Raw genomic sequence first — 144,179 nt, 5'->3', positions numbered from 1 at the left:
TTTATGATGCAGCTTCGAGGACGTCACCATTCCCATCGGGGTGGGATTTTGCCTTGAAAGTAACCCCTAACCTGTGCTTTGTAAGAAAGTCTAGTGCACTCATTGGTCTCATTAAGCTTTACTTTGGTGAAATTGTTCCTCAAATCCTCATACCTAGGCTCCCGGGTAGTCCTTGCTACTGCAGGCGAGGCTCTGGCTCCGCCAGCAAAGTGCATTGTCAATTATTTCTAAGAAAATGTCAAGTGGACACCAAGGTCAACTTGGAGGGGTTTCTACTAGGCAAATCTGAAACAATTTGTGGATCAAAACATAGAATGATAATAATGGGATTATTCTTTAAAAATGGGAGTTTGAGTCACATTAATAAATTCATTGATAAGTATATTTTAAAAAAGAGAAAAGTGACAACATCACACTGAATAATCTAGAAGGGTTAGCAGTGTAGGAAATGCAAGTTTGACAGCTGTTTTAATGATAAGTGATTCAGGTAAGAATCCTAAATGGAGGCTCTAGTCTATCTGCGCCATAACTCACAGCACAGCAGTCCTTGTGTTACCATGGTAACCATGCTAGCCAGAAGAGATGGGAAAAACAACCACTCACCGCCCTAATCTTGTTTTTGTATGAGTTAGGAACCCATGCAAACTGGCATGATGCACAATAATTAACCTCATGTATTCCTATATCATCCCCCTTACACAGAAAACACAGCTGGAAGCGTCAGTAGGACATATATTAGCGTATACATAAAACCCCAGATGTTATTTCCCCCTCCTTTGCCGTTTTCTCTCCTTCTCCTTCCCTTCTTCTCTTTCTCTCTTCCTCTCGCCCTCTCCAAGATCCCAGACATTCATAAAGACAAATTGATGAAGGGTAAAAAAGGAACACCATACAATCAATACATTCAATTCTGAAAGTATTTATTTTTAAAATTTAAAAATTCTTTTAGAAACTATTTTTTTTCAGAGCTATACCGATGGCTCTCCAATTAACCGCAACTAATGCTCTTGCAGAGGACCTAAGTTTGATTTCCAGCATCCAAATCTGTTGGCTAACAACTGCCTCTGACTCCAGCTCCGGGGGGAGGGGGTCGATGCTTCTGGCTTCTGTGTGCTCCTGCACTCATACACACACATAATCTAGCATTAATTCTTTAAAAGCAATTCTTTTTTTTTCAGAGACAATCTATTGGGCTGACTCTGACATTTTTCTTCTTTAATTACCATATATTGCCAAGAATCTAAAAGGCCAAAACAAAGCGCCTTTATTAATTACTTTTTCATCGGCAAGTACCCTGAGATTTTAACCGTAGGTGGTCTTCATTACTGCTGTCAAGCATTTGGCTGTTGAAATTAAATTAAAGGAAAATAGATCACAATTATAAGTTAAAACTTACTAGGATAAGGATGTAGCCGAGAGATAAAGCACCCTGGATTTGATGCACAGTACCGAAAAAAAAAAATACTGTTATTTACAATAGCACCAGAAAGTAGGAAATGGTTAGCAGTAGTCTGCCCACTGACATCTACATATCGCTAAACATTATAAAATATAAAATAAACGTTTTGTAGAAGACAGCAAATCTGTGAGTTGCAAGAAAGCATTGTTAGGTTATCATTTCTCTTCCAGCCGTTCTATGGATGTAACGTAACAACCACAAAAATACTAGCAGACATTTTCTTAAAAATATAAATCAACAGTCTAATTCCCAAATTTGTATGCAAATGCAAATGCCTATACTATACAATAAATTTGAAAAAGATCAAGTCAGAGGAACAACACTGTCTGGTTTCAGGAATCTTTATAAACATGACAAAATTAATTCTGGCTTCAAAGTGAAAAAGTAGATCAGAGGCAAAAAATAAAGAAGTGAAAAAGAAACAGACAATACATATTGGACTATTACTTTTTAGAAAATGGTGCAGGTAAATTAATGGGGAACAGGCAGGATAGTCTTTTCAGGAAATGATGTTGTAACAGCTGGATATTCATATCCCCAAATGCAAACTGAGACTTACATATTATTCCATATGCAGAAGTCAACACAATATAGATCATAGATTTTAACATAAATCTCAAAAATGGGACTGAAGAGATTTACTCAATGGGTAATAGCCATCTCAGCATCCACATGAAATAAACCCGCTTTGCTGAACACAGAGCCGCAATCCCAGTGCTATGTACAAAGGCAGAAGGACCATGGGTGCTCGTTGGCCGCTAGTAGCTTAGTTACAGGCTTAGCGAGAGAACACGCTTCAAAAAGTCTAAGACAAAGGGTTTAGAAAGCAAGGTACCTGATGTCTTCTGACCTCTCTTACAGGCCTTGGTGTGCACAGTCACACACATACACACAAGCACATGTACTACACACATGGATACCCCCCTCACACACACATATACACTCATACAAACCAAAACAAAATTTAAAACTGAAAATCCATTTTAAAACAGTTTTGTTAACCCTCAAATCTATACAAAACCCAGCAGAAAACACAGGAGCAAATCCTATTCCTCTTGGACTGGGTAAAAATATCCCAAATAAGACATCAAAACAACAATTTACATGTAAGCAAAGTAAGAACTTCCCCAACGCTGAGCACTTTGACAGCTGAACAAGTGAGAAGGCATATTTGCAGCTAGGATAAGATGTTTGAACATCATATCGCTGCTAGAGGATTTGTATTTAGAGTACGGAATGCTGGACCAAACAATAAAAAATGTACATTTCCCTAAGTAAATTAGAGGAAATATTTAAATTCAGACTCTGTAAAAATACAGTTATGTGAAATGAAATAACCACTTGAAAAGAAATAGCGCACCACTGATCCCTGAAGAACTGCTCAAAAAGACAAGCTGCAATGATGTTACTACATTCTAGGAGTACATCCAAAATTTACAAGACTGAATGTAAATGAGCATTGGCCAGTTTGTTAAGCATGAAATTCTACAGCGTTTATGGGAATAAAAATGTATAATGTTTTGTACATTTGTACAACAGTTTGACACTTAGTTGCAATGTCAATCCTACATGTACCCCGTGATGATCCAGCTCTTGAACTCGTGAAATATACACCCCAGGGGAAATACAGTATATGTCAATGGCAGGAGTACAGAGATTGGAACAAGCTCTGGGAATATTGCCATATGAAAGAATCCAGTTAGCGGAGAAAGCCTAGAAGCCTCTCCTCACCTGAGCTTCTTGTAACAAACAGGCATCCAAATAGTTTATCATATACAACTGTGGGAGAGCTGAGCACTATCTAAGTAAACACTCATACGCCTTGTGGCCCAGCGGCTTTCAAATGCATGCTTTTTCCTCAGCTCTAGCCCATTACCACTCCCAGGACTGTTTTCCCTTTCTTTAAATACTGCCTCAGAGGCTGGAGAACTGGCTCAGTCATTAACATTACTTGCTTATCATGTAAAGACCAGGGTTCGATTCCCTGCATTCAGACCAGATCAGTCACATGAAACTCCAGTTCCAGGCTACCAGATGTTATCTTCTGTCTTCCAAGGGCACATACAGACAAGCACACCACACACACCCACCCCCCCACACACTTATAAAATATAAATAAATATACTATTTTTGTCCCAATTTCTAACTGTGTGTTTCTGGTCCAATTCCTTTCCATAGGACACAAGAACCTGAACAATGGAATATAAGAACCTGTACACTTCAACAGGTATCCAGTGAGTTTCCTGGGACTCAGATTGGCATCTATAACATTTCCACAAAAATACTTGTTCATTAATGTTCATAAAAGCATTACTTACAAAATCTTAAAACTGGAGACAGGTTAGATGTCTATTGACGAGTCAGTAGCACCATTTGTGATCTAGCTATGCACTAGACCCATGTATTAGAAGGCTACTTTAGGAGAATGACATGGCTCAGTGGGAAGGAGCACGTTCTGTCAAGCCTGAAGCCCTGAGTTCAAACCCTGAGACTCACAAAACGGGAAGGAGAGAGTTGAGCCCCACAACTCGTCCACTGACTTCCCACATGTGTGGCATGGTACAAGTGGATACTCGCACTCACGCCTGCACACGTGTGCGTGCGCATGTGCGCACACATACACACAATTAAAAATGTGTCTGAGAACGTGGCACTGGGAAAGGTGAAAGACAGGGTGCCATGAAACTGAAAATGTTGAGTCCTGGAAAAACCATAATAATAATTAGGCCCATTTGATTATTTTATGGGACATAGCTGGGTATGCTTAAAATTGACAAACTAAAAGCTAACTATTATTTTCAAAAATGCTGTGTTTCAGTTAAACCCCATCAAAGATAGCCTTGTAGGCACCAAAATGTATTGGTGTTGCGTTAAGGAAATAAAGCTTGGCACTTCCCCTGGGGTTAATTTGACCAAGTGAGAGTTCAGTTTGAGTTCTCCACTTCTCTCCCCATGTCGTCTGTCTCTAGCTTACTGTCTCTGGCTTGTTTGTAATCTGTCTGCTGTGTGTCTAGTTATGCTTGCCTGATGTCTGGCTATCCTTACAAAGGGCTTCACTCTACAATTATTGGATAGCAGAGAAAGCATCACCCAGGGAAGTATCGATAGACACTTTACAGAAATCTTTAACAGAGTTTTACAAGAACTTAAGTCACTGACTGCAACTGGCCCAGTTAGGAAACAAATGCTGTTAAGCAATATCTATGTGTTACATTTAATATTTATACCAGATATTTATTTCATAAGGTCACTTTTGCCCTGTTTGCTATTTCCAGTAAATGATTACCATAACATGCAGACATGCATTTGCTCACTGGGTCAGAGGCAAGGGATAATATATATCTTAAAATTAAAGTTATATATTAGCTTATGTCTCAAAAGCTTATCACATGGGAATTCAAGCAAGGTTTGTTGTTCCATTGTTCACTTACAAGCAGGCTAAGAAAACAGGCGGTGTACACAGTAGGACAGCAGGCTGTGCTAAGTGACCTCCAGGTATATCATTAACTTTGCTATGAGGTCCAGTTCAAGTCTCTTAGAATAGGAGGTATTTTTATAAAAGTGTATCATCACAATTGTGAATTTTTGGCATATATTCATTGTATATAATGTTGGGTTTCATAAGGATAATTCCTTCAACTTCATAATACACTTTGTATTCCCCCTCCTCCTCCATAAATACTCTCCCTACTCTCTGTACCTCCTTTCACTGAAGTCTTTCTCTAGCCTCTTTTCTAATTTCATATCATTTCATCACACACACACAGAGAGAGAGAGAGAGAGAGAGAGAGAGAGAGAGAGAGAGAGAGAGAGAGAGAGAGAGCGTTTTATGTATCTATATAAAATCTAGGATCCACAAATGAGAGAAAAAGTGACCCTTGTCTTTCTAAATTTGGCCTATTTGCTTAATATAATGATCGCCAGTCAGATCTATTTTACAGCAAACATGATTTCCTTGTTTTTTGACTGAATAAAACTACATCTGCATATGTACCATACTTTACCTATAAATCTGTTGATGTTTACCTATAGAATCATTTTGTATCTTGGATATTGTGAATAGTGCTGGAATAAGCATGGGTGTATCTCTGTGTATCAAGTATCTCTGTGGCATGGGGACTTAAGTTTCTTTGGGTATAGAACATGAAGTGGTATAACTATATCACAGAGTAGCTCTGTTTTCTCTGTGTAATCTCTATTCCTATTTTCTTGGTGGTTGGACTTATTTATATTCATGGTAATTGTTGCTGTTCCTCACATCCTCGCCACTATTATTTTGTAATTTGTTTTCTTTATAACCCTTCAGACTGGGATGAGACAGAGTCTTAAGGTAGTTTCAGTAGGCATTTCCTAATGGCTAAGGATGGCCAGCATTTTCCCCATATTTATTGGTCTTTTGTCATTAACTTTTTGTTTTGTTTTGTTTTGTTTTGTTTTTTTTTGTTTTTTGAGACAGGATTTCTCTGTGGCTTTGGAGCCTGTCCTGGAACTAGCTCTGTAGACCAGGCTGGTCTCGAACTCACAGAGTTCGCCTGCCTCTGCCTCCCGAGTGCTGGGATTAAAGGCGTGCACCACCATCGCCCGGCGTTGTCATTAACTTTTTAAGAACTGTTTATTTATTAGCCCATTTATTAGTTGGACTCTTTTGCTCTTTGTTATTTAGGAATATTTTGTAGTTCTTTATGCATTCTAGGTACCAATTCTCTGTCATATGTATACTGCTAGAGATTTTCTTCCACCCTGTCTTTTCGTTTGACTAACTGTTTCATTTGTTGTTCAGAAACCTTTAATTTCTTGCAATTCCTTGTCAATTCTTGGTCCTAGGGAGTGCTGGATTTTTTTTAATTTAAGACATGCATTTATTTCAGCATGTTATTTCCCTACAACCATACACTGGGTCCTGTTAATTACCAGCCTCTCCTTATCAGCCCTACTATAACGATCACTACTCTCCGTTCAGGATGTGAGGCTATGGCAAATGCCATAACCAGCAGAGTAATGATCTGCATGCAGCATGAAAGCAATCTGGTTCAACACAACTTAGTAGCTGTGTTGGTTCAAACTTCTACACACACAGGGTGTTTTTATTTTAGGCATATTTGAGCACGGCACATTTGAAAAGAAGTTTTCTGGTGTAACACAGTACCATGTGCACAACGAGACATATTTACTTCTCAAAGTGCATAGCACCTCTTCCATGAAGGTGGGGTCTACAAATAGGCTACATGTATTATTTTAAGGGCCTGGAGAGGGGATCTGGTGTGGTCTCAGTAATACAGATAGCACAGAAGTTACGTAGACTATTAGCTATAGCTATCTCTGGTCCTACTTGGGGATGCCTGGGGTCACCTCTGGCCATACAGATAGCGCAGAGTTTGTCTAAACCTATTAGCCACCTCTGGTCCTGCTTCTGGCAGCATGGGAGAGCAAAGTATGGACTGGCCCTACAGATAGCACAGGGGTTACCTGGGCTATTAGCCACCTCCATTCCCAGCCTTCTGGGTGGAAAACAGATTACGCATCGCTTCTGATGAAGAGATAACCTGCCTGTTTGACAATCCTAGTTTCCTGAGTGCTTATCCGTGAGTACAAGGACTTTTGTGCTTCCAACACAAATTGACTTTGAATTCCATAAACAAAAAAAGACCAGACAGTTTGACATTTTAACATATATAATCATGACATGGTTAACACAATATAATCATGACTTTTGAGTAAGTTGATAGAGTGTTGTATATAATGTGTTTTTAGTGACCATGGAAGAATGTAAACAAAAGCTTCAAGTTGCTACAAAAGCCTTCTCATCAATGTTGTGTGTATTTCAGCACCCATCTGGGACACACACAGGAATCGGGGGCTGCGATTGTTACTAATCAGTCCTTTCATTGTTTTCAGGCTTGACTCTTGGCTTTATTAGTGTAATCCCTCTTGTATAGGCCAGGGTAGTAGGACTCATCCTTGCCAGTGATACGGCTCTTCTACTGGTCTAGAACATGGTGATTTCTGACACCTGAACAGGAGCTGGCTTCCTAAATTCCTGTAGAGGCCTATGTATCTGGATCTCTCAGCCCTTCACAGAACTCTGCGTCACAGCTCGCCAGCCTGAGATGTCTGAAAGTATTGACCTAAAGGCTCGGCGTTTCTATCCAATGACTCCAATAATCAGGGCCTGCAGTGGCTGTTTAGGCCCTTATGTTCTTCAGCTCCCTGTCCTCGCTACCTCTGTCAGCCCCCTTCCTGCCTTCTTCGGCTGCTCTTTTGATCTGTTCAGCTGCCTTTTTTTCTGTTGTCAACCTCACAGCTGTGTTTCCATTTCAGCAGCCTGGCTTGCCTGGCGCTCAGCTATTGCTGAAGCTGACGCCGTCACTCTACCGCCTCTACTGTCAATGCCCTTCTTCGGTCTCCAACGTTCTTCCTTTTTTCTTAAGAGAATAAAGCACAGTTTATTCTGGAGCCATTTTGAGTGACCATGGCCCGGGAACATAGTCTCGCCCCTCCAAATTCTATGTTCCAATATGCGCTCAAGCAGTTTTACTCATTCGGCTTACCAATTTAGCCCGTGATAGCAAAGGTACAGGAAAGACTACTTGAGAGGAGTATTAGATATCATGTTTCAACACACAGAAAGGCATCCAAAGACAGGTGTATCCCCTATCCTGCTCACCAAACCTGATCGTGGCTTTCGAACCTGCTACTGAAGTGATCCAGAGAAAGGTGCTAGGAAAAGGTATTCAAGTCAATCAAAGCACGCCCTAAGCATACATGAAGATATGTGCTTACACTAGTGGTACTACACCTTGAATACAAACGGGATTTTGTGTTAGTACCAGCCACAGCCTTGTCTCCTTATCACCAGTCACGCTAGTCCCTCTGCTGGGGCACCAGGGATAGAAAAGATTGCAAGGTCACCGAGACCTTATCAAGGCTTATAATAGCAAAAAGTTTGGTAACTAAGAATTTCAAGCAGCCCTGGCTGTGTCTGTGCCTTCAGGAACTCGGGAAATTTGATGTGTCATTGTGTAGTTCGCTCAAGTCATCAGTGCAGCATTCAAAATGCCAGTTGCTGGAATAAGGGCACGGTAACCAATTGCTTGACTGATTGTCCTTTGTTCAAGGCAATCAGAACAGCATAGAAGAATCTAACAGCTGTCATTTAGGGAAGCAAAGTGTTCCATCTCCAATATCTTAGCTTATATATGGAAAAATGAACATCCGAATGAGTATCTACAATAAGAAAATAAACAACTTATCATTAACACGAATAGTGAATTTAATAGGTTTTAACAATAGTTAACACCTGTCCAGTGCCCTAGGGAGAAACACTCTTTTCATCAAATCGTTCTTCGCCATTAAGGAGCTATCACAGTTGCCATGGTAACAGGTTTCTATAACAACCATGATGTGGAGGTGCGTACATTAACCACATTAGAGCTTCCTCATATGAGGCACCAAAATGCATCAGTTAAATGTATTAGTGACAAACTCAGAGTCACCAACAAAGAAATCAAAGACTTCCTTTTGGAGTAGTTTAATCAAAAGCCAGCCCAATTTGGACTGTCTAATTCTTTTCCTATGTCCTCTATTCTTCTGGACCTTATGGGTTTTGACTATCTGTAATGTTAGTTGTATGAGTTTGGATCTGTGCCTGCATAAATTCTGCTTTGTCTTGTGTGCATCTGTATCTCCGTGTCTAACAAAGGGCTTTGGCTCTGTTTTATTGAGCAGCACAGAAAAAGCACCACGTGGGAAAGGACTGAGGGATACTTTACAGAAATCATTAACAGAGTTTCATATGAAAATAAGTCATTGACTCTAACTGACCACAACTGACCCAGATAAGAAACAAACAAATGCTATCAAGCAATATCTGTATGTTGTTTTTAGTGTTTATGCCAGATTTTTACCTCAGATCCGTTTGTTATTTTAAGAAAATGGTTAGCATAACAAACATACAGATATACAAATATGCTCTCTGGGTTAGAAACATGGAAGAGTACATATCTTAAAACGTTGCATTACCTTAGTTTGTAAAAGTTGGTTACACAGGAGATCCATGACAAGTAAGGTTGCCTGCTACATTGTTCTCTTAAAGGCAGACTAAACGTATGGACTGAATACACACAGAAAGTTATCATTCTTGAGGCTTAGATGACTTCAATGTGTATTATTATGAACTTAGGCTGTGAAGACCAGCAAAAAAATCCAATTTATTAGAATATAAGCGCTATTTTAATGATAATGTATCTCCACTTGGAAGTTTTTTTCTTATGTATAAAATAGGGATTGCAAACTCAGACCTTCTCCCTTTAAATATTTTGATAGTAAGCTCTTTAAAAGCATTTACTTTTTCTAGCTCCTCGGAAGGAAGGTCTTAAATTAAGCTCACAGTTCTTCTCCCTTCTGCGTGTGTCTTTGGGTCTCTAACTCTTCCTATGCCTTACTGTATGTTACTCGGCTACTCGGTGCCCTCTGCCCAAATATGTTCATGTAAACAAAGACTATATAAAAAGAATGATGGGACAGTATAACATCTTATTCCAGGCAAAATGGAGAAGAGGAAAATGAATGATAACTAATACTAGTGAGGAAAGGAGACTCTTATTCACTACTGATGGGAGTGTAAACTGGGGAGTCACTATGGAAGTCAGTTTACTAAAAATATAACAATAGCAGCATTCAGGAGGTAGAGGCAGACAGATCTTCAAGTTTGAAGCCAGTCTGGTCTACAGAGTGAGTTGCAGGACAACCAAGGCTCATAGAGACACCCTGTCCCCCCAAAAGAAATCTAAAAATAGAATCATTTTATGATCCAGCTGTAATGGTTTGGATGAGAATAACTCCTATAGGCTTACTTGGAGAGCGCTGGTCTATGGACTGTAAGGTGATCAAGAATTAGGATATCCATATAAGTTTTGCCTTTTCAATATGTTGCATTTATTCACACAAACATTCCTTATAATATTATGCTAATATAAAGACTAGACAGACATCCCAGCAAGCAAAAGAACAGTTGTTTGGACAGAAATGCTGCTGCAGGGTTCCACCTGGGCATCTTCTCTATTGCAGGTGCTTTAGAAACTTGGAGGCTCAGGCCAAGTCTGCTGTGAAATCCTTCAGCTGTGGCAGACTGGGGAGGTGGCATTGGTGGAAGCCTCAGGATATCCTTGACAGCATAGGCCAATGGCTAGCCCTGACAAGTGGGCCTGTGTGAGTCCAGGGACAGTACCAAAAATTCAACAGTCACTGAAGCCAGGGCCACACAGAGGCTGGACAATCTTGCCTCAGGAGCATGACAGTGCAATCCTAGAGATCATTCCCAAAGTCCCAATTTTTATATCACTTCATTGGGTAGTAGCTTTCCAGTATTAGGGTTCACAACTTGGGGCTGATTCATTAGCATATCAACACCAAGTTGGGGTTAGTTCATTAACATATCAATGTCTGCCCTGGACTAAGCTCTTTGGTCCAGCAGGTGGCTTGCTTCTGAGTCCTAGCTCTTATCAAGCTGCCTCCTAGCAAGCTCGGACATCATATTATTTCAAGTCGCACGAAATGGCTTTTGAATTACACAACAGAACTTTTAAGTGGTGTTCCTTACAGTTCACATATTCACCTATTAGTGGAACTGCTTGGGATGGATTAGGAAGTGTGGTTTGGCTGGAGGACATGCCACTGGGGGCAAGCTTTGAGGTTTCAAAAGCCCATGCCCATTTCCAGTTGGGTCTCTCTGCCTCCTACTTGGAGATAAAGATGTAAGCATTCAGCTACTGTTCCGGAGCCATGCATGGCTGTTGCCATGCTCTCTGTCATACCTAATGACAATAAAAAGTTATTTTGTAAGTTGCTTGGTTATGGTATCTCTTCACAGTCATAGAAAAGCAACGAAGACACCAGCTGTATCACTCCTGGGCATCTACCCAAAAGATTGTACATCTTACTCTGAAGATAATTGTGCAACGATGTTTATTGCTGAATTATTTACACTAACTAGGAAATTGAATCAGCACATTAATAGATTTATTGGTGTGTATATTGTTTATATAAATTGCCTGCTTATAAAATTTAACTATTTCTCTATTAATTACTATCTAAGGTACAGCATAGATAAGTTAAGTATTTAGTAAAAGAAACCATTGTACCAAAGCAAAACAAAACAATAAAAAAATGAATGTAGTTAAATCATATATATTTTGTTTAAGCACAGCTAATGTGGAATAATAGTAAATGACCAAAGATATCAATTATATTAATAAATTCAAAATTATACTCTTTCAAGCAATATATTAAAGGAAATATTTAGATTAAAAGTTTTAAAGTAAACCAATATGTGTCAGAAAATTGCCAACAGTAAGAATGAGAGACAAGAGTAGGGATATAGCTAAGTGCTCTAACATATATCATGAACAAATTCTTTGGTTCTCTACTCAATACCGTTAAAAGAGAAGTCATGAAAGAGAGACAGAAGAATGAAGGACAGTAATCTTGATAAATAAAAAAGAAGAATATAGGCTAAAATGGACTTAATCAGACTGAAGATCTGGTTGATGGAGCTAATAATAATAATATTCATAAAGATATCAGAGATTAATACTCAAAATCATATAATGAAAATATTCATAAAGAAAAAATTTACATCTTACAGTGGCTTTGATGAAGCTGTGGACTCAGGATAGGAACAAGACCTGACACCAGGTTAGTGCTGTCATGATAAATAAAAAGAAAAGGGGAAGCGAATACCTTTTGGTGGGCCCCACCAAGGTCTTCCAGGAATCAAGCACATCGCATGCAACAGAGTGAGTGCAAGAGGTTTGTTGGGGGGGGGGGCGAGGGGAGAGAGCGAAAGGCCATGTTGGAGTGGGAACATGAGAGAGGCAGGCAGACATACAGACAGACAGTCAGGCAGAGAAGAAGGAAGTGGAGCAGGAGATAAGAAAAGCAAGAGAGCAAAGAAAAGGCGAGAGAGGAACTGTGCCTGGCAGGCATTTTTTAAGGGGTGCACATGACGACAGGTGGTGATCTAACTGCTTCAACAGCTGAGGCAGAAACTAGTGAGGTCTGTAGATGTGGTGGGGACGTTCCCATCCTCCAGTATCTTCAGTTTAAACTACGGAAAAAGGGTCAGCATTGGACTTTACTCTGGGTTAGGTCCACAGGCACTTGATAAGTTACATATCTTACAGTCACTCCAGCAGAAACTGAGGACTCTGAATGAGACCCAGTCCTGAACTGAAGTAAAGCTATTGAATGCATGGGGAGGTCACTATTAGGGTCCGAGAGAAGCCCCTAAGGAAAGACTAACAGTCATGTACGCCATAAAAAGAGTGCTTTATCAATTCCAACAAGTTGGGATGGCAAAATGGCAACCTTAAAAGAAGGTCACAAGCTCCTTTGAAGCAGATTTAGGGGAACTCCAGGGAGGAGGAATTCATCTGGGGCTGATTGGTAAAGGAAAGACTAGTCTAGGGACTGATTGGCAGGAGGTCCTAGTGGTTAGGGACTTTCTAGTGGCAGGGTAGGAAAGCTATCTTTGGTTATCAGGAGACTGTGCTTATTTGCTGAGCAAGCAGAAGGCCAAGGGGGTGCCGGTAGATTGGTTGCCTCTGAGTTGTGGTTGTCCTCAAAATTGTTTGCTTAGCTCCAGCCTCCTCCATTAAAGCGAAACTAATGCCTGGTCTCTGGAAGGGGATATTAGCAACCTGTCATGACTCTGGTCTGACTCTGAGGCCCACTCAGTTACATCTTGCAATAGCGTCAGCCAAAGCTGCAGGCCTAGGTTGAACACCAGATCTGACTAGAGTAAGGCCCACGAGCATATGAACAATTCTGCAATTCACTGTTTAAGTACAAAAAGAGGCAAAAGGCCAGAGCAGACACAAAACAATACCTGACCTTCAGAAGAAGACTTGTGATAGAGCCTCTGGCCCTAAACACTATTCTCACAGAGGGAAATGATATCCCAACCCTAGTATGATTTCATTATTCACTGAACATTGCAAGAGTTGCTGCTGATAGGAAAAAAAATGGGTCTTGAATTTAAAAACAAAAGAGTATTAATGAGAAAAAAGCTAAGCCAAAAAACTAACTCCAAATGTGCAAATTGTTGTTCATAAATATAAACATGAAAAACTGAGACAGCATGTCTTCTTTACAAATTGCTAATCCTATAATAGCAATCCCTAATGCAAACACTCGGAAAGAACTTCCAGAAAAATAATTCAAAAGTAAAAAGGGATACTGGCAGGTGGGAGGAGCTCTAAAGAGGGAAATATCAGGATATTTGTGATATGAAGGGAGAAATAGAAAAAACGGGATGGGGGATTTCATTGGGGAGGAGAGAGGTCAATACAGAAGGAAAGGAAGGCAAAAAGTATAAATACTAAATAAATAACATGAAAGACACTTGAAAAAGCCATAAGGAAGGAATCATATTATTTTTTATTTACTTAAAGTCATATATATACTTTAAATGGAGTTATGCCAGTTGAGGTAACAATGCTGCCCTGTAGATTAATCTAACAAACACTCTAGTACCTGGCAAGAGGAATCACCTCTGGAGTTGTTGGTCAGGGACCCAAAAATATAGGTTCTTGCTATTATTGTTGGTTGCCTCACAGAAGATGAAGATAATTTCCTATTGCCGAGTACAACCTACTCAGAGGATTTGAGCTGGATCTAATCTAAAAGCGAGTCTGGGTCTGAGGACTCACTTTCATAGTACTGGAAGGCATCATGCAAACTAAGGGAGGAAAGCAATCAATACCTAGGTAGCTGTGTGGCCTGTTAATCATAACAATGACCAGGATGACACAATAACCTGCATGGTGCAGTAGTGGCCTGCATACCTTTGCTGGTAACCAACAGATGTCTAATTGGATGTAAGTCCTGCTCAACATGAGGGAAATCACGCTTGGTACTGTAAACCTAGCCAACTACCAATGAATAGTAATGCCATTGATCTTAGAGTAGAACCTACCACCATTCCATTCATAAACTATTGCAATTCCAATCTTTGAATACTTATTTTTATACACATAGTTAAGTATGGCTTTCACCCTTCATCAAGAAGATTCTTTCTGAAGCAGATTGAAAGCGTTGCAGAAAGCCATCACTGGTCAAAATGCAGAGAACAATTGAGTATAGACTGTCCTTCTGCAGTTGACAAATTCACATCACAACTACGGAGGCTAAGGGAACATTGTAGAAAAGGGAGGGGGCAGAAAAATTGTAAGATCCAGAGGACCAAAGTTTGCTACAAGATTGTTTTCTTGATATGACAGGGAGGCTATACTCATGAAATATCTATAATAGGGCTACCAAACAAGACCTGAAGGAGCAGTTGAAATGCCAGTATGGATGGGGGAAATCTCATGGAGACTGTTTTAGTTGTTTTTCTATTACTGTGATAAGACACCATGACCAAGGAAACACACAAAAGCAAGTGTTTATTTGAAGCTTATAGTTGCATAGGTTTAGAGCCCGTGACAATCACGGCAGGGAGCATGACATGGTGCTGGAGCAGAAGCTGAAAGCTCACATCCTGAGATGCAATCATGAGACAGAAAAATAGAGACTCAGAATGACGTGAGCCTTTTGAAACCCCAAGGCCTAACTCCAGTGACACACCCCCTCCAACAAGGCCACACCTTTTAATCCTTCCCAAACAGTTCTACCAACTGGGAACCAAGTATTCAAATATATGAACCTATGGGGTGTTGGAAGGAGGGTCCACTTCTTCATCCTGGCTGCCTGGCTAGCTTAGCCCCCAAATAACCACACAGAAGGGACTCCCACATCAATGGTTTCTAATTCAAACCATCATAGGGTCCCACCCCTATCTGATGAGTTTCAGGAAATTAATGATTACATATAGGGGAAAAAGTAGTTTCCCCTAGATGAGCTTCCAATTCATTACTCAATATTAAGTGGTCTACTATGAAAACGTAGAGAAGCAACAATAATTGAATTCAGAAAGTAATATTTATAGGATAAAAGGGGCAACCAAAGAAACTAACCAATCTCTGAGCAGGAAATCTAAAATCTTGTCCCTGATCTCAGAGACAGTGAAAGAAACACACCCTGGATTTGAAACCCCAGTCAGGGAAAGAAACACTTTAGCCCCAACACAGAACCAAAGAAAAACATCCTGACTCTGAAACCAGAGCCAAAGAAACACACTTTGGCCCTGGAACCAGAGCCAGTGAAAGAATATGTCCTGGCCCTAAAACTAGAGAAAAAAGCAAGCAAACAAACAAAAAAAAAAACAATGAAGAAACACAGTTTGGCGCTCAAACAGGAGCCAAGTCTGGCCTTGACCAACTAAACTAACCAGTCCCCCTGAGAAAACTTCACCCCTAAGAAGCCCTATACCCTGCCAGTTCAGTTGTTGGCTGTCCTGGCTGAGACAGCCCCTCTCCTGGACTCCTCCTTTCCAATTAAATCTCTCTCTTTTTTCTTTGCTTTTTTTAAAAAGAAAACAAACTATCTTTTTTCATTTTAAATACCAATCCCAGTTCTCATTCCCTCCCCTCCTCCCATGCCCTCCACCTTCCTCCCCACCCCATCTCTAACCACACTTCAGAGAGGGTAAGGCACCTTGCTTTGGAAAAGGTCCAAGGCCCTCCCTATTTAAATCTCTTTCTTTAAAGTGTTTGGGCACAGAAAAGAAGAACTTGCACTGTGAGGTTCCCTCAGGGGAGCTGAGCAGAAAAAAGTAACAACTCTTCTCAGGAGCTGGAGGAGATTGCTACATTTCAGCAGGAGCTTCCCCTTTAGCAGAGCAAAGCAGATGGAGAACATCTTGGGCCAGAGCTGAGCAGAGCAGAAGAAGCAGATAGCTCTGCTAGGACATTCCCAGAGGGAAACCCAGCAGAGCTTTGTTGTAAGGGCTCTGTCTAGAGGGGCAGAACTCCTATGTCCTGTGGGGAGACCATTCCCCACTGTACCCCAGCTCCAGCTATTGCCTGACTTCCAGATGAGTGAGGCCTGACTTCCCCACCAGTTAGGATACCTTTCTCTCTGGAGCTGTCCTTTGCAGCTCCAGAGCTGTAACATTTGCTTACAGTCAGTGTGTGTGTGTGTGTGTGTGTGTGTGTGTGTGTGTGTGTGTGTGTATGTGTGTGTATGTGTGTGTGTGGTGTAACAATAATCTTTAAGAGAAATAATCAAGAGAATAATGTCATGAATTTGAGAGGGAGAAAGCAGTGAAAGAGGTTGGAGGAAAGAAAGGGAGAGAGAAGAGATATAATATAAATTATACATATAATTATTATATTAGATATTAAATATACATAAATTATATTTAAATATAATTTATTTAAATTATATCTTATTTAAAATAAATATTTTACTATAAGAAAGTCTTTCATTGGACTTATGGTTGCGGAGGGTTAGAATCCAGGAGGGCAGAACAAAAGCGTGGCAGTAAGAACAACTGAGAATCTGATGTGCAAGTAGGAGACAGAAAGCTAACAGGGATGGCATCTATTGAAACCTCAAAGCTCACACATGTTCACCAAGTGGGAAACAAGTATTAGAACATATTAGCATATGGGGGCCATTCTCCTTCAACCCACCGCATTTTATGCCCTGGTCCCCACTGGTTCATGACCATGTCAGAACACCAAATGTATTTAGTCCAAATTCAAAAGTCCCCATAGTCTTTTCAGTTTTAACATTGTTTAAAAGTCAAAAGTTCAAAGTCTCTTCTGAGACTCAAGGCAATCTCTTACTTGTAACTCCCTGTAAAACCAGAAAGCATATCTACTTCCAACATATGATAAAAACCGAATACATATTACCATTTCAAAAGGGAGGAATTTGAGCATGGCGAGGAATACTGTACCAACAGAAAAGTCCTGGAAAATCTAGGGATCCAGGGGACTTAGATCCACATAATAAAGGCAAGAGACAGCAAGTCCCCCGCCACCACCAGGCTCAATGAAGGAAACTCTGAAACATTTCCACTGAAACCACAAACCAGGCAAGAATGTACATTTTCTCCACTCCTCTTCAATATAGTGCTTAAAGTCTTAGCTAGAGCAAGAAAACCACGGAAGGAGAGCAAGAGGATACAAACAGGAAGGGATGAGTGAAGTCAAAGTATCTTTCTTTACTGGTGGTGTGATTCTATGCATAAAAGGCTTTTAAAAGCTCCACTAGAAATCAACTGTAGTTGATTAACACTTTTTATCAAATTAGCAGTGTGCAGCTGCTGCTGGTGGCACAGGCCTTTAATCCCAGCACTCAGGAGGTGAAGCAGGCGGGATCTCTGTGAGTCTGAGGCCAGCCTGGTCTACAGAGCGAGTTCCAGGACAGCCAAGGCTACACAGAAAAATCCTGACTCAAAAGCCAAAAAAAGTAGCAGCATAAAAGCTCCCAGTCATGCATCTACAATAGCCAGAGGGACCACTGTGCTAATCTACGTTTATAGGTAGACCTCATACTATTTCGAAAGTCTCCAGAGCAGAGAGCTTTCCTACGAGCAGGCTCCTGTCCAGACGATTGACATTTCTATTTAGTTTGACACTTACAGGGCAGAACAATGATGTATAGTGGCCTTATAAGGTTTACGGTTCCTAGAATCACATTTATACAGATATCAAGTAATGACTAGTCAGACCAGACAATTCAGAATGTCTTGTGTCCGGTTGTGCCAGAAATATAACCTAGGTCCCATACCTCTGGCTAATAAAGTCCTGCAGTTACAGTCCTTGCTTTTACAAGCTGTTCACTATGAAGGAGAGGTCCAGCTATAACACCCTTCAAGTCTGCTAATATCCAACAAGTCAGTCAACATTCGCATCAGATCATGCCGTTCTCCATTAAACAGTCGTTCTGTTCAAGTTTGGGATGGCAGCTCATGCCTGTAATCACAGCACTCCGAGTAAGGCAGCAAGATTACTGAGTTCAGGGCCAATTTGTGCTACGGAGTGAATATTAGACCAGCCATAGATACCTAGCAAGACATTATTTTTTTAAAAAGAAAATTCGCCCTAGTTACCATGGTTACCTAGATGGCATTAGGTTCCTATGGCAACCATGAAGAGCAGGCTTTCTACAAACTGAATATCTCTCCAAACAGCCCTCCCTTTTGGAGCACTTACCTATCCCTTCTATCAAAGCACCTCACTCTTCAGGTCACCTGAGAAAGCAGATTCAATGGCGAGCGTGTATTAATATGCGAACAATTAGAGAAACACTGCTCAGGACAGAAAACAAAGACTGTTCCTAGATGTGGACGCTGTTTTTCTCACCAGATCGCCTCAGCTCTCCATTAAAAAGGCAGAAGTGTCATTATACCAATGATGTGTTTCTATGGCAACCAAAATGCAGAGGATGTTCTACAAACTGAAGTGCCTCCACAAAGCTTCTTTTGTTCTTGCTTCCTCCTGAAAACAAAACCCCTCACTCTTCAGTCCACCTGAAAAAGCCTATTCATCAGAGCAACCAGACTAACACAGGCTGAGGTCAGAACTCCGCTCAGGTAATGGGAATGAAGCCTGCCCTTGTAAGGAATTTTTGCTATAAAAATAAGAACTTATGAGAAAACAAAGTCTGATAGACTTCACCCAAGAGCATTTGGTTTGCTCTAACCCTCTGAGGAAAAACATGTAAGATACACACTATACTATGAAGTTAGCCATTCGTGGCAAAAGGTTAACATAATCAACCACCAGACTGATCCAGAAACAACAAAATATGTCACTAAAGGAATCTCAAAGTTATTCTAGAGGAGGAAGCCAGGCCTACAAGAATTTAATTATTTGCTACGCAGAAGAAATTTCCCCTTTCCCTATTGCATACTCACTGAGCAGCCAGGTCAGGGCATAGATTACATGGGCTGGCAAAATGACTCTTAATATCTTGAAAAAATGACATGCAGAGTCTTAGTCATATATAGGAGAACTAGAATTGCATTCTAAAATCAAAGAATGAATTTAAAGTCATATAGAATGGATTTTTTTTTCTTGAAAATTCCTCCAAGAAGGAACCGATAAAATGATAGAGCCATACACAAACTATAACCAGCCTTACGAAAGTATCAAGGCTAAAAATACGCTCTATTCTTATAGCTAACAGAGCACAGAAAAAGGGAAAGTTCATCATATCCACATGCTTTGGATGTCCATTTTTACATAACAAAATGCCCCTAATTAATAGCCATTTATTATCTCTTGAGAGTCTGGGTTTTCACTAAGCTTTTGCTTTTTGTCTTATGAACTGTCGTCAGACTAATACAACCCGAGGCATCATTGTTAACTGTCATCTAAGTCGCATATGCCTGCTGCTAAGCACACAACTAGATGCAAGGAAGCTGCTCCGTAAGGTCTCTGCCACAGCCAGAGAAGAATGTCGCCAGCCTGGGAACTTTATGTGGCCGGAGTAAATACATCAGGAATGGTAGCAATGGGGAGTTTAATCTGTTCTTCCGTTGTTTAACCTCCTGCCTTTCTAGCATGGAGCTAGGCTTGAGGACTTTTCCCCTTGCTCTAGGGGAAATTTAAGTCAAGATGGTAGGTAGATGTTGTCTGAAGATAATGTTTCTCCTGTACTTTGAAGACTGTTAAACTTCAGGAAAGGATGTGTGGTGTTTGGAAAGAAAATGGCCTCCAAAGGGAATGACATTATTAGAAGTTATGATTTTGTTGCAGTAGGTGTGGCCTTGGTGGAGGAAGTGTATCACAGTGGTGGCAGACTTTGAGTTCTCCTTTGCTCAAACATCCCTCCGTGTGACAGTCAACTTCCTGGTGCCTTCTGGTCAAGATGTAGCCAGCAACATGTCTGTCTGCACGCTGCCATGCTCGGCATCCTGATAGTGGACTGAACCTCTGAAACTGTAAGCAAGTCCGAGGAAATGGTTTCCTTTATAAGAGTTGCCATGATTATGGTGTCACTTCACAGTAATAAAAAACCCAGACTAAGACAGGATGAGTTGACTTGTGGCTGAGAGTCAATATGGCTTCTGAGTACTCAGAGAAAAAAAAGAAGAAGAAAGATTTCTGCCTGTCATTTTGCTTGGACATGTTTTCTTCCTGACTTAGTCTGCTGCGTCTCCAGCAGATGACAGGATGTGCCATTCCTCTTAGGAACTGTGAGAGACAGATTCTTCTCAGGTCAGGGCCCTCCTCATCTCCTTTGCAGGCTCGAACTGAACATTATGAAACAACATCTCAAGGACAGGAAATTGGCAGGCTGTGAGTCAGCACTGCGTAAGGATAGCATGGTGGCTCACAGTTATAATGCAAGCACCCTGGATGTGAAAGCAGGAGGACCAGAAGCTCAAGACCATCCTCATCTATTTATAGAACGAGCTTGAGGTCAGCCTAGGCTACATGAGATGCTGCCACAAAAAGCAATGTAAATAAATAAATAAATAACAACTCAAAGATATCGATTCTGTTAGTTTTAATTGTATTTATTTTATTCTAATTTTTGTTTATGTATACTGTATGTGTCATGCCTGCGCAGGTGCCATGGAGGCCAGGTATTGGATTTACAGGTGGTCTGTGTGTTACAGGTGGTTTGTGAGCACACCATTACAGTTGGTTGCTGGGAACCAAATTCAAATCCTCTGGAAAAGTAGCAAGTCCTTTCAACCTCTCAGTCTACTCTCCAGTCCCACTTTTAAAAAGTAAATATAGTGCTTTTCCATAAAAGAAATCAGAGGTTATGATTTTGGTATTCTTATTAAGAAAACTCAGAATAAATGGTTTTTTCTTTAGACAGACAAAATACATAATAATACTAAAGGCTAAAGTTCACTATGAAGCTATTAGTTGTGAATATGTAAATACTCAGTCACATACTGAAAATGTTTATAGAGTAAACCCTACAGGAGAAGCAAGGAGAAATATGAAAAGGCATATTAACAAATATATGATTCTAACATACTTCCTACATTAAAGAATATTCATATGGATATGGGTAAACATGGGATGCATTGAGAGAAACCTAAAAAATACAGCATCTAATTTATCTTAGAGATGGACATTCATAAATAATTGCGAAGCTTTATATCAGACAGTTTGCCTTTCAGATGAATCCAAAACACTTATGGGCTTTGACTATATCTTAATCTGTTAAGTCATGGAGCCAACTTCACAGGCTGTAGTGATAATAAAACTTATTATTGTGTTCAATTAATATAAGCTAGTAAAATACATAACATAGTATTTAGCATAATGGAATAAAAATGTGCTACTATAAATGTCAGGCCATGGTTGGGTTTTCATTGACAAATATGAAAAGATCTGGGCTTTAAGGCACTCACCATTATTCAGTTTAGAATTTAATAGGAACTTACAGATGGTGGTTATGGTAATATTTAAAGAAAATATAAGAATCTGATGCTAAAGAAATTGTCAGAGGATTTTTAAGCATTATATGCCCATATCAATAATAATGAAAATAAATGAACAACTGTTCACAAAGAAAGTCCTATAAGTAACCATAATCTAAACTAAGAGAAGACAAACACAAAGATTAAAGGTAAAAGTAGATATAAAAAAAATCTCTGCAGACAAAACTGCAATAGAGTATATGCAAAAAGAAGAGATAGACAATCCATGGATGGAAAGTTATTCGAGCAGCCATCAACCATCAAATCAGCAAAATATCTAAACCTACATATTCATAAACCCAAGTCAACCAGACAAACAATGAATCCCCATAACTCTGTGAAAAAGTGATCTCCAAATTTGGGGGAACTAAAGACACAGAAAGGAATCTTGATATTAGGGAAAGAGACACAATGCTTCACCAAACTACTAACACCACCAACCTCTTGTCAGGACCGCTACCAGGATTGGGGGGATCCCAAGAATCATGAAAAAAGAATAAGCATTTTCTTCAACGGATCAACGGAAACTATGTAAGGACTCTTCCCACCCTGGATCTGTGCAACCAAACGGCCCGAAGGTGTCACTAAGTTCCCTATGTAATGCAGTGGAATGCATGCATGCCCATCTCTGCTTGTTTTCTCTGTCAAAAATCAGAGCGTTTCGGATGGAAAGGAAGCAAGCGTTAGCCTTGTGAGAAGATGTATGCGATACTACATTAGGGTCTTGACCAAGGTTTCCATTTGAACCCCAGAAAGCTCTCTAGGTTAAGTCAGTATTTCCTTTTCCACCTCAGGAAGATATGGAGAGGATGCCAGTATCACATCTTCATGTGCTTGATTTCACGGCCCATGCCTTTCACTAGGAAGAATAGAGATGGGTGATTTGGGAAAGAGGAACCGGATGTCACTGACCATTGTACAGTCATTCTAGAGAGCAACATGATGATGTCTACTAAAACTGAAGATTAATATTAACTTCAAAACACACAATTAACAGGGAGGACAAATAAGAGCCAAAATGTGTATGCCAGCATGCAATGATCACACAGTTTAATAATCACATAAAAACAGATACACTGGTTAATTAACTAGAAGAGAAAACCGAGAAATAGACCCAGGGTTGTGTAATAAACTGTTGCTTTTTGTTTTGACACAAGACCCAGGATGGCCTCAGATTTGCCGTTCTTTTTGGCGTAGCCTCCCGAGACAAAGCTTAAATGCACACACAACTAGATCTGATTTGTAATTAAATCTTGACAGTGTTGCCAAGCACACATAATGAGGGATGGATTGTTACTTTAGTAAATAGTTCTGAACATTTTGAATTTGCATGCGCAAGAGAATAAGATGAGATTTCTATGCCACTAAGGGCAGTGAAGCAGAGACTGATACGTCATTTCTGAAAGAATAAAAGACCGAGAAGAAAATATAGAGACTAAATAAATGCTGGCGTTGAAGACCAGTCTGACTCTATGCTGCCTGACAAACAGAAAGCAGTAGTCGAGTCTCTAAACAGGGTCTCATTTCGAGGACTGGGAATCTGGGAAGTCAGAGAAAACTGCTTTCCTAGAGCCTTCCTTCCCCGGCATGTTGTAAGACAACCAGAGCACTGGCAATAAATCGGTTCACTAAATCATCGCAAAGCTTAGACTTGAGCATCTGGCCAGGCAGCCAGCCTTATCACAGAGATTCCTCTCTTCTTTATTGTCTTTCGTGTGTGGCAAGGAGGAGTCTGCTTTCTTTTCTCACCAGCTGTCTGTGTAGTGGCTGAGGATCTGCATACGCCACGACCACCACTGAGTCTAGCATTGTTCTTGAGCCAATTTTCAGATGGTGTCAAAATTTAAAGTTAACAGATCTTTACCAATACATATTGCTGAGTTGCTTGTAACATAAATGTGCAGAGCCTCTTCCTATAGAATGAAGTTCAAGTGTGTTCTTATAAAAATACGAAGTATCCAGCCCTATTTCTTTCTACAAAGTAAAATACAAATATAGACTTAAAAACAACATCAAGGCTGTTTGATAAATCCTCAAGGAATCGTATTATTTTACATCCACACACACACACACACACACACACACATTTATATCTTAATGGAAGTTAAACCATATGAGCTGACATTGTACCCAGAAGAACCATAGACTAACAATAATCCCAGTTCCAGATACAAGGAACCTCCTTCCAAATGGTTGCTCAGGTTAGTTCAGATGACTCTCAAAACAGTATAGATTATATGTATAGCCCTTGTTTGTTCCTCAGGGGTTGAGGGTGGGTTCCTATTACTGAAGTCACCATATAGTTAGGACACATAACTCAGATGGCCAGAACTGGATGTGACTTGAGAGTCTCTTTCCTGTGGTCTAGCTTCCATGGTTCCAGAAAACACTATGCAAGCTGCCAAAGGAGGAAGGCAATTAAGCAATTTTACCCAGCTGCAACAGCTATGAATCATAATTACCAGCATGGCTTGCTGTGCCTAAAGGTGAAATAAGTGGCTCTCACGTGACAGTGACAAGCATTAGCTGCCTAATTGGAAGGAAATTATGCTGGGTACTTAAAACATAGCCAGATTCGTCAGACTAGCGAGTCCATAAATCTTAGAATATAATCTACCTTTGCCATTTTGCTAGACCGGCATAATGCTTTACTACAGTTGAATTCTTTTTTTTTTTTTTTTTTGGTTTTTCGAGACAGGGTTTCTCTGTGGCTTTGGAGCCTGTCCTGGAACTAGCTCTGTAGACCAGGCTGGTCTCGAACTCACAGAGATCCACCTGTCTCTGCCTCCCGAGTGCTGGGATTAAAGGCGTGCGCCATCATCGCCCGGCTACAGTTGAATTCTTATCCTTATATCACAGATCAGTGTGGCTACCATGCCTGATCAAAGAAGTCTCTCTCTCCTCTCTCTCTCTCTCTCTCTCTCTCTCTCTCTCTCTCTCTCTCTCTCTCTCTCCAGCAAATGGAGATGATTTGGAAAACCACAATTAGACACAATGTGGATTTCAACAGATTATGGGGAGCACAGCCTCAAAACAGATCCATCTACATCACAGCTCCTGCATCTGTGGAACAGGAAACATGGCAGAAGACAGCGTCCTTGGTAGTGGCACCAAGCCCTGTAACTCCCCCAGGAAGTGCAATGTTTCTTTTGGTGTACTCCTTCCTTAGATAAAGGTCATTACAGTGGATTTTCTTGAAGTTCCCTACAATTCCCCCACACACTCCACATATTCCTCAGCAAGTTCTTCATGCAACACAACTAACGAACTAGAAAATCTTTCATATTCTGAGCAAGTTTACTCAAATGCACTCGTGTTACTGTGAGGTTGAACCTGAACTAAAACTCCACTGTCATCTCCTCTATATGCCTATAGAAGAAGGTTTAGAACCACTAGCCAGGGGCCTCTCAAGGGCCGCATATTTCAGTTCCTTAAATTAACCCCGTGAAAGCCCATGAGTCTTTATTCATGAAATAAAACTTGGCAAGTGAGCCAGGATCCCTCCTTGAGGAAATGTGTGTCAATAAATTAGCCTAACATGGGAATTAATCAGGGAACCATGTTTTTTTTTTATATTCAGGTTAATATTTTGTAAACCTGACATAACATGCGTGTGTGTGTGTGTGTGTGCGCGCGCGCGCGTGCACGTGTGTGTGTTTGTATCTATAAAGAATTTGTTCCAAGGCACCCCTGCCCCATGGTAGATTGAATCCCTGAAACTACAGATAGTACTGAATCAATATGTTTCCCCCTTTAATTCTCTACAGTATTGCCACACAATATTAGAGTTCATCCATTTTTCTGTGTTTTAGGGCCAGATGTTCCCTTTGCCTTACTCCCTTTATGCTTTGGTGCCATTATTAAGTGCTGCAGACATTTCAATAGTCAATCTAATAAACTGGTTTAATTGGCAGGTAACACACACAATGTGGGTATATTAGACATAGGGGTGGTTCACATTCTGCAGGATAAAGTAAGGTAGCTTAAGAGTCTATCTTCTTCCTCAAGATAGCACGTGATTTAAAACTCATGGATTGTCTGTTTCTATATTTTTTAAGTTTAATATTTAGATTACAATTGGCTGCAGGTAAGTAAAACTTAAGAAACCAAAACTATGGTTAGAAGAGGACTTTTATATCACCCCCTTAAATTAACAGCTCCCTTTAATAGTAGTTCCCTATAGGGTTTAGAATTTGAGTTATATTGGAATTTGAACAGTCACTGGATGAGACCTTCTATTTGAGTTTCAGAAATAACAACAAAGGAAACCAATAGAGTAGTGGCAGTCCAAACACCACCCTGCTCATGATCCAGAAATCGCTAATGCTTTAGTTCTAGTTCAAAGGGACAAGAACAGAGCAAAAAACTAAAACAAAAAACAAAAAACAAAACAACCACCGTACCTTCCATCTTTAAAGTACTCAAATAGAGCAAGATACTTTCATTCAGTATATGTAGCAATTTTCTTTGAATTAGGTCTTCTTCTGGATGTGGAGAATCATTGTCTTTACTCAGGCTACAGATTCAAATGTTAACTTCCCCCACAGCAAATCCACAAACCCCCACATGGCTATAATCTTAGCACACAATCAGTTGGGGTGGGAGTATCAGGCCAACTATGAAATACTTTGTCTGAAAAAAAAAACAAAAACAAACTATTGAAAATAGTATCCCAAACTGATAGAACTGATAGAAACTGTGGACTACTAGCGATTGTCGACTGCTTGAAGGAGAGACAGTTTTCTCCTGTGTTTGTAGCCCCTAGTAAGTGGACAACTCTCCAGAGGAATAGCACACACCCAAGAAAATTTAGCCAGCAGACACTGGGTTTGAAGGATATTTTTTGTTAAAGAACACAGTGTTGGGTGGTTAGGGAAGGGGTTGCAGATCTGGGAAGATCTGGGAGGGCAGATGAATATGATCAAAACACATTATATGAAACTCTCAAAGTACTCATAAGACTAGAGCAACAATAGATTGAAAAGGTATTTATGGCCTGGAGAATTGGCTCATAGTTAAAGAGCTAGTGCTTGCAACGTAAGCCTAAAGATCTGACTTTGGGGGCCATAGAACCCTGGTAACATCCCAGTAACAGTGGCATTTGCCTAGAATCCCAGCAGCACATAGTATGTCCTGGGATATCTCACTGACTAGCCAATAGGTGAGCTCCAGGTTCAGTGAGAGACACTGTCTCTATGAATAACGTAGAAAGCAACAGAGGAACAAGCCAACATGGGCCTCTGTCCTCTGTAGACACACATTGGCACTCATGTGCATGCATATACACAAGCACACACAATTATTCCTGACCATCTTGCATGTGGGTGTATTTCTGCTTTGAAATTCTTCACTATAATTATTTGTATACTAAGTGGTATAGCTTTCTGCTTAGTTCATTAAGAACTCAACTTCCACCCCTAAAAATGGAAGACTATAGGCCAACATGCCTTCTATAGCAGGATTGCACCTAGAATCCAGAGAGCTTTATTTCCAGAGCGTTGTTTTTAATAAAGCCTTTTCTATACAGTGGATACCTTTTCTATACACCGCCACACCCCACAAACCTATTCTTACCAAATCCCATTGGCATTCATTACTGCAATTGTGACTCTCTTCGCTAGGTGGCATCTGGAACTGATTTTCAACAGGTTATTTTCTTATAACTAAAAGGCATGCTTTTTACAAAGAGAGAATTTTTTCTTTAAGACAGATCATGAAATAAGTAACTCAACTATGTTTATGCAAGCTTCATGTAAGGCAAATAGATGGTACTAGAAAAAAATCATCCTGAGTGAGGTAATCCAGATCGAGAAAGAAAAACATGGTATGTACACACACCTAAGGGGATATTAGCTGTAAAATAAAGAATAACCATGCTATAATCACCGCCCCAGAGAGGTTAGGGAACAAGGAGTGTTGATGAGGAAACACCCAAATCTCCCTGGGAAGGGAGAAATGAGAAGAGATTTCACAAGTGGACTGAGGGCTGGTGGGAATGGGAACATGAGTTATCAGGTGGGGGGGGGGGTGTTGAAAGATACTACTGGGAAGTGGAGGGCATTTCGGGGTCAGGTAAAAAACTGGCATTAGGGAAACTCCCAGGAATCTACAAGGAAGACCCCAGCTTAGACTCCTAGCAAAAGCAAATATGTAGCCTGAACTGGCTATTTCCTGTGATTTGATTGGTGCCTAGCCCAACTGTCATCAGAGAGGCTTCATTCAGCAGCTCATGGAAACAGATGCAGACCCACACCCAAACATTAGGCAGAGCTGAGGAATCCTGCTGAAGATGAAGAAAAAGGATTGTAGAAGCCAGAGGGGTCAAGGACACCACAAGAAAACTCAGGCCAGGTGGTGGTGGCACACGCCTTTAATCAAGCACTCGGGAGGCAGAGGCAGGCGGATCTCTGTGAGTTTGAGGCCAGCCTGGTCAACAAGAGCTAGTTCCAGGACAGGCTCCAAAGCTATGGAGAAACCCTGTCTCAAAAAAAAAAAAAAAAAAACAAACAAATAAAACAAAGGAAGAAAGGAAGGAAAAAAAGAAAAAGAAAACTCACAGAATCAACTAACCTGGGCTCCTAAGGGTTCACAGAGACTAAACTGACAATCAGGGAGCCTGCAAAGGACTGACCTATATCCTCTGCACATCTGTTACAGTTGTGTAGCTTGGTCCTCTTGTGGGACTCCTAGCAGTGGGAGCAGGGGCTGTCTCTGGCTCATTTACAGGTCTTCAGGATCCTACTCCTCATACTGGGTCACCTTGTCCAGCCTTAAGACATGAGAAGGTGCTTTGTCTTACTGGAATTTGATATGCCATGTTTTGTTGATATCACAGGAAACCTGTCATTTCCTAAACAGAAAGAAAGAAAGAAAGAAAGAAAGAAAGAAAGAAAGAAAGAAAGAAAGAAAGAAAGAAAGAATTGGAGGGTGGGAACAGAGGGGATATGTGGTTAGGGAGTGTGAAAAAAGGAGTGAGGGGGTAACCATCACCTGTAACATGAGGAGGGCCTGCTTGTTGGGGTTTCTGTCCCACCCAGTAGCCAACAGCCGGCAAGTCCCAAAGAAAATCACACAGAGATCTCTATAAGTTATAAAGCTGATTGGCCCATTAGCTCAGGCTTCTTATTAGTTCTTGTAACTTATATTAACCCATTATTCCGATCTATTTTAGCCATATGGCTCAGTACCTTTTTCAGCTGACAGGTCACATCCTGCTTTCTCGGTGATCTGTGCAGAACTGGTAGGAATCAACTTCCTCCTTCCCAGAATTCTCCTGTTCTCATTGCATCATTTCTACTTCCTGTCTGGTTTTCCTGCCTATACTTCCTGCCTGGCCAATCAGCATTTATTTAAAACATGATTGACAGAATACAGACAATTCTCCCGTACCAGTCATCAGAATGTAAAATAAATAAATAAATATTTTTTTAAAAAAGAAAGCTTCATATAGTTGTAAAAAGATTGAAAGGACACATACACATTCTCAATTCACACTAATTCCTAGATATGCATGGCATTGTGGTGTAGGAAGCCCTTCTGTATTTGTGTTACTTTCATTGGTTGAATAAAGAAGCTGCCTTGGCCTTTTGATAGGGCAGCCCTTAGGTGGGTGGAGTAGATAGAACAGAATGCTGGGAAGAAGGGAAGTGTGGCAGACGCCATGTTTCTCCTGCCCAAGACGGACGTTGGTTAGACTCATGCTGGTAAGCCACGACCTCATGGTGAACAAAGATTAATAGAAATGGGTTAATCAAGATGTGAGAGTTAGCCAATAAGAGGATAGAAATAATGGGCCAGGCAGTAATTTAATTAATACACTTTTTTGTGTAATTATTTCGGATATAAGCTAGCCAGGTGGCAGGACACAGCCCACTGCTCCTCCTTACTATATCATTGATGTATTAATATTTGTTATATGTCTACTGTGTGCCAGGTACTGTCAGTTCAATTCCATATTGGCACCCCATACCTTTACTCTTTTGATCTTTAGATTTACAAAACAAATAATAATAAAGGAGAAAGAAAGGAAGGAAGGAAGGAAGGAAGGAAGGAAGGAAGGAAGGAAGGAAAAAAGGAGAAAGAAAGAAACAAACAAAGAAAGAAAGAGAAAATGCAGATAAATACAGCATGGATCTTAAGCCCATACACAATAATTGATTGTATACATTGCATTCCACCCATATTAAGCGAGGATTTCCACCTGGGTCCTGGTAATCAAAACAAGATCTCTCTTAAGTAGATAGATGCTGCTGTTCTACTTTGTGAACCTGGGGGACTTTACTCACAGCACCTTCATCCTATTGCACAAGCTATACTGCTCCTTTTGATGATGCCTCATTATCAAGGGAACCATGAGGCAACCCTTGTGTAGGTTTTATTTTCATTTTCAAAAAGCATAGATTTGTTTTATTTGACTTTCCATGAGTCAGAATGGTAGTTTTAGAAATGTTTAGTCTTTTTTAGCCCTCAAAGGATTAGTCAGATTAATCACTAATCATTTGGTGTTCTGGAGTGACATGGAGTTTCTGCTTAATGAATGACTGCAGAGGAACAGGAAATAGAAGTGTTAGGGTTCTAAAAGACAGCACAGGTCTGGGGCTCCACACTGAAACCTAACCATACTCACTTAGTTAAATGCTTTTTATAGATTTTCCGTGTATTGTTCACCTTTCCTCTGCATTCTTCTTAGAGAATCTGTGAAAAACCACCTGGCACTGAGTTCAACATACACCTATCTTGTGACTTGGAAATGTAAATCTTTGGTACATTCCTGCAATAGTCTGTTTTGTTACTATACTGACATAAATACCTCAGGTAGGCCGATTTTATGGACAAAAAAAAGTTATTTTGCTCACAGCTCTGATGCTCAAGTTGAAGATTAGAGAAATGGGAAGTGAAGCACTGGTCTGGTCTCCAGTGAGGGTTTAACAGCTCCCACAGACATTGCTTGCTCGGGCCTGGTCCAGCAGAGGTCGCTGGCTCAGGCCTGCTCCCTTGGAGGTCCCTCCCTCATACCTGCTCCTGTGGAGGTTGCTGGCTTGGGCCTGCTCCCATGGATGTCCCTGGTTCAGGCTTGCTTCCTTGGAGGTCTCTGGCCTGGACCTGGTTGGTCCTGCTGAGGTCATTGGCTCAGGCTTGCTCCCCCAGAGATCTCTGGCCTGGGCCTGGGCCCACAGAGGTTGCTGTCACAGACCTGCTTACTTAGAGGACACTCCCTTCTACCTGCTTCTGTGGAGGTTGCTGGCTCAAGCCTGCTCCTGCAGATGTCCCTGGTTTGGGCCTGCTTCCACGGAGCTCTCTTGTCTAAGCCTGGTCCTGCACAGGTAGCTGTCTCAGGCCTGCTCCTGCAGATGTCCCTGGCTTGGGCCTGCCTCCACGGAGCTCTCTTGTCTAAGCCTGGTCCTGCACAGGTAGCTGGCTCAGGCCTGCTCCTGCTGATGTCCCTGGCTTGGGCCTGCCTCCACGGAGCTCTCTTGTCTAAGCCTGGTCCTGCACAGGTAGCTGGCTCAGGCCTACTCCTGCAGATGTCCCTGGCTTGGGCCTGCCTCCACGGAGCTCTCTTGTCTAAACCTGGTCCTGCACAGGTAGCTGTCTCAGGCCTGCTCCTGCAGATGTCCCTGGCTTGGGCCTGCCTCCACGGAGCTCTCTTGTCTAAGCCTGGTCCTGCACAGGTAGCTGTCTCAGGCCTGCTCCTGCAGATGTCCCTGGCTTGGGCCTGCCTCCACGGAGCTCTCTTGTCTAAGCCTGGTCCTGCACAGGTAGCTGTCTCAGGCCTGCTCCTGCAGATGTCCCTGGTTTGGGCCTGCCTCCACGGAGCTCTCTTGTCTAATCCTGGTCCTGCACAGGTAGCTGTCTCAGGCCTGCTCCTGCAGATGTCCCTGGCTTGGGCCTGCCTCCACGGAGCTCTCTTGTCTAAGCCTGGTCCTGCACAGGTAGCTGTCTCAGGCCTGCTCCCTCAGAAGTCACTCCCTCATATCTGCTCCTGTGGAGGTCACTGGCTTGGGCCACCTCCCAGAATTTGACGTTAATCCCTATTGCTGAAGACATCACACAATTTAGACACAGGACTCAGAGGATCCAAACTGGATTTGACCCAAAAACCTCCTCCTGTACACCTAGCTTTCATAGTGCCAGAAGGATCTATGCAAGCTGACAAGGGAGAAAAAAGCAAGCAATAGTCTTACCCAGCTGGTGTGATGCCTACGATCACCAATGACAAGCAGGGCAAGATGTTCCCAAAAGTACAATAGTGACACTTAAATTTTGGTGGCAACCAACAGTTCTCTAATCAGACTTAAGGAATATTCAATCAGAGGGAAATCATGTCTGGTTCTGGAACCTAGCCACCAACTTGGAGCTAATGAGCTTATGGATCTTAGAGGGAAACCTACTACAACTTTACTAGACCAGAATAATTCCTAACTGCGTTCTAGAACACACCCACAGAGAAGATTCTCATCAATGAAGCTCCTCTTTTGAACAGTAGGAAACCATTACAGAAAGTTACAACTGGTCTAAATGTGGGAAACAACTTTCTTAGTTAGGGTTTCTATTGCTATGAAGAAACACCATGACCATGGCTACTCTAATATGGAAAGGTATTTAACTGTGTCTGGCTTATAGTTCAAGGGTATAGTTCATTGTCATGTTGGTAGGAAGCATGGCTACATGCAGGCAGACAGGGTGCTAGAGAGGTAGCTAAGAGTTCTACATTTGGATTTGCAGGTATCAGGAAGAGACAGAGATACACTGGCTAGACTTGAGCATCTGAGACCTCAAAACTCATGCCCATTAACACATTTCCTCCAGCAATGCCACACCTACTCCGACAAGGCCATACCTCCTAATAGTCACTCCTTATGAGACTATGGGGGCCATTTTATGCAAATCACTACAACAACTGACCATGGCATGCCCAGCTCTAATTGATACATCTGTACTATAATCCTATACCTGAGGTGCAGTAATAAGAGCGGCGGGGCTGCGTCCCCAACACCCCAGCCGCCTGCTCAGCTAGCTTATGCCCCAAAATAATTACACGGACACTGTATTCTTTTAATCACTGCTTGGCCCTTTAGCTCTAGCCCTTACTGGCTAATTCTGATATCCCGATCAACCCATCTCTAATAAACTGTGAGCACCAGGAAAGATTCAGCATGTCTGACCTGGCGGCTTGCTTCATCACGTGCATCTTCCCGGGAGCGGGGAGCATGGTGTCTCTCTGAGGTGTCTGCTCCTGAGAGGAGAGCTGTGGAGTCTGAGCTCACTTCCTCTTCCTCCCAGCGTTCTGTTCTGTTTACTCCTCCCACCTATGTTCTAACCAATAAAATGGGACAAGGCAGTTCCTTTATTAGCCAATGACCTTCCTCCATCACTGAGGATTAAGGAAATAAAGATTTTAAGAGCTAGAGAGGACCAAGACATCTGCTGAAAGGTTGTATATTCTATACAGGTCAGAGACATCACACACATAATATCTAAACAATATATCCCCTTAAACAAGACTTACAAAATGACAATACCAATTCATAGCCCAACATGAATAGGGGAAATCTCATAGATCTACTACTATCTCTAGACTAAGAGCTATTGACAACAACTGCTGAGAGAAGAATTAGTCTTCCCCAAGGATGAGCCCCATAGTTAGTCTTCCAATGCCACATGGCCAGCCCTAAAAAGACATACATAAAACAAAAATGAACAGACTCAATAGGTTGCATTTATATGTTTATGTATTTATGTGGTGGCTTGAGCTTTATATAATGAATACAGTGCAGAATAGTCCAATAATCTTTAAATGATTAACTTGTATACATATACTAATAAGTTATTAAACCTTTAATAATAAATCCTATCATATATTATATATGGATGAAAACTGGGAATAATATATGAAATAATCATGTTACGAAAGATTACATTATCCCACATATGTGACCTACATAGGGTGTTCAAATATGTAGAAAGAAAAAGTGGAATGGGGGCTATCATAAAGTTAGGGGAGAAGGGTAAAAGGGAAATTGTTTTGTGTGTAAAAAGTTAATTTTATAAGATGCTAAATTTCTGAAAATATATTGCTGCATAGGGTGTCTAGAGTAAACACTATTACACTCTATGTCTACAAAGTGTTCAGCTGATAAATCTTTAGTGTTTTTACCATTATAAAAGTCAATGAGAGCCGGGCGGTGGTGGCGCACGCCTTTAATCCCAGCACTCGGGAGGCAGAGGCAGGTGGATCTCTGTGAGTTCGAGACCAGCCTGGTCTACAGAGCTAGTTCCAGGACAGGCTCCAAAACCACAGAGAAACCCTGTCTCGAAATACCAAAAAAAAAAGTCAATGAGAAGCAACACTCCAATAAGTAACTGGGTAAAAATGTTGAAAATATGCTATGTAAAAAAAGGTATACAAATGCCAGACAAACACATGAATAGATGTTATACATAGTCATCAGAAAAATGTGAATGAAAATATAGAGAAACCCCTTCTGTCCTCTCCTGAGGATGGTCACAAGTGAAAAGAGTGACCAAAACAAATGTGGGCAAGGCTGTAGAAGACAGAACTCCCATGTGCTGCCAATGGGTAATGAACATTTATAGTCACTTAGGAAAACATTTGGGTGATTTCTTATAATATCTATATTTTAGCTACATATAACCATGCTTTTACACTCCTAAGTATTTACTACACACGAATAAAGCATGTGTCCGTAGAAAGATATATAGCCAAATGTTCATAGCAGCTTTATTTACAAGAACCATAAATTGAAAATAAGGCAAAATTTCCTCAACAGATGGATGGGTAGAATAAATTGTAGTTGAGTTGACACTCCATATGTTCAGGTTCCACATCTGTGAATTCAACAAACTGTGGAAGAAAACTATTTTTATAAACATACCATCTGTGCTGAGCACGTACTGCCTTTCTTGTCACTAGTCACTAGACAACATAATATAACAATTATTATCATAGCATTGACAGTACGACAGATATAATAAGTAATCTGGAGATGATTTAAAGTATACGGAAGAATTTCAACATGTTATATGCAAATAGTATACTATTTTTATGAGGCATATGCGCAACCGCATATTTTACCATCAACAACAGCTCCAGATTCAATCTCCCTCAGATACAGAGAGACAACGGTTTATGAACTTACTGGAAAACAAGCTGCCATAAAAAGAATGAACAACTGATACATGCAACTATATAGATGTCTAAAATTCCACAGGGTGAATAAAAGAAAACAGGCCAGTTAAAAAATCATGACTGCTAAGCATTTACCTCTAAATGGGACATCTATATCGTATATGCCCAAGAATCCAGAGAACACCATGGGAGAAGCAGAAAAAAAATGTAAGATCCAGAAGATTCGGAAAAGTGTTATGAAATACTGCCATCCAAATTATGGCACCACCATTGCAATCAGAAATACATAGCAGCAATTGATTGGTAGATAGCTGTACAAGGCTGAGCCCTTCAATATTCTGTCATAAGCAGAGGAAGCGTCCGCAAGACCCTCCCACTTCCTGAGGAGCTCATTACTGTTCATAGTTGCTGAGGGATGGAGTGTCCTTTTCTCACAACCCCTAAATGACCAGTTGGAAATAAGTTCAGAGGGAAAGGAAAGGGGATGGTACAGGATAACAGGAAGTGAGTATAATCCCGTAAATTGTATATATGTATGTAACTTCAAATATTACAGATCTATAAACTTTTATAAAATGTGTTTCTCATTGAAAAGCCTCAGCCTCTGTGTTTTCCTTTATATAGAATTCTATAAATGTAATTATAGATCAGTGACTTCCTGGGGTCAAGCTGAGAAGGGGAATGGTGGGAGTCTTTGAATATAAAATGATATATTCTGGAAAAACAAACTTAATGTTATTTACAGAAACTGGATTGTTTGTATTTCCCACGGTTCACTGTGAAGAGAAGCTCCTTTGATAAAGGCTGAAGGTAGGATTTATCTAGGGATATAAATATAGATGTTTAGAAGGCAGTTTGACACCATGGCAATTTAGCCAAAGAACAGTAATAAGTTCCACCCGAGGGCCTATGGCTTCCCCTGCTATGGGGTTTTGACCAGATTTACAGCACCAGGCTTGAAAGCTCTCCTGTTGAGCTGGCCTCACACCGTCATTCCAGATGTGCTACTGTTAGACCAGTGTGCTCATGTTGCCTAGCACGATGGTATTGTAGCTCTGAAGGTTCACAGGTAGGTGAGAGGGCTGATATGTTTTCTCCCCTAGCAGCCTGTGCAGTGCCTCACATCATAACGAAAGCCAGCGAATAGGAAGGACGCTTACAGCTCAGTGCTAGCTGCTTTCTCTCCGTCTTGTAAGCAAAGTATGCACCATTTTCAGCAACTGGGTTCTATTGTCTATTTCTGGTGGCAACCAAGAGTTTGGCCTCTGCAGCCTCCCTGGGCAACAACTCATAAAGAGGTATCCCACACTTGGCAGCAGAATTTTTGTTTAATAACCCACGGCTTTTAGATCTCCCTTTTGTCTTATTTTTAACATTTTTTTCAGTTAGCTTATAAAGTAGTAGGTTTCCACATGGCTTTTCATATCCTGTTCTTGTTGGTTAATGCCCTTTCCCTTCAGCCATACCCCTGCTTAAACCTATTCACCCCATTTTCTTCCCCTGTTTTCATATAACTTATATTCTGATATCCTTCCTCCACCCCTCAAATCATACCCACCCCAATGGCCCTTTTCCTCTTTCCTGGATTCTAAAGGATTTCCAAGTTAAGCGCACAAATCTAAAGTTTTAAAGCTAGGATCCACACATGAGAAAGAAGATGCAGTATTGATCTTTTGGGGCCTATGTTTCCATACCCAGTATAGTTTTTTTTTAAAAAAAATTCTGTACAATTACCTACAATTTACTTTTAGCCACTTAATAAAATTCCATTGTGTATATGTATCATATTTTTCTTGACCATTTATTATTTTATGGACATATATAGGCAGATTCCATTTCATAGCTGTATAAATAGAGTGCCAGTGAATGTGTTTGAACAATTATCTCTGTAGTAGAATGCAAAGCCCTTAGAACTTATGTCAAGGAGGGGTATAACTGAGTCATACAGTAGTTCCATGTCTATCTTTTCTGAGCAATCCTCATACTGCTTTTCATACTGGCTGCATTACTTTTCTACTGCTGTGATAAAAGATCATGATCAAGGCAACTTATAGAAGGAAGCTTTAATTAGGTCATACAATTTCAAAGGGATAGGAGTCCATCACCACCCTGGCATGGGAGCATGGCAGTAGGCATGCAGGGAGGTATAGTGCTGGAGCTGGAGCTGAAAGCTCACATTTAGACCCTCCAAGAGGAAGTGGCGAGCACACCAGGAATGACATTGAGTCTTTTGAAAGCTCAAGCCCACTCACAGTGGTGACACACCTCTCCAATAAAGGTTCACTTCCAAATCCTTCATAGTCAGTTCCAACAACTGGGAACCAAGTATTCAAACATAAGAATCTGTAGAGACCATTCTCATTCAGACCACTCCAGTGACTGCAACTGTTTATACTCCCACCAACGATGGATAAGGGTTCCCTTTTCTCCACATCCTTACCATCGTTTTATGTTATTTGATTTCTTGATGATAGCCAATGTGGCATAGAACCTAAAAGTGGTTTTGATCTGCCTTTTCCTGGTGGCCAATGATGTTAGACTGATTGTAGACAAGGCTGCCAAGAACACAATTGAGAATAAATTGCCCCTCACTAAATGTTGCTGAGAAAAATGGATACATACAAAATAATAAAATTTGATTCTTAAATTGCCCTCTTAATCTCTCAAAATAGATTAAAGACTTAAGTGCTAGGGGATATACTTTAGTGGTAGATTGCTTGCTTAGCATGAAGAAGGTATCACAAAACAGAAACACAAAACACAAAGAAGACTTCAACTTAATGCCTGGTCATTTAAAACTTAAAATTTAAATAATTAATACATGATCATTTAAAACACTGGCAAAACCAAGTAGGACTATACCAGTGAAAAATATGCACACCAAAAACAACCAATAAAATAAAAAACGAACTCTTAAAATGAAAGTATACTTGCAAGTTCTATATTTGATAATATATATTATATATACCATTGATAGATGGTTAATATTATATATGTATAATTCACATCATACAAAAATAACCAAAGCCAAAGCATTTGATTTTAAAATAGGTAAGCAAAGAAACGTAAGAGATCTTTTCTCAAAAAAGATATAGAGTTGACCTGCAAACACATGAAAAATTATTCATCATCACTAGAAACCAAGAAAATGTTAATCAAAATCAAAGTAATATAGTGTTTCACATCTGTTATTATGGCAATATCAAGAATAATATATAGTAAATGTTTGCAAGGCTATGGTGAAAATAAAGCCCTTCCACACTGTTGATGGAAGTGCCGATTAGGACTGACAGTATGTAAAACAATACAGAGCTTATCCGCTGCCATGAGGACCAGCCTCTAGCAGCTCAGGGGTTAAGGGGGATCCACACAGTTGACAGACTAATCACTCAACTTGACCTTCTATCTGAGCAAGTAAAACCTAATTCTCTGGGGTCAGCAAGGGGAGGCTGACCTTAACTCTCTGGGGCCAGTGAAAAAGGGAAACACACATCCACACACACACCTCCAAAATGCCAGGATCTCACCTAGGGTGCTGCTGAATGGCAAGCCTTCAGCAGGTCAGAGAAACTAGAAAGGAGCTACAGAGCAGGTGAGCTTCTGGATAGACAGATACACGAGGAGTTTTCTGAGGGCCAAAGCTTAGTTCTTCATTGTATTATTCTTACTTTTGCTTCTTCTACCCTATTCCTTTTCTGTCCTGTTTTTCTACCCTGATGTTTTTCTTCTAACTAACTGTATTTTTCCCTTACATCTTATATATTCCAGCAAAATCTTTCAAGCAATATAAAATTACAGTGTGGTTACATTTTACTTTCCATGTGAGTGATTATAATGAATACAGATAAAAAACCATGTTTCTCATTTCCCTTATATAATTGAACACTCTACATACTATAGATGAAAACCAAATTATCCAAAGAACCCACATCTATTTATATCCAAACAACTTATTATAGACTAACAAAATGTAAGCAAGCAAAGTATTTTTCTCTTACTGGCAGGCTGCATTTTGTAGTCACAGAGAAAGGACCAATCATTTTATTATTTATCTCAAAAGGCAATCTTATAAGAAATCTTAGAAGAATTAGAAATCTAAACTTTTATATACGAAAAACAATCGTTCATTTCTAAGTCCTCCAGGTGCATAACCATTTGTCAACCGTTCTTTATATCGGAAAGTTGAGGGGAGAAATGCGTTCAAGTAATCATCATCATGGATCATCAACTGATCCTAGTAGGAAAACCTATAATAATTAGGCTGCTTTATTCTTGGTCCTTGACCTTAATGAGTCCCTCACTCAACTATGTGTCTTTCTAAACTTTAGATTGTTTCCCAAGGTTTTTCACCTCAAAGCTATCAGCAAAGACATACTAATCTAGCCTTAAGTCAGATTTTAAAGCTTTGTTTCAGCTTCGATGCACACTGAAACCTGTGAAGACATCTCCCAACGTTAAGATGAGCTGAACTTCTGGGACTCAATCTTTTCTTTTATAATCATTAATCTAAACCACAGTCTGTATGGCTCCTCGAGAGAAACAAACTAGCAGTGTGACATTTCCTTCTTCTATTTTTCTATCCTCTGTGGCTCCTGTTTTATCACAGGTGGGGGAAAACACTTTAAACAGTACAGATTAAGAGGAAATCATCTTCATAATAATCCACAGGTAAAAATGCCCACTAGAAGAGGATAGTTCCTCAAGATAATCATACTACATTAAAGGCAGTGGGAATTTCCCCACACTCATTCACCCTATGACAGATACTAGAGAAAAATGACAACAGCAAAAGACCTTCTGGGACTGAAACTGTTGGGGCCTTTCCTATCCAAGATTCACCCATCAGTGTCTTGCATGCTGGTGGGCCAGTCCCCTGAAGTCAATTGCCACCTGCTGCTCCTCTGACATGGCCATCAGCAAGAGCTCAAACAGTTTCTTCTCCCCATTGGAGAGACTCTGGATCTCTTGTGTTTGGGCTTAGAGATCCCAAATATGGTAGATACTGAAGACTGGTGCCACTGATTGGATTTTTTTTTTTACAGATTTATCTTTTTATTAGCCATGGTATCAAAACGCCTAGTCAAAAAGACCAAAGCGCCGGGCGATGGTGGCGCACGCCTTTAATCCCAGCACTCGGGAGGCAGAGGCAGGTGGATCTCTGTGAGTTCGAGACCAGCCTGGTCTACAGAGCGAGTTCCAGGACAGGCTCCAAAGCTACAGAGAAACCCTGTCTCGAAAAACCAAAAAAAAAAAAAAAAAAAAGACCAAAGCCTATGTCGTCATCAGACTCCTCGGGTTCTTCCTTTTTTGCTTCCACTTTCTTCCCCTCAGCTGGGGCAGCAGTGGTAGAGGGGGCAGGACCGCCTGCTGGTGCAGCTCCAGCTGCTGGAGCAGACCCACCAGCCCCTACATTGCCGATGAGGCTCCCAATATTGACATTGGCCAGGGCCTTTGCAAACAAGCCAGGCCAGAAAGGTTCAACATTGACCCCAGCTGCTTTAATGAGGGCATTGATCTTATCCTCCGTGTCCGTCACCTCGTTGTCGTCGTCACTGTCGTCGTGGTGGAGGATGAGGGCGGAGTAGATGCAGGAGAGCTCAAGGACTGAGGCCATGTTGCGGACTGCCCGCACGGTGCTAGGCCTCACCCCAATGCGGCCTTAGCTTCCTCGGAAGGACCGAGCACCTTGGCGGCAGCAGAGGAAAAGCCTGAGTGGAAACTTTTAAGAAATTCTGGCTGATAGCATGAAGTTGTTTCTCTGTCTTCCTGCCAGGATTATTTGTTGAGTCCCCACCTGAGACTTCCTACACAGATGATTTGGATGATTGTCTTTCTTAAATAGCTTGGCCCTAATTTTTGAAAAAGAAAGCAGATAATATTCTGTGAATAATACATGGAACAGTGGAGAGTGGGGGCACTGCCAGTCTTCTTTCCTAAATGGCATGTATGTATTAAACACATTTCACTCGTCATTGGTGCCACACATTTGGTTTATTGGTCATCTGCTTTCCTACTTGTTTTCCACCATAGTGTCCATTGATATGTCCATACTACAAGACATGGCCCCATCTGGGAAGACCTCCACCAACACATCAAAATAGCTTCCTTTGAAGACCTCCCACACATCCTCCCCACCCACTCTCTGATATTCAGTGTCCAGGAAGCAGAGGCTTATACCAATTTCCCTGAATCATGCTCTGAGCTCAGAGGCAGGCTGTTGCCTAGCAACGGCGGCTCTGAGCCAAATAGAGCCCCTGGAAAACAGAGTGAGCCCATGTGATGCATGCAAGTGCTGTTAGAAAAGTGGATAACATCATACTTATAAGTCAGCTCCCAAAGCAGCCCACTTCTTCCTCTCACCAAGGCTTGCTGCCCCACACCCTCGACCCTGTGTTCTTAAGACTGTGCTCTGGAGAAAGTACCCCATCTGTTGATCCTTGTATACACTTTCCAATCACCTTCACAGAAAAGGGGGGATTTGAACAGGACTCCCCACAGATCTGCATGTTTGTCCATCAGGTTTCAACCACCAAGCTTGTCCTATGATTCATAGCCCTCACGCTGGAGGGACACTGACAAAATGGTTTATTCCTTCCTGGCTTCATCTTGCTATTCAGTAATTATCTCAAGTGACATTTCCAAAAAGTAATTATATTGTCAACCCATTGATCCTGCTTGCTTTTTACTGTTATTTTTTTTCTCAAAGTATAAGGAGAAATAAATCACTTGGAACACAGACCAAAATAGGATGAGAAAGCACATTAAATACCAGGAATGGTAGTATCTTGCCTGTACAGACTTGTACAATTAGAAGTTGTGTAATAACTTTTGTCCTCTTCCTCAGATCATCCCATAGCTCACTACACCTAGACATGACACTGCAAATGCATAGTGGAGATATGGACTTCTCCCTGATTGCTGTTACCTGGTCATGTATTCTTTCTGTAGGAGAATATCATGTTAATGTCAGAGAGTGAAGGAGGCAGAATAGGAGGGAGAAATTCATATTTTCTAGGCGCTACTATAAGACACAGACAATTTTTTATTTGTAGAATTTTTATTAAAGTCCTCAAAGGGATACTCTGAGACAGCCATCTTTGTTTCCTTTCTACAGGTGGGCAAATGATCAAGCTCAGACTGATAGGAAATTCTAAGTAGGTATCAAATGGATCTCAAGGCTACTCTGAATGCAGTGTTCACTAACCAGTTTGGGGAAAACATTTGTGATTACACACATATACGAACCACACACACAAATTCCTATTTACATTATGCATTTTTTAAATTAATCAATTTACTTATTTTGGTTTTTAGAGACGGATTCTTTGTAGCTTTGGAGCCTGTCTTGGAACTAGCTCTCGGAGAACATTATGCATTTTGTTTATTTATTTTTTTTTAGGTTTTTTTCGAGACAGGGTTTCTCTGTAGCTTTGGAGCCTGTCCTGGCATTAGCTCTTGTAGACCAGGCTGGCCTCGAACTCACAGAGATACGCCTGCCTCTGCCTCCCAAGTGCTGGGATTAAAGGCGTGCGCCACCACTGCCCGGCCATTTTGTTTATTTTTAAGACTATATTTGAATTCCAACCTTTCTTCTTTCTCCTTTCTTTTTTTTCAACCAAATGTTATTGTGTGCATATATGTATTTGTATACGCATAAATATTCCCAAATATAACCTGATGAGCACATATAATGTTACTTGTATATATGTTTTCAGAGCTGTTTGGCACTGAACAACATATATTTGTTTTGTTTTGTTTTTATTGAACTACATCTTTTTTTCCACACCCTCCCCTCCCATGGTCTCCAGGCTCCCAGTTTACTCAGAAGATCTTGTCTTTTTCTACTTCCCATGTAGATTAGATCTATGTATGTCTCTCTTATGGTCCTCATTGTTGTGTAGGTTCTCTAAGATTGTGATTTGTAGGCTGGTTTTCTTTGCTTTATGTCTAAAAGCCACTTAGGAGTGAGTACATATGATATTTGTCTTTCTGGGTCTGTGTTACCTCACTCAATATAATGTTTTCTAGCTCCATCCATTTGCCCGCAAATTTCAAGCTGTTGTTATTTTTTCTGCTGTGTAGTACTCTATTGTGTGAATGTACCACATTTTCCTTTTTCATTCTTCGGTCAAGGGGCATTTTAGGTGGTTTCCAGGTTCTGGCTATGAAAAAAAATGCTGCTATAAATATAGTTGAGCACATGTCCTTGTGGCATGATTGAGCATCCTTTGGATATATACCCAAAAGTGGTATTGCTGGGTTTTGAGGTAGGTTGTTTACTAATTTTCTGAGAAATTGCCATATCCAAAGGGGCTGTACCAGTTTGCACTCCCACCAGCAATGCAGAAGTGTTCCCTTTTCCCCACATCCTTTCCAGCCTTGTCATCAGTGTTTTTGATCTTGGCCATTCTTATAGGTGGAATCTCAGAGTTGTTTGATTTGCATTTCTCTGATGACTAAAGATGTTGAGTATTTCCTTAAGTATCTTTGAGCCGTTTTAGATTCCTCTGTTGAGAGTTCTCTGTTTAGGTCTGTACTCCATTTTTTATTTGATTATTTGTTCTTTTGACGACCAATTTCTTGAGTTCTTTGTATATTTTGGAGATCAGACCTCTGTCTGATGTGGGGTCTTTTCCCATTCTGTAGGCTGTTCTTTTGTCTAGTTGACTGTGTCCTTTGCTTTATAGAAGCTTTTCAGTTTCAGGAGGTCCCATTTATTAATTGTTTCTCTCAATGTCTGTGCTACTGGGTTATGTTTAGAAAGTAGTCTCCTATGCCAATACATTCAAGTGTGCTTCCCATTTTCTCTTTATGAGGTTCAGTGTGATTGGTTTTATGTTGAGATCTTTGATCCATTTGGATATGAGTTTTGTGCATGGTGATAGATGTGAATCTATTTTCATTCTTCTACATGTTAATATCCAGTTATGCCAGCACTATTTGTAACAGTGTATATTTTTATAGGTGAGCTTTTGCATAAAATGTCATTCTCTGAGTCATACTGATATAAATATAAGCTTAATTATACTCAAATAAATTAGGCAGAAAGGAAATTTATACTCTATAGTCAAATAGCAAAGAAAGGAAAGCTTAACAGAATTTAAAAAGGCACTGGACAACTATAATATGTAATAAGCAATGCTCGCAAGAAGCAGGAATGGATGCTCATTCTGCACCAAATCCCATAGCAGAGTAACCATGGCAACCATGTTAGTCCAGAAAGGCTAGGATAAAGAAACAATTGCTGTTGATTTCTCTTATAATATGTGCTAAATACTATGTCAAATTTAATTGATACAGTAAGCAATTTCAAGTGATTCAAGTATTTCTCAGAAATATGCATTCCTGGAAGTTTCGTTAAAATATATACTCACTGTACAAACACACACATATACCACACAACACACACACACACACACACACACACACACACACACACAGAGAGAGAGAGAGAGAGAGAGAGAGAGAGAGAGAGAGAGAGAGAGAGAGATTCACCACCCCTGCACATGTTTGCCACAAGCAGGTTATGAGAGTTTTAGCTTCTACAACATTCAAAATGTTTGCTATGGTCAGTCTTTTTAAAAAAATTAGCCATTTTTATGAAGACATAGTGATATCATGTAATTTTCACTTCTCTCTTACCTAAGATCCTAGGAATTCATTGAAATCAACTGTTGAAAGTGTGTTGATAAAGAAAAAAATACATAATTCAACAGATTCAATTATGGTTACATTTATTTTTTTCCTTTATCTTTATCTTTCTCTCATACAATTTATCCCAATGGCAGCCTTCCCTGCCTCTAATCCTCACAGCCCCCACTGCCCTCTCCTCCAGATCCACTGCTCCTCCATTTCCCTTCAGAAAAGAACAGGCCTCCCAGTGATATCAACAGAACACATCATAATAAGATACAATAAGACTAGGCACAAACCCTCATATCAAGACTGGACAAGGCAACCCAGTAGAAGGAAAAGGGTCATAATAGCAGGAAAAAGTCATAGATACCCCCCTACACCACTTTTATGAATCCCACAAAAACCTCAAGCTAAATAATCATAGCATGTATTCAGAGACCCTAGCACAGATCCACGAGAGCTCCGTGGTTGCCAGTTCAGTCTCTGTGAGCCCTTATGAGCCCTGCTTAGTTGACTCTATGGGCCATGTTCTCCCAGTGACCTCGACCCCTCTGGGTCTTATCATCCTGAGCCCCTCTTCTGTAGGGTTCCAGAGCTCTGTCTAATGTTTGGTTGTGGGTGTCTTTGTTCCCATTAGTTGCTGAAGGAAGCCTCTCTGGTGATGATTGGGCTAGGATCCAATTTATGAGTATAGCAAAATATCATTAGGAATCATTTCATTGACTATTTATTTATTTATTTATTTGGTTTTCTTCTGCTCTTTTGTTTTGTTTTTGTCAGTTGCGCTTGGCTCTACCTTAGTTCTCTGAGACATCCAGCTTCCAGATCCCGGTCATCCAGGCAGTTTCAGGCATGGGCTCCCTTAGATAGGTCATTGGTTGGACACTCCCACAAGCTCTTAGCCATCATTACCCCAGCTCATCTTGCAGGCAGGACAGGTTGTGGGTCACAGGTTTTGTGGCTGAGTTGGTGTCCCAGTCCCACCAGTATGAACCTAGCCTGGTTATAGAAGATGGCCGGTTTAGGCTCCATATCCTCCATTGCTAGAAGTCCTTGCTAGAGCTGCCCTCGTAGGTTCTAGGAAATTTCCACTGCATTACGTTTCCATATCATTTACTAAATGTCCACCTATTTCAGTCACTTCTCCCCATACTCTCTCCCTTCATCCCTTTCTCCCCTACCTGATCTTCCACTTCACCAGTTCATCTATAAAATTCATTCTATTACCATTTCCAAGGGAGATCCATGTGCCCTCCCTATACCTCTCCTTTTTATCCAGTCTCTCTGGGTCTGTGGTTTGTAGCATGATTATCCTTTAACTAACAGCTAATATCCATGTATAAGTGAGTTCATATTATATTTATCTTTCTGGATCTGGGTTGCCTCACCCAGGATGATATTTTCTAGGTCCATTCATTTGCCTGCAAATTTTATGGTGTCATTTTTTTCTAACAATGAGTAATAATCCACTGTGTAAAGGTACCACATTTTCTTTATCCATTCTTTGAGAGGCATCTAGGTTGTTTCCAGTTTCTGGCTATTATGAATAAAGCTGCTCTGAGCATAGCTGAGCAGTGTCTTTGTGGTTGGGTGGGACATCTTTTGGGTATATGCTCAAGAGTGATATAGCCAGATATTGAGGTAGATCGATTCCCAATTTTCTGAGGAACCACCATATTGATTTCCATAGTGGCTGTATGGGTTAGCACTTCAACTAGCAATGGAGGAGTGTTCTCCTTGCTCCACATCCTCTCCAACAGGAGTTGTAACTTGTGTTATTGATCTTAACAATTCTGATAAGTGCAAGATAAGATCTCAAAGTAGTTTTGATTTGTGTTTCCCTGATGGCTAAGGATGTTGAACATTTCTCTTTTTTTTTTTTTTTTGATTTTCGAGACAGGGTTTCTCCGTAGCTTTTTGGTTCCTGTCTTGGAACTAGCTCTTGTAGACCAGGTTGGCCTTGAACTCATAGAGATCCACCTGTCTCTGCCTTGCAAGTGCTGGGATTAAAGGCGTGTGCCACCACCGCCCAGCCTGTTGAACATTTCTTTAAGTGTTTCTCAGCCATTTGAGATTCCTGAATTGAGCATTCTCTGTTTAGATCTGTAGAAGGTGGAGAGATCTCCCACACTCATGGATCAGTAAAATGAATGTAGTAAAAACGGCTATCCTACCAAAAGCAATCTACAAATTCCATCCAGTCCACATCAAAATCCCAACACAATTCTTTACAGATCTTTAAGGGAAAATACTCAATTTCATATGGAAAAACGAAAACACAGGATAGTTAATAGAACCTTCATCTGGCGATGGACAGAGATAGAGACAGAGACCCACACTGGAGCACTGGACTGAGCTCCCAAGGTCCAAATGAGGAACAGAAGGAGAGAGAACATGAGCAAGGAAGTCGGGAACATGAGGGGTGTGCCCACCCACTGTGACAGTGGAGCTGATCTATTGGGAACTCACCAAGGCCAGCTGGACTGGGACTGATGGAGCCTGTGATCAAACTGGACTCTCTGAACGTGGCTGACAATGAGTGCTGACTGAGAGGCCAGGGACAATGGCAGTGGGTTTTGATTCTATTCCATGTACTTGCTTTGTGGGAACCTAGTCTGTTTGGATGCTCACCTTCCTAGACCTGGATGGAGGGGGGAGGTCCTTGAACTTACCACAGGGCAGGGAACCCCTGACTGCTCTTTGGACTGGAGAAGGAGGGGGAGGGGGAATGAGGGGAGGAGGAGGGAAATGGGAAGAGGGGAGGAAGTGAAAATTTGTAATAATAATAATAATAATAATAATAATAATATCCTCAACTATAAAAGCGCTGCAGAGCTATAGTAGTAAAATCAGCATGGGATTGACATAAAAACAGACAAGTGGATCAATGGAATCTAATTGAAGACCCTGACTTAAATTAACACCCCTATGATTTTTTTTTATAAAGAAGCAAGAAATATACAATGAGAAAAAGAAAGCATCTTCAGCAAATGGTGCTTGTCTAACTGGATGTCGATATGTAGACTGAAAATAGATCCATACCTTTCACCCTGCATGAAACTCACGTCCAAGTGCATCAAAGACCTTAACATAAAACCAGACACACTGAAGATAAAATGGGAAATAATGTTGAATGTATTAGCACAGGAGACAACTTCCTGAACAAAACAATAGTAGCATGGACACTAAGATCGACATTATAATTAATAAATGGCACCCTCCCTGAAACTGAAAAGCTTCTATAAGGCAAAGGACACAGTCAAAAGGACAAAACAACAGCCTACAGAATGGGAAAGGATTTTCACTAATCCCACATTTGACGGAGGGCTATTATTAAAAAGATATAAAATATCAAGAAACTAAATATAAACAAACCAAACAATACAAATAAAAAGGGAAACATTTAAATTTAAAACTACTCAACTGTTTTACTGATTTTTTTTCCTGGGGATGATCTGTAGATTTGTCTCTAGTATACTTCCCCCTTTTCTGGTATATATGCCAATAACTTCCATAAAACTGAAAAAGTAGACAAATGAGACAGCTCAACAGGTGAAAAAAAATATCATTTTGAGTGAGGTAACCCAGACCCAGAAAGACAATTATTACATGTACTCACTCATAATTGGTTTTTAAACATAAAGCAAAGAAAACTAGCCCACAAATCACAATCCCAGAGAACTTAGACAAGGATGAGGACCCTAAGAGAGACATACATGGATCTAATCTACATGAGAAGTAGAAAAAGACAGGATCTCCTGAGTAAATTGAGAGCATGGGGACCTTGGGAGAGGATTGAAGGGGAGGAAAGAAGCAGGGAGAGGTGCAGAAAAAAATGTAGAGCTCAATAAAAAAATCAATAAAAAATGCTTGCTGCACAAGTATAGTGACTTAAGTATGATTCCTAGAGTCCATGGAATCCTCAGAGGAATCTTCGGACCTCCAAGCAGGTGTTATATACCACATACATGCTGGCTAGTTTTATCAACTTGATACAAACTAGAGTCATTTCAAAGGAGAGAATCCCAATTGAGAAAATACCTCTATAATATCTGACTGTAGGGAATTTGCTTAATTACTGATTGATAGGGAAAGCCCAGCCCATTGTGGGTGGTGCCATCCGTAAGCTGGTGCTCCTAAGTTCTATAAGAAAGCAGGCTGAATAAGCCATTAGAAGCAAACCAGTAAGCAGCAGCACCCTCCCCCAAACGTGGTCTCTGCATCAGCTCCTGCCTCAGGGATCCTGTCCTGTTTGAGTTTTTGTCCTGACTTCCTTTAATGATAAATTACAGTATGGGAATGTCAGCCAGATAAATTTGTTCCTCCCCAAGCTGTCTTGGGTCACTGTTTTTTTATTGAAGCAATAGTAACTCTAAGACAACATACATGCTCTCTCTCTTTCTCACTCTCTCTCCCCCTCACACAAACACACACAAATAAGAATACATTAAATCACCTCGGGGGAGGGAAATGGGAGGCTGTGGCAGGGAAGAGACAGAAACCTTTAATTAATTCATTAATTTAAAAAAAACTGACACAAAAAGTCAGCTACACATACCTTTTCCATCTTAGAGTAAGTTCTCGGCCTGAAAGAATCAGTCAGCAATCGTTGTTAAACATTTGTTTGTTAAGAGCTCAGTGAAAATGCAGTAATGTTATTCCAAAATACTGGCATTATGAATCTCCAGAAAGCATGAAATATTTAGAAATAATCCTTCCTCATATGAACAACTTCTCTACATTAAACAATATAAAACTTTGCTAATAGAATTTAAAGAAGACTCGAGTAAATAAGTGTGCGAAGTATTTTCATGGTTTAAAAAACTTAGTATCATCACGATGTGGTCTCTTCAGACTGATTGATCTATTCAGTTCAATCCCAATAATTATTTAGTGTTTTTTTAAACAGAAATTGACATGTTTATTGTAAAATTCATGTGAAAATACAAAGGGCCTAGTTCCAATAATTATTTTTTTTTCTGATCATAGCTCACTTTTTAATTAAGAAAGTATATCAAACATAAAAGACATTGGGTTAAAAACGGGCAAGCCATCTTCACTTTATCGATGCAACTGCAGCCATTTATATATTTTGTGTTTGTTATTTTTTTATTATTATTTATTTATTTATTAAAGATTTCTATCTCTTCCCCGCCACCGCCTCCCATTTCCCTCCCCCAACCAACCCCCCCTCTCTCATCACCCCTAAGAGCAGTCAGGGTTCCCTGTCCTGTGGGAAGTCCAAGGACCTCCCCCCTCCTTCCAGGTCTAGTAAGGTGAACATCCAAACAGCCTAGGCTCCCACAAAGCCAGTACATGCAATAGGATCAAAACCCAGTGCCATTGTTCTTGACTTCTCAGCAGTCCTCATTGTCCGCTATGTTCAGTGAGTCCGGTTTTATCCCATGCTTGTTTCTATAACAGAAATTGACATGTTTATTGTAAAATTCATGTGAAAATACAAAGGGCCTAAACTATAAAGCTAACTTTGAAAAAGAGCTAAATTGATGGCAAAGAATATTTGACTTCAAGCCTCTTTACAATCTACAATAATCTGAACAGTAGCTCCAAGTACAGAACAAACAATTCAGAAGTGGGCTCAAAACAGAAAAATAACAGTTTTTTGACAAAGGAGTAAACGAAGCTCAGCGATAAAGGATAATTATCTCCATACATTATGCCAGGACTTGATATTTCTGCACACAAATAGAAACTGTAATCCATCTACTATACCATATGCGAGAGTCAACTTAAAATGGATTATAGATGTAAAAATAAAACCTAAGTCTGTAAATCTTCTAGCATAAAACATAGGAGAAAATGCCCATGATTTTCAATTAGGTGGCAATTTATAGATGAGATACCAAAATCACTATTCATAATTGAACCCATTAATAAGCTTATAAATAAGTAAATTAATAAAATGGGGTGGTGGAGAGATGTCTCAGTGGATTTAGTACTCACCACTGGCCTGCATAGACAGTGGTCCAAAAATATATGCAGGCAAAACACCTGTGCATATAAAACTAAAAAAATAGAATTAATAAATTGGAATTCTCCAAACTCTAAAATGTCAGATATTGCAAAAACATTGTTGATAGAATGCACAGACTTGACTGGGAGAAAATCTAGGCATTGAAATTTTGGGGTATAGGAACCCTGACACTTTGCTGACTCATTTTTGTGTCACAAGGTGCTGTGGGATAATGCTTTTGTACACTGTAAAGATTTGTCACTTGTGTTGGTTTAATAAAATACCGATAGGCCACTATCCAGGCAGGAGTATAGGTGAGGTAACTAACTAAGAGAATTCTGGGAAAAGGAAAGGCAGAGATGCAATTGCCACCCAGACTCAGAGGATGCAAGATGAGAATGTCTTACTGAGAAAAGTTACCAAGCCACATGGTTAAAGATAGACAAGGATTATGGGTTAATTTAAGTTGTAAGAGCTAGGTAATAATAAGCCTAAGATAATAGGTCAAACAGTTTATAATTAATAAAAGCCTGTGTGTGTTCCTTTGGGACTGAATGACTGTGAGACCAGGCAGGACAGAAACTTCTGTCTAACACAAGGGAAAGAATTTTCGATGGTATTTTTCTACCCCCATGATATTCTTCCCAAGTAAATGCGGCCAAGTGACTGTGGGATGAACCCTTTGATCCATGAGCCTGAGTAAGTCCTCCCTTCAGCTGTTTATTACAGTCACAGAGATAACAAAATAACAGATACAAGGGGAGTGGGACTAGATAGAGACAGCAGGACTCAAGGAGTTTGAACGACGTTTGGAGATTTTTGTGTGACTTTGGGCCACATGTCCCACGACAGCATGGGAACTTTCTGTTTTAATGTACCATGCTCTTTTTCTTTTCTTGAAAGTACACCTGGATTTGACATTTTGGAACTAGTACCTGCCTTTTCATCTTAGATAAATCAGTTCATGTGAACATGAAGAGAGGAAGTGTATTAGAGGAAATATTCTTTTTCTTACTTTTATCTCTCTTTTTTCTTCCTTCCTTCATTCTTTCTTTTTTCTTTCTTTCTCTTTTCCTTCCTTCCTTATTTCCTTCCTTATACTCTCTTCCCACCTTTATCCCTTTCTTTCTATTTGAGAACAATGGTAGAAATGGCTAGACCGATAAAACAGAATGGAGGATGTTACACCCTGGAAAGTAATAATGATGGAATTCAAGTCTATGTGAGTATTTTAGTGGACATAATTAAGTATAATTAAAGTATGGAAAACTGTTTACTGACAGGTCATGGTTATAGAGGACATATCAGCCTTTATCATACCAAGAAGAAACACAGAGACAATTGTAATAGGCTTTCTTGGACTGCCAACCCCCAAATCATGACACAGAGACTTATTATTAATTATGAATGATTAGTCTTAGCTTAGGCTTGCTTTTATTTAGTTTAATCTATGTGCTTCTGCACTCTAATTTACCTCCTCTAAGTACTAACCATCCTACTTTCCTGCTTCCCCCATGTTTGGCTGCCCTGGCTGGCTCTATGCTAGCTGGCTAACTTCCCATTTTCCTCTGCTTGCAAGCCCCACCTACCCCTCTACTGCCTAGTTATTGACCGTTAAGCTTTTTATTGGACTAATCAGGTGCCTTAGGCAGGCAAGGTAAAACAGCAACACATCTTTCCATAATGAAACAAATGCAACACAAACAAATGCAATATACCTTTACACAGGTAAGCTAATATTCCACAACACAAACAAATGCAATATAGCTTTACACAGGTAAGCTAATATTCCACAACACAAACAAATGCAATATACCTTTACACAGGTAAGCTAATGTTCCACAACATAAACAAATGCAACACATCTTTACATCATTAAACTAATATTCCACAGCGGACAGCTATCTGAAGATCAAAGTAACTCTGAAAGACTCAAAGGCCCATTTGAGGACCTGCATCAACACAGTAGAGAAAAACAAAAACAGAAAAAAAATGGCTGCTAAGATTGTCATGCACGAGACACCAGGAAATGGTTAAGAACAAAGGAAAAGCACAAGCTATCAATATCATCCAGGGAATGAGAGTTAGCGTATTCCCTAGGAGTCTGCTCTGCAGAATACAAGGCATCTTTTGGTAAGCACTAGCCATTCATGTCAGGGAAACTCAAAAGAAATGTAGCTGCAACTCAGTCCCTCTCAAAAAGCCAATACTGTTATGCTGCATCAGAATGACAGCTGCTGTCATTTCCAACATCACATGTCCTCTTGACCTCCCAGACAAGCTTCTTTATGAGGGCCCACACCGTAGCATCCAGCTCTGAGACTACACTGTGTTCTTTCACATGGTATACATTACAGCCACCACCACAGTGAACATATTTGCACCTTGAGTTCTGAAACTCAGGTCTGTGTGTGTGCCTTTACTCGAGGTACCCCAGAGAATCATCAATACTCTGGACCATGGCTCCAAGACAGTTCTTTTTAAAAAAAGATTTATTTATTTATTATGTATACAGTGTTCTATCTGCATGTATATCTGCAGGCCATTATAAATGGATTGTAAGCCACCACGTGGATGCTGGAAATTGAACTCAGGACCTCTGGAAGTAACCGCTGAGCCATCTCTCCAGCCTCATCCAAGACAGTTCTACTTGGCTCAACACCAAAGACATCACAGCTTCTGACACAGCTAGCCATGTTCCTGGAGGCAAGGACTTAATGTATGCTCAGCTCCCATTATGTCAGCTGCCACTGAGAGCCAGCACGCATTCAAGACTGACTGTAAGGCTATATAGTGCATGCACCACATGAAATCTAAAACCAGAATTAACTTGCTTCCATGCTGGGCCCCACAGCCCAGATCTCTCTGTGCAATCTTGAGAGAGAGACCCTGCCACAAGCCTAGAGGCGTTATAGCTGTGTATATTCCAGTGCTCATATCCTCAACAGCTTTACTGCTGTATAAACATCTTGAAGCTCGCATACAGTTGTCAGCTCAGTTGTCTGTCTGTGTCCCAGACACTCGTGTTATCACTTCTTCATCTCTCAAAGTCATATTAGGCTAGTCTTTAATTCCCAGGTCTGTATCTACTTCATGGATATCACTTATCAGACATCAGTGCCCCTTTTCCCCTTAGTGTGTTCACAAGCCAAGATCACATAAGCTACCACTTGTACATTAGAATAAAAATACACAAAACCAGAACCTTAAAGCTTCAATGGCTCCTACCACTACTATGGATGTCTTTAGTGTTTGTTATTGAGTAGCTCTATAGCATGTGTCAACTCCAATCTCAGCTCACCAACTACATGGAGCCTTTACTCCTGTGCCTGTACAGTATCCAAACCTCTGTATACCACCTAGCCAGCACAGCTGCACCCTCCATGGGGAAAGTAAGGTATTTTTCAATCAAAACCAGCTTATAAATATATTGGAAGGTATAACTGCCCTAAGAAATTCACATTGACATACGATAAGAAACATGAAAAGCCAAAGGTGAATACTATCAAACCAATAATTCCTCAGTAGATAACCTCAAATAAATAAACAACTACAAATTACTCGACAAGGAACTTAACAAAGACTGAAGTTATGAAACAAAGAAATCCTGGAGCTAAGGAATACAGTTAGTGAACTACAAATTTCTGTGGTGAACACCAGCACTGGAATTCATCAAGCAGAAGAAAGAATATATGAGCTTGAAAGCAAGTTATAAGAAAATACACAGTGGGCAATAAAAGAGTGAAAAGAAATAAGGGTAGCCTATTAAAGTTATGATACTACTAATACTTAAGCTAAAGAAGCTAAAATAGGAGATAGATGAAAAGAATCTACAGTCTAGTAAGGGAAATAATACCCATGAAAATAATAATTCAGGTATAGGAAAGTTAATCAAAAACTTAGAGTGAGAAACATTAAGAGATCAAAAGAAAAGAAGTGTATCATATATGAGGAAGTTAAAATAAAACTATTAGCGGATGTCAGAAAATGATAGATGTGGAATAAATGATAATATACTCAAATTTCTGAAAGGAGATAACTGAGTCATATTTTTAACCTAGCAAAGATCAAATTCAGTCATAAAGAAGAGATAGATTCCTGGGCATACAAAAGTTTATGAAGTTAATTAGCATTTGACCTAATTTGTAAGAAATACTGAAGTTCACTCAACTTGAAAAAGACCATTAATCTATAAAATGAAAGGATAAAAGTCATTGGCAACATTAATGATACGTACTTAATCAGAACTTTGTAACACTGTTATGGAGGTGTTAGATAAATCATTTATATCTTTAATAATATATAAAAGACAAAATTATAAAAAATAATGATATCTGAAATAATTTGTTAGGAGGCACACAATATTAAAAGTCAATTTTTACATCAAAATGTAAATTGTGTGGTGGTTAAAATAAAAACATAGAATTTTTGTTTTAATTTCATTGTTTTAATTTATGTGTATGGGTATCTTGCCTACATGTATGTTATTTTTGTACCATGGGCTTGTGTGGTGCCTAGGGAGACCAGAAGAGGGTGTCTTATTCCTTGATACTGGAGTTATAGGTAGTTGTGGTTCACCATGTCGGTTCTGGGGAGGCACCTGGGCCTTTGCTGTTAATCACTGAGCCATTTCTCAAGCTCCAACCAAAGGGATATTTATGTCATAATAACCACAAGGCAAAAACTTATATTGGGGACACAATAGATTAGTCAAAAAAAGCCAAAGAATAACCTTTTGAAAAAAGTCTTGAAGAGAGGACAAAAAGCTTTGATCTGAACAACTGTTACATGTGTCCACAAAGTGACTCGATAATGCTTGACAAGGTAATTCTCCAAGTCTGACCCCTGGGCATAATGCCTCCAGCAGATACAGGGTTCTCCCTTTTGTAAGGGGTGTGTGTGTGTGTGTGTGTGTACACAGAAGCTAGAGAAAGATGTCAAGTATGCTGTGCTATCACTGCCCACATAATCACTTGAAATATTCTGTCACTGAAACAGTCTGGGGCAACCAGCAAGCCTCAGTGATCCTTCTGTCTCTACTCACTCCAAAACAAATATACACTGGTGGGACTATAGTCGCATGTGTCTATGTCCAGCTTTTTCAGTGTTGAGTAATAGTGATTTGAACTCAGGTCCTCATGCTTGCACAGCAAGCGTGCTTACCCATTTAATCACATCCCAAGCTCCTCTAGATTCTCTTCTATCACCTTCTTCACTCTAGTGATATATTATTTGTATTCTGTTAAATAAATCTTGCCTGAAGACAAGAGGCAAAGCTAAAGCCACTAGAGGTCAGGCAATGGTGACACAAATTTAATCCCAGTATAAAAGAGACAGAGGAAGATGGATCTCTTTGAGTTAAAGGCTACCCTGGGCTACAGAAGATCAGTGCAGAAACAGATCCAGGTGGTGATGGCATTCACCTTTAATCCCAGCACTAGAGGGAATATAAAAGGGGAGGAGAGAGAGGCTTGGTCTACTTAGTTTGTAGTTGCCCAGCCTTGATAGAAGTAAGACTTCTCTAGTGACTTGACTTCTTTGATTTTCCAGTTTTTGGGGGTTGAACCCCAATTTCTGTCTCTGGATTTTTATTATTCATGCTACACTCCACAGTTAAGAAACAAATGGGATAGGAGGAGGCCCTCAGCCTCCAAAGACAATGGCCAATTCCCGAAGAAAGAGAAAGTAGAGTTCACAAAGGGCTACCCCATTACCATTATATAAAAAAGAATGGTCCCTTGTTACAGGACCTAGACACCATTTTATGTGATCAAATTTTCTTCTTGTAGGAAGACAGAAGCCATGACAAGCAAGATAAATATACTTTCTATATGGTTTCTGTTCTTTTAGAATGGGGAAAGTGTTAATAATACACAGAACTCCTTAATGATTCATTTTTCTCTTTAAAGAACATCAAAGGCAAACATGTAACAAGAAGAACACTGGCATTCTGATAACCATAACTAACTCCAATTCCATCTGCAGCCAAGTGGGACCTCACTTTTCCCTTTTTACTTTGACTGTTGGAATCTGTCCTTGCCAGGCCCTTCAAATAATTCTATTAGTGATCAGTTCTGTGTATAGATAACCAGATAACTGACTCCCTTGCATCGGTTTAAAAAATTGATCACTTTGGGACTCTGGGATCCCTTTATCCTGACACACTACAACAGCCTACCTACGAGCCATTGATACGTTTCAATGTGGGTTCAACCATTGACATAAGCCTTAAGGATACAGGCTACTGTTTTCTATACAAAACCAGTCATACCTAGCACCATTAAATGGTGGGGCCGCACAGTGGTGGCTGTCTGCCATCATCAGGTTATCAGTGTTTCAGATTTCCAGTCTTCCAGTACTTTCCTGAATCTAAGACTCTTAGATCTTTTCTTTAAAAGGCAATCTCAGGCCATCAAGATGGCGCAATGTATGAAGGTGCCTGCTGCCCAAACTGTTGATCTCTGACCCACATGATAGAAAGCAAGAATCAATTCCTGCAGGTTGCTCTTTGACTTCTACATATGTGTGGTTCTTTCCTAAAAACAAATACATGTTTGAAACAAAAATAAAATAAAACACCAAAAATTTGAGATTCTTAACTAAGTAGGCTTCATGGCTACAACAAGCCCTAGGTAGTTTTATTAGGTGGTTTCACCGCTTCTAGATCCCATTGCCCCTTTCTTGTTTCCCATTCTGTTCATCCCAATTACAGACCTTTATGTGCCAGATTAGGTATTGTCTTGGGCATATTAACCATTACTGTTGACATTTTTTGATACGATGTTACCACCTGATCTCTGATCCCCTGTGAAAGCTGCTCCCTCCCTGCCACCAAATGCACTGTGAACCTTTTATGTACTGAAATTCTGTGATGCCATGACCCATCAGCAACTCCAATTAGCCGTCCTCCCCCAAACTCTGGCCAGGCCACTAAGCAGCTCTGAAGCAACTCTAAAAGAAAAGAAATTTTCATCTTTTGTCAGTGAGTCTAACTTGCTAATTTGTGTGGGTGCATAGGCGGTGGGATGCTATTCTAGAAGGGACACATTATGAACTCAAAGCAAGATCGTTATTGCTTCTAAGCAGGGCCTGGAAGAGTTAATCATAGCGTGCCTTTGCTACAGTTTGTCAGAACACTTGTGTAGAGAATTCCAAATTTTAGTGAATAGGCTCAGACCGTATGGAGTTTGACACTTAATGACCCATGCCATTTTACATAGCTAGCCAGTTCCAAGAGAAAAATAATTCACACTATAAAAAGTGTTCCTCAGCAAAAGAATGAGATGCCCATATAACCATACATATATGAGCAGTACACAAGTGCCCTACATAAGAAGATCAAACCACTTTCTTCCCCACTTTTATTCAGCATAAACCCCTAGCCTGTGAGATGATATCACCCCCATTCTGAGTGGGACTTCTCTCCTCTATGGAAACATTCTGGAAGACATATCCAGAAGTGTTACCCCCTAGATGATTCTAAATACAATCAAGTTGACAATAAAACTAATTATCACACACCATTAGCATGGAATTCCTTCCAGAAATTTTAACTCTTTGGGGTCAAATTTTTTTCTCAATTTAAGTTTTAAGAGTCTTTGTTACACTGTCACAGTTCCAGAACTAGTCATGACACTAAAGAAAAATTCCATTTCAGTTAAGTAGCCAGCAATCATTTCTATACTCTGTCTTTATGAATTTGACTATTCTGAATAATTAAGATAAATAGAATCATAATATGTGACCCTGTGTGCCTGACTTAGCATAAAAACTTAATATTTACTTTTTAGTTTATTAGCATAAACTGGAAGCCATAATCTATATGCAGAGCATGTGATGCACACCCATACAGGCCCTGTGCATGGCGCCCCAGTCTCTGTGAGTTCATAGTTCCTCCATCCCATTGACTTAGATGGCCTTGTTTTCTTGGTGTCCTCCATCCCCTCTGGATCTTAAACTACTTCCACTTCCTCTTCTGCAGGGTGCCCTGAGTCCTGAGGGAGGGATTTGATGGAGATGTTACACTTACAGTTGATTGTTCCAAGGTTTCACTCTGCATATTGTCTGGGTATGGATCTCTGTTTTGTTTCCATCTGCTACAGGAGGAAGCTTCTTTGATGATGGCTAAGCAAGGCATTCGTTTATGAGTATAGCAGAATGTCATTAGGAGTCATTTTATAGCTACATTTTTAAAAGAACAATAGTATTTGGTTTTACCCTAGGTCACTATGTTATCTATCCTTAGGTTCTTAGGTCACTTAAGCAGCACCCGGATATGGGTTCCATCTGGTGGAATAGGCCTTAAGTCAAATCAGATATAGCTTGGTTACTCCCACAGGCTTTGTGCCAACATTACACTGGTATATCTTGCAGGCAGGACAGTATTACAGATTGCAGTGTTCATAGCTGGGCTGGTGTTTCTCCCTTGGCAGAATACAGAGTACCAAAGATGCTAATGCATAGAGTTGATGGCTCTATTATCATTGACTTAGAAGCTAGTATCCACATATAAGTGAATAAATTCCATATTTGTCTTTCTGCGTCTGAGGTACCCCACTCAGGATGACTTTTTTCTACTATTATCCATTTACCTGTAAATTAATGATTTTACTTTTAATGGTTGAAAAATATTCCATTATATAAATGTACTATATTTTCTTTATCCATTCATCTCTTAAAGGACATATAGGTTGTGTCCATTTTTTTACTATTATGAATAGAGTAGCAATGAACACGGCTGAGGAAGTGTCTCTGTGGCAGGATGGATGTATGTGTAGCTGGATCTTGATGTTGAAACTTATCAATGAGCAGTAGTGTTTCTTGTTATTTTGTTGTGGTGGTGGTGGTGGGTGGGGGTTTCCCCTCTTCTGATTTGGTTTGGGATTATTTATTTCTTGTGTTTTCTTGAGTGTGATTATCCTCTTTAGGTTGAAGTTTTCCTTCTAGCACCTTCTTAGGGGTAATGTTTGTAGCTGGATAGTGCTTGAATTTGGTTTTATCATGGAATGTCTTATTTTCTCCATCTATTTGGATTGAAGGTTTTGTTGAGTATAGTAGTTTGGGAAGTTAAGTGTTATTCTAATAGGTCTGCCTTTATATATTACTATGTCTTTTCCCCTTGCAGAATTTAATATCTATTATTTGCTCTATATAAGTAGTATTTTGATTATTATGTGCCAAGGGGAATTTCTTTTCTGTCAGTGTTTTTGATGTTCTGTATGTTTCTTGTACTTTAATAGGCGTCTCCTTCTATAGATTAGGAAATTTTTCTTCTATGATTTTGTTGAAAATATTTTCTGTGTCTTTGACCTGGGTTTCTTCTTCCTCCTCTATTCCTATTATTTTTAGATTTGGACTTTTCATAGTGTCTCAAATTTCCTGGATGTTTTGTGCCAGTATCATTCTTTAGATTTAACATTGTAATAGACTGACGTATCTATTTCTTCTATAATCTCTTCAATGTCTCAGGTTCTCTTCCATTTCTTGTATTCTGTTGGTGAGGCTTGCCTCTGAGGTTCCTATTTAATTTCCCAAGTTTTCACTTCCAGGTTTCCCTCAGTTTGGGTTTTCTTTATAGATTTTATTCCCACTTTGAAGTCTTGAACTTCAAGTCCAAGACTTTAGTCCACTTCCTTCCAATGTTTACATGTGTTTTCATAGATTTCTTTAAAGGATTTACTCATTTCCTCTTTAAGGACCTCTATCATCTTCTAAAGGCTATTTTAAGGTCCTTATCTTATGCTTCAGCTATGTTGCACTTCCCAGGGCCTACTGTATGGTAGTGTTGCTGGACTCTAGTGGAGACACATTGTCTTGGGTGTTATTGCTTATGTCTTTATGCTGGCATCTAGGCACCTAGGTTTGGGATGATTTTAATTCTAGGTGCTGATCTCTGGTCTTGTGTTTGTTGGGTGGGTGTTTTGTTCCTTGGTTTCTGTTCTCCTCTTTGGTTCTTGGAAGTGTGTGGTAGCTGTGTGTTGCCTATTAAGGAATGTTTCTCATGTTCTGCCAGATGTAACCACTAGGGTTTATGGATAGAATGTGTTTCTAGGTATTAGGAACTGACACTTAGGGATGGAGATGGGCTGTGGGGGAGGGGACTGAGGGAGGTCTACCTGAGAGAGAAAAGTAGGGTGTGCCACCAGGATCTGCTTAGTCCCCTAGAAATTGGGTCAGAGAGTGAAGAGAAGCCACAACAGGTAGTCTGCTACAGAGTTAATGATGAGACTGGGGGAATGAATTTGGAGGAGAGGAGAGAAAATGAAGATTTGAAGTTCACCTACTTGCTTCAGTGAACTACTTGCTTCTCTGGCAGGCTTGGCTGGTAGGTTCCAGGGTAGGCTTGCTGGAGATGGGGGCTGAGATAACAGGATGAGTGGAGAGGAGGAATGTTGGAGGAGATGTGCATGATCTGCTGGACATGGGAAAAGAGAGGAGGGGGAGGCTGCAGCAGGTAATCTGCTTCAGAGTTGGGAGTAAGATTGGGGGATTATATTTGGAGGAGGGGAGGGAGAGGCAAAGATCTGTGGTTAGCCTACCTGCTTCATGGCCCAAGTCCAGACACTTTAGTACACTGTTAAAAGATCTAAAAACAACTACAATCATTTTGATATTCAAATGAGCAACAATTATTAACGTCTAGTAATCAACCTATCTGAAAACAATTACACTTGGGAATTTTTTCACATAGAAATACTCTTACATGTCTTTAAAATATGAGTTATCAGATGTTAATTGAGCATAAATTTCATTGATAATAATGCAAAACAAATACAGAACACCTGGAAACTTGATAAATAGACCACACAACATCCGCACAATGGAATACTGTCATATTTTCTAAAAAAAATTGTATGTAATAAAACAGAAAATTATCAACTGCTGTGCGACAATGATCTTATACCCTGTAAAGTTTTGTCAGTTGTACTGGCTTAATAAAATGCTGATTGACTAGTAGCCAGGCAGGAAGTATAGGCAGGGCAACCAGAACAGGAGAATTGTGGGAAGAGGGAAGGTTCAGTCTGCCATCGTTATCCAGATGAAGAGAAAGCAAGATGAGAATGCCTCACTGATAAAGGTACCAAGTCAAGTGGATAGCACAGAAAAGAATTACAGGCTAATTTAAGATACCAGTTAATAAGAAGTCTAAGCTACTAGGCCAAGCAGTTTACAATTAATGTAGATCTCTGTGTGTTTCTTTGGAACTGAACAGCTGCGGGACTAGAAACCTCTGTCAACAATAAATTATAAACTTAAATGAAAAATTATTTATGAAGATAGATAGATAGATGATAGATAGATAGATAGATAGATAGATAGATAGATAGATAGATAGATAGATAGATAGGGTCATATATACCCTATAGGTTAAGCTGGATGTTGGGCTAAGTCCTTTTCCAGTTAGAATGTATGTGGTGGGTCATGAATGTGGATGGCAAACTAGACAGTGATTCCTCTTTCAGCTTGACTTCCAGTAAGATCCAATATCCACTTGAGTCATGGCAAACTTTATATCCTTATTATATTCATGTCAGTGACATCCCAATCGAAAGTTTTGTATATATCCATAAATACTATTTTTTAAAAAAACTTATCTGCATACCTTTACTATTTAAGCATGACATACCTGCAGGGAATTTGATTTCACACAGAGTCAATCAGGTTTCCTGAGTTGAGGAGGAAGAGATAAGATCTTAATGGGATAAATGTATATGGAGTTTACAAGAAACAGGAGAGTGATACCAGAGGGAAACGCTAAGGACATACAGAAAGATCCCTATAGGGATTCAAGCAAAGCATTGATAGCGACTCATTTGTGAGAAACATTATGAAAGTCAAGGAAGAAATGATATTAACAATCACAGATCCTTTATCCACCAATAAAAGTTCAAAATTCGCAGTTCAAAATTCACATGAATAATGCTCAAGAAATCTACAGTCAGATTACAAGCACACAGACATTTGGGGTAAACGATTATAGGTAGAGAACTAAATGAAACACCTAAAGCCCTTAGAAAAAGCTGTGAAGAGACCGCTTTGGAAAATTAAATCATTTGAAAACATTTCATTTTAACCGGCACATAAAAATTATACATATTAATGAAAGGAAACTAAGGCTTATAAAGACTGAAAAAGAAATACCCACAAACCCAGTCAAATGGAAGCGAGAAGACTTTAGGCCGCCACTCCATGCTGAGTGCAAGCTTTAAGATATGGTCTGCTATAATTAGTGAAAAGCCTTTACCAACATAAAAACAAGTTTGCAAAGACTGAGATTAGCAGCTGTTTTCTCAAGTGGTCGATTTCCAACCACGATATCCACAAAGCATGCAAGTCAGGAAGAAAATACCAATAATAGTGCATTGAGTGAATCAACTCCCTTTCAAAGGCCTGGACTTCTTTCCAGAGTGAAAGCAGAGAGTTTTCCTAGCCTTCCCAGAATGTTATGGAGATCCATGAGACACACCTGTGCACAGATGGGTTCTAGGTAGGAAAGGAAGGAGTTTGCATAAAGCCAAAACTGTTGTGTTTCAGATATTTATTTATGAATTGTATGGGCACGAGTGTTTTGCATGCAAATCTACATAAAACACATTGTGTGTGCATGCAGAAAAGGGTATCTGAGCTGTGCGGTGGTGGCGCACGACTTTCATCCCAGCACTTGGGAGGCAGATGCAGGCGGATCTCTGTGAGTTTGAGACCAACCTGGTCTACAAGAGCTAGTTCCAGGACAGGCACCAAAGCTACAGAAAAACCCTGTCTCAAAAAAATCAAAAAAAAAAAAAGAAAGAAAGAAAGAAAGGAAAGGAAAAGAAAAGAAAAGAAAAAAAAGAAAAAGGGTATCTTATCCCTGGAATTGGAATTGAAAGCAGTTGTGAGCTGCCTTCAAAGTGCATGGGATGCTGGGGACCAAACCCAGGTCTTTTGGAAGAGCAGTCAGCTCCCTTAACTGCTAAAGCATCTCCACCTGTCCCCCAAAGTTACTTTTAGTATGAATAGACAGTTTTACCTAGGCTCATTGGCACATACCTACAGTCCTAACACTGAGAAAGAAAATGGAGGACTATGGGTTCATAGTTAGCCAGGGCTAAAAACAGAGATTCTAGCTCAAATTTTAAGATGTAAATTGCAGCTAAATACTTACTTGAATTTGTTGATAGAAAAAAAGAAATGAGTTCTGTTGAATGCAAGACACATCAATATCTAATGTATTATTTATTTAAATCAATTGATGCATAGAAACAAAATGACAGTACATTTTCTTCCAGGAAACTGATGAACATCACAAGTATCCTATACCTGACACTTGTTTCCCCTGAGCGTCATCCTTCAGATGGCCTCCCAGATTGCAAGAAGGAAATTGGAATCTGACCATTTCATCACTTAAAGATAACCGAGTTGATTAAATTTTTCCTTTACCTCAGGTTATTTTCAATCATGTCCCATCAAGAAGTTTGAGGATCAATAGACAGTTTAATGGGTAAAGGTGTCTAACACCAAATTCAATGATCTGCATTCCAGCCTGATCCTTCAAAACCACGTAGTAGAAAGAGAGAACTGATTCTCTCAGTCTGTCTACTGACTTCCACATGTGTGCTGTGCCAGGCACACACACACACAGACACACAGACACACAGACACACACACACACACACACACACACACACAACTTTAATAATTAAAAATTTAAACTTCTTTGCAATTATAAGGAAAAGTTAATAAGGATATGGTGGCAAAGATCTTTTTATTTGGTTATCTAGCCAAGATGCCCACCAATAGGTGAACAGATAAATAAAATGTGCTTCACACATGATGGCATTTGATTTAGTTTTAAACAAAAATGAAACAGAGGCATTTGCAGGGAAATGGATATAACTGGAGACTTCTATGCTAAATAAAATATTACAGACTCATAAAAGCAAATACTTTGTATTCTCTCATATGGAGACTCTAGATTTGAGTGTGTGTATGTTTGTTTATAAGCCACAAACTAAAAAGAAGTTGGGGGAAGAAAAGATATGCTGATATGGCATATAGAGTATGAAAATAAAACAAAGGGAAAGACTATTTTGGTGGGAGAAGCAGACTGAAAAGAGGCAGGCAAGAAAAATGGGAAGGGTACTGGGTGAAACAATGAAGAAAAACAAAGTATAATGATATTTATGCATGAAAATGCCACAATGAAGCCCACTGCTTTGTGTACTAAAGTTAAAAATAAAATATAAACTTTTTGTTTTTAAAAATTTCTTCCACTTGGGCTGTTATGTCCAATTTCAACAGAACTACCAGACAGATTTTTTTTTTTGGCTTGTAAAGGGATCATCCAATTTCTATCAAATTGTTTGAACTCAACAAATGACTATTCCCATCTCTGTGCTGAAATTAACCAGTAAATAAAAAGGCACCGAAACATAGAAAGAAAATAAAGTGTTTCCAAGTCACAAAAATTAAGATGTAAAAGTTAGGCTATCAATTGCAGCTGTTTGATCTTGGACAAATGCCTTTATTTTAGAAATAGTTTTCTTTAGGTAATACAGATAAAAATTCTTTTCTTATATGTTGAGAACACAATCATTGGTGAAATGGAACAATGCTATATGAAAAGCCTAGTGTTATCACTGTCTACTAATATTGTATAAACCTATGGAATTTATTCAGTCCTCTCTCAGTCTATCAAGTATACAATAAGATTTACAGCAGACATTTTAAATAACTTGTTCTTATTTTTTGATGAGCTGTATGGGCGTGTGTCCATATGGGGGTTATACACTTGAGTGCAGGTACCCACAGGAAGAGGGTATTGGATGCTCTAGAGCTGGAGTTACAGGTGGTTGTGAGCCACATGACCTGGGTGTTGGGAAATGAATTCCTCTTCTCTGTAAAGGCAGTGTAAGTAAGCATACACTATTAACTGTTGATCCATCTCTTAGTCCCATACTGTTACCACTCTACTTGGTAGCATGAACCTGGGAGGGTGGAACCTAAAAAACAAGGGAAATTAGAGGCAGGTGGATCTCAGTGAGTTCGAGACCAGCCTGGTCTACAGAGCTAGTTCCAGGACAGGCTCCAAAACCACAGAGAAACCCTGTCTCGAAAAACCAAAAAAAAAAAACAACAAAAAACAAAAAACAAGGGAAATTAGAGTCTCATGCAATAGCCAGTTTTATTCAGGGCATCAGACAATTTATATTCTGAGGGTATTCTGAGGGTTAAAGAAGGTATGAGCAAAGGTCACATGTGTTTAGGCTGTACAGAGTCATGAGGACAGCCTGTGCTTAGAGACATAGTCCAAATACTAATAGTAGGTGATTTAGGACCCAGGGTAGCTTGGTACACACCTGTTAAGACAGGCTCTATAGACACCAACTGGAAAGTAGGCTTGAATATCAGTAGTTTACCCTAAGGCAATACTTGGTTCCAAGAAAGACCACAAACTGAGACCATCCAGGAACCACCCAGGAACAGATCATCCAAAGAAAATTCCAAATGTTTCAACTTTTGTAGATAGGACCACTGATGTCCCTTAGCACAGCACACACCCCTAGACAAATGTCAGCCAATCAGGGGTCCTGAACCTTAGAAATCCCTCACCCCAACCTCTGCTATTATAAAAACCCACCCCAACTATACTTGAGGCTCTCTGATCGAGCCAATATGCTGGACATACAGAGAATCCAAGTTCAAACTTGAATAAGAACAAAGGTTCTTTATTTTTACATACAGGACTCGGTCTCCTAGTTAGTTTTGGGGGGGACTCCATGGATCCAGGCATAACAGCTGATGAGTAATCTGAAGTAAACCCACTTCCATTTATGACATCTGGAAGGGGCATTAAAGCACTTTCCAGGACAACCCATGGTATGGTGGAACAGAGGTTACAAGACTCTTGTCTTCTTTACTTGTCTTATCACAAGCTCTTAGAAATCTCACACAGCTTTATTCATGCACCAAAAAACTTAAACGGTATATTGGATAGTTTTTAGAGTCAAGAAGAGAAAAATCTCATAAATTATATATGATCTTCAATATCATCTTTGTTTTGCAGAATGTTTTAAATGATATAATTATAGAAATGGATAGAAAAATCACAATTATCTGTCTGTCTGTCTACCTTTCTTTCTTCAAGTTACAGAGAGTAAGATTCTACTTGCAATGGTCTCTCCTGTCCCTTTAAGATACAAGCCCCTTCTACACACACCCCTGCCCTGACCACTAAGGCAAGTGGATTTTCCTTCTGCTTCTAGCCTGAGCTCCTTCCTTTCCTTCTCTCTTTGGAAGAAGTGGCTGCTGCTGTGGCTCCTCTCCTCTTCCCCCTCTCTGTTTCTCTGTCTCTCTCTCTACTCTGCTCTTCCCCCTTCTCCCCTTCCCTTTTTTCCTCCCCCCCCCATAACCCACTAAATAAATACCCAGTTTTTCTGCATGGTGTGTCTATCTGTCTCTGTCTCTCATCCGCTGCATGGGCTCCCTGTCTGGGACCAGCTGCCTTTGTGGTCTGCCATGGTCTCATGGCCTACTGCTGCCACTCAGGGAACAACACTGTTTTATTTAAACCATCACACAACTAAAGAAGAAAGTAAAGGGCTAGATATGTACTGCTAGAAACCACAACATTATACAGTAAATGCTCTGCCATCTTTTCACGAGCGACTTATCAGAACCAAGGAATCTGGAAAAGGCTAAACCAAAAGGCAAGGCTTTTTTAGCATTATTGCTTTGTGAATAAAGTGGCTGTCCTTTGCTGTAGACTTTTCGCTGTAGCTGAACTCCCTTTCTGTTACATATTTAGGGATTAACTTCCTAGTTCAGAACACTTTCCCACTGCCAGGCCTTGTTCCTCTCCCCTAGGCGAGTGAAGAGATCTGCCTTCCTGCAGTTATCTTTATCAGCAGGCATTTGGTCAGAGTTTAGGGTCCAGGCAAAGAGCATCCCATCTAAGATATTCGCAGACCTGCAAGGACATAGAATTACTATCTGCCCAAGCTGCTGCTCTGGTTTTACTCCACAACACCCACAATCAGAATGGCTGATAACAGCATAGGCCAGAACTGATAATTTAAAAGCCTGATCTCTTCTTCTCTTAGAGCAGTAAATCTAACTCCAGACCTATGTCCATAAAAATTAGTGTCCAGTGTATGTGCTATCTAATCAAGAGCCATCAGCTTCCCCTAGGTTGCCTGTTTACCTCACCGCCTCTATGCACCCTGGGAGAAAAGGAGTGGCATGCTGATTTAAACATTCTATGCCCTATTCATAATTTTACTAAAAATAAGCTCTTTAGTTCTTTACTAACACCTAAAAATGTAGCATAGTGCACTAACCTTCCCCTCTATAACTTCCTGATGATGTAACTCCTTTCTTAACTAACTTTTCCCATTAAGAAGTTCACTGGACATTTTATAGCCACCCCCATGGATCTGTGTGTGTATGTGAAAACTCTTTTAGTTATTTGTGGCATCTTTAATTCAACCCTGAAAGGGAGTCTTAAAGGTTAGAACTTTTGAAGCTCCCTTAAATGCACCTTGTTAGCAGAATGTTTGCGTAAATATTCATGACCTTAGGTTTAATGTCAAGAACAAATAGAATTATTGATGACCGTTTAACTGTATGACATATAGTAACAGTTATCAGCATTGTAAAAGTAAATCTGCTGGCGTGGCCTGTCACCAGGGTACCCTGTCCCTTTAAGAGACAAGCCCTGCCTACTCCCAAGCTCCTCCTTCCTGCTAGGGAAGCAGTTCTCCCACCTCCTCTCTGTAGTAATAAGGGGCTGCGGCGGGGCTGCGTCCCCAAAACCCAGCCGCCTGCCCGGCTAGCTTTACCCCCGAAATAATTACACAGACACTGTATTCATTTAAACACTGCTTTGGCCCATTCCTATCTAGCCTCTTCTAGGCTAATTCTCACATATTAATTTAGCCCATTTCTAATCATCTGTGTAGCGCCCCTAGGTGCGCTTACCGGGAAGATTTTAGTCTATGTCCATCCTGGATCAGAGCTTCATTGCTTGCGTCTGCCTGGGAGCTGGGACATGGCGTCTCTCTTGCGTCTGCTCCGGAGAGGAGAGCTGTGGAGTCTGACCTCACTTCCTCTTCCTCCCGGCATTCTGTTCTGTTTACTCCTCCCACCTGTCTCCTAACCAATGAGAGCCAAGCAGCTTCTTTTAATTTAACCAATGACCTTCCTCCATCACCTCTCTATCTCTCACTCTCCCTCTGTCCATCCCTCTTCTGAAGAGGCAGCCTCTGCCTCTCTCTCTTCCCTTTCTTCTTCTTTCTTGTCTTCGGTTTCCCCCTTTTCTCTCCCTTCTCCCCTTCCATAACCCTTACTCTTATGCCATTCCCAATATCCACTAAATAAATGCTATACCCAAGCTCTCTCTGCATGGCATATCTGTCTGTCTCCCACCTGCCAGAAGACCCACACAGCCTCGGGTCACCTGCAGCCCCTCATGGGACCAGCCTTGGGTCACCCCCATTGTGAATGATAACAATCAGAAACTTCAGTCACAAACATAGTAACTTCCATCACAAACTGTCGGAGGGAGCATGATGAAGAGGCAGTTGGATTTGTTTTGTCCGAAGGCAAGCTACAAAGGCAGAATCATTAAAACCAATAGACGATGAGACCGAATATGAAGCTTAAGGAGACTAAAATGTTTGTTTTTATTTAGAAAAAATGGTTCTTTATGGCTTTGACCATATCACCTATTCTCTTTGAGGCTCAGTTCTTTATTTTTTTGAAACAAATACTTTTAAATGCTTATAATAATGAAAGTTACATTTTCCTCTACTGAGTAAAGGCAGATTCTTTTTCTTAATGATATTATTATTGGTGTGTGTTTGTGTGATGTGATAAGATGTGTGTGTAACTGGGGACACGTGTGCCAGGTATGTGAGTACAGGCCACAGGGAAACTTTTAGGGGTCAGTTATGTCTTTTCCCAGTAGGTTCCAGAGATTCAACTTCGGTCACCAGACTTTCATGAAAACTGTTTTCATGTGTTCAGTCCTCTAGCCAACTTAAAAAAGTACTTTTTAAATTATATTTATTAATTCTTTTCTTTGATAATTTCTATAATAAATTCTAGTTCCTCTTCCCTCACATCCTATCTCTCTCCTACCCTCATCAATTCCCCTCTCTTCCCCATAAGTGTCATTCACATTGATGTCATTCATTTTTGTCACTGACTGGGTTTAAGCAGAGCTGTCTGTGTGAATCTCGGTTCGGAACTGTCCACTAGAGCTTAATGGAAATATCTGTGAGTATCCAACTGAAGGCAATCCTGCCGTTCTTCCAGAATCAAGCCAGTAGCCAATAGTTCAACAGGGTGAAATGCCAGCCCCATGAGCCCCTCCCTGACAATGCCTGATTGATTACTGACTTAAATGGGACTCATTTTTATGGTTGCGTCATGCCCAGAAGATACCATTTCCTACCCCCCTTTCCTGTCTTCCGGATATTACATTTTTGTTCCCTCTTCCGTACTGTTCTCTGAGCATTAGAGGAGGTGATGCAAGCGAGTATCTCATTTCAGGCTGAGCCTTCACCTATTACTTACTCTCATCACGTTGAGCAGTGGTGAGACTGTAGTCACTGTAGTTCTGATTAAGGCTGACAATAGCATTTGTCTCTGGGTATAAACATAGCTACTTAGAAGGTAATTTGAGGCATGACAATTTAGCTTTACAACAATAATGAGGTCCCCCCCACCCAAGCCTAAGCCCTCCTCAACTACGGAATTTTGTTGTGTTTATAGTACCAGGAATGAATTCTCTCCCGTGGAGCAGGTCTCAAATTCAATCAGAGACCAGTTGCTTAATGTCTTTGAGGTTGTGTCACTATTGTGTTCATGGGCACATCCTTCCCTGCAGGTTGGCACTGACATTTCTGTGGCTCACAGCAGATTAAGACCATTGGTGCCTTTGCTCCCAGTGGCCTGAACAGAGCCTTCTGTCACTGTGAAAGCTAACCAGTAGGGAGGACATTTCCAGGCGGTTCCAGCTGGATTTCTCTGTCTTGCCACAGAGGTGTACGATGTCTTCAGCTATAGGGTCTTATCAGCTTGTTCTGGTTGGCAACCAAGAGAAAACATAGAAAGCCGAAATTGTTTTGAGAGCCTGTGGAGCCTTCCTCAGCAGCAGCTCAGAAGCAAGTATCCCACACCCTGTACCGGGAGTTTCGTTTAATAAACTTGGAGTTTAGGAACCATGTAGCCATGTAGGATATCACCTTTTTGTTTTCTAACATACAATTGGAAATTTTATTTTTCTTTTTTCTCGAGTCTTTGGGAGTTACACACCATGCACCCTGGCCACTCTCATTTCCCAGGCCTTCCATATCCACCCCCGGCCCTTGGAACCTTCCCCACCAAAAAGATGAATTGAAAAGTTTTATTTTAAGGTTCATTTTGTGTTATCTATATACTCACTAGAGCATGGTCAAATTCTCAATGGCCTGCTCCTTAAATAGAACTGAATTCTTCCCCTCCCGAGCCACCTCCAGAAGCCATCCACAGAGAGAGCTAACTTCAGCAACCTTATCACACTTTTTAAGAATTCTTCTTAATGGCTTCTTGTCTAGGCCATTACTTTTCCTTTGGGGGAGGATTAGGGGGATTAGGCATTGTCACAGAAGCCTGCCATGTGCCTCTTTCTCAACTATGCACCTGGAATCATCAATATCACTGCAGAAGTGGTGCCCTTGCTCTTTACAGTCAGCGGGAGCACAGATTGTGGGTTAACGTTTTCTGGTGACAGCGCAGAGCATGAACATGGTTCCCTGACTACAGTACAACCACTGACTCAGCTAAGGCCCTCAGGGACAGCCCAGACCACGGACACCAACATAGCCCCAGGTGGCGGTGCAGGCCATCCACATCAATACGACTCCTGGGGACAGCACAACCTATAGACATTAACATGGCTTCAGGTGGCAATGTGGGCCATGAACATCGACACAGACCCCGGTGCAGCAGGAACTCAGCCCCAGAAACGGCCCTTGAGCAGGAGCACGTATCTGGATATCACCTCACTGTGGGCTCAGACTCAGATGGCAGTGTAGGCTGTTCACAGCAGCCTTGTCCTCACTGCTATCGAGTCTCTGGTTCTGCTGCTCTCTGCTTTGCTTACACTACTCCACTTCCCTGTCTCTCCCTTCCCACCACCACATGCTCGCCTGTGCTGCGAGGCGATGGGCAGGCAGGTCCTGGGTGTCTTCCACCCACTGGCACCACCTCTTTTTTTTTTTTTTTTGCTTTTTTTGTTTATTAAATTTGTTCTTTGACAATCTCATATACATGTACAATGCATTATCTCTTAACCCTAATGACGAAAGTCTGGGGATTATATTACCTTTTATTAATATAAAAATCCATGCACAATGATTACAAGACAGAATGAGAAATCCGGACTGCGTCACCAGCTGCTCTGCTGTTCCTGCTGGGGAACCAGATCTCCACTGCTGCTCTGCAACCTTGATCCCAAAAGACAATGGGGCAGCTCCAACCTTGGCTTGCTGCCAGCTCATTCATCATCCAAGAGAGTGTACGATCCCTTGCCACTGGTTCTTCTTGGGTCAATATCCCCAGAGAAGATCATGCTGTTGGGCCAAGCTACCTAATACAATTGGCTGTCAGACAATTCCCATATAATGCCAACTCTCTCTTACCTCCCTCTCAGCCCTGGCAACATTCCCCTTCCTCCATTCTTTTTCCACATTCATGTCCTTTGGTTTTGTTTTGGGACCCCTTGAGCCCATGGTCATACACCTGGCCCTAGTTCAACTCATTGGTTAACAAGATACACTTTTCTCTTTTATTCAATTAATGAATTGTATTCTTTGACAAGTTTTAGTTTTTCCCTCCCTACCACCACTTGTATTTCTCCCATCCATGGGAGCCCTTTTCTTCTTTATAAATATCGTTCCCACATTCATAACTTTTCTTTGATGCCCCACAGATTTTACTGAAACCATCTGCGTGATCATGGATTTAGAATCATCCAGTAGAGTCTAGTAGGCTCGCCAGTGGGTACACAACTGTATATTGTTCCTCTTCCTCTCCCAGGATCTGTGGGGCCCCATGCGCACTCACCTTATCCATGTAGGTGGGTCTGACTTGTGAGGCTCTAGTGCCAATAGCCACAACTGCTGACAGCTCATGATTGCCATGTCCGTGTCACACGTAGAAGGAGGCATTTCTTGGGCCTCTTCCCATCATTCATCTTCAGCATCTTGCATAGCAATGGGTTTTGGGAACAGTGGTGATTGTTCACTGAAAAGGGGTTTCTTTGATCTGGGATGTGAGTGTCCTTTGCCCATGGAAATGAAAACACCTATTTAGAAAGAAGATTGATGCTTTTAATTTTATCTGAGCAGTATTAAGAAGTCCCGCAGAGCCTAAGACCTCCCTGGTGACAAATTTTGGACTAGATGAATAGTACCAGGCATGGATTTCCTCTTGTAAAGCAGGCCTCACATCTAATCAGGGAGCAGTTTGATTACCCTCTAATAATCATGACTCTATCGTACCAGTGAGCCACCTCTTACCTGGAAGGTCGGCATTGTAACTCAGAGAGTTCATCAGTGGCTAAGACGACTGATTCTTTTACTTTTTCAAAGACTGCATAGCCCTAGTACTATGAAAACTAGGGCGGAAGCTCTATCCCAGTTCCAGCTTTGTTTTTCTGTGTCTTGCATTCAAGATACGGTGTCTTTAGCAATAGGAACTTACCAGCTTGTTCTGGTGGGTAGCCAAGAGCAACTAACCTTTATCATCTTGGAAGATGAAAGATGCCCGTTCTCATTTGTGGATCCGAGCTTCAAATCTTTAGAATCGTGTGTTTAACGTGGAGTATCTGTAAAGGCCAGATACTTTCTTGTTGTAAGGGGACTACTGCATGCAGTGATCCACAGCTAAGCACTGGGCTGAGCTGTGGGAGCTTAGTTGAAGAGAGGGAGGAGGGACCATATGAGCAAGGGGGCTAGGGACAAGATCATGATGAGGAAAACCACAGAGATTACCCTACCTAGTGGGAGCTCAGGGACTCTGAACGGGACATCTGGGGATCCTACATGGGACCTAACTAAGGCCTCTGAATGCGGGTGGCAGTTACGTGGCTTGATCTGTTGGGAGGGCCCCTGGTAGTGGGCAAGGACTTATCCTGGTTGCATGAACTGGCTTTTTGGAGCCCATTCCCTATGGTGGGATACATGCTCAGCTTTGATACAGGGGGGAGGGTCGTGGTACTGCCTCAACTTGGTATGTCAGATTTTGTTGATTCCCCAAGGGAGGCCTTACCCCCTCTGAGGAGTAGATGGGGGGTGGGATGGTGAAAGGTACAGGGGCGGGAGAAGGGGAGAGGTGGAACTAGGGTTCATATGTAAAATGAAAAAAAATAAGAAAAAAAGAAAGGGACTACTGAGGCTAGAGAGACCTTAAGGGAGAGGGATATCAGAACATACGTGACATACATGGTAGTGAGAGAGAATACCGAGGGTGGAAATGCTTAAGCCGGGATGTGGGTAAAGGAATAGGGGAGGCATTTGGGAGGGTTAAGCTAATTAAAGTTTTATGAAAAACACATATGGAAATGTACTACTCTGTAAACTAATTTCAAGTGAAGACTGAAGACAGCTTCAGAGATCAAAGAACTGATCTGGCACTCACATCCAGTCCTTCTTGGCATTCTCTTGATTAATATCTGTTTACAAAACATTAACATCAGAGAAGGTTGCTCTGTCTGTGATATATCAAGATTAAAAACAAGGCTACTCTGTAATCATTTATGAACATGCAAAACATTGTTCCAGTCACAAATCTGACGAAGTTTTCCATTCTAACTAATAGCAGTAATGCTTGCTTATCAACTTTAGTCTTAGTTCAGTCTTTCCTGCTTCTAAAACAAAATTTATTTAGATACTAAGTCGAAGAATTACTCAGGCTTCCTCACACCATTTGGTCTACCACAAAACCTCATTTCCTTAAAACCTTCTCTAAGCCACTTCATATATCCCCAAACCTAAAAACGGGTCCCTTTAAAAAGCATCATATTAAGTCTCCATGATGCATGCTATTCCTGCACGCTTGTTCAGACACAGGCGTGCTCCTGGGGCTCTGCAGCCCCGAAAAATTGCCCTTGTGAGCTTTAGCAAAACAGTTCTACTTTATAAAGAATTTGTCTTGCACGAATACTTTGAAATGGAAAGATGTGAACAAGGGTGCTGTCACAGAAAAATCCCATAAATGTTTATCACCAAGTGACTGATACAAACTATATGAAAAAGTATCTGTAGCTGCTAAAAAGCATTTTGCATAAAAACTGCAAAATACTGATGAAAGAAAATAAACCTAAGGAATCAGATAGCAACATTCTGTTCATGAGCCAACGCATTTACTGTTCTTAGATGTCAATTCCTGTCAAATTTACTGATTAAAACTGTACCAAATGAATCACACACATCAATCGAAACTTCCGCATACATTGATGACATGAGTCTAAAATCCATATGCGAAGGCAAGAGTAAGACTGAAACAACTTAGGAAAAAAGCACTAGAAGAATTGCCTTGCTTGATCTCATGACATTGTCAAGCTACAGTAACTATGGGCTGGGGAAATGAATCAGTGGTTACAGGACTCACTGCTCAAGTATGAGGATCAGGGTTGGGAGCCTCAGAACCCACTTACATGCCAGCAAGGCATAGCGCCCACCCCCTGCAATTTCAGTCTTGGAAGGTGGAGGTTGGGATCCCCAGGGCAAGCTTGCTACCAAGAACAGCCTTACCAGCAAATTCTGCCATGCTGAAGAGACCATGACTCAGTGAATAATGTGGAAGAGCAATTGAGGATGAATCTCAACACCTACCTTGGGCTCGCTCGTGCATGCACCCATTGTACATGCACACTGCCCCCATGCCCGCACATAAACAAACATACATATACAATCTTACATGCCCATAATACAACAATGGAGAAAATAAAATAAAGAACAAAAAGCTACAGTAATTATAAGACATTGTAACACTGAGATTAAGATATACAAGTGGATCAATGGGAGATGGTAGAAATAGACCCATATATATAGATAGGGTCCAGAAATAGACACCCCCCATATATATATGGACAACTGCTCTTTCGGTTACATATTAAATTTATACAGTAACCATATGTGGGTATTAGTATTCAAAAGTTATCCCTTTTAATTTTTTAGTGCTTACAAAAAGGAGATTCTTAAATAAAATATGAGGATAACTGATTTTTGACAAATACATAAAGGCAGCCACGTGGAGAAAGAACAACCTTGTCAACACATAATAAAGAAGAACCTTGTCAACACATAGTAATGGAACTTCTGGATGCTGTCCCGACCAAAAAAAAAAAAAAACTAGTTGCACATGTAACTTGCACTGTACTATAAACATTCAAATTACATCAGTTGTTAAACCTAAAACTATAAAATTTTTAGAGATAGAAATATAAGCTGGGTGGTGAGAGCGCACACCTTTAATCCCAGCAATCAGCAGACAGAGTCAGGCAGATTTCTGTGAGTTCCAGGCCAGCCTGGTCTACAAGAACTAGTTCCAGGACAGGCTTCAAAGCTACAGAGAAATCCTGTCTGGAAAAATCTAAATATATAAATAAAATGAAACTTTTTTTGATTTGGCTAGACAAAAAAATCCCAGTCATAAAATCATTACTAATAAAATATTTATTTTACTATTAAAATAATTATTATTAATAAAACCTAAAAAAAATCCATGCAGGTAGGAAGGAGACTTGTTGAGAAACAGTGCTCCAGTGGGAAAGGGAGGAGCATGAGAGAACAGAGTGGGGGCAGAAAATGACTACAACTTAGTAAAAAAAATGCAAGAAAGTGTTAAATAACAAAGAAATACTGCTTATCAAAACTTTTGTAAGAGAATAGACTTAGCACAGGCTATGTGAAAATATTTCCAACACATTTCTCTAGCAACATTCTGGTATTCATTATATTTTACAAAAACAAACCTAGAACCTCTTCCAAAACTGGGTGTAGTGGCCCGTGCTTGTAAGGCCACTTGGGAGCTGAAGCAGGAGGGTTGCTACAAGTTCGAAGTTAGTCTAGACTCTAGTACCTTTTAACACTAACACGTTTTTAAACAATGGTTTTAAAAAGACACAAGATTTACAAATACTTAACTGAAGGAATACGGATGGCAAATATATATGAGAAATACCCAGCATCTTTAATTATTAGGCAAATGCAACTTACAACTACTATGAGGTATGGGAAAATAAAATGACTGCCCATAAGAAGTATTGGCAAGGGTGGAGAGGAATAACCTTGACATACTGTTTTTGCAGTGTAAACTGGTACCACTCTGGGGAAAGGAAAAGTTAGAACACACTGTATAACCCAATACCCATTCCCATGTCTTAAATCCAGATCCAATAAAAGTATATATCCAAAGAAACACTTGCACATCAATCTGATAGCAGCTTTATTTTCTGTAACTCAACTCAGAACCCAATGCCAATTGACAGCTGGCTGAATAAACCAACTATGGTAGACACAGTGGACTATTACTTGACGTTAAAATCTGATGAACTACTAAGACACACAACATGGATGAAACTGAAATAATTAAATTATGTTGAGTGACAATAAGCCAATACCCCCCCCCCATGAGGAAATGTTCCGTGATTTCTTTTATAGAGAATTAAGACTGTGTTGCTAAAAAGCAAGTCAGTAGTTCCCTCAGGATACAAATAAGGCGTTACAATGAGGCATTTTGGTGATGGTTATGGTTCAATATGTGTCAAAATGTATCAAATGGTACACTTTATGACGGTATGTGAAGTCTGAACCAAGATTTCCTACAGGTATAGGGAACTATTGGTTTATGTGAAAGTTTATTTGCTCTTGAGCAAAGATTTAGATGGCTTGAGAAAAAGGGTGAGTTATACATGGCTTGCATTTCTCTGTGACAAAACTTTTATAGTATCATGTAGGGAAAGGATTCAAGGCTGGGTCATGAAAATTGTGTACTTTAAATATTCAGTTTAATGTATGTGAATTACATTTCAATAAAGTTATCATAAAAGCATGTGGTAGATTTATATACTAATTTGTAAAACTGATTAGTGAAAAAGGCAAATTGAATACTACACTCCAATTTTTGAAATGAATAAATTTGTACACTATGTAAAAATATGAATGAAAGAACACACTTTATTTTGAAAAGAAAAACAAAATGATTTAATTATTATGTAGGATATAACATGGAAAAATGTTCATAATATGGTTTTATGGCAAGAAGTTACAAATAGTACTTAAAGTATGATTTATTTCTTGCCTGAAAATTTCCAAGCAGGTAACTTGATCCCACACATAAGACTTTTCCTCTATTGTCTCAGACTAGGGTTTGCAATTCCTACTGTGAGTGTTGGAGAAACCAAGCCTGAGTCCCAAAGTGCTGAGAAGCTTTCTGGAAAATAGACTTCTAGAAAATACTACCTCGAAGATGAAACAGCAACCTCTCTCCTTGTTTTCCTCCCCTATATTGCTAAAGCTGCAGTTCTGGGTATAAATCTCTCTAAATTCCTCAATTTTAGGAAACTGAAATACAGAAAATGGGCACGCCTATCAGAAATTTCTAACCTTTTGTGTAATACATGAATAAATCACAACTCATTTAAAATTATGGCATTGACTTTGCAAGGAAAATAAAAGTAATTTGCTTTCTTAATGCATGCTATGAAACAGTGTATGTCAGTGGTTGTGAATCTGTGGATCGTGACCCTCCTGGGGACTGAATAGCCCTTTCACAGGGGTTGCATATCAGATATCCTGCATATCAGATATTTACAGTGCGATTTCTAACAGTAGCAAAATAACTTGTAAAGTGGCAACCAAATAATTTTATGGTTGGGGTCACCACAACATGAGAAACTGTTTTAAAGGGTCACAGCATTAGGAAGATTGCAAAGTACTGGTATATAGAATGATTCTGGCTTTTTGAAAAAAGTCCACCCAGAAAGACAGGATCAAGCTTCACTTTCTTTACAACCCCTACAGCTACCTCTTATTTACACAACAAAGTTTTGGATATCAATTTCCCACATACTGCCTGGTAAAGTACATATATCCACCTCAGGTTTTCCTCCTGACATTTAGCCAAGGATGGTCAAATGCCTAGTGGACATGCACTTGGAGGAAGCTAAAACCTGTTAACCTGGTAGGGAACATTATTCATCACAAAAATCAAACTACTTCCAAACCCAAGCTTGTCTCTGCGCTGTGAAGGTGCTCACTTAAGAAGGGGAATGAGTATTAAGGTAGTATATGTAGTGAGATGGGTGAGAAAATCACCTGTGCCACCTGCTAGCTGGGAGGAGCTCGAAAAAAGGATTTATTGGTTACAATTCTGACCAGGGAGTGTTTAGGATGAGATTAACAAAAGTATGAGTTAACTGACAGTATCGCCATAAAGGGAATAAACTTGTAAAATATTATGTCAATCTAAGCATCTGACACGAGTAGGCAACTTCCTTTTCATGCCTTTCTCCTTTTGCTTTGAGATGACTGACATAGATGAAACAGTCTAAGAATTCGAAATTTAAATATACTCTAGATTTTGTGTAATTCTGAGCCTCACTGTGTTCTATAATGAGTGTCTGCCATAGTTGGAATAAGGGGTAATAGAAATCCCTCTTATATTTAATAGCCTATATTAACCTGCTTCTTTTTCGTAACAGGAGGACACATTTGGAAATAGGTATTTAAATATATGTATGTATATATCATGTATACAAGCACACAATGTAGGTACCATCAAGTATCTTTATTTTCATACACCTTATTTCTATAACTAGATTACAAGACCAGTAGTTTCTTTTTTGCTATCTAGAGCCACAAATAGATCTAAGCAGATACCAATCATCAAGACACCGCACTTCTGACAGCTGGATCACAATTTCAGCTGTCAGAAAATGTTAAAAATTTGCTAATCTAGGTAAGATAGAAATGAACAAACCTGCTTATCTCAATATTAATATTCATTTGATATGCCAAAAATGTTTTAGATTTCAGCTAGAACCTGCCACAGGTAATAATTTGAAAAAAGATGTTAAGACAAAATGTGTAAGCAGTTATTACCAAAATAGTTTGCAAAACTCTTTGGGAATGTTTAGCCAATCAAAATTTGGACACTGTTCAGTGTTCTCTTTGGTTTCTGGGTCATTTTACATTCTTTCAATAATGCATTTAACTTCACGGAATATGGCAGTAAGAGTATTGTAACTCATGTGATCAGCTACTACAATTGAGCCCTTTCTAATATGCTCCTTTATGTTAATAAAGATGGCCACAGCACTAACAAGATTTGCTTTCGCCTCTTTTTGGTTAAAGATGAGTTTTAATGCTGCTAATGCCTTCATATTGATCATATCTCTGGCTGCCTTTGGATTTTCAGACATATTCAAAAATACTTTCAAAACAAGATTTCTAGTCTTACGATTTCCCTGGGACAGCAAATGGAAAAGTTCTGAAAAGTAACTCACGACAATGTAGTGATGGACAGACTCGGTAGTCAGCTGCCCTATTATCTTTAATCCAGACTGCTGACCAGGTGAGTTCAAGGGGAAAGACACAGTTTCTTTACACATATGTCTAACATGAAATTCCACTTTGTGTTGTCTGTCATTCCCAGAAGAATTCAGAGTAATAACAGTTTTATTTCTACTCTCAGGGGAAGAAAAACTGAGCAAGCTTTCAATAAGTGTCACCACACCCACTTCATTAATGAATTCCCGGGCAAACGGATGAACTTTATGTATGCCCATTGCTATCTGTGCTATTTTATGAATGAGGGGATCAGTAGTTGACTTGAGTATGTTAACAAGCTTTTCAAATTCTGGAGAATCTAAATAGCACTCCATTTTGCAAGCGCAAGCAAAGGGCTTGATGCCATTAGTTTCTCTGATTTTGATTTGCTGTTTAATTTCATCTAAGGTCTGGATGCAAGGATCAGAACCAAATGGATACTCAGGTATAGGCTGTAGACTTGATCGAGCATTCTTAGTGCAGGCTGTTGTTGAAGTTTCTTCTTCATTTGAGGCCAGAACAATATATGATGAGGGCCTTGCCTCAGAAGAATCCTTAGATAGAAAACCTAACACTGCTGGAATTACAGCAGGAGCTTTAGGCCAAATGGTAACCTCAGACCAGTCCTTCGGCCTATTCTTTTCATTAATTTCATCCACTGGTTGAGGTTTAACTATTCTGAACACAGGTTTAGGATCAGGATCAAAACCAGTGTCATCTCCTTCCCAAAACCAGTTCCCAATAACATTCTCTTCCTCCTCCTCCTCTGGCCCTGACTTAGACCTGTGGCTGGTCCTAGGTGCAGGCTCTGACTCCTCTGGATGGCTCTGAGGAACAGTAGAACTTTTATTTTCACACCTAGCAACTGAATTAGTACTAAGCTCTTCTCCCTTCCAGAACAAGGAATTGAGACCAGAATCTTCCCCAGCCCAGAACCAGGTATCACTACTAGCCTTCTCTTTCCGTGTAGATCTAGCAGCCTTGTTCTCAGACTTATGGCTGAAATCGGATGAGCCTTTTCCTAGGCCCTTAGCCCCTTCTCTCATCTCAGTTTTGCTCTTAGACCCCGCCTTCATCTCGGCCACTGCGTCTGCTCTTGCTCCTCCCTTAGCTTTTCCTTTGTCCCGGTTTTTTCCTGAAGCTCTGCCTGCATGACTAGCCTCCCTCTCTGCCATAGCTTTGGCGTGTGCACTTGCTTTTTTTTCTAGTTTAGCCTGTGCTCTAGCCTTATTCTTTGAGCCAGTCATGATTGAAACACAGCTATAGACACCTGTCCAATTTTCACCTTAAGTCCTCTGCTTAGTCCAGGCTAGTATCTTTATCCTTTTTAACTTGGTCAGAGAGGAACTTAGCAGAGTCAAAGACAACTGTCTGCTCAGTAGTTACAAAATTCCCTTTTTTGACATACAGCCTCTATCAATAACAGGGACAGAGTAAAGACACTCAGGTTAGGGGGAAGATGATGATTTCCAAAGGCAGACCCGTTGAAAGCAATCTTCCTCCAATCCAAGGCTACCACTGGAGAGACACCTAAGGTGGGAAAAAGAAATAGACTTTGAGTGTTCTCAACTTTGGTTCTTTATACAGATCGCTGCACAGAGGACATGAATGGAGATTTAAACTGTGTGGCAGGAGATGTGGATTAGTAGAAAACTCTGGTATCTCATTGTATTTCTTTCATAGTTGCGTCCAGCCCAAGTACTACCATTCTTTTGTCTCCATCAAACACAGCAGTGAGAGTATGTAAGACTGCTTAGAGTAGGAGAGGCTAGGGAGCACAGACCCCTGTGGTCCCATACTGGCGCATACCATCAGGAATTTCTACGTCATCAGAAAGGCCTCATACCAACCTGCCCTGATGTGATGTGATGTTCCCTTCTTCCTCACTTCCACAGTTGCAAAGCTGTCCAACTGACTTCACAGGCAGATCTATAGAGAAAAATATGTGTGCGATTAGAATTCTGAGTATCTGACAGACTGACCTAAAATTGTATCTCCAGGTATTGTAACACTCCCCCATACCCTGTTCTCTCTTATGGATTCTCTCCCCAGTTTCTGATCCAGTATCTACTAAATACCTATTGACCCAAGCTTGGCTCACTGTCTTCCCACTAAGTAATGAATGAGGGCAGCGGCATTTGGAAAGTTAGAACCCAATGGGTCCAAGGTAAGATCTTGCCAACAGCCACCTCTACCACTGACTGACAAGTGTGTTTCATGCTCACAATCATACTCACCTCAAAACCTAAGGAGGCTTTGTTCTCTCTTTTAACTTCTAAGTGAACAGCTACCCACAAGTCTCTACAGCAGTGATTCTCAACCTTCCTAATGCTGTGACCCTTTAATACAGTTCATGTTGTGGTGACCCCCTACCATAAAATTATTTCTTTGCTTCTTCATAGCCATAATTTTGCTACTGTTATGAATCCTAATGTAAGTCTTTGATCTGCAGAATATTTGATATGTGACCCCTGTGGAAAGGGTCATTCAACCCCCAAAGGGATCGCAACCCACAGTTTCAGAAACATTGCTCTACAGAAACCTAGGAAGAAAGAAGTTTATAGATAAAAAGGCAACATCAGAAACAACCAAATATTGCTAATGAGATTGAAAAGACAGAACACCCCTGACAAGGTTTATAGCACATGCTTTTGTATGCTCAAGGTTGCTAATGTCTCCTACATGTCAGCCCTTCCCCAATTATTCCCCAGGTGTGCTCAAGACCTGTGACCTTTCTGAATATACATCTTCCTAACCCTGACATCAGGAATTTTCGCATTCAGGGACCGAATTTCTTTCTTGAAGGAAAATACATGGTATAGAAAGAGAGAGTGGAATATATGCAGTCGTATTTGGGAAGAAGGCAGGGAGGCTAACGAGTCCAATAATTTCAGGACCATATTTGAAATACCAGCCTCCCCACATATGACTAGATCTTACCTCATGTGCTACAGATGCCAGACTCATCACAAAGCAGGATCCTCGGGAGAAGTTATCCTTCCCACCAAAAAAGAGTTCTCTAGCTGGAGAAGAGTCAACCTATAGAAACCAAAAGATAATGAGAAAAATATACAAAAAAGTATAATGACCATGGTATGAAATGATTTGGGTCAGAATTCCAGAACCCAAGTTCAAACACCCTCTTTTAGAGAGTCAGAAACCCAGTGAATGAACTCTATCAACTCTCATGTGTGACCAGAGGCCCCACCTTCAGAAACAGCACATTTTCTTGGATACGGCTTCTATACAAAAAATATGAGGGACTAGAAAAAGTAGCTGAAGATGATATACGGGGCCCCATAAAGAGATACTTAAATCCTGTTGTGATTTCAAATATTTTAAATTGAACACCCATCTGCACAAAAACTTTTCCTTTACTTTAACTCCCATTCAAACATACCAAAAAATGGTCAAAGTAAAATAGAATGTTGAGAAAATGGATCCTGAATGTAAGATAGGATAAATATCATAATATTTATATAGCCAGGAGTTCTGCAATGTGACCAATTCTTTATTATGAATACTTGCTTACAATAAATTAAGCCCAAGATTCTACATATAGAAGGGAATCAAACAATCACTCCTGTATTGAAGGCAGACGAACATTTCATTCTTATGTTCTGCTGCCTTCATTATTGCCACTCTAATTATATTTCCCCTTCCCCAGAATGCACCACTCCTACCACTCAGACTGGAGACTTTGTCACCAAGCAGGAGCCTGTGGGAAGTGACAGCACCCACGATGTAGGACACAAGGGCCTCTTTCTGGGATAAGGCCCAAGTAGCAAGGCAATTCACCACCCAGAGCTAAGCTATCCCCAGAGTTGGACACCTGCCCCCAACCCAAGGACAGTGACCTCCTTGGGGCACCACACTTCCCAGCTCCCGAGCCCGCCGCCATTTCTCCCACAGGCGCCTCCCCCACAACCCTCCCAGGGCCCAGACACCAAAAAGGGTGGGGAAAAGCCTGCTGCCTGGCCATCAGCTCCACAGGCCAACAGACCCTCACAGCCAGCCGCTCCAGCCGCCCCCTAGACCCGCAGCCCGAGCGGGATTCCCGCTTCCTCCTCCTGCCTAGGATCTCCGGGAACCGCGCACCACTCCGGGGAGCCCCCGCGACCCGCTCGCCCCCACTGCACTGTCAGGGCCGGGCGGTGGTCCGCAGAGCGCGGCCGCCCGAGCCCTCGACACACCCCCACTTGCCTGGCCAGGCGCACGGCCCAGATCTGCGGGCTTCCCCGAGTCCCCCGTCTGCTCGTCTGCTCTCGGCTGTGCTCCGTCCTCCGCAGCTCCTCTCTCTCTGGGCTCTCGGCGCTTTGCGCGCGAGTGGAATGGCAGAGACGCTTCCCGCCCCCACGCCTCTGCAGCAAACGGGCAGGGGCTGTTGCGCAGGATGCGGCAGGCACAGCTCGCCTCGAGGGTGTCGGGAAGGGGGCGGAGGGATACACGAACGGGCTCGACGCCCCCGCCCAGGCCCACCGCAGTTCCGACTCCGAGAGGGCGGGGCCGCACGCAGCCCAGCTCCCCTGGGGAGGGGGTGGGTCGCACAGTGAGCTCCTGCAGCCCCCTGCTCACCCTAACCAGAGACCACCACCACTTTTCTGGTGCCACTCCAGGGTGGGGAATGCCTGAGAGCTAGGGTCTATGATGGCTTTGGAGTGGGGGGCTATAGGAAAGGATGTCTGGAGTTGGGGAGCAAGAGGGAGCAGCGGAGGGATACTGAGTGCTCCTGCACTCCAACAGGGAGCTGGACAGTTCCTGTCCCTCCCAGCACTCCACTTAGGCTGTGCTTCAGTTCCCCCTCCTTTTCAGAAGCCAGTGGAAAGGGAGAAGGACTTATAGTACAGCAGCTGGAGAGGGGTCAGGTAGCCTAGCAACAGACTGAAGAGAGGGCTCTTGGTGCCTCTTCCTTGTTTTTCTCTCAATGCTTTATGGAGTTCCTGGGGGGTGGGGAACTGAGATGAGCACCTTTTACAGGACTAGCCACTGCCCCAAGCTAACGCATACTTCTGTCCCTGCGAAACCAACCAGGTGTCTGAGCCAAAAGTCATTTTACTTTTATTCTTACTTGGAATAAATAAAAACTTATTTGGTCAACATAAGACATAAAAAAATCTGGGGATTGGTCGGAGTGATTAGGTGACAGGTCAATCTAAACTAAGGATGTATAAAGAAGCCTTAAGGAAAACTACCAGTGTGCAAGCAAATTTTAAAATATAATTTAAAAACAAAGGAGTTTGAACAGAGGTGCCCTGTATGGGTGTACACTGCTTCTGTTCTCAGAAGAATGAGTTATTAAATGAAATTCCCAGTGCCAAGCACTATGTGTTATTGATCAAAGAGAACCCAGAGCAGTGTTTCTCAACCTGTGGGTCAAAAGACTCTTTCACAGGCGTTACATATCTGATACCCTGAATAATAGATATTTTCATTATACTTCATAACAATAGCAAAATTACAGTTATTAAGTAGCAATGAAATAATTTTATGGTTGGGAGTCACCACAGCGTGAGGAACTGTATTAAAGGGCCACAGCATTAGGAAGGTTGAGAACCACTGCCCCAGAGGCACGTAAAACAACAGAAGCAATTGCTGTGTTCTTCACTGCATACCGTAACTAGCTATTAAAACTCTATTCCTAAACCAGACAGTGGTGGCACACGCCTCTAATCCCAGCACTCGAGGGAGAGGTAGGGGGATCTCTCTGAGTTTGAGGCCAGTCTGGTCTACAGAGTGAGTTCCAGGACAGCCAGGACTATTATACAGAGAAACCCTGCCTCGAAAAAACGTTTTATTTTTGTATTTCAAAAAAATCCAACATGTGATGTTTTTCTTTAAGGCAGTGATTGTGAAAGTTGGGCTTTCTTTATATTCCATTAGCAATGACTGTAATAGGAATTAGACATGACTAGTCCCTGATACATTTGTCACACTGACCTAATCAGATAAATCGATCTTGAACTGACCAGGAAACTCTCTCTGTTGGATGGATTTCAGAGTGTTAAAAGGTGCTATGCAGGCTGCTGGGGGAAAAAGACATCAATGGTCATATCCAGTGCTGAACCCTACATGCTACAATACTGCAGGCAATACTACCAGGCAAGGTGCAATAGTGGCAGGACACTTAGTTATAGGGCTAACTGATTGATTTCTGATTGCATTCATGGTTTACTCCACAGAAGGGATTTCTTGCTCGGGACTGTGAACTTAATGAAAATCCATGTCAAGGAAGTCACAGATTCTAGGATAGAACCTGATATTGTTATGTTAATAAATGGTTATGGAGTCAAACTGCCCTCTACATATTTATGTTTGTACCCATAGATTCATGCTGTTCATAATCTTGGTTCAGAGAAGCTTCATTTGGAAATGAGCAGTGGTTAATGCAGAGAGATTCATTAAGTGTAAGTGTTCAACCCTAAATGGGTAGCTATATCAATCCTCCCCCAACAGAAGGCTAAGGGTGCATTGCAGAAGAGGGGCCAAAAACAATGTATGAGGTGGAGGGAGGGAAGGAATACTGTGAAATGCTGTCAGTCTTCTGGATGTGACATGAACTCAAGGACACAGCACCTCTGGTTTCTGCACAATAGCTGTACATGACCAAGACATTCAGTAGAAAACCAAGACTGCCCACACCACCCCACACACTCAGGCCTAATCCTTGATGCACAGGTCACACACCTACTCTGCCTGATGAGCTTTCCAGAACCTCTTCCTCCAGCGCCATTCCCACACTCTCAGGCTTAGCTCCAACTCTGCAACTTTTGCACTAGTATTTCCTGTTGAGTTCTCCAAGAATGAACCCCTTCCTGAGCTATCTGCTTTCCTGAGCCTGGCTGCAGCCCGAGATATGGAGTTCCTGCACCTGCCTTGCTTGGTGACCTCCTCAGTACCTCAGCTGCCAGTGTCGCCCCATCATCTCAGGCCTAGCTACAGGTATGCAGCTCCTGCACCAGTCCAGTCTCAGGTAAGCTAGAACCTGATACCAGACATGCACGCAACCAATGAAACAAGTCCACATACCCAGGCACATCGCAAAAACATGAACCATATGAAAGGCCAAGACTATATTGCTCCTCTCCTTCCCCTCTGTAAGCTACTAGTCTTATAGAAATGTAAATGTACTCCACTGAGAATCACCCCCAAGAGACACCAGGACACATAATTTAAAAGAACAATCATAAATGTCATCAAGAATTCAAGGAATTTAAAGAAGACATGAACAAAAGCCCCAATAAATATATAGAGTACAGGAATAAATGCTTAAATGATGTCTACAAATATAAACATACAGCTGAATGAACTGATGAAGAAACTCCAGGATTTAAAAACTGAATTCATTAAAGAAATAGAAGCTGAAATTAAGATTGACTTGAAAAACTCAATAACTGAATTACAAAACACAGGGGGAAAACCTTACAAACATAATTGATCAAATAGAAGATAGAATATCAAAATGACTCTGAGAGTCCAACTTATACCGTCAAAATGACTAAGATCAAAGCCACAAGTGACAGCTCATGCTGACAAGGATGTGGAGCAAGGGGAACACTCCTCCAGTGCTGACAGGAGAGCCAATTTGTACAGCCACTAAGAGAATCAATATGAAGTTTCCTCAGAAAATTGAGAGTCAAACTACCTCAAGACTCAGCTACACCACTCCTGAGCATATACCTAAAGGACATCCCATCCTACAACAAGGACACATGCTCAACTATGTCCACAGCAACTTTATTCATGATAGCCAGAAACTAGAAGCAACCTATATGTCCTTCAACTGAAGAATGGATAAATAAATTGTGGAAGGGGAGAATGTAGTTACACAATGAAGTATTACTCAGTTGTTAAAAATGACATGAAATCTCAGGCAAATGGATGGAACTAGAAAAACATCATGCAGAAAGACAACCATGGTATGTTCTCACTTATAAATGGATATTAGCTGTAAAATAAAGGATAACTATGCTATAATCCACAGACTTAGAGAGGTATGCTCAAGGGGGTACACTTGGATCTCCGTGGGAAGGGGAAACAGAACAGATTTTTTAGTAGACTGGGAGCAGGTGGGGATGGGAGCAGGATGGATTAAGTGTGTGGGGGGAAGTAGATAAAAAGAGCACTGGAAGAGATTACTGGAATTGGGGGGCATTTCAGAGATAAGGTAAAAACCTAGAGCAAAGAAAACTCCTAGGAAGCTATGAGGGTGACCCTAGAGAAGACTCCAAGTATTGGGGGATATGGAACCTGAACTGGTCATCTTCTGTAACAAGGCAAGTCTTCAAGTGTAGGTTTAGGACATCAACCCAGCCACAAAACTTTTGGCTTACAATTAGTCCTGCCTACCCTACCTGTGCTAGGGTAAAGGTGGCACAGAACTTCTGGGAGTGGTCAACCAATGACTGGCCCAAATTGAGACCTATGCCATGCCAGACAGTGCCTGGAGGGCTAGGAACCAGAGTCCAGATAGTCCAAAGACATAGAACAGATCCAAACACGAACAGAAAATAAATCAATGAAATGATTCTTAATGATACTCTGCTATCCTCATAGACCACAGCCTAGTATAATCATCATCAGAGAGGATTCATCCAGCAATGGATAGGAGCTGATGTAGAGACCCACAGCCAAACATTAGGTGGGGCTTGGGGAAACCCGAGGAAGAGGATGAGGAAGGGTTGTAGGAGCCAGAGGAGTCAAGGATACCACAACAAAAACAGTCCACAGAATCAACTAATCAGGGCTTATAGGGACTCACAGAGACTGTGTTGTAATAAGAGCAGTGGGGCTGTGTTTCGGCCACCCCAGCTCCCGCATGGCTATCTTATGCCTGAAATAATTACACAGAAACTGTATTCTTTTAAACACTGCCTGGCCCATTAGTTATAACCTCTTATTGGCTAGGTCTTACATATTGATCTAACCCATTTTTAATAATCTGTGTAGCCCACGAGGTGGCTTACCAGGGAAGATCTTAACCTGTGTCTGTCTGGAGTGGGAGAATCATGGCGACTGCCTGACTTGCCTTTCCTTCTCCCAGCATTCTGTTCTGTTTACTTCGCCCACCTAAGGGTTGGCCTATCAAATGGGCCAAGGCAGTTTCTTTATTAATTAACCAATAAAAGCAACAGATTAGACAGAAATCATTCCCACATTAGAGACTGAACTGCCATATGGATTTGACCTAGGCAGTCTGCATATATGTTATGGTTGTGCAGCTTGGTGTTCTTGCAGGACTCCTAACAGTAGGAGCGGAGACTGTCTCTGACTCTTTTGCCTGCTCTTGGATCTCTTTTCCTCCCACTGGGCAGCCTCATCCAGCTTTCATAAGAGGGCATGTACCTACTTTTATTATAGCTTGATATGCCATATTTGGTTGATATTTCTGGGAAGGCCTGCCCTTTTTTGAAGGGAAAGGAGGGGGAGTGGACTGTGAGAGAGGGGAGGTGGGTGGAGTTTGGAAGAGAGGAGGAAGGGGAAACTGCAGTCAGAATGTAATATATAAGAGAAGAATAAATTAAAAATAGACAATCATGGCTCATACAATATATTTTTTACTCTTAATGAGACTGCCATTGACAAATTTAGCTTTGCTATTCACACACAGTGCCTGAAATTCTGCATCTTTATTTTTATATTTTTTGGTATGTGGGGGAATAGGCTCACCTAAATATTGTTACAAAAATTAAACTAGATGATACACAAAAAGAATATCAAGTCATGAAGAGAAAGTAGGGGAATTGAGCCAATCAAATAAAATGAAACAAACAAATCAAAGGGGGGAACACCCAGAAACTGTAGGAAACCTTGAGAAGACAAGATTTCTGAATCGTGAGCATAGAAGAAGGGTAAGAATCCTGGGTCAAAAGCACAGACCAGCTTTTCAATAGGCTCATGGAAGAAAATTCCCCAAATTAAGGACATACCCATACAGATACAAGAAGCACACAGCACACCAACTAGACAGGACCAGGTGATAAATTCTAGTGTGATGGAGGAAGGTCATTGGCTAATAAAGGAACTGCTTTGGCCCATTTCATTGGTTAGGACATAGGTAGGTGGAGTAAACAGAACAGAATGCCGGGAGGAAGAGGAAGTGAGCTCAGACTCGACAGCTCTCCTCTCTGGAGCAGATGCTTCAGCAGAGATGCCATGCTCCTGGCTCCTGGGCAGACACACGCGATGAAGCTCTGAACTAGAATCTTCCCGGTAAGACCGGTGCTCACAGATTATTAGAGATGGGTTGATCGGGATATCAGAATTAGCCAGTAAGGGCTAGAGCTAAGGGCCAAGCAGTGATTAAAAGAATACAGTGTCTGTGTAATTATTTCAGGGCATAAGCTAGCCGAGCAGGCGGCTGGGGTGTTGGGGACGCAGCCCCGTCGCCGCTCCTTATTACTACACTAGTGGCATGTAATAGTTAAAACACTAATATAGAATCTATAAATAGAGAATATGAGAGCTTCACAAGAAAAGCCGTAAGTCACATAGAAAGGAAAATCCATCCAAAATACACCTTATTTCTCAATGGAAAATTTTATAGCCAGAAGATCTTGGAGCAATGTACTCCTAGTTTTAAGAGGCCACTGATGTCAACTTAGATTACTTTATCCAGCAAAACTTTCTGCAGTATTGAAGGACAAAACCATCTTTCCATAATATAAATACACTAAAAAATATGTCTCCCAAACTAGCCCTAACAATGCTTCAGACTAAAGACAGAAATAAACAGAGCCAAGAAACTATAGAAAGTAAAGTTAGTTCTAAATACTGAGACACAAGCAACAAGAAACAACTAAAAAAACTTTTTAAAATGACTGCAACCTACACATACTTTTCAATATGAACTTTAAAAATATTAGTGGCCTCTATTTGCCAAAGTACACAGGTTACTTAAATGAATTAAGAAACAAAATCTATTGTCTAAAAGAAACTCAAGCTTTTTATCATCTACAAGAAATGTAGGAGAAGGAGCAGGCCGAGTCCTGCCTCCCTGCTAGCTTACACCCAAAATAATCACACGAAAATTGTATTAATTAAAACACAATGAGCTGACCTGGCTGACATGGGCACAGGTGATCTGGCCCTGCCTGCTTGAGAGATCTCACTCCAGGGCACAGGTGATCTGGTCCTAAGTGATGGAGGAAGGTCACTGGTTAAAAAAATAAAGAAACTGCTTGGCTGGCCCTCATAGGTTAGAACATAGGTGGGTGGAGTAAGCAGAACAGAATGCTGGGAGGAAGAGGAAGTGAGCTCAGAGACGACAGCTCTCCTCTCGGGAGCAGACGCCTCAGAGAGACGCCATGCTCCCGGCTCCTGGGCAGACACATGCGATGAAGCTCCGACCCAGGATGGACGTAGGCTAGAATCTTCCTGGTAAGCGCACTTTGGAGTGCTACAAACGATATTAGATATGGGCTAGTCCAGGTGCGAGAATTAGCCTAGAAGAGGCTAGATAGAAATGGGCCAAGCAGTGTTTAAAAGAATACAGTTTGTGTGTTGTTATTTCAGGCATAAGCTAGCCAGTGGGGGCGGCCGGGTGCCGGGGACGCAGCCCCGCCGCTCCTATTACTACACCTAAGTGCATGAGAGATCTCACCCCATCCCTCATCTGCCATATAGTGGAGAGGGCAAGGAAGAGATGCCCTCCCCCCACCATCTGGGGCGGGTGGGAGAGCTGGCCCTGCCTCTCACTGGCTGCAGCCCTTGGGAGATTGGGCCCTACACCTCACCTGGGCAACACAGTAGAGCTGACCCTATTGGTGGGGGTGCAGGTGAGTTGGCCCTGAGGATGTGAGAGCAGGAGAGCTGACTCTGCTCCCCCCTCACCTGCTATGTGGTGGCATGGGTATAGGAAAGATGTTCCCCACCCCTCACCCCTTGCCACCTGTGGCAGGCTGGAGAGCTGGCCTTCAGGATACAAGAGCCAGAGAGTTGGCTCTATGCCTCACCAACTGTGGAAGCCCTGCACCTGCCTTGGTGAAACAGTAGAGCTGGCCCTGATGTGGTGGGTGAGTAAGCCCCAGACCATGAAAGAAGGAGAACTGGCCCTGATTCCTTCTGTCTGCTACACTGGCTGAGCTAACAGGGGGAGTGCTGAAGAGATCACCCTGGTGGTGTCAATGAGGGAAAGCTGGCAGGCTGATCAAACCAGCTACCACCCAGGCCCGGAACTAGGCCCACCCCAGCATCCACCTCATCTATAAACTGCTGGAGCATAGGAAGGGGTCTGGACCTGCAGTTCCAAAGCTTCAGGATCTCTATGGCACAGGACAACAGCAGGATATCAAAGAGGAGTCTCAGTGAGGGCCCAATATCAAAGCTGTAGCAGAAGCCAGATACATTGAAGCAGACCAATGACTCACTGCAAAAACACTTAGAGGTAAAGATGTATGGACTAAAGGGTATACTGTGTGACTCACCATGTCACACTACATGCTGAGAATTTTTTCCCTTTTCTTTTTGTATGTTAGTTAGTTTGCTTAGTTAGTTAGTTCTTTTAAATTTTATTTTATTTCGGTGGGGAGGTTTCAAGGGCAGAGGGCAGATACAAAGGAATGGGGAGATGAATGAGATCAAGATGTATTATGTGAAATTCACAAAGAATTGATAAAATAGTCAAAAAAAAAAGAAACCACACAGAAGGAATGAGAAAATTGAAATGGTAATTTAAATGTTTTTCAACAAACAAAAACAAAACAGACAAATAAACAAACAAAACAAAATATAGGCCAAATGGACTCACAGCAGAATTCTACAAGGCTTTCAAAGAAAATCTAAAAACAATACTTCTTAAATTATTTTTAAAAATTAGGAAAAGAAGGTATTTTTCAACGTTCCCTCTATAAAACCAGTATTAGTCTAATATAAAATCCAGGTAAAAACACAACAACAATACTTAATTATCTTTGATGAACACAGATACAAAAATCCTAAATAAAATACTTTCAAACTGAATAGAAGAATATATCAAAAATATCCACCCAAGCCAGGGATATCTGTGGAAAAAGACCTGAACCAGGGACCTTTGCTGGAGCAGGCCTGAGTCAGTGACCTCAGCCATAGCAGGCTCGAGGAAATGACCTCCACAGGAGCAGACTTGAGCCAGTAACATCCACTGGAGCAGGCCCAAGGCAGGGACCTCCACAGGAGCAGGTACAAAGGAGCAGCCATCAATGTAGCAGGCCCAAGTCAGAGACCTCTGAGGGAGTAGGCCTGAGCTAGAGAACTCTGGGGGACTGGGCTCAAACAAGGTACCTCTGTGGGAACAGGTCTGAGCCAGTGACCTCCTCTGGAGCAGGCCTGAGACAACAACCTTAGCCAAAGTAGGCCCAAGGCAGTGAGCCCCATGGGAGCAGGCCTAAGCCAGTGACCTCTGCCAGAGTAGACCCAAGGCAACGCCCTCCACAGGAGCAGGTACAAGGGAGCCACTGCTGAAGGAGCAGGCCCAAGCCAGAGATCTCTACAGGACTGGGAGCAAATCAGAGATCTCTGCTGGAGCAGGCCAAAGGCAGCAACCTCTGTGGGAGCAGACCCGAGCAAACAACCTCTGTGGGAGCAGGTCCGAAGAACCCCAGAAATTGCAGAGTGAACTCCCAGAAGCACTGAGCAACCTTTGGGAACATCAAGTGACTTCTAGGGTAACTGGAACTGTGGCCCTGACTGCACCACAAGGAGTAAACATCTGAGCTTTGGATCCACTGGCACCTGGAAGATTAATCACCAGAGACACAGCCCCAACTATCAGAGGAAAAGATGGGTAGACAAGGTAAGAACATACTTAAGAACATACTCAACACCAACAAAAACTAGTGGCCCTACAACAGCAAGACTTGAACAACCAAATACAGATGAAGCAGAAGAAAATGACCTAAAAAATAACTTTAGGAAAATGTATGAGGCCTTAAAGAGGAAAGGGAAAATTCCCTCAAAGAAACTGAGAAAAAGACAAACAAAAAATTTTAAGAAGTCAACAAATCCTTTTAAAAAAACCAAGAAAATCAACCAAAAAGGAAAAACAAGTCAAGACTTGAAAAACTGAAATAGAGACAATAAAGAAAACACAAACTGAGGGAATTATAGAAACAGATATTATGAGAAAACAACCAGGAACCACAAATGCAAGCATAAACAGCAGAACACAAGAGATGGAAGAGAGGGTCTCAAGTGTTGAAGATACAATAGAGGAAATAGACTCATTGGTCAAAGAAAAAAATAAATCTAACAAAAGCTTAACAAAATATCCACGAAATATGAGAAACCATGAAAAGACAAAACCTAAGAATAATAGGGATGGAAGAAGGAGAAGGCCAACTCAAAAGCACAGAAAATATATTCCACAAAATCATAGAAAACTTTCCCAACCGAAAGATATACATATGAAGATACAAGAAGCTTATAGAACACCAAATAGACTGCATCAAAAAAGTCCCCTTAACACATAATAATCAAAACATTAAAAATACGAAATAAAGAAAGAATATTAAGAGCTGCAAAGGGAAAATGCCAAGTAACATATAAAGGCAGGCCTATCAGAATTACACCTGACTTCTCAATGGAAAAAATAAGAGCCAAAAGGTCCTGGTCAAGCATTATGCAGACATTAAGAGACCACGAATGCCAGCCCAGACTACTATACCAGCAAAACTTTTAATCACCATAGACAGACAAAACAAGATATTCCAAGACAGAACCAGATTTAACCAATACCTAGCCACACACCCAGTCTTACACAAAGTACTAGAAGGAAAACTCCAACCCAGGGAAGTTAGCTACAATCACAAAAACACAGGCAATAGATGATCTCACAGCAGCAAATCCCAAAGAAAAGAAAACACACAAAATAACATCACCAACAATGAAAACTAAAATAACAGGAATCAGTGATTACTGGTCATTAATATCCCTTAGTATATAAATGGACTCAACTCACCTATAAAAAGAACCACAGACTAACAGATTGGCTACGAAAACAAAATCCATCTTTCTGCTGCATACAAGAAACACACCTCGCATTTGTCCCCGGATCATCAGGCTACCAGGCGGCCCTGTTTAGGTACTGAGGAGTTCCATCTGGACAGGCGACCCACCCAGAGCGGTGAGGGCCTGCCTACTGGGCAGGCCTCAAGCTCCCCTGTAAGGGAGCCTGGGCACCTTCAGCTTGTGCTCCAGGGGTGCCTGTGCTCTCCTGGATCTCGCCCCGCCTGCCCTGTTTTTTCTTTTGTCCCCGGATCATCAGACTACCAGGCGGCCCTGTTTAGGTACTGAGGAGTTCCATCTGGACGGGTCCTTTGCTGAGGAACAGTTTTCTGCTCCTACACTAAGGCTACCCACCCAGAGAGGTGAGTGCCTGCCTACTGGGCAGGCCTCAAGGACCCCCCCCCCGAAAGGGAGCACGTGCACCTTCAGCTTTTGCAGCAGGGGGTCCTGTGTTCTACTCGTCCCCGCCCTGCCCCCCAAGTTCCCCCTTTTGTCCGCAGGTCATTGGACTACCAGGTGTCCATGTTTTGGTGCTGAGAAGTTCCATCTGGACCGGATGGTTCCTGCTTCTACACTGAAGAGTTAAAACCAGAGAGTCAGTCACAGCAAAGACTGGACCAAGACACCAGGCCTCTCCTGGCTCCATTTGAAGGAAGAGATGGGAAGGCGCCAATGCAAGAATTCCTCCAACAACCTGAAAGGCAACATGACATCACTAGAATCCAGGGATCCTGAAATAAGAAGAATTGTACACCCTACTCCAGAAGAATTAGAAGAAATCGACTCAAAACTGAATTATATGAAAATAATAGAAGACCTTAAACAGGAGGTGAAAACTGCCATAAACAATTAGAGATCACAAACAAAAAGGTAGAGGAAATGAATAAAGCGCTCAAAGATACCCAAGAAAACCAAGAGAAACAAGAAAAAGCAATCAAACAGGTAAGGGAAGCAGTTCAAGACTTGAAGAATGAAATGGAAGTAATGAAGAAAACACAAACCGAGGGAAGCATGGAGATGGAAAACCTGGGTAAATGAACAGGAAATACAGAGACAAGTACTACCAACAGATTACAAGAGAGAGAAGAAAGAATTTCAGACACTGAAGATACCATAGAGAAAATAAACACGCTGATCAAAGAAAACAGCAAAGCCAACAAATTCTCATCACAAAACATTCAGGAAATCTGGGACACAATAAAAAGACCAAACCTAAGAATAATTGGGATAGAAGAAGGAGAAGAAGTACAGCTCAATGGTTCAGAAAATATATTTAATATAATTGTAGAAGAAAACTTTCCCAACCTAAAGAAGGATATTACTTTGAAGGTTCAAGAAGCATACAGAACACCGAATAGACTGGACCAAAAAAAAAAAAAACATCTCCTCGCCATATAATATTCAAAACAAAAAACATACAGAATAAAGAAAGAATATTAAGAACTGCAAAGGAAAAAGGCCAAATTAATTATAAGGGTAAACCTATCAGACTTACACCTGATTTCTCTATGGAAACAATGAAAGCCAGAAGGTCCTGGATAGATGTACTGCAGAAACTAAGAGACCATAGATGCAAGCCCAGACTACTATACCCAGCCAAGCTTTCGTTCACTATAAATGGAGAAAACAAAATTTTCCAGGATAAAAAAAAAATTTAAACAATACGTAGCCACAAATCCAGCCTTACAGAAAGTAATAGAAGGAAAATCACAAACCAAGGAGTCCAACAATAACCACAATAACTCAAACATCTAGAGACCCTTCACCAGCACAACTCAAAGAAGGGAAACACACAACCTCTACTACTAAAAAGTGACCGGAATTAACAATCACTGGTCATTAATATCACTTAATGTCAATGGGCTCAACTCACCTATAAAAAGGCACAGGCAAGAGATTGGATACGAAAACAGGATCCAACATTCTGCTGTTTACAAGAAACACACCTTAACCACAAAGACAGGCACCTACTCAGAGTAAAGGGATGGGAAAAGGTTTATCAAGCAAATGGACCTAAGAAACAAGCAGGTGTGGCCATACTAATTTCTAACTAAGTTGACTTCAAACTTAAATCAATCAGAAGAGATGGAGAGGGACATTTTATACTCATAACAGGAACAATTCATCAGGATGAAGTTTCAATCCTGAATATCTATGCCCCTAATATAAAAGCACCCACGTACGTAAAAGAAACATTACTACAACTCAAGGCTGCCATCAAACCGCACACACTAATAGTAGGAGACTTCAACACTCCTCTCTCACCAATGGACAGGTCAATCAGACAGAAACCTAACAGAGAAATAAGAGAATTAATGGAGGTAATGAATCAAATGGACTTAACAGACATCTATAGAACATTCCACCAAAATAGGAAAGAATATACCTTCTTCTCTGCAGCTCATGGAACCTTCTCAAAAATTGACCACATACTTGGTAACAAAGCAAACTTCCACAGTTACAAAAAAAAATTCATAACCTCCTGTGTCTTATCAGATCACCATGGATTAAAGTTAGAATTCAACAACAATGCTACCCCCAGAAAGCCTACAAACTCATGGAAACTGAACAGTCAACTACTGAACCACACCTGGATCAAGGAAGAAATAAAGAAAGAAATTAAAGTCTTCCTGGAATTCAATGAAAATAAAGAAACAACCTACTCAAACTTATGGGACACTATGAAATCAGTCCTAAGAGGAAAGTTCATAGCCCTAAGTGGCCACTTAAAGAAAACAAAGAAAGCACACATTGGAGACTTAACAGCCCACCTGAAAGCTCTAGAAAAAAAAAGAAGCAGACTCACCTAGGGGGAGTAGAAGACTGGAAATAATCAAACTGAGGGCTGAAATCAACAAAATAGAAACACAGAAAACAATCCAAAGAATGAAACAAAAAGCTGGTTCCTGGAGAAAATCAACAAGATTGATAAACCCCTATCCAAACTAATCAAACGGCAGAGAGAGAATATGCAAATTAATAGGATCAGAAATGAAAAGGGGGACATAACCACAGACACAGAGGAAATTCAGAGAATCAATAGATCTTACTACAAAAGCCTGTATGCCACAAAACTGGAAAATGTAAAAGAAATGGACACTTTTTAAGATAAATACCATATACCAAAGTTAAACCAGGACCAGGTGAACAATCTAAATAGACCTGTTAGTCGTGAAGAATTAGAAGCTGTTATCAAAAACCTCCCTACGAAAAAAAAGCCCAGGACCAGATGGTTTCAATGCGGAATTCTACCAGAACTTCCAAGAAGACCTAATACCTATACTCCTTAATGTAGTTCATAATATAGAAACAGAAGAGTCATTGCCAAATTCCTTTTATGAAGCTACAGTCACTCTAATACCAAAACCACACAAAGACTCAACCAAGAAAGAGAATTACAGGCCAATCTCACTCATGAATATTGACGCAAAAATCCTCAACAAAATACTGGCAAACCGTATCCAAGAACACATTAGGAAAATTATCCATTATGATCAAGTAGGCTTCATCCCCGAGATGCAGGGCTGGTTCAACATACGAAAATCTATCAATGTAATCCATCATATAAATAAACTGAAAGAAAAAAAAAACATATGATTATTTCGTTAGATGCTGAAAAAGCATTTGACAAAATCCAACATCCCTTTATGATAAAAGTATTGGAGAGATTAGGGATACAAGGGTCATACCTAAATATAATAAAAGCTATATACAGCAAGCCGACAGCTAACATCAAATTAAACGGAGAGAAATTCAAAGCCATCCCACTAAACTCAGGAACACGACAAGGCTGTCCACTCTCGCCATAACTCTTCAATATAGTGCTTGAAGTTCTAGCAATAGCAATAAGACAACATAATGGTCCTGACTTCTTTGCTCATGTTCTCCCTCCTTCTGTTCCTCATTGGGACTTGGGAGCTCAGTAGTCAGGACCACAAGGGGTGCACCCACCAACGGAGACAGTGGGGCTGATCTATTGGAGCTCACCAAGGCCAGCTGGACTGTGACTGAAAAAGCATGGGATAAAACCGGACTCTCTGAATATGGCAGACAATGAGGGCGGCTGAGAAGCCAAGGACAATGGCACTGGGTTTTGATCCTACTTCATGTCCTGGCTTTGTGGGAGCCTAGCCAGTTTGGATGTTCTCCTTCCTAGACCAATATGGAGTGGGGAGGGCTTTGTACTTTTCCCTGGGCCGGGAACCCTGACTGCTCTTCAGACTGGAGAGGGAGGGGGAGAGGAGTGCGGGGAGGGGGAGAGGAGTGGGGGGAAAGGGGAGAGGAGGGGGGAGGGGAGGAGGAGTGGGAGGCTGGGAGGAGGCGAAAATTTTTTTCTCAATAAAAAAATAAATAAATAAATAAGACAACATAATGGGATAAAGGGGATTCGAATTGGAAAGGAAGAAGTGAAACTTTCGTTATTTGCAGATGATATATGATAGTGTACATAAGCGACCCCCAAAACTCCACCAAAGAACTTTTACAGCTGATAAACAGCTTTAGTAATGTGGCAGGATACAAGATCAACTCCAAAAAATCAGTCGCCCTCTTATACACAAAGGATATGAAGCAGAGAGGGAAATCAGAGAAGCTTCACCTTTCACGATAGCCACAAACAGCATAAAATATCTTGGGGTAACTCTAACCAAGGAAGTGAAAGATCTATTTGACAAGAACTTTAAGTCTTTGAAGAAAGAAATTGAAGAGGATACCAGAAAATGGAAGGACCTCCCCTGCTCTTGGATTGGGAGGATCAACATAGTAAAAATGGCAATTCTACCAAAGGCAATTTATAGATTCAATGCAATCCCCATCAAGATCCCATCAAAATTCTTCACAGATCTGGAGAGGACAATAATCAACTTTATATGGAAAAACAAAAAACCCAGGATAGCCAAAACAATCCTATACAATAAAGGATCTTCTGGAGGCATTACCATCCCTGACTTCAAACTCTATTACAGAGCTACAGTAATGAAAACAGTGTGGTACTGGCATAAAAACAGAGAAGTCGACCAATGGAATCGTATAGAAGATCCGGAGCTAAAAGTATACAATGGAAGCAAGAAAGCATCTTTAACAAATGGTGCTGGCAATGGGATGTCAACCTGTAGAAGAATGAAAATAGACCCATATCTATCAACATGCACAAAACTCAAGTCCAAATGGATTAAAGACCTCAATATCAGTCAGAACACACTGAACCTGAGAGAAGAGAAATTGGGAAGTACCCTACAACAGATGGGCACAGGAGATCGCTTCCTATGTATAACCCCAGCAGCACAGACATTAAGGGCAACATTGAATAAATGGGACCTGCTAAAACTGAGAAGCTTCTGTAAAGCAAAGGACACTGTCACTAAAACAAAAACGCAACCTACTGACTGGGAGATCTTCACCAACCCCGCAACAGACAAAGGTCTGATCTCCAAAATATATAGAGAACTCAAGAAACTAGACTTTAAAATGCTAATTAACCCAATTAAAAATGGGGCACTGAACTGAACAGAGAATTCTCAACAGAAGAAGTTCAAATGGCTAAAAGATACTTAAGGTCATGCTCAACTTCCTTAGCAATCAGGGAAATGCAAATCAAAACAACTTTGAGATATCATCTTACACCTGTCAGAATGGCTAAAATAAAAAACACCAGTGATAGCCTTTGCTGGAGAGGCTGTGGAGGAAGGGGTACACTCATCCACTGCTGGTGGGAATGCAATCTTGTGCAACCACTTTGGAAATCAGTGTTTCGGTTTCTCAGGAAATTCGGGATCAACCTACCCCTGAACCCAACAATACCACTCCTGGGAATATACCCAAGAGATGCCCTATCATATGACAAGAGCATTTGTTCAACTATGTTCACAGCAGTATTATTTGTAATAGCCAGATCCTGGAAACAACCTAGATGTCTTTCAATGGAAGAATGGATGAAGAAAGTGTGGAATATGTACACAGTAGAGTACTACGCTGTGGTAAAAAACAATGACTTCTCGAATTTTGCATGCAAATGGATGGAAATAGAAAACACTGTCCTGAGTGAGGTAACCCAGACCCCAAAAGATGAACATGGGATGTACTCACTCATAATTGGTTTCTAGCCATAAATAAGGGTCACAGAGTCTACAATTGGTGAACCTAAAGAAGCTAAATAAGAAGGTGAACCCAAGGAAAAACATATAGTTATCCTCTTGCCTATGCGAAGCAGACAAAATTGCCGGGGAGAAAAGTGGGATCTTGGGGATGGGGTGGGTTGGGGGTAAGGGGAGATGGGGAGAGAAAAATGAGAAGGGGAGGATGGGGGGAACTTGGGGAAACAGGATGATTGGGATAAAGGAAGGCTGCATAGGGGAGCACGGAAGCACAATTCTTAGTTAAGGGAGCCACCTTAGGGCTGGCAAGAGACTTGAACATAGAGTGGCTCCCAGGAGCCCAAGGCGATGTCCCCAGTTAGTTCCTTGGGCAGATGAGGATAGGGAACCTGAAATGACCCTATCCTATAGCAATACTGACGAATATCTTGCATATCACCATAGAACCTTTATCTGGGGATGGATGGAGATAGAGACAGAGACCCACACTGGAGCACTGGACTGAGCTCCCAAGGTCCCAATGAGGAGCGGAAGGAGGGAGAAAATGAGCAAGGAAGTCAGGACTACGAGGGGTGCACCCACCCACTGAGACAGTGGGGCTGATCTATTGGGAGCTCACCAAGGCCAGCTGGACTATGACTGAAAAAGCATGGGATAAAACCGGACTCTCTGAACATGGCGAACAATGAGGGCTGATGAGAGAAGCCAAGGGGAATGGCATGGGGTTTTGATCCTACTTCATGTTCTGGCTTTGTGGGAGCCTAGCCAATTTGGATGTTCACCTTCCTAGACATGGACGGAGTGGGGAGGACCTTGGACTTTCCACAGGGCAGGGATCCCTGACTGCTCTTTGGACTGGAGAGGGAGGGGGAGAAGAATGGGGGGAGGGGGAGAAAGGTGGGAGGAGGGGGAGGGAAATGGGAGGCTGGGAGGAGGGGGAAACTTTTTTTTCCTTTTCTCAATAAAAAAAATTAAAAAAAATTTTAAAAAAGGAAGCACACCTTAACCTCAAAGGCAGACATCACCTCAGAATAAAGGGTTGGGGTAAATTTTCCCAATCAAATGGACCTAAGAAACAAATTGGTGTAGCTATCCTAATATCTAACAAAATATATTTCAAACTTAAATTAATCAAAAAAGATAAAAAAGGACATTTCATATTAGTCACAGGAAAAAATCATCAAAAGGAAATCTCAATACTGAACATCTATGCCCTAAATACAAAGGCAACTTCATATGTAAAAGAAACACTTCTAAAGCTTCAATCACACATTAAACCCACACACTAATACTGGGAGACTTCAGCAACCCACTCTCACTACTAGACAGGTTTATCAGGCAGAAAATTAACAGAGAAATAAGGGAACTAACAGATGTTATGGTTTAAATGGACTTAACAGACATCTATAGAACACTCTATCCAAACATAAAAGAATCTACCTTCTTCTCAGCACTTCATGGAACCTTCTCAAAAATTGACCACACACTCATTAACAAAACAAACCTCAACAAATACTAAAAATTGGAATAACCCAATGTACCTTATCAGATCACCATGGTATAAAACTAGAAGTCAACAGTAATACTAATTCTAGAAAACCCACAAACACATGGAAATTAAACAATGCTCACCTGAATCATCAATGGGTCAAGGAAGAAATAAAGGGAGAAATTAAAGACTTCCTAAACTTCAATGAAAATGAGCACACAACATAACCAAATTTATGGGACACAATGAAATCAGTGTTAAGGGGAAAGTTCATAGCACTAAACACATACATAAAGAAGCTGGAAAAATCCCACACTAGTGAATTTACAGAACATTTGAAAACTTTAGAACAAAAAGAAGCAAACTCACCCAAGAGAATTAGACAGCAAAAAAACCATCAAATTGAGAAAGGAAATCAACAAATAGTAACAAAGAAAACAATACAAGGAGTCAATGAGAAAAAGAGTTGGTTCCTTGAAAAAAATCAACAATATAGACAAACCTTTATCCAAACTAACCAAAAGGCAGAGAGAGAATATTCAAATTAACAAAATCAGAAATAAAAAGGGGACATAACAACAGACATGAAGAAAATCCAGTGAATCATTAGGTCATATTTCAAGAACCTGTACTCCACAAAATTGGAAAACTTAAAGGAAATGGACAATTTTCTGGACAAATATCACTTACCAAAATTAAATCAAGACCAGATAAGCAAATTAAATAGACTTATAACTGCTAAAGAAATAGAAACAGTCATCAGAAAACAAAAACAAACAAACAAAAAAAACCCCAGGGCCAGATGGTTTCAGCTCAGCATTCTACAAGATTTTCAAAGAAGAACTAATAGCAATAATTCTCAAATTGTTCCACACAATAGAAACAGAAGGAACTGTGCCAAACTCTTTTTATGAGGCTACAATTACCCTGATACCCAAGCCACACAAAGACATTACTAAGAAAGAGAATTACAGACCAATCTCCCTCATGAACACTCATGCAAAAATACTAAATTAAATACCGGCAAACCGAATCCAAGAACACATCAGAAAAATCATCCACCATGATCAAGTTGGGTTCATCCCAGAGATGCAGGGATGGTTCAACATACGAAAATCTGTCAACGTAATCCACCATATAAACAAACTGAAAAAAAAATTACATGACCAATCTCATTAGATGCTGAAAAAGCTTTCTACAAAATACAACATCCCTTCATGATAAAGGTCTTGGAGAGAGCAGGGATATAAGGAACAAACCTAAACATAATAAAGGCAATATACAACAAGCCAACAGCCAACATCAAACTAAATGGAGAGAAACTCAGAGCGATCCCACTGAAATCAGGAACAAGACAAAGCTGTCCACTCTTTCCATATCTATTCAATATAGTACTTGAAACTCTAGTTAGAGCAATAAGACAACAAAAGGAGATCAAGGGGATACAAATAAGAAAAGAAGTCAAACTCTCACTATTTGCTGATGATAAGATAGTTTACATAAGGAACCCCAAAAATTCTGCCAAGGAACTTCTATATCTCATAAACACCTTCAGGAATCTAGCAGGATACAAGATTAACTCAAAAATATCAGTAGCCCTCCTGTACACAGATGATAAATGGGCTGAGAAAGAAGTCAGAGAAACATTGCCCTTCACAATAGCCACAAATAACATAAAATATCTCAAAGTAACTCTAACCAAACAAGTGAAAAACCTGTATGACATGAACTTTAAATCTTTGAAGAAATAATTTGAAGAAGACACCAGAAAGTGGAAAGATCTCCCATGCTCTTCAGTAGGTAGAATTAACATAGCAAAAATGGCAATCTTACGAAAAGCAATCTACATATTCAATGCAATGCCCATCAAAATCCCAGCAAAATTCTTCACAGACCTCGAAAGAACGGTACTCAACTTCATATGGAAAAGCAAAAAACCCAAGATAGCCAAAACAATCCTGTACAATAGAAGAACCTCTGGAAGCATCACAATCCCTGACTTCAAACTCTACTACAGAGCTACAGTACTGAAAACAGCCTGGTACTGGCATAAGAACAGACAGGAGGACCAATGGAATTGAATTGAAGACTAGGATATTAATCCACACACTTTGAACATCTGATTTTTGACAAAGAAGGAAAAAATATCAAATGGGAAAAAGAAAGCATATTTAAAAATGGTGCTGGCATAACTGGATAGCAACATGTAGAAGAATGAAAATAGACCCATATCTATCACCATGAACAAAACTCAAGTCCAAATGGATCAAAGATGTCAACATAAAGCCAGCAACACTGAACCTTATAGAAGAGAAAGTGGGAAGTACACTTGAACGCATTGGCACAGGAGACCACTTCCTAAATATAACCCCAGTAGTACAGACACTTAAAGAAACAATTAATAAGTGGGTGTAGGGGAATATGGTACTGTAGCGTTGTAGAGATATCCTGACTTATTGGGAAGCCAGGATGTACTTAAAGCCATAATAGGACAGCTCTGGTGGAGGTGGGGTGGGGAATAGAGCCACAATAGGGCAGCTCTGGGAGGGGGGGAGTAGAGCCACAATAAGGCAGCTCTGGGAGGGGGGGAGTAGAGCCACAATAGGGCAGCTCTGGGAGGGGGGGAGTAGAGCCACAATGGAGCAGCTCTGGGAGGGGGGGAGTAGAGCCACAATAGGGCAGCTCTGGGAGGGGGGGAGTAGAGCCACAATAGGGCAGCTCTGGGAGGGGGGGAGTAGAGCCACAATGGAGCAGCTCTGGGAGGGGGGGAGTAGAGCCACAATGGAGCAGCTCTGGGAGGGGGGGAGTAGAGCCACAATGGAGCAGCTCTGGGAGGGGGGAGTAGAGCCACAATAGGGCAGCTCTGGGAGGGGGGGAGTAGAGCCACAATAAGGCAGCTCTGGGAGGGGGGGAGTAGAGCCACAATAGGGCAGCTCTGGGAGGGGGGGAGTAGAGCCACAATGGAGCAGCTCTGGGAGGGGGGGAGTAGAGCCACAATAGGGCAGCTCTGGGAGGGGGGGAGTAGAGCCACAATAAGGCAGCTCTGGGAGGGGGGGAGTAGAGCCACAATAGGGCAGCTCTGGGAGGGGGGGAGTAGAGCCACAATAAGGCAGCTCTGGGAGGGGGGGAGTAGAGCCACAATGGAGCAGCTCTGGGAGGGGGGGAGTAGAGCCACAATAGGGCAGCTCTGGGAGGGGGGGAGTAGAGCCACAATGGAGCAGCTCTGGGAGGGGGGAGTAGAGCCACAATAGGGCAGCTCTGGGAGGGGGGAGTAGAGCCACAATGGAGCAGCTCTGGGAGGGGGGGAGTAGAGCCACAATGGAGCAGCTCTGGGAGGGGGGAGTAGAGCCACAATAGGGCAGCTCTGGGAGGGGGGGAGTAGAGCCACAATAGGGCAGCTCTGGGAGGGGGGGAGTAGAGCCACAATGGAGCAGCTCTGGGAGGGGGGGAGTAGAGCCACAATAGGGCAGCTCTGGGAGGGGGGGAGTAGAGCCACAATGGAGCAGCTCTGGGAGGGGGGGAGTAGAGCCACAATGGAGCAGCTCTGGGAGGCGGGGAGTAGAGCCACAATAGGACAGCTCTAGAGGTTGGAGCTGCAATAGGACACTCAACTCTGGAGGAAAGGTGTCCTGACTATCAGGAAGCTAGGCAACCTAGAGCTGCAATAGGACACTCAACTCTGGAGGAAAGGTGTCCTGACTATCAGGAAGCTAGGCAACCCAGAGCTGCAATAGGACAGCTTATCCCTGAATGAAAGGTGTCCTGACTATCGGGAAGCCAGGCTACCTAGAGCTGCAATAGGACAGCTCTGGAGACTGGAGCTGCAATGGGACAGCTCAGCCCTGGACTGACTATTGGACTGCCAGGCTACCTGAAGCTGGGGTGCGGTGGGGGATGGTCTTCCCGCAGGATATAGGGATTCTGCTCTTCTCTTGGAGAGCCACTACAGCTGAGCTCTGCTCTGTTCCCTTATGGGAGCATCTTAGCAGAGCTATCTGCTTCTTCCACCCAAGATGTTTCTCCTGCTCACACTCTGCAAGGGGAAGCCCCCGTAGAAATGTAGGAATCTCTTCCTCAGGTTCTGGTGAAAAGTTAGTTTTCCTCTGCTGGCCTTGCTCAGCCCCCTTAAGGAGTGTCCTAGCCAGGTTCTTCTGTTCTTCTCTGCCTCCTTGCTGAGGCCCCCTAGGGAGCATCTCAGCAAGATTTTTCAGCTCTGTCCCCTAAGGGAGGTCTCAGCCAGGTTCTTCTGCTCTGCACCATGACTCTTTTGAGAAAGAGATTTATTTGGGAAGGAGGAGTACAGGAGAGTGGCTGCCTCTGTCAGGGAAGGGATTAATGACAGCTCTTAACTGAAGGGGTGGAGAGGCTTATATAGGGCTTCTTAAAGGCCGAGTTTTCCCAGGGAAAAGGGGGATTGGTTAGTTTTTCCTGCTCAGGTATTGGTAAATTTAGCTGGACAGGGGCAGATATAGCTCTGACTTCATGGCCAAACTGTGTTTCTTTCATTGGTTCTTTTTAGCTTTTTCACTCTAATCTTAGGACCAGGGCATATTTCCTTCACTGGCTCTGATTCTAGGAACAAAGTGTGTTTCCTTGACACGAGTTTCAGAGCCAGGGCACATGTCTTTAGTCCTAGGTTCAGGGATAAAGATGTTTCTCTCCATGGCCCAGGTCTCAAATACAGGGTATGTTTCTTTCTCTGACTCTTGAGTTCAGAGTCAGGGTGCTCAGTGATTGGTTGGTTTCCTGCTCCAGTTGTCCCTTTTACACTACAATGGGACCTCCTGAAACTGAAAAGCTTCTGTAAAGCAAAGGACACGGTCAATAAGACACAACGGCAGCCTACAGAATAAAAAAAGATCTTCACCAACCCCACATAGGATAAAGGACAGATCTCCAGAATATACAAAAAACTCAAGAAGCAATCCATCAAAAGAACAAATAATACAATAATAAATGGGGTATAGACCTAAACAGAGAACTCTCAACAGAGGAATCTAAAATGGCTAAAAGACATTTAAGTAAATGCTCAACATCCTTGGCCATCAGAGAAATGCAAATCAAAGCAACTCTGATTCCATGTTTTACCTGTAAGAATAGCGAAGATCAAAAACACTGATGACAACTTATGCTGGAGAGGATGTGGGGTAAAGGAAATACTTCTCCACTGATGGTGGGATTGCAAAGTAGTATAGCCTCTTTGGATATCAGTATGGCAATTTCTGAAAATTAGGAAACAACCTTCCTCAAGATCCAGTAATACCACTTTGGGGTATATATACAAAGGATGCTCAATTGTACCACAAGGACATGTGCTCAACTATGTTCATAGAAGCATTGTTTGTCATAGCCAGAACCTGGAAACAACCTAAATGCCCCACAACCAAAGAATGGATGAGGAAAATGTGGTACATTTACGCAATGGAGTACTACGCAGCAGAAAAAAAAACGACATCTTGAAATTTGCGGGCAAATGGATGGAGCTAGAAAACATCATACTGAGTGAGGTAACCAGACCAAGAAAGGCAAATATCATGTGTACTCACTCATAAGTGGCTTTTAGAGATAAAGCAAAGAAAACTAGCTTACAATTCACAATCCCAGAGAACCTAGACAACAATGAGGACCCTAAGATAAACATACATAGATGTAATTGACATGGGAAGTAGAAAGAGACAAGATCTCTTGAGTAAATTGGGAGCATGGGGACCATGGGAGAGGGTAAGAGGGGAGGGGAGAGGAAAGGGAGGAGTAGAAAAATATATAGTTCAATAAAAAACAATTTTAAAAAAGAGCTCATGGTCTCTTGAAAGAAATCAACACATTTTAAAAACAGCAGTACTGCATAGAGCTAGGCCAAACTATGCCCATATTCTATAGGAACAGGAGGGAAGCGTCATTACACCTGCTTAAAAATAAGGAAACACCAAAGTCTTTAATCAACCCACAAACACTCCTTCCTTTGGGATAATTGCTAAGCCAGTATAATTTCTAACTGCATTCTAAATCCTTATCCTTATGCCCACACACAAGTGTAGCTTTTTATCCTCCTTACAGAAACGTTTTGAACTGCCAATGGAACTACTAAATCCGCAATTAAATCTCGGCACATTTGTGCTGAGAACAAATGACCATCGGGTGGTTAAGCCTCAGTTGTTAATCTACAATATAAGCTCTACACAGGAGGCTCAGGCAACATCTCAGAAGAGGAAGTAGAAAACTATTAAGAGCCAGAGAAACAAGACAGAAAAAAGAGAGATCTTGTTTTGTAATACAATTTGCTAGCTTGTGTCTTTTGATGGAGAGAATTGGACTATCAATATTGTTATTATTGAAAGGTGTGTATTGATTCCTGTCATTTTGTTAATTTTGTAGTTTTGGGTGTTTCATAGTCTTTTTTAAAAAATAATTTTAGTATGGGTATATGTGTATCTCTATGTGATCTTGTGCATACTGAGTACAGTATCCTCAAATGTTGAAAGGCGCATAGGATCCCGAGTCAGGAGATAGAGGTAGTTGTGAACCACATGATATGGATGCTGGAACTGAATCCCAGTCCCTTGCAAGAGCAGTACATGCTCTTCACTGCTGAGCCATCTCAGTTCTTTTGTCTAACCATTATCTTAATCTGTTTACTAGTTTCTCGGTAGCCTTTTAGGTGTGTTTATTTTCCTCTTTACTTCGAAATATTCTTTTGAGTATCCTCTATAGGGCTGGCATGGTGGCTACAAAATCCTTTAGACTGCATTTTCACAGAACATTTTATTGCTCCCTTAATTACAGTATATAGTTTTGCCAGACATATAAGATTAGATTGGCAATTCTGATTTTTCAGAAATTAAAATATATTCTTTCAAGACCTTCTTACTTTTATAAGGTTCCCACAGAAAAGTCAGCATTTATTCCTATGGCCTATCTTTATATGTGACTTGGGTCTTCTCTTTTGCAGCTTTCAATACACTTGCTGTGTTCTGTCTATTTTAGCTATGGCATAGGGATTTAGATATGGCATGGGATTTTCTTTCTGGTCCTATCTAGTTGGTGTCCAATGAGCCTTTTGTATCTGGATGTGCATCCTTCTCTAGATTTGGGGGATTATCTTCTATGATTTTATTGAGAATATTTCTTATTTGACATGAAATGCCTTCTTCTATGCTTATAATTAATAAATTTTGTCTTTTCATGGTGTCCTAAATATCTTGAGTGTTCTATTCATATACCATGGACTTTGACTGAGTCTAATTCCAATCTCACTATTGTGTCTTCACCCGCACATTTCTATCCTTCTTATGACCCATTCTATTCATTAGGTTTTCCACTGAAACAAATTTTATTTTTATTTAATAATTTCATACATGAATACAGTGTATTTATATCATATTCATCACCACCACGTTTCTCAGCTCTACCTCCTCCACATCCTCACATTTGGCCTACTGTATTTATCCTTTCCAATATCAATCCAGTTTAATTTTTTCACAGCATTTCTATCTCTTTGTTGAATTTTATATCTATATCTTAATTGATTCCCTCTTCTCATCCAACTAATTGTTTATGTTCTCTTGGAATATATTTAGTTTCCTCTTTGAGTTGTTTGAAAATATTTTTATGGCCTTTTAAAACTGTGTGTCTTGAATTTTATTTAATTATTTTCACTAGAGCCATTACTATAGGATTAATTATTTTTGGAGGAGACCAGTTGTCGTGAGTTTTTACACTGGACCCTGCCCATGTGGGATTAGAGCATTGGTTAGCATTAGAGCATCTTGTTATTGTTGCTTAATTCAGGTCACTTTTTATTTTTAGTGAAAGTGTCTGAAGTGTTCACGAGAGACTAGACTGTAGTAGTGTTGAGGTCGTGTTTTCCTCTTTTAGACTGCTGCTACTCAGGGAACCAGGTTGTATCCTTAGACTCCACTGTGGCTTGAGTACTGTTTGTAACTATATTCACTGGCCAGTAGTAAATGCACAATGAACAATGAGAATCAGTTGATTACAAAAACAGATCTTTATTAATTTGGAAAATAAAGGGACACTCATAGTATGTGGTAGTATGCTAGTTATTATGGATGTGAGTAGAGAAAATTCCGGGAAAGAAGAAAGAAATGATAGCTGGGTTAGTGACTAGCATTAGATTGCTGCTTGACAGGATATAAAGGAAGGGAACACACTTAGGAACTAAGAAACAAATTAAAAACACATAGGAGGAATATTGTTTATTTATAGAGCTTTGTTTAAAGGTATACTGGAAAGAAAGAAACAAAGATTTGCACTCACATAATGTAAAGCCATCTAATCTCTTGGGAGGCTGAGTCCTAAAGACTGTAAACTAGGATAGCTTGTATTCTCTAAATATAATAGGATATGGAAGGAGGAGGCATAGACGGCAAAGGACCCTTGGGTATTAGATAAATAAGGAATCACTGGGTAGAGACTAGTTCTGGAGTCAGATTCTTGAATGTCCCTGTGACCTCATAAGATGACATGGGATGGAGGCAATCATACCTCAAATTGGGCCTATCAAACATCAAATGGCAACGGGGAGCTGGGACCTGACTATGGGCACAGCCCCTATTATCAAATGGTGGTACCACAGCTGGGCTGAAGTACAGGGTGTATTCCATAACCTCAAATGGCAAACTGGAGCCTAGGCCAAAGTACAGGCTTGCTCTCTTCATAAAACAGCGTGTAATAGAGTCAGGCTATCCAAAGTGCTGGATAAAGCCATTTTATATATATAATGTGAAAGTCGAAATGAGCCTGAGAAAAGAAAGAAAACTAGCAAGATGGTAGAACAGGGAGAGGGAAGAATGTGAGAATGACCATTCTAATGAAAGGCATTTGAAACTCAATGCAATGCCAGTAATAATCTCTATCTCATTTTTCATAGAAATAGAAAAAAATATGTTAAAATTTATATTGAACTGTGGTGGTATATTATTTGTATTTTAATAAATAAATATTGCCTGAAGATCAGAGGCAAAGCTAAAACCATTAGAGGTCAGGAGACACGCACCTTTAGTCCCAGGATTCAGGAGAGGTAGATGGATCTCTGTGAGTTCCAGGCTACCCTGGGATACACAAGATCAATGCAGAAACAGATCCAGGTAGTGGTAGCTCACACCTTTAATTCCAGTACTGAGGAGTCATACATCTTTAATCTCAGCACTAAAGGGAATATAAAATGGGGGGGGGTCTTAGTCAGTTTAGCCTAGCCTTGGTAGAGGTAAGACATTTCTAGTGGCTTGGCTGCTTTGCTTTTCTGGTTTTCAAGTTTAACCCCAATTTCTGTATCTCAGTTTTTATTGTTCATGCTACACTGAGCCCCAAAGACCCTGGATAGCCAAAACAATACTGAAGAAAAAGAACAGTATTGGAGAGATCGCCATTCCAGACTTCAAGATCTATTAAAGAGCTGTAGTAATAAATACAGTATGATATGGGCAAAAAAGGACTTGTAAAGTAATGAAAGAAAACAGAAGACTTAAACATGAGCACTGTACCTGATATTTGACAAAGAGGCAATAAAATGTACACTAAAGAAAGTATATCATCTTCAAGAAATGGTGCAGGGAAAACTGGATGTCCACAGGCAGAAAAAATGAAATAAGACTCATATCTATCGCCCTGCACAAAAATTACCTCCAAGTGAACGAAAGACAGCAATCTGAAAGCTGAAATGCTAAAAGCGTTGGAAGAAAATGCAGGCAGTAAGCCACAAAACTTAAGAAGGGACTTTCTGAATAGGACTCCAGTTGCCAAGGGTTTAAGGTCAACAATTGAGAAGTGGAAAACTCATAAGGCTAAAACGTTTCTGAACGGAAATGATCAATAGAGTGAAGAAGAAACACACAGAATGTAAGATAATCTTTTCCAGCTATACATCTGACTAAGAATTATTATCCAGAGTATACAAAAAACTCAAAGAAGTCAAGAAAATAAATGACTTGATTAAAAATGGGCTAGGAATCTAAACAGAGATGTTTCAATAGAAGAAATAAAATAATGGCTAAGAAATACCTCAAAATTGTTCATCATGCTTAGAAATTAGGGAAGTGCAAATGAAAACAACTCTGGTGTTTAATTTTCCCCAGCCAGAACGGTTAAGATAAGGAAAAGAAATGACAACAAACGTTGGCATGCTTGTGAGAAAGGGGGAGCCCTCATTTCATTGTTGGTGGGAATGCATATTGGTGCCGCCAGTCTGGAAACCAATATGGAGAATTCTCAAACAACTAAAAATAAATCTACCACGACCCAGCTATATCATTCCTCGGCATATGTCCAAAGGAGTCAAAATCCCACTCCACAGATAATTGTTCAGCCATGCTCATTGCCACCCTAATCGCAATAACTAGGAAATGTAAACAACCTAAATATACTCCAGTAGATTAATGGATAATGAAGATGTGCATACAATGGAACACTATGCAGCTATAAAGAAAAATTAAATTTGTGGGTAAATGGATAGACCTAAAATGGATAGATATAAAAGTTTGTATTGAGTGAAGTAACTCAGACCCAGAAATGCAAATGTTACATATTCTCTCTCATCTGCAATTTCTAGCTCCAAATCTTCATGAATGAATACATAACACGGAGTAACTGCAGAAGCTAAGTAAGTGTAGCTACCACCCCTCATCAAAGGAGCTTCTCTAGTCAGCAAATGGACACCATCACAGAAAGCCACAACTGGACACATGCAGAGATCAAGAATCCTGGGGAGCATCATCCCTATATATACATATATATGTGTATGTGTATAATACACACACATACACACACACACACACACACAGAGAGAGAGAGAGAGAGAGAGAGAGAGAGAGAGAGAGAGAGAGAGAGAGAGAGAGAGAGAGAGACCACAGTTCCTTCATCTATGATTCAGGAAACATCATGGAAGAGGTAAAGATTTTTAAAACCAGAGTACCAGGAAGTCTCTCAAAGAAATGGATGCATGAACAAGATCTGTAAAATGGCAATATCAATAGACATGCTAAGGCAGATGGGGGAACATCTCCCAGGATCACATGGTGGGGCAAGGAACTACAGGCGTGATGATGACTCCTGAGAGAGAAAGAACTGACCTGTCCCATGGATGAGCCAACTAATGGGCTGTCCAATAAAAAATGGTCAGCCCTGCAATCATATACACACAATAAATAAAAACATACCCAAGGAGAAGTATTTGTATATTTGTACATGTGCAAGCATGCACACACACACACAGCAATAATAATCAGTGAGGAAGAGGCTATCAATTTGAGAGTGTGGGTATTTGGAAGGAGCTGGAGAGAGGGAACTTGTGGAGGACTGAAGGGAACAAAGAGAAGGGACAAAGTAATAAAATTTTATTTTAATTAAAATATATAAAAATAAGTTTATAATAAAACAACAAAAGAACTTGTTAGCTGAAGCCAAATAGCATAAAAAGAACAAAGCTAGTACCCAAGCTAAAACAGACTATAAACCTACAGTTACCAATTGTATGATATTGGCACCAAAACAGACACCTGGAAAGGATTAAAAAGCTGAGCATGAAATTTGTGCGTTTATAGCTAACTGAATTTTTTACAAAGGTACTAAGAATAAACAACAGGGAAAGAACACAGGGGCTGGCAAGACAGCTCAGCAGGAAAAGGCACTTATTGCCAAACCTGCCAATTGTAGCCAGCATTCTTATCAGATTTTCTGTGAACCGCCAGCCAGCAAATAATGGCATGGAGACTTATTATTAATTATGAAAGCTTGGTCTTACTTTAGGCTTGTCCCACTAGCTCTTATAACTTAAATTACCCAGCTTTTATTAATCTCTGGTGGAGGAAGGTCATTAATTAAAAAATAAAGAAACTGCCTTGGCCCATTTTATTGGTTAGAACATAGGTGGGTGGAGTAAACAGAACAGAATGCTGGGAGGAAGAGGAAGTGAGCTCAGAGATGCCATGCTCCCCTCTCCCAGGCAGATGCGATAGTTCTGCTCTCTGAGGCAGATGCAATGAACTCCGACCCAGGATGGACGTAGGCTAGAATCTTCTTGGTAAGCGCACCTCGTGGTGCTACATAGATTATTAGAAATGGGTTAAGAGGTTGAAACTAATGGGCCAGGCAGTGTTTAAAAGAATACAATTTGTGTGTTGTTATTTCGGGTAAAGCTAGCCGGTGGTGGGAGCTGGGTGGCGGAATACAACCCACAGCTCCCACAACAAATCTCCATTCTGCCATGTGGCTTAATTACCTCTACTCTGTACTGGATGTCCAACCTCTTCACTGTCTCCCTGGTGTCTCGCTAGAGAATCCGCCTTTCTTCTTCCCATAGTTCACTCTCTGCCCAGAAGACCTGTTTATACTTTTCCTGCCTACCTGTTGGCCATTCAGCTCTTTATTAACCCAATCAGAAGCTGCTTTAGGAAGAGACACATCTTTACAATGTACACAAATATTCTGCAACAGACAATCCCCAGGATACACATGATGGAAAGAAAAACCGACTCCTGAAAGTTGTCCTCTGACCTCCACGTGAACCTCCCTCAAAAATACACAAATACAAGCCCTCCCCCCACACAATAAAAAATTTAATTAAAATTTCTTTTAAAAAAAGAAATGATAATCTTTTCAATTTGGGTGCTGGGAAAATGCAGAAAAAAGATGAAACTAGAACCTCATTTCTTGCCATATACAAAACAAAATCAACTTAAAATATATTAAAGACTATTTCAGTCACTAACCAAGAAAATGACCCAAAAGATTGCCTACAGGCAATCTAATGACGATATTTTCTCAATTGAGGTTCCTGTCCCCAAATATGTCAAGGTTTGTGTCAGGTTGACAAAAATCAACTAGCACATCATGATTCCAGTCAGAATGGCTATTATCAAAATGGCAAAAGACAGTGAGGGTTAATATGTGAAAAGAGTGTCTTAAGAAAATGCCATGTGACCCAACAATTCTACTACTGCTATTCATCTAAGTCTATAAGTACTATTTACAAGAGTTAATGCAAAAAAATCAAAGTAACTGTCCATCAATAGATAAACAGATAAAGAAAATAGCATATATACAGAATGAAATACTTTTCAGTGTTTAAAAAATGAAACTCCGTTATAATACCTTAAAGGAACCTGGTATCCACTATGTTAAGAGAAATAAATAAGGCAGAGAAATACTGTATGATCTCATTCATATGCAGAATCTTTTTTATCACTGGCAATAGACTCTTCTTTCATCCCAACTACAGTTTCCCCTTCCTCCACTCTTCCCAGCTCCCTACCACCTCTGCTCTCAGCAAGATCCACTTCAGAAAAGAGCAAGCCTCCAAGAGATAATAATCAAACAGGAAAAAACAAGATACAATAGGACACAAGAAAAGCTGGATAATACAACCCAATAGAGTCTCAAGAGCAAGCAGAAGACTCAGAGACACATCTGATCCTACTTTTAGAAGTCCCATAAGAAAACTAAGCTACACAACCATAGTATATGCACAGAGGACCTGGTGTAGACCCATGTAGGCCCCATGCTTGCTGTTTCAGTCTCTGTGAGCCCTTATGAGCCATGCTTAGTTGATTTAGTGAGGTATATATGCGAATCTTTATCCATAGAATTGTAGAGGGCAGGTATAGAATAATAAATTAGGAACAGATATATCTCTTTAGGAAAGAGAAAGCAAATAGATAGATATGAATGGAAGTGGGGTCAGGAATGGGAGGGTCAAGTTGGGACAGGGAGTATAGAGGGAGATTGTGGGAGGGAATGGAGAGGGGCGGGGAGGGAGGGAGACACGGAATTAAGGGACATGGGGTAGTACAGAAACCTAATATAGCAAACTTTCTAGAAATATACACATGCTCATACATATACATATATGAAGGTGATCTAAATGAAATTGCCAATAATGGGGAGGACAGAGTCCCAACGGGCCATCTTTTGTGACCAAATGAAGCTTCTGGTACTGGGATTAGGTTACACCTAATTGAGTTGTCCAGTAATCCCCACGGATATCCATAAACCCAGGCTGTTGCCAAGACTATAGGTTGTTCTCCACAAACTGAGAGAAAGGCCCTATTGCTAAAGACAACACCTACACAACTTAATGAACCTGAAGATGTCAAGTTGGTTTTTGGTTAAGTATGCTACTCTATATACTATCAAAAGAGAAACATACACATCAACCAGTCACAAACCCTTTAATCTACAATGCGATCCTGTTTGTAAGACATGCTAGGGCAATGGTGTCACAAAGCCTGTGGGAGTAACCAACCAGTAAGTGATTTGACCTAAGGCCTACTCCACAAGATAGAACCCTTATCTAACACTACTTGGATGATCAAGTACCAGAGACTTGATAGCACAGGGACATAGAACAAAACCAAATAATACGAGTCTAAAACAAGAAAAAATATATAGTGATAAAATGACTCATAATGATATTCTGCTATACTCATAAACCAGTGCCTTGCTCAGCTATCATCAGAAAAACATCCTCCTGCAGCAGCTGGGAACAAATGCAGAGACCCACAGTCTGACATTATGCAGAGAGTGAGAGACCTTTGAACACTAGGCCCTCAGTGGGATGTCTCCATCAGATCCCTCCCCTTAGATTAGAATAAAAATCTCATCATTCATAGTCTCTCTCATCCTTTTGGAGAAATATTATAGACTATTTTATGTAACATCAGGTCCAGTTCAAATATTACCTGCCCTAATATGTTATCATCAAAGGAGATTTGTCATCTTTCCAGTTATCAAGGAAGTAAGTATGTTTTCTTACAGCACAGGTGAAATGCTATTACAGTCCTTGATCCTGCATCAATTTCAATAGAACAACCTTCAGTCAGATCTCATCTATAAAATATCAACTGAGCCAGGCGGTGGTGGTGCACGCCTTTAATCCTAGCACTTGGGAGGCAGAGGCAGGCGAATCTCTGTGAGTTCGAGGCCAGCCTGATCTAGAAGAGCTAGTTCCAGGACAGGAATAAAAAAGCTACAGAGAAACCCTGTCTCAAAAAAAAAGAAAAGAAAATATCAACTGATTTCTATCAAGGTTTTCAAGGTTCACTGGCATTTCTTAAAGCTCAACCTTTCTATTTCCAAATTGTAACACTGCCTTCCAAGTTAAAGAGAGACTAGAGGTAAGAAAGTTTAAAAGTATTCATAACTGGAAAAAAAATCTGAGAGCTTATCCTGCCTGCTCCAAATCTCCAAATACCCAAGGAGTGATCAAATCATGACTTATCTTTCCCTATTAGCACATGCATATATGTGCATCAACACAGCTGTTATGTAGCTGTAATAAAAAATTTGGTGGTCATGAATGGGTTAAATATTTGCTTGGCAGTAGCTATGGAACCTAGACATAACCTGCCAGGTTAAAAATTTAAGTTCCACCAACACTAATACAATACTGACAAGATTTCCAGGCTGAATGGGTGTTGATAAAATGTAAAATTGGTAATTTTAGAAACTACCTAAATTACAAATGAATGACACAAAGTCCTGTACCATATTGTTATGTATACTACACAGGCAGGTACTTCCTCCACTGTAACAATCTAAGATGTGGAGGATCAGATGTTGACTTTACAGATATTAATTTGGAGGTGCCTTCTAAAACTGTAGATAGTGGCACAATTGTTCTTTTATCAAGTCTTCAAAATCAATCACCTAGAGCTGGAGTCAGACTCCAGATATTGAGGAACACTGTCACCAAGATGATCACCATTAGTCAGTGAGATCAACACTGGTCTTGATTATCAGTCATGCATACTTCCTACTGACAAGTTATAAATGTCATGGTTCCAGAATGGGGTTTCATAATTCACTAGAATAATTCACATAAGATAAGGTGTGGGAGAATCTTAACCACAACTTTTCTGCCCATTCCATATGGAGACAGGGTGTATTTCCCTTTCCTAGTATGATTATAGCCTTGAAAATAAGAATTTTTAATTTACTTTTCATGTGCGTATGTGGGGGTTATGGTAAACATGTATACATGTATCATGTGCAAGCATGTTTGGCAAGAGGCCAACACAGAGAATCTTCTACTGCTCTCCACCTTATTTCTGGAGACATGATATCTCACTAAACGTGAGACTTAGCAATTGGCTAAACTGACTGGAGAGAAGGCTTTGGGGTTCCTTCTGTGTTGGCCTCCTATTTTCAGCCTCTCAGCCCTGGGTTTACAAGTGTGTGCCACCATCTATAACTTGCTTTCTACACGGAAGCTACAATACAGCTCAAATTCTCATACTTTTATAGAAAGTAAACAAATTCCCTAACAGTCTGAAGTTAAGTATTTTGGGAGAGATTCATTTATTTTAGCATTATTAAGTGCCACTGTTGTTGAACTGAGTACTTAGTCCCACTTTCCTCCTTGGACCTTGAGCTAGCCCCAAATTCCAAATTTCTACTAATAGGATATTTCCTTCTCCTCTTGGTTCCAGCGCTTGGTTCCTGCTCCTGCTCCAGTGACTAGGCTCCTTTCCTGACGGATTAAGTACTTCGCTGGAACTTTGGAGTTCAGGTCAACAAGCGTTTTATGTGGGTCCCAGCTACTGAGATGATTCACTGAGAAACGACTGTCTTGTTCAGTTTTGCTTTTTGCTGCCTGTGATAAATGACTTGACCAAAAGCAATCTGGAGAGAGGGGTGAGTATGTTCTTGACCCACGGCAGGAGCCCAGAAAAGGAGCACGGACATTCCCCGACTTCCTTCACTCCCCAGTCATTCTGCAGGATATGTTCCCCTCTGCTGAAACCTCTCTCTCCTGAACTCATCCCAGTTTGCACCCAGGAACCTTCTCCCTTCTTCCTCCCTTCCACGGGGCCACAGGATCTGCCAGCTCAGCCTGTTTGGGCGCTGGGACAGGGTGCTCAGGGCATCGGGGTGGGCGGGAGTTCCTTTGCTTCAATAGCCTGCCTGCAACAAGGTAGGCCTTTTGTCAGTGAGGTCCCTGGCCAGAAAGGGAACCTGATCTTGTAGAAGAAGATTCATTGGATAGCATTTGAAGGAAAAGACGGGCAGGCGCCAAGGCAAGAATTCCTCCACCAATCTGAAAAACAACATGGAAACACCAGAACACAGTGATCTTACAACAGAAGGTCTTGAACACCCTAATCCAGAAGAAGGGGGAAAAATTGACATTATGAAAGTGATAGAGTCCCTTAAACAGCATGAAAAAAACACCCTTATAGAAATGGATGAGAAGTATAACCAAAAGTTTGAAGAAATGAATAAATACGTAAATGATACCCTGGGAATCTAACAGGTAATGGAAACAGTTCAAGAATTGAAAACTGAAATGGAGGCAAGGAAGAAAACACAAACCAAGGGCTGGCTGGATATGGAAAATCTAGATCAATGAACAGGGACTACAGAAACAAGCATAACCAATAGAATACAAGAGATAGAAGAAAGAATCTCAGACTCTGAAGACACCATAAAGAAAATAAACGCACTGATCAAAGAAAACAGCAAATCCAACAAATTCTCATTACAAAACATTCAGGAAATATGGGACACAATAAAAAGACCAAACCTAAGAATAAGAGGAATAGAAGAAGGAGAAGAAAAGGCCCAGAAAATATATTTAACAAAATTAAGAAGAAAACTTTCCCAACATAAAGAAAGATGTTCCTATGAATATTCAAGAAGCATACAGAACACTAAATAGACTGGAATAAAAAAACCATCCCCTCGCCATATAATAATCAAAACACAAAACATACAGATTAAAGAATGAATATTAAGAGTTGCAAAGGAAAAAGGTCAAGTTACTTATAAAGGTAAACCTATCACACTTACACAGGACTTCTATATGGAAACCATGAAAGCCAGAAGGTCCTGAATAGATGTACTGCAAAAACTAAGAGACTATGGATGCAAGCCCAGACTACTATACCCAGCCAAGCTATCATTCACTATTAATGGAGAAAAGAAACTATTCCAGGATAAGAACAAATTTAAATAACACGTAGCCACAAATCTAGCCTTACAGAAAGTAAAAGAAGGAAAATCACACCCAAGGAATCCAACATTGCCAAGAGTGCCTATCTCTAGTGACCCTTCACCAGAACAACTCAAAGAAGGGAAACACACAAACTCTACTACCAGAAAAAATAATAATAACCGGAGTTAACAACCACTGGTCATTAATATCACTTAAGATCAATGGACTCAATTCACCTATAAAAAGGCACAGGCTAAGAGATTGGATATGAAAACAGGATCCAACATTCTGCTTTTTACAAGAAACACACCTCAACCACAAAGACAGACATCTACTCAGAGTAAAGGGTTGGGAAAAGGTTTTTCAAGCAAATGGACCTAAGAAATGAGTGGGTGTGGCCATACTAATTTCTAACAAATCGGACTTCAAACTAAAATCAATCAGAAGAGATCGAGATGGACACTTTATACTCATAACAGGAACAATTCATCAGGATGAAGTCTCAATCCTGAATATCTATGCCCCTAATATAAAAGCCCCCACTTATGTAAAAGAAACATTACTAGAACTCAAGGCAGACATCAAACCACACACACTAATAGTAGGAGACTTCAACACTCCTCTCTTACCAATAGACAGTTCAATCAGACAGAAACCTAATAGAGAAATAAGAGAAATAATGGAGGTAATGAAGCAAATGGACTTAACAGACATCTATAGAACATTCCACCCAAATAGGAAAGAATATACTTTCTTCTCTGCAGCTCATGGAACCTTCTCGAAAATTGACCACATACTCGGTAACAAAGGAAACCTCCAAAGATACAAAAAAATTATAGTGACCACCTGTGTCTTATTGGATCACTACGGATTAAAGTTAGAATTCAACAACAATGCTACCTCCAGAAAGCCAACAAACTCATGGAAACTGAACAGTCAACTACTAAACCACACCTGGGTCAAGAAAGAAATAAAGAAATTAAAGTCTTCCTTGAATTTAATGAAAACAAAGAGACAACATACTACAACCTATGGGACACTATGAAAGCAGAGCTAAGAGGCAAGTTCATAGCACTAAGTGCCTACTTAAAGAAAACAGAGAAAGCACATATTGGAGACTTAACAGCTCACCTGAAAACTCTAGAAAAAAAAGGGAGCAGACTCACCTAGGAAGAGTAGAAGACTGGAAATACCCAAACTGAGGTCTGAAATCAATAAAATAGAAACACAGAAAACAATACAAAGAATCAATGAAACAAAAAGCTGGTTCCTGGAGAAAATCAACAAGATCGACAAACCCCTATCCAAACTAATCAAACAACAGAGAGAGAACACGCAAATTAATAAGATCAGAAATGAAAAGGGGGACATAACCACAGACACAGAGGAAATTCAGAGAATCATTAGATTTTACTACAAAAGCCTGTATGCCAAAAAACTGGAAAATGTAAAAGAAATGGACATTTTTTTTAGATAACTACCATATACCAACGTTAAACCAAGACCAGGTGAATGATCTAAATAGACCTGTTAGTTGTGAAGAATTAGAAACTGTTATCAAAAACCTCCCTTCCAAAAAAAAAGCCCAGGACCAGATGGTTTCAATGCAGAATTCTACCAGAACTTCCAAGAAGACCTAATACCTATACTCCTTAATGTAGTTCATAATATAGAAACAGAAGAGTCATTGCCAAATTCCTTTTATGAAGCTACAGTTACCCTGATACAAAAACCACACAAAGACCCAACCAAGAAAGAGAATTACAGGCCAATCTCACTCATGAACATGGATGCAAAAATTCTCAATAAAATACTGGCAAACCGTATCCAAGAACACATTAGCAAAATTATCCATTATGATCAAGTAGGCTTCATCCCAGAGATGCAGGGCTGGTTCAACATATGAAAATATATCAATGTAATATATAAATAAACTGAAAGAAAAAATATGATCATTTCATTAGCTGCTGAAAACGCATTTGACAAAATTCAACACCCCTTTAAGATAAAGGTCTTGGAGAGATTAGGGATACAAGGGTCATACCTAAATATAATAAAAGCTATTTACAGCAAGCCGACAGCTAACATCAAATTAAACGGAGAGAAACTCAAAGCCATCCCGCTTAACTCAGGAACACGACAAGGCTATCCACTCTCGCCATACCTCTTCAATATAGTGCTTGAATTTCTAGCAATAGCAATAAGACAACATAATGGGATCAAGGTGATTCGAATTGGAAAGGAAGAAGTGAAACTTTCGTTATTTGCCGATATGATAGTGTACATAAGCGACCCCAAAAACTCTACCAAAGAACTCCTACAGCTGAAAAACACCTTTAATTATGTGGCAGGATACAAGATCAACTCCAAAAAATCAGTTGCCCTCCTATACACTAAGGATAAGGATGCAGAGAGGGAAATCAGAGAAGCATCGCCTTTCACGATAGCCACAAATAGCATAAAATATCTTGGGGTAACTCTGACCAAGGAAGTGAAAGATCTATTTGACAAGAACTTTAAGTCTTTGAAGAAAGAAATTTTTGAAGAGGACACCAGAAAATGGAAGGATCTCCCTTGCTCTTGGATTGGGAGGATCAATAAAGTAAAAATGGCAATTCTACCAAAAGCAATCTATAGATTCAATGCAATCCCCATCAAAATCCCATCAAAATTCTTCACAGACCTTGAGAGGACAATAATCAACTTTATATGGAAAAACAAAAATCCCAAGATAGCCAAAATAATCTTATACAATAAAGGATCATCTAGAGGCATTACCATCCCAAACTTCAAACTCTATTACAGAGCTACATTATTGAAAACAGCTTGGTATTGGCATAAAAACTGAGAAGTCGACCAATGGAATCAAATAGAAGACCCGAATTTTAACCTACAAACCTATGAATACCTGATTTTCAATAAAGGAGGCAAAAGTATACAATGGAAAAGAAGAGAGCATCTTCAACAAATTGTGCTGGCAAAACTGGATGTCAATTTGTAGAAGAATGAAAATAGATCCATATCTATCACCATGCACAAAATTCAAGTCCAAATGTATTAAAAACCTCAATATCAGTCTGAACACACTGAACCTGATAGAAGAGAAAGTGGGAAGTACTCTAAAACATATGGGCACAGGAGACCACTTCCTACATATAATCCCAGCAGCACAGACATTAAGGGAAACATTGAATAAATGGGACCTCCTGAAACTGAGAAGCTTCTGTAAAGCAAAGGACACTGTCACTAAGACAAAAAAGCAACCAACTGACTGGGAGAAGATCTTCACCAACCCTGCAACAGCCAAAGGTCTGATCTCCAAAATATATAAAGAACTCAAGAAACTAGACCGTAAAAGGCTAATCAACCCAATTATAAAATGGGGCACTGAGCTGAACAGAGAATTCTCAACAGAAGAAGTTCAAATGGCCAAAAGACACTTAAGATCATGCTCAACTTCCTTAGCAATCAGGGAAATGCAAATCAAGACAACTTTAAGATACCATCTTACACCTGTCAGAATGGCTAAAATAAAAAACGCCAAGAATAGCCTTTGCTGGAGAGGTTGTGGAGAAAGGGGTACACTCATCCATTGCTGGTGGGAATGCAAACTTGTGCAACCACTTTGGAAAGCAGTGTGGCGGTTTCTCAGGAAATTTGGGATCAACCTACCCCTGGACCCAGCTATACCACTCTTGGGAATATACCCAAGAGAGGCCTTACCATACAACAAAAGTATATGCTCTACTCTGTTCATAGCAGCATTGTTTGTAATAGCCAGAGCCTGGAAACAAATTAGATGCCCTTCAAAGGAAGAATGGATGAAGAAAGCATGGAATAACTACTCAGCAGTAAAAAACAATGACTTCTTGAATTTTGCATATAAATGGACGGAAATAGAAAACACTATCCTGAGTGAGGTAAGCCAGACCCAAAGAGAGGAACATGGGATGTTCTCACTCATATTTGGTTACTAGCCATAAATAAAGGACATTGAGCCTATAATTCGTGATTCTAGAGAAGCTAAATAAGAAGGTGAACCCAAAGAAAAACATATAGGCATCCTCCTGAATATTAACCTTCATCAGGCGGTGAAAGGAAACAGAGACAGAGACCCACATTGGAGCACCGGACTGAAATCTCAAGGTCCAAATCAGGAGCAGAAGGAGAGAGAACACGAGCAAGGAACTCAGGACCGCGAGGGGTGCACCCACACAGTGAGACAATGGGAATGTTCTATTGGGAACTCACCAAGGCCAGCTGGCCCGGGTCTGAAAAAGCATGGGATAAAAACGGACTCACTGAACATAGCAGACAATGAGGACTACTGAGAACTCAAGAACAATGGCAATGGGTTTTTAATCCTACTGCACATACTGGCTATGTGGGAGCCTAGGCAGTTTGGATGCTCACCTTACTAGACCTGGATGGAGGTGGGTGGTCCTTGGACTTCCCACAGGGCAGGGAACCCTGATTGCTCTTTGGGCTGACAAGGGAGGGGGACTTGATCAGGGGAGGGGGAGGGAAATGGGAGGCAATCGCGGGGAGGAGGCAGATATCTTTAATAAATAAATAAAAATAAATAAAATAAATAAAAAATGGGGCACTGAACTGTACAGGGAATTCTCAACAGAACAAGTTCAAATGGCCAAAAGACACTTAAGGTCATGCTCAACCTCCTTAGTGATCAGGGAAATGCAAATCAAAACAACTTTGAGATATCATCTTGCACCTGTCAGAATGGCTAAAATCAAAAACACCAATGATAGCCTTTGCTGGAGAGGATGTGGAGGAAGGGGTACACTCATCCATTGCTGGTGAGTAAGCAGACTTGTGCAACCACTTTGGAAATCAGTGTGGTGCTTTCTCAGGAAATTTGGGATCAACCTACTCCAGGATCCAGCAATACCACTCCTGGGAATATACCCAAGAGATGCCCTATCATACTACAAAAGTATTTGTTCAAGTATGTTCATAGCTGCATTATTTGTAGTAGCCAGAACCTGGAAACAACCTAGATGCCCTTCAATGGAAGAATGGATGAAGAAAGTATGGAAAATATACATATTAGAGTACTACTCAGCAGTAAAAAAACAATGACAACTTTAATTTTTGCATGCAAATGGATGGAAATAGAAAACACTATCCTGAGTGAGGAAACCCAGACCCAAAAAGATGAACATGGTATGTACTCACTCATAATTGGTTTTTAGCCATAAATAAAGGACATTGAGCCTATAATTCGCGATCCTAGAGAAGCTCAATAAGAAGGTGAACCCAAAGAAAAACATATAGTCATCCGCCTGGATATGGGAAGTAGACAAGATTGCCGGGCAAAAATTGGGAACTGGGGGGTGGGGTGTAATGGGGGAAAGGGAAGATGGGGAAAGAAATGTGAGAAGGGGAGAATGGGGGGAGCTTAGGGGAATGGGATGGTTGGGATAAAGGAAGAGTGGATATGGGAGCAGGGAAGTATATATCTTAATTAAGGGAGCCATTTTAGGGTTGGCAAGAGTCTTGACTCAAGAGGGGTTCCCAGGGGTCCAGAGAGATGTCCCCAGCTAGGTCCTTGGGCAGCTGAGGAGAGAGAGCCTGAAATGGCCCAATCCTATAGCCATACTAATGAATATCTTGTATAACACCATAGAACCTTCATCTGGCGATGGATGGAGATAGAGATAGGGACCCACATTGGAGCACCGGACTGAGCTCCCAAGGTCCAAATGAGGAGCAGAAGGAGGGAGAACATGAGCAAGGAAGTCAGGACCGTGAGGGGTGCACCCACCCACTGAGACAGTGGGGCTGCGCTCACCAAGGCCAGCTGGACTGGGACTGATGAAGCATGTGATCAAACCAGACTCTCTGAACGTGGCAACAATGAGGGCTGCTGAGAAGCCAAGGACAGTGCACTGGGTTTTGATCCTACTGCATGAACTGGCTTTGTGGGAGCCTAACCAGTTTGGATGCTCACCTTCCTAGACCTGGATGGAGGGGGGGAGGACCTTGGACTTCCCACAGGGCAGGGAACCCTGACTGCTCTTCTGATAGGAGAGGGAGGGGGAGAGGAGTGGGGAGTGGGGTATGGGGGAGGGAAAAGGGAGGCGGGGAGGAGGCAGAAATTTTTAATAAAAAAATAAAAAAGGATATTTCCTTCTGTGATTGTTCACATCCTACAGCACAACAAAGACACCTTATTACTCTTATATGTCAGGAAATTTCAAGGCTTTTAAAGGTCTGTGTCGAGAAACCAGGGATGGAGATCGGATAGTCTTTACTATGCCACCCCATGCTGCAGTCTTCTCTAAAAGGAACACAGGAGAAAATAGCTCTTGAGAGGAAAACCTCAACACTGAACCAATACTAATATTACAAGAATTCTCTTGAAAGTAAGGCAGAGAATAACATGAAATGCATCAGGAGATGGGAATGTTAACTATGCTGATTTCATCATGACACATTATATACATGTATTGAATTATCACAGTGTACCCTATAAATATGAACAACTATTATCTGCCAAAAAATAAGAGAGGAGGCAGGAATTTTCATTCTCAGCTCCTAGCACAGAACTCATAAATTCTTAGAGTTTCCTCAGTAACAAATACAATATGGGCATGCCTTAACATTTGGCCTCAGTTCCTTGCTCCATAAAACATGAGATTCTCAGAGTAAAAGAGTCTTGGAATCTCTCAAGTATTCAAACTTGCATGCTGATGAGATGATGGTGACTAAGCTTTCCAGGTAGCATTAAGATATGGCTGGCCCCCAGCAAACAAAAACAAAAACAAAGAAACCATACAGGACATGCATAGAGAGCCATATCTCATAACTTTCAGGGACACAATGGGAATTGGAGATTAAGTTAATCACCAATGGTCAGTTATTTAATTAATAGTCTATATAACTGAACTTATTTAATGATTTTAATTAACTGAACCTGGAAAATTTTCTGATTGGTGAATGCACTCAAATGGTACGGCACTGCCGCTCATTGTGGACAGCACCTCCCGTATCTTGTACCCTTATAGACACTGTCCTGAGTATCACCTCATCTACCCTGTCACTCACAGACTTTAGAAAATTTTATTATTATAACATTTAGTTTAGTAACATTAAAGGGTTTCCATGGCTTCTTTTGAGTATTTGTAACATATTCCTGAACATGAAATGGTTGTAGAAAGCAGAGATTAGAAGCCGAGTCAGAAAGAAGGGTTAGTAACCCGAAGATACCCCCATGTGTGATTGTCATCTTACACTGGAAACAATCTTGTGACACTCAGTCCTTAAACTGTGGAACCTTTACTAGCTTTGCTTAGCACGGTATTGGAAATAAATGGTAGGTCATGTACATGGTGTTTTCAGAGAACTGAAAAAAAACTTTTTTTTAAAGCATGCACACATTTATTGTCATGTGAAATGAGGAATTGTTTTCATTTACTTGGTACTCAGAGGATATGGGGGACTACTCAGAAAAAACAGGTGGTTTTCAAGTCAAGGTTTCTCTGTAGCTTTGGAACCTGTCCTAGAACTAGCTCTTGTAGACCAGGCTGGCCTCGAACTCACGGAGATCTTCCTGCCTCTGCCTCCCAAGTGCTGGGCTTAAAGGCGTGCACCACTACTGCCCAGCTATGACATGATTCCTATAGGACCCCCAAAAACAAGTTTCTCAGATGCAAGACAGCAAAAAAGGGAGTCTCACAAAAGTCAGCAGTATGTACTTCCAAATAGGAAGGAGCTGCTGTCTGGGACTGAAAGCAGGACTTAACCTTTTGCTAATTAACCCAATTAAAAAATGGGGTACTGAACTGAACAAAGAATTCTCAACAGAAGAAGTTCAAATGGCCAAAAGACACTTAAGGTCATGCTCAACCTCCTTAGTGATCAGGGAAATGCAAATCAAAACAACTTTGAGATACCATCTTACACCTGTCAGAATGGCTAAAATCAAAAACACCAATGATAGCCTTTGCTGGAGAGGATGTAGAGTAAGGGGTACACTCATCCATTGCTGGTGGGAATGCAAACTTGTGCAACCACTTTGGAAATCAGTGCGGCGGTTTCTCAGGAAATTCGGGATCAATCTACTCCAGGATCCAGCAATACCACTCCTGGGAATATACCCAAGAGATGCCCTATCATACTACAAAAGTATTTGTTCAAGTATGTTCATAGCAGCATTATTTGTAGTAGCCAGAACCTGGAAACAACCTAGATGTCCTTCAATGGAAGAATGGATAAAGTGTGGAGTATATACGCATTAGCGTACTACTCAGCGGTAAAAAACAATGACATCTTGAATTTTGCATGCAAATGGATGGAAATAGAAAACACTATCCTGAGTGAGGTAACCCAGACCCAAAAAGATGAATATGGTATGTACTCACTCATAAGTGGATTCTAGACATAAATAAAGGACATTGATCCTATAATTCATGATCCTAGAGAAGCTAAATAGGAAGGTGAACCCAAAGAAAAACATGTAGTTATCCTCCTGAATATTGGAAGTATACAAGATTTCCAGGCAAAAATTGAGAGCTTGGGGGTAGGGGTGAGCTGGGGGTAAGGAGAGATGGGGAGAGAGAAGTGATAAGGGGAGGATGGGGAGAGCTTGGGAGAATGGGACGGTTGGGATGGAGGAAGCGTGGATATGGGAGCAGGGAAGTATATATCTTAATTAAGGGAGCCATTTTAGGGTTGGCAAGAGACTGGACTCTAGAGGGGTTCCCAGGCGTCCAGAGAGATGTCCCCAGCTTGTTACTTGAGCAGCTGAGGAGAGGGCGCCTGAACTGGCCCTATCCTATAGCCACACTGATGAATATCTTACATATCACCATAGAACCTTCATCTGACAATGGATGGAGATAGTGACAGAGACCCACACTGGAGCACTGGACTGAGTTCCCAAGGTCCAAATGAGGAGCAGAAGGAGGGAGAAAATGAGCAAGGAAGTCAGGACTGCGATGGCTGCACCCACCCACTGAGACAGTGGGGCTGATCTATTGGGAGCTCACCAAGGCCAGCTAGACTGGGTCTGAAAAAGCATGGGATAAAACCGGACTCTCTGAACATGGCGGACAATGAGGGCTGATGAGAAGCCAAGGACAATGGCACTGGGTTTTGATTCTATTCCATGTACTGACTTTGTGGGAGCCTAGTCTGTTTGGATGCTCACCTTCCTAGACCTGATGGGGGGGGGGAGGACCTTGGACTTCCCACAGGGCAGGGAACCCTGACTGCTCTTTGGACTGGAGAGGGAGGGGGAAGGGGAATGGGAGGAGGGGAGGAGGCGAAAATTTGTAATAATAATATAAAAAATTAAAAATGTGAAGCAGACATGAGACTTTGATAAAATATTAAACTAGCTGTTGTTCTTGTACTCCCCCCCCCAAAAAAGATTAGTGAATCCCAAAGAGAAATTCTATGAAAAAAGCACCCAGATTTTCTCCCTTTCACTCTATGTCTCCTATCTTCATGCCTAGATATTGCTGGGTGGCAATTTCTCTAGTCTATCCTTGGCCTGTTGGAACCCTTGAGGAAAAGGCAATTATCGTGTTTGTTCTTTTCCTCTCCACGATTTTTTCAGCTGCCCTGGGACATCTTCAGTGGCTGGATACTGCCATTAAGGAAATCAGACAGAACATACAGGATAAGAGCAGAGGTCACATCATTGGAAGCTGAGTAGCAGTATAATAAACACAGTTACTGCACCATTTCCCTTCCCGGGGTTACTAAAGCCAATTCTACCTGCAAGGTCACAAACCCTCCAACACACACACACACACACACACACACACACACACACACACACACACACACACACGCAGTGGGGAGGAGGGAAGGAGTTGGGAGAGGGAAATGGGGAGATACCGATACAGCATGGAATAGGAGCCTAGAGAGGGAATGAGATGGCATTCAGGAGACAGGAAGGAGTGAGAGAGTCTGTGGCATTTCAAGCACTATCATCTAGTCTGAACCACTACCACCCAAGGGATACCATTTTTCAGCTCCTACATATTTCGGCAGCAGCTGCTGTTTCTGTGCAGGAATCCATCCTACAGGATGACTAGTACCAGCTTCTTGAGCTCCCGACCTGACAAACACACCTTTGATTGACTGAGGGATTATTCCATCCAATCAATACTTTCATTCTGGACACATTAAAAAAAAAGTTATCAAGCCTTGGACACCAGCTCAACCACCTTAACCTCCTGCCCCTTGTTTGACCGATTCCAATTGCCAGGTATATGCCTTTCCTTCTCTATGAAAGCAAATATATCTGTGTCCCAGCAAAAGACTCATCATACAGCTTCCCATGAGAGCAGCCAGACTACAGAGCATCTGTAGCATGGGGAACAGAAAAATATCCTGTCTCTGGAGCTGAGCTTATTACCAAAAGAACCTGAACCTCCTTACCTTGAAGACAGCTGGAGGGCTAGCTGGATTAGTGGTCAAAGCTTCCAGTCTGAAGCCAGGGGTCTTGCTCTCTAAGAGTGCGTGGTCTAAAAAAAAGGATCCCTGAGGAGTTGGATCATGAGACGATTCTTTAGCAGTAATTTATATAATGTCCAATAATATGAATAACATTAAATGTTCCAAAGTATTGCATGTAAGATGGTAATCACCTTTTCTATAATTCTAAAATATTGGCCTATCATTTGATTTCCTGTGCATATGAAGTTTGATATGTACTATTTATATCTATCCCCTTTGACTCTTTTTGATCTTAGCAGCTGTCCACCGTCTTGGTAAAATTTGTGCACCATGCTCCCATTTTATTAACACGAGTTGCAATTTTATCTCTTTGAAAATATATGGCATTTTCTGAACAAAGAAATATATTTTTTTCTGTCTAACAATAACAAAATATTTTCTATTTCCCACAATTTGGAATCTATATCCAAACCGAGTTTACTCGTGACTTGTGAAATACTCGTGGATGAAGGCTTGCTGCGGTCTGTGGCTTTTGTGTCATGGCGAAATCCCCAGAACATAAACTTACCATTGTAATCAATGTAAAGTGTACAAGTCAGTGACATAAGCGACCACCACCACTGTCTAGCTGCAGAACTTTGCTGCCACCTAAAAAGGAAATGTCATGATTGTTTGAGTGTCATAATTACATGAGAAATTTCATTATTGTAGCATCAACAGCCCAATACAAACTTAGTAATCTTGGTTCTGAAGTCTCATTCATTTACAGCTTTTCTAAATCACTTTATCACTAAACTTTTTCTTAACGTTTTAGGTTAATCATTTATACAAAGATACCCTTTTCCCAGCATGCCCATCTACAACTAGATTCACTGGATGGGAACATATTAACTTTCGTATGTTTTGCTAAATTTTGTGTTTCTTAAATGCCTGTCTCTAAGAATTTAGCTTTGCATATTTTAAGCCAGATAAGGGCTATAGGAAGCTGCTTTAGTCACAATGAGCTCAGCCGTTTTATTTATACATACATTTTAAACACAGTTTTTTAAATACAATGCCAAATTCTTCTCTAGTTTGCTATAGAATTACTAATGTTGTTTCATGTCAATAAATCAATCCACACATAGTTATTTCAATAGTTAGTACTTTCCTTGAACTATCATCATACAAGAAATATTACTTCTGAGCCCATTTAATTAGACACAGTGGTTCTCAACCTTCCTAATGCTGTGACCCTTTAATACACTTCCTCATGTTCTGGTGATCTCTAACCATAGTTATTTCTGTTACTACTTCACAACTATAATTTTGCTATTGTTATGAATTCTAAGTATGTTTTGGCTACAGAGGTTTGTCGAAGGAGTCGCAACCCACAGATTGAGAACCACTGAATTTGAGTCTTTTTCATTCACCCTTTAGGTACTATTGAAGCAAAATCTAAACTTCGAATTGTTAATTTTAGTTTGGTTTATGCAGTTCCTCAACACTTACCTTGCCTAATTTCCCACCTGTATGTACTTTCTACGCTCCTCTCAATTATTTCACTCATGTTATTGGAACATATTTTCCCAACACACACTTTGCTTCACATCACTATGGCTCATTTTCAAGATGCTTACTGTTCAGGGACTATCTAGGTCCCACTTCTTGGAAGCATTTTTTGAGTACCAAAGTTCACAGTAATCTCCCTTCCTAAAATAGGATTTTCTAGTAAGCATGTGCTTGTTCTAATACTAATCATCTATATTTTGAATGCGTATAATAGATCTGCACCTGCTTTTTAAAGTGAAGAAGGGTCATTTATGCCAATTTCAACATCGAACTTTATTGAAAGCACAGACTCAAGTAGAGAACCACATGTTTAAACAACAAAGAGCAGGATAGCTTACTCATATGACTTGGTTCACTGGGAGCTCAACTCTAAAAAATATCACAATCTGAACAGTAAGACAAATATCAACAAATATGTTTTCGGTTCTGATATATTTTGGCATCCACAAATGATCCAGCTCACAACAAGAGTTTGACAAGTTCACAATAGCATTAAAACTCTAAGTTACAGCACAGAACCAGACTGTGAACACCAAAGCACTATTTGGGGCTCTTTGGGAACATAAGGCTGAGCAGTGGCAGGTGGTTAAACACAATGAATTTACTGTCCCTCCTCGGGGTCATCCTCATCATCTATTTGGATTTGCAGCCGTTTAGCTAGCTCTTCAAACTCGTGGAATGCAGAAACAAGTGGTTCAAGACAGAAATCTTCATCAATTAAAGACATTGCTCCACTTTTTACAATACTACTGATATTCTGAAACATTTTGATAATAATCTGAATGTTATCATTCGTTTCCTCTACGTTAAAGAGACCCACAAATATGGACAGAGCATTGGCACTGAATAGTTTTTTTGCCACCATAGGATTGTTAGACAAGTTCAACAGCATTTGTAGAACATGAAACTTTGTTCTTTCATTGCCTGTGCTTAATAAGTTGAGAAACCCAGACATGTAATTGGCAATCAGTGTGTGATAATCAGTAGTTATAGTGAGGTGTCTAAGCATCCTCATTCCAGTGAGCTGCTCAGGGGAATCCAAATCATATGCAAGCGTTTCCTCACACACTTGGCATATAAAGGTCTCAATCATGTTTAGATTTGGATAAGGTGGAGCCGTGTGGATCATATTTTCCAAAAAATTAGTCCTATCTCGGGAGGAAGGATAATTCATCAGGGTTTCAATCAGTGAGACAACACCAGAATCTCGAATGAAATCGCGGGTAAACTGAGAAGCAGTTCTCATACCCATTGCAATTTTAGAGATTTCATGGATAAAAGGATCACGAATTTTATCCATTAGCAAAAGGAGCTCCTCGAACTCTGCAGAGCCAATTTTAAGCTCACACTGTATGCAGCTGCAAGACCAATTCTCAGGGTCTGCACTTTCCTTGGCCTTAAGGTGCTCTCGAATCTCCTGGACTGATCGGTAATTGGGATCATACTGAAATGGGAACTCAGGTTCAGGCAGATCAGGCGGAAGGCCAGATTCCTGCTCTTCCCCTTCTGCACCAGGTTCCTCATCCTTGGCTTTTGCCTCAGTATCTTCAGAATCCCCTTCAAATATTCTAAAGGGGAATTCAAAAGGGAAGCCAAGCCCACAGTAAAGAACAGGCTTGAATTCAAAAGTAACCTCATCCCAGGTTTTGGGCCTGGATGATTCATCAATGTCTTCAGTTGCATCTCTGAACCTGCTCTTATCCCTGTACACAGGGTTAGGATTTAGGTCAAAGCAGGCCTCATCTCTATCCCAGAACCAGGACCCAAATATGGCCTCTTCTTCAGACTCAGGCCTGACCTCATCTCTGGCCACAGCCCCCAAATTGGGCTTTTCTTCATTCCAAAACAAAGCTCCACCAATGGCTCCCTCTTCAGCCCCTGGTTCAGATTCACCGATTGCTGAAGCTCCAGCCTCTAAACTAGTCTCTTGTTCTGCCCAGAACCAGGATCCAATAATGACTTCCTCCTCAAAGCTGGATTCTTGTTTGACCCTGTCACTGGTTTTAACATCATTTTTGTTACTGTTTTTCAAGATGTTATTAGACTCTGCCTTGTCTCTGCGCCTGAACCTATTAGCTTCTTCCCCAGGCAAAAACCACGATTCTTTGTAAAACTCATCTTCAGATTCCGATTCAAAACAGTTCTCTCTCTTTGCCCTGACCTTAGGTCGCACATTTGCCTCTTCGCTGGCTCTGGGCCTAAACAAGTCATTGGTATTTTCTCCAGCCCAAAGGCAGAATGAGTTGCCTGCCTCATCCTCAGACCCAGAGCAAGAATCTTGTTTGGATCGGGGCCCGGAAGTGTCATTAGTCTGAAGTTTAGCCCTGTGCCTGGACCTAGTATTTGCCTCCTCCCTTGGCCATGATCTGATACTGGTCTCCTCTCCAGTCCAGATAGAAGACATTGTAGAATTTTCATCTGCTGACCAAAACCCAGACTCATTAGAGGTCTCCTCCCTCACTCTAGGCCTGGGATAACACCAAGAACCTGTATTAGTCTCCTCTCCAGGTCTAAACCAGGGCTGGAGTCCAGCCTGACCCTGTGCCCCAGGAAAGGTTTCCTCATTCATACTGACCAGTTCTCTATCCATAGATAGACTCTTGGATTTAGGAACCGATGTAGACGCAGCACTGACCAGGGGCCAGGTGACAGCATTAGGTAAGGGTGCTCTCTCAGCCTGTGACATTGCCTCAGCCCCAAAGTCACTCTGGGCCCATGCCTGGGCATCATCCTTAGGCCGTGCTCTGGGGATTGGCTTGGCCTCAGTCTTAGGGCGAGCACCACCTACTGCCCTGGCATCGGTTTTGGGCCTGGCACCAGGCATTACCTGGGCCTCAGATCTAGGCCTTGCTCTAGCCATTGCCTGGCCATTATTTTTAGGCCTTGTTCCAGACACTGACTGGGTTTCAGATTTAGGCCTTCCCCGAGATGAAGATTTACTCCCACTTTTGCGCTTTGCCCCACTTGTGGCTGGAGCCTGGGGCCTGACTTTGGGTCTGACCACCATAGGGACTTCACTTTCTCCACTGGCCCCACCCATAACCTCTTCCTGAGGCTTCTTATCAGATTTGGCCTGAGAACCAGTTTCAACTTCTGCCCCAGTCATGGTACAAATTAGAGTGAAGGCTCAATTAAGGATGCCTACCAAAGCCTCAGTCTCAACAAGAGATTTGTCACAATATTGTATCTTCTTCGCACTCTGATCTTTTGATGATCCAAGAGATATAGTGAGTAGCAGAGGTAAACCACCAATCGGGCACTAATAAGATTCCTACCCAAGAACAATCTCAGTCAATAACACAGATACAGTGCAGAAGAGGCGAAACCAAGCCGGAGGAAGATGGACAGGTCCTAGGTGGGCGCAGACCTGTTGACTGCACTGGTCAGCAGCAAGCACAGAATCGCCAAGCAGCCACTGTAGGTGATCTAGGAAGAGAAAAAAGAGCAAGTCAGTCCTATACAGTTCGCTTGCCTCCTGGAGAAACTTACACAGAGACACTGGTGAATGATGGTGAGAAGAACAGCTCAGCTAGGAGAAAACCTCTATGTTCCTCTTGCCTGCTGGAACACAGGTGCAGGGTTGAGGAGACAGTGCACACGCTAGAAATGAAGACAGAGGGGAGCCCCAATCTCTCAGTAGCCAGTCTTGTCGATCTCTACTGCCCTCATCTAAATGTGAACCCTCTCCCATACCCACCTTCACCGATGTGGTGCAATTCCCTCCTCTCTTCTATGTCCAGGTGGTGTTAAGATCAACAGCTGACGGCAAGGAGTCCTACAAATGCATAAAAGAAAATGGAGGCTCGGTGCCTGCTACGTGGGCACACATCTCTGAGCCCAATCCAACAACAAAACCATGCCTGCTTTCTGCCTAAAGTTCCTGTTCCCTGGTCCCAGCTCTTATGTCTTGTCCTGTGGATCATAGTCTAATTCACATCTACCTCAACATTCCTAGTAGCTCTGAAAGGAAATAAAGGATGCTGTGGCAGTGAGCAAATTTAGGGTCCAGCAAAGATATCATGCATCCTCTTAGGCTACAGCAGTCTGCATCTGCCTCCTGGATCCTCCACTGCCCCCCCTTCTCACCAGCCTCCAGAGATCCGAGACAGTCTCCTCGATGACTGTTTTCTTTCTAACAGAGCTGACAAGACTTAAAGCAGGTCTGTGGACAAAGAGGAAAATGTAAGACAATTAGGAGATGATGGGAGAAGCTGTGGGCACCCTCTTGGGTTACAGCAGTCTGCATCTGCCTCCTGGGTCCTCCACTGCTCCCCCTTCTCACCAACCTCCAGAGATCCGAGACAGTCTCCTCGATGACTGTTTTCTTTCTAACAGAGCTGACAAGACTTAAAGCAGGTCTGTGGACAAAGAGGAAAATGTAAGACAATCAGGAGATGATGGGAGAAGCTGTGGGCAGATTTAGGGGACAGGAAAGACATCATGCACCCTCTTGGGTTACAGCAGTCTGCATCTGCCTCCTTATTAGTTCCTGGGTCCTCCACTGCCCCCCCTTCTCACCAACCTCCAGAGATCTGAGACAGTCTCCTCGATGACTGTTTTCTTTCTAACAGAGCTGACCAGACCTTAAGCAGATCTGTGGACAAAGAGGAAAATGTAAGGCAATCAGGAGATGATGGGAGAAGCTGTGGGCAAATTTAGGGGACAGGAAAGACATCAAGATCTTACAGAGATCTTGAGACGCTCTCTTCAATGCTTTTCTCTTTCTTGCAGAGCTGACCAGACTTTAAGCAGGCCTGTGGACAAAGAGGAAAATGTAAGACAATCAGGAGATGATGGTAGCAGCTGTGGGCAAATTTGGGGGACAGGAAAGGCATCATGCTCCCTCTTAGGTTACAGCAGTCTGCATCTGCCTCCTCAGTACCTAGGTCTTTCACTGCCCAGATTTTTACCAAACTCCAGAGATCTTGAGACGCTCTCTTCAATGCTTTTCTCTTCTTTGCAGAGCTGACCAGACTTTAAGCAGGCCTGTGGACAAAGAGGAAAATGTAAGACAATCAGGAGATGATGGTAGCAGCTGTGGGCAGATTTAGGGGACAGGAAAGACATCATGCACCCTCTTGGGTTACAGCATTCTGCATCTGCCTCCTCAGTACCTGGGTCCTCTACTGCCTACGATTCTCACCAACCTCCAGAGATCTTGAGACAGTCTTCTCGATCCCTATTTTCTTTCTCGCAGAACTGATCAGACTTAAAGCAGGCCTGTGGACAAAGGGATGAAAACGCTAGGCAATCGGGAAATGATGGCAGCAGTTGATCTTCTTGAGAAGAACACTACAAAGGAGAAGACTGTGTGTCTTTCATCATTTAGGGTCCTACTGCTGGAACATTCTAGTTTTATTTTGCCTGGCTGCAGGGTTCCTGAGGGTAACACCCACTTCCTGATGTCATAATCATTAGTCCTGCCATTCTCAAGATTCACCACTAGGTGGCCACATTTCCTTTTCTTGCGCAGCAAAAAATGGGGGAAGGGCGCAGCACATTCTAGAAAGCAGGTTCTGAAGTGGTCCTTGGATTTATGACTCCGTCATCATCCCCAAACCATCTTTTCAGACCCCAAATTTGAAAGGGAGGGGAAGGGCATTGGGGAAAGTACCTGAAAGGCTGTGAGAAATGAGATTAGGAGACACTAATGGATATCCCACCTGTCTGATCTGTCACCCCCACCATTTTCGCATCTCCACTCACAGTCTGGTGCCCACTCCCATTGCCACACACCTCCAGAAATCCAGGTCATTTTTCTGTTCCTCCTTCCTTAAGCCTCTGGTCTACAGATGCTCACTGTGGCCTGTCAGAACACGCCAGACCTACCGCGCAGACAGGAGACTTTGCCATCAAACAGGAGCCTGTGGGAAGGGATGGCACCCAGGGCGCAGGGTACAAGGGTCCCTCTCCGGAACAGATCAGCGTCCTAGTATCTTAGGCGACTCACCACCCCCACCAGCTGAGCTGGCCCCAGAGATGGACACCCGCCCCGCACCCTGGGGCTCCCAGCACCCCCCCCCCCAATACACACACAACTCCCGCACCGCCATTTTTCCCGCCGTTGCCTACCGCACAACATTTTCAGGGCCTATTCTGACACCTGAAGGGAGACTGCCAGGCTGTCCTACCCCTCCTGCCTCCAGACCCTCACAGCCAGCCTTCCAGCCGCCCCCTTGGTCCTTAGCCAGAGCGGGGTTCCCGCTTCCTCCTCCCGCCTAGGATCTCCGGGAACCGCGCACCACTCCGGGGAGCCCCCGCGACCCGCTCGCCCCCACTGCACTGTCAGGGCCGGGCGGTGGTCCGCAGAGCGCGGCCGCCCCGAGCCCTCGACACACCCCCACTTGCCTGGCCAGGCGCACGGCCCAGGTCTGCGGGCTTCCCCGCGTCCCCCGTCTGCTCGTCTGCTCTCGGCTGTGCTCCGTCCTCCGCAGCTCTTCTCTCTCTGGTCTCCTGGCGCTTTGCGCGAGTGGAATGGCAGAGACGCGTCCCGCCCCCACGCCTCTGCAGCAAACGGGCAGGAGCTGTTGCGCAGGATGCGGCAGGCACAGCTCGCCTCGAGGGTGTCGGGAAGGGGGCGGAGGGATATGGCGCACAGGCTCGACGCCCCCGCCTGGGCCCACCGTAGTTCCGACTCCGAGAGGGCGGGGCCGCACGCAGCCCAGCTCCCCTGGGGAGGGGGTGGGTCGCACAGTGAGCTCCTGCAGCCCCCTGCTCACCCTAACCAGAGACCACCACCACTTTTCTGGTGCCACTCCAGGGTGGGGGATGCCTGAGAGCTAGGGTCTATGAGGGCTTTGGGGAGGGGGGGACTACATGAAGGAGGGTGTCTGGAGTTGGGGAGCAGGAGGCAGCGGAGGGATACTGAGTGGGCCCCTAGGTACATCAGCACTTCAAAACGAGGCTGGACATTGCCTGCCCCCCCTGCTTCCCCCCTCCACCCACTCATATGACGCCAGTGGAAGTGGGGGGGGGGGGGGACTCAGTACTGCAGCCTGAGAGGGGACAGGTGACCTAGCAACAGACAGCCAGTAGGTTGTTCCTGTTGGTTCTCCCATGTTTTTTCTAACTGGTTCATGCAGCCATGAAGAGGAGGGGGGCTTTTCTGTCTCTAAGGGATCTGAAGTGGGGGCTTCTGTTACATCTCCCCCTCCTCAACTACCCCTATTCCAAAAGGGAAACAGAGGCAAAGAGGGAAAGACGGAGGGAGAGAGGGAGAGGGAGGAAGAGAGAGGGAGAGGGGGAGAGAGGGGGAGGGAGAGAGAGAGAAGAGGAGAGGAGAGGAGAGAGAGAGAGAGAGAGAGAGAGAGAGAGAGAGAGAGAGAGAGAGAGAGAGAGAGAGAGAGAGAGAGAGAGAGAGAGAGAGAGAGAGAGAGGAGAGAAAGAAATACCTTGGGGTTATTTATTGACTATTGCCCTTTCCCTGTCAGTATTTCAGGGTGTCTTAGAGTCCTGCCTCTCAGCTGTTCCACAGCCAAGTGTGGGGACACAGTTTGGGCCTGTTCAGTTTCCTTGCCAATGGTGCTCTGAAATCTTCTCTTGCCAAACATGTACAAGCTCTCATATTTGCCCGTATGCAAACGCAGGAGGAATTAACCAGCTCCGATGTCAGCCATGTCTAACTGCCTAGGTTCACGGTATATCTCAGGGAAAGGACCCTTCACGCATCTTTTCTCTTAAGACCCACATCTGACTCCTTTTGAATCTTTCATTTTGCTCTATCCACAGAATTCCCTCTGCTCTTCATCCTCTTTTGCCTGTGCTTGTTTGTAGGAAAAACAGCAGTCGCATTAAGCACACACTGAAGCCGTTGGGCTTGCCCACTTAGAAATACATTTAAGCACCTACCCAGTGTTTAGCAAAATAACAAACCATACCCAGTCCATTCCTGTGAATATGTGTTATTTGGCCAAGGAGAATTGAAGTTGCAGGTGTACCTATGGTTCTTAATTGTGGAATTTAACACACAATTATGCTGGATTATTCTTTCCAATATAACTGCAAGAGTACTTAGGTGTGGCATAAGCTTCTGTGTTCGAAGCAAGCAGCATGGGAGAAGAAAAGCTGGAAAGTCCATTGTTGGCTTTGAAGATGGGAGTACGGTAGCCATAGAATGTAATCTGTCAGCAGAAGCTGGGCAGAAAACCAGAGAAGATTCTCCCATAGTGATGGTAACAGGCGAGGAACCCCCAGAACATCTTTGCATTACTCTCACCTTTTAAATATAATTTATAACCTCCATAACTGTAAAATAGTAAATGTGCCTTATCTTAAGCTACTACATTCATAACACAGGTGCATCTGTCTAGTCCCTGTTCCACCTCTCTGTGTTCAAGGCATCCTGGTTGGGAAAATTTTTCTAAAATATGTTTCTGTGCATAGCAAACGTTTTCTTGCCAACATTCCCCCACTGCCTGTACATATGTACATAGTACATATAGTCTGTACATAGTATTCAGCATTTTAAGCCTTTTTAACGAATAATTTCTCATTTTATGTGCACAGCTGTTTTGTGTGTAAGTGTGTCTGCAACACATGCTTGCTTAGTACCTGCGGAGGTCAGGAACATGGGGTCCCTTGTAACTCGAGTTACAGATGTTTATGTGCCAATATCTGGGTGCTGAGAATAAAACTCAGGTCTTCTTCAAGGATAGTAAGTGCTCTTAACAGCTGAGAAATCTCAAACCCCTTGTATTCAGTATTTTAAGCAACCCAAAGCAGATGAAGTTATATTGGGGCAAGCACATGCATTATATGGAAATTCCTTGGTGTTTTGTGCAAGTGACTTGAGTTCCCATAGACTTTGATCTGAGGGGGTTCTGGGACCCCTCTGCCGTGGATACTGAGGGAGTCCTGTAATTCATTATGTCAATATTAAGAAACTCCTTTCCCATCCTGACTCACTACACTCACTACCGTTTGCTATGTTTCCGTCTCTAGGAAAATCTGGTTTGCACTTCTCAACACTGCTGCTACTCCTTCCTCTTCTCTTTTCACTAAGGAAGAAATATTTTTGTGATGGTCCTTGAAGTTCAACTTGGAGACTGCTACCTTTTTTTTCTTTTTGAAAACAATTACTAATATGAAAGGAGAAACCTGCTTTCATTGTGAAGTTTTCTGTATTTCCATAACAGTATTTTTTTGTGAACAGATATTTGACTCACATTGTTTATATGTTAAGAAAAAAGCAACCCCCAAACAACCCAGGCTGTTGCCAGGGCTAGTTGTTGCTCTTCACAAACTGATGGGAAGGCCCTGCTGCTGAAGACAATATCTCCACAGCTCAGTGACTATTGGAGAAGTTGAGCTGGCGCCTACATAGAGCCTTCACCCATCCGGACTAGTGTTCGTGCTACTGAAGGTCCTCTGTATGCTCCTAAAGGAGAAAGGTATATGAGCTCTTCATTCTGCAAAGCTGCCCTGTTTATAGGATGCACTAAGGGAGACAGACAGTGCTGCAAGCCTTGCGGGAGTAACCAGTCAGTATCTGATTGGATTTAAGGCCTACTCCAGGAGATGGAATTCATACCTGAAACTGCTTGGTTGTCAAGAGTCTGAGACTAGATAGGCCAGGGATCTAGTGTAAAACCAAATACTATTATTATTCTGCTAAGGGAAGGTTTTAGTAAAATGACGGCTAATGACATTCTGCTGTACTCATAGATCAGTGTCTTGCTCAACCAATAGCAGAGAAGCTTTTTCCTGAAGCAGACAGTAACAAATACAGTGGCCCACAGCTGGACAGCACATGGTGAAAGACTTTAGAACACTCAAGTCTTTTTTCCACGTTTTTATTTTTTAAAAAAATTACTTTTCATTGTAAATTCCGACCCCAGTTCCCTCTCCCTCCCCTTCTCCTACCCCGCCTCCTCCTTCCCATCCCCATCTGTTCCTCAGAGAGGGTAAGGCCTTCCTTGGGAAGTTAACAAGGTCTGGGATACCAACTTGAGGCAGGACCAAGCCTCCCCCGCCCCAATATCAAAGCTGAGCAAGATATCCCTCCATAGGGAATGGGCTTCAAAACGCCAGTTCATGCACCTGGGATAACTCTTGGAGAGACTGCCAGGGCTCCCTCAACAGACCAGGCCATTCAACTGTCACCCACATTAAAAGGGTCTGGTTTGGTCTCATGCAGGTTCCCCAGTTGTCAGTCCATAGTCCATGAGCTCCCACTAGCTTGGGTCGGATGTCGGCTGGCTCTGTGGTTTTCGCCATCATGCTCTTGACCACCCTGCTTTGTTCATGTGATCCATCCTCCCTCTCTTCAAGTGAACTCCAGGATCTCTCAGCCCAGGGAACACTCAAGTCTTAAATGGGACCTCACCATCAAATCACTCCTCTCAAGGCTCAGGGAACCCTGCAGAAGAGGAGTCAGAAAGTTTAAGAGCAAGAGGGGATGGAGCACACCAAGGAAACAAGGACCTCTAGACACAGCAGAGCCAATGTACATAGGAATTCACAGAGACTGTGGCAACTTGCCTAGGGCCTGCAAGGGGCTGAGACTGAGAGGGTCCCAGTACTGAGAGGGAACATGGACACCAGCCCACATCTCCAACACAATGTAGTCTCTCTGGGCATACATATAAGGCTAGGCCCCATGCCCAAGAAGAGATGGCCAACAAAAACTAACTCAATAGCATTTTTGGAGGTTCTTGGTTTTATAAAGCTTTGTCAGGTGTATTTTTCCATGCATGTCCTTTGCGCACACGCACACACACATGAATAAATGTGTGTATATATGTGTGCATATATATACATATATATACATATACATAATCAGAGAAGCTTTTTTTTCCCTGAAGCAGATGATAATAAACGCTGTGACCCACAGTGACAGTGCAAAGTGAGAGACTTTGTGTGTGTGTGTGTAAAATAGTTACTGGTTTTATGTTTTATGGGTTTTCTCTGTGTGTCTCTGCATCTATATATGTTTCCTGTGCTTTTTCTTTGCTTCTTCTTCCCTGTTTGGTTTGTCCTATTCTGGTTTGTGGGCTTGTATCAACATTTTTAGATGCCCATTTGTATCCTAATGAGTGAGAACAAGAAAAGTTGTGAATTGGGATGGTTTGGGGAATTGGGAGGATCTTGGAGGAGTTAGGGGAGGGAAACATAATCAGAATATATCCTATCTTTTTAATCTATTTTCAATTAAAGCGGAAGGATGGAAAGAAAGAGGGATGGAGGGAGGGATGGATGGAAGGAGTTCCTGAGACTGATTTTAATAATATATTTGGAGATATATGGATACTGTCTATTAGAGAACGACCACTTTAATTCTGCTGTTTAAATATCTTTATCTGGGGCTGGAGAGATGACTCAGTGGTTAAAAACACATTACATTTCCAGAAGACCCATTGATCAGTTCCCAGCACTAACCTCTGTGAGCCACCTGTAGCTCCAGCTCCAGGGAATCTGACTCCCTCTTCAGGCCTCCAGGGACATGTTCACATAAACAAAATGAATCTTTAAAATGATAATGGTCTTCCGTTGTGCACTTTTCTTTTTCTCCACAGTATAATCTCATTGGTGAGTAACACTTGAGAAATGAGGATCA

General features: G+C 41.4%; 2 protein-coding genes and 1 pseudogene across 7 annotated transcripts; all 3 read right to left on the bottom strand.

Annotated features, from left to right (window-relative positions):
• Positions 1–39,789: 39,789 nt before the first annotated feature.
• LOC142841555 (large ribosomal subunit protein P1 pseudogene) lies at positions 39,790–40,568 on the bottom strand (annotated as a pseudogene).
• A 38,792-nt stretch (positions 40,569–79,360) lies between these two features.
• On the bottom strand, positions 79,361–136,387 carry Gprasp3 (G protein-coupled receptor associated sorting protein family member 3). 6 transcript variants are annotated; one of them, XM_075957776.1, is made up of 8 exons: positions 136,323–136,387; positions 135,993–136,051; positions 131,643–131,722; positions 131,057–131,158; positions 84,340–84,497; positions 83,077–83,175; positions 81,987–82,065; positions 79,361–81,666 (listed from the first exon to the last, which is right to left on the bottom strand). In XM_075957776.1, exon 8 carries the CDS (start codon positions 81,381–81,383, stop codon positions 79,776–79,778), a length of 1,608 nt encoding a protein of 535 aa, XP_075813891.1. In that variant the 5' UTR covers positions 81,384–81,666; positions 81,987–82,065; positions 83,077–83,175; positions 84,340–84,497; positions 131,057–131,158; positions 131,643–131,722; positions 135,993–136,051; positions 136,323–136,387; the 3' UTR covers positions 79,361–79,775. The 6 variants fall into 6 exon arrangements, with proteins under 6 accessions (XP_075813891.1, XP_075813890.1, XP_075813887.1 ...); XM_075957775.1 differs by having other exon boundaries at positions 131,057–131,142; XM_075957772.1 differs by lacking the exons at positions 135,993–136,051; positions 136,323–136,387 and adding exons at positions 111,713–111,864; positions 135,771–135,883 and having other exon boundaries at positions 131,057–131,142.
• Gprasp2 (G protein-coupled receptor associated sorting protein 2) lies at positions 132,874–135,776 on the bottom strand. Its single transcript, XM_075957769.1, has one exon. It carries the CDS (start codon positions 135,729–135,731, stop codon positions 133,227–133,229), a length of 2,505 nt encoding a protein of 834 aa, XP_075813884.1. The 5' UTR covers positions 135,732–135,776; the 3' UTR covers positions 132,874–133,226.
• Positions 136,388–144,179: the final 7,792 nt, after the last annotated feature.

Source organism: Microtus pennsylvanicus, chromosome X (genome assembly GCF_037038515.1).
Source record: "Microtus pennsylvanicus isolate mMicPen1 chromosome X, mMicPen1.hap1, whole genome shotgun sequence".
Classification (NCBI taxonomy): Eukaryota; Metazoa; Chordata; class Mammalia; order Rodentia; family Cricetidae; genus Microtus; species Microtus pennsylvanicus.
This window is presented reverse-complemented; position numbering and strand designations above follow the sequence as displayed.

Coding starts and splice junctions, on each gene's coding strand:
- Gprasp3 (XM_075957776.1), bottom strand. CDS start 81,383: ATGACTGGCTCAAAGAATAAGGCTAGAGCACAGGCTAAACTAGAAAAA.
- Gprasp2 (XM_075957769.1), bottom strand. CDS start 135,731: ATGACTGGGGCAGAAGTTGAAACTGGTTCTCAGGCCAAATCTGATAAG.